The sequence below is a fragment of the Ixodes scapularis genome, unplaced genomic scaffold (genome assembly GCF_016920785.2).
Source record: "Ixodes scapularis isolate PalLabHiFi unplaced genomic scaffold, ASM1692078v2 PGA_scaffold11__112_contigs__length_91849675, whole genome shotgun sequence".
NCBI classification, from domain to species: Eukaryota; Metazoa; Arthropoda; class Arachnida; order Ixodida; family Ixodidae; genus Ixodes; species Ixodes scapularis.
The window spans coordinates 67,440,218-67,584,396 of record NW_024609837.1 but is presented as its reverse complement, the minus strand read 5'-3'; the positions used below and the strand labels follow the sequence as shown (position 1 = coordinate 67,584,396).

Sequence of the window (144,179 nt, the reverse complement as noted above, 5' to 3'; positions counted from 1 at the left end):
ATTTCTCTGTAGGCGTTATACTGGCGAAGTGTGTAAGTAGTGTGCTTGCAAAAAGGGTATTCAGGGTCTTCTGAACATCCTTCAAGAACTTGTCTTCCCTGACCACTTGAAGCTCTTTTGAAGTTACCTGCACTGTTCTCCGCTGCCAATTTAGGCTTTAAGCGAAAAAGGCGGCGAACTAAAAATGAATTCTCCGGCATTTTACATTTCGAATATTTTAGAGATACTCACTGGACGCCATATTTGCGCTTCAACTTGTCTGCAAAGAACGACAATCTAGATTGTGTGGAATGCGCGTTGAGGAAGCGTTGTGGAATCTCGATGCAACCCGCCTTGTGTATTCGATGGATATGAACTGTTGACATTCAAAACACTGACTGGGTGGCGCTAGCAGCCGCCCAATTAAAGGGGTTCCGCCGCATGCATCTATTTATTCATTCATCATCAGCTGTTACGGCCAAATAATGCGTCGTATATGATTCATGTCTGAATTTAGTAGAGGCATTCCGGTCAAAAAAAAAAACGTTTTCACCACTCAGTGGAACCTGGGAAACTACAAGCTTACGTACACGCCAATCTACAGAGGATTTGATAGCTTATATGGTCGCTACAGTGCTGGAGAAGACTATTACGACCACACCGTTACTAGTGTGAGTGTTGAATAGATCTGCATTGTGTTTGTCTGTCGGGAAACAAGAGACTGAGAACCTTATTTCTTCCTTTTTTAGGGTGGCCAAATAGGACTCGATTTTTGGCTCAACACCGAACCACTACGGAATGTAAGCGGAAAATATTCGACTCATCTATACACGGAAAGAGCGAAATTCCTCATTGAGAACCGCAATGCTTCAAAGGTAATAAAAACCGCGATCAGTCACGAAGACGAATACAGATTATGTGATTTTTTTTCTCGCTTACTTAAACATACATTACGCCATCTGTTTTGCTATGCCAGTTTTATAAATGAGTCGAGTAATATTCTCTCTCAGAATCTGTTGACCTAAACAGATCAACAAACTAAAAACCATTTCTCAAACTTTCTGACGAAAGAACCAAGTTGATTAAAATACATCACAATAACAAATAATGTTATACTTTTGTCGTAAATAGTATTGCATTAGTTTATAAATTACTAACATTTCTGTTTTGGCCTAGATGTTAAATCTAGAGATGTAATACTTTTTTGTTTGTAAATGTCGATATTTTTGGTAAAGGTCCAGGAATCAAGTTCATATAAAAATCTCAAACGAGTATATTTTATTTCCAAGAACACTTAGTGTAATGACCATTTTAAAAACCTCGTGAATATGTTGAAAGCGGGGCTGGGAAACTTGCCAATAAATCTACCGATTAATCATTTAACGTAGTAATTGCCTAGCGCTTTATCATCCGAGTCATCGGTTAATAAATAATTATTTTTACGGGAGTTATATTGATAATTTCTATTGATACGGTTATTTACTGTAATTTGAATGTTGAAGTATATTTAATTTTGATCAGACGTCATTCTTGGGGACGCGTTCGTTATTATGTACGTTTATCACTTTTTGTATCTTTACATTTCTTTCGTATTTTTATGTAGGACGAAATTGAATGGAACCTCCTTAGCTTAGCAGGGAACGCAATTAACAGAAATCGCGCATTTTTCAGTACACTATGCAGGGTGTGCGGAGGTAACAAAAATAAGTAATGACTGTACTTCCGGGAGGAATATGTTAATTCCGGTTGGCTACTGTTTTTACTTGTCTTTGAGGACCGTGAGCAATTAGCGCTTTGAAAGTCTCAACGCCGAGGTCTTACTGCGGTATTTCCAGAAATTTACTTACAGAGTATCCACATGCGTTCCTGGTTCCTTGGGTGAAAACAAAAAGCACTTGTTCCTTAAAGGAATGACAAATCTGCCTACTTGACTCGCCTTGTCCATTTGCGTGAGAACGACTTAACACCTTCAAATCCCTAAACCTGTTGAACTGCTTCGTGAACGGCAAGGCGTCGTCGATAGGCACCTACCTCCCCCAGGTGCCCAGGATACGCGCCGAGCTTCCCCGCGGAGGTCACCGAACCCGGTCTTGGTTTTAGCAGACAATACTTCAAAAGTTATTATTGCGCTTCCTTTAGCAAAGTCTAAGATTAATGGGGTTTTGTGTGTGTGTGTGTGTGCGTGTGTGTGTGCTTTGACTTGTTTGCTTTGGTATTCGAGGTTTTTTTCCCATAGCGCCATTCGCATTGTATTTGTATGTTCCGTTATTGTCCATCGTCGTACGGAGATGGTCGGTTGAGGCGCCGCATTATCGCGTTTGTCGCGTAGCGCCATCTTGCCACAGCGCAATGCAGCAGCTAGTACCGTGTGCCAATTCCGTCACTTTACGATCACCCAGGATCGGCGGCGTCGGTGGTGTCCCTCGTCTCGAGATAATCAAAATAACTTCACTTGTGACATTTTGCTCCTGTCGGCAATCATCGGCAACTTAAAAGCACGACACTGGGGCATTTCTAGAGCGTAGCGCTCACGGAATTTCTCACTAGTGAACCAAGAGTGGTCGCGCACCCATTCAGACACAAGGTAAGCATAGGAGAACCGAAAGTAATTCTCTCCCCCTGTCATGGCGGCAGGAAGTGGCGCGCACACCCGATTTGTAGGTTGATAAGCCCAGTAAAATATCTTTTAACATTGTTTCAGAAAGCTAGAAATTATTTCCCACATCTGAGGCTAGTCTTAATATTACTACCGCTTTAATCTCTGCCAACGTCACTAAAACTCCTCAGTTGGGAAACTGCCATAGAGTCTGCTTTAAAAGGTGGCTCCGATCCGTACTCGAGAACCAAGCTAATCGCGATCGCAACGCCGCCATTTCTCCCGCAGCATCCACTCCGGGAACTGCACGGGTGCACGTCGAGTCGGGCAAGGGCCGGTGGCGCCCTTTCGCAGGGCCCTCTCGCAGTAGCTATGTATAGCAACTTTCATGTTTCAACTCGTCGCTAAAGGGTGGCGCTGTTATCGTATTTAGCTTAAAGTCCCTCTATACACTCTGTGCGGGAACTATAGGGGGCGCTTTGAAAAACGCGCGCAGCGCCGCTAGCGGAGGAGCTGGCGTTCGACCGTGGGGCGCGTTCAGCAGCCTGCGGCGCCTTTTCGCATGCCAAGCTGTGGCGGCGGAAGCGCGCACGGACGAAATTTTGGCTTTTTGAGCCGATTCGTTGAGGGTGACGTTGCCTGAATGCTGGGGCAGACCTAAGAAGGGCATTTACCTGTTCTCCTCTTCTTAAATATTGAGTTTTAGTCATTATTCGGGGGAATTTCTCTAGTTGCGGCCAAAAAAGGAGTTGGAGCAATTTTCCGAAAAGCAAGACGGCCGCCACCATAATTGCTTTGAGTGGGAAATTTATTTCGCTCGTCGCTGTAAACGTAGGACTGCTGGAACGATGATATTGGAGGCGAGTAAGATGTCCACTAAGTTTCTGCACGAAGTGTGCCAAGTTTCATTAAGACAGCAGGTGTGAAAGTTGTTTCTAACGAATAAAGAAATAAAGCTGTACGGTATATCCAATATTGGACCCAAAATGTTGTGTTATAGCGGGCTGTGCAAAGTGCAGATTTGGGCACACAGGTGCTTGGACTTGACAGTAACATGACAAAGCACTTATTATACAAAAAAAAAAAAGTGGCATAGGGAAACCAGGGGAAAATTTGGTTTGGGCGGCGTAACTCAATGGGAACCGGTTTTGACCATGAAAAGGCTGTCAAGAGAATAACACTGGTCGGGGGTGGTGGAGACTTTAGAGATAGGAAGGGACTAGTGGATTGTACTTCCAAATGAAACAACTTTACGAAAGGTGGTTCCAAAGCCGAGAAAATGAAGTTGTCGGCCAACACACGGTTTGGCCGCCAAGTGCTTTTGCGGTCAGCTGTTGTGTAATAACGTGCTGTGCGAGGTGCTGATTTTCGGCCCACAGGTACTTTGACATGACTGTCACTTGGCACAACACTTATTATAACAAAAATAGTTGGCATAGCGAAACCAGGTGGAAATTTAGTTTCGGCGGCGTAACTAAATAGGAACTGGCTTTGACCGTCAAAGGCTGTCAGAAAATACCACTCACCGTGGGAGGTGCACACTTTACAGGTAGGAAGGGACCCGTGGACGGTACTTCCAGTTCAAACCACTTTGCGATAGGTACGTGGCTCTAAAGCCGAGAAAAAAAAATATTGTTGTCTACAGAACTCGGGGTGTCAGTGTTTCCACATCCAAAAGGAGGCTAACCAAGAAAGAAAGCACACCACATAAACTTCCATACTCAAACGCCGATTCTCCAGTGATTCCGAGTTTCATGGTTGTTTTCTTTAGATTTCTATTTGTCACTTTTTTTACCGTTCAAATCTTTCTTAATGAAGTACAGATTGCGTGATATATTTGTCCGGAAATATCATCGACACATACGATGGGGACGAAACTTCTTTGGAGGGCATTCCTCCAACGAAATTGGCACTGGATACCCGCGAGTGTGGGATGGCATTTCAGTTCGTCCCATCGGCGCTGACACATGTAGGCGTTACTGGTACGAAAACAAACGCAGAGCGCAAAGCGGCAGTGTAGAATATGTCAGCCGTGCCGACACAGTGGCAGACATGATCGGGACACCAAATTTCTCGCGTCGTACGGCACGGCTCCATCGTTGTCGCTGTCCCACGAAACATCGGCGAGGTGAAAAACTGTGAAACTTTGTCTCCACGAGATACGACGCATAACTATTGAAGCACTTAATGACGCAGCACAGGCAGCACTTCATGGTGTGAACCCAGCGCAACAGCACCCCTCCGACTTCAACGCGTACCAACGTACGCGGCGTGGTTTCGGTTTCGTTTTCTCTGGGGTGCTCACTGCCTACCTTCATTACCGGCCGCGCGGCGGCGCGCCAGTCGCGTCGCACGGAGTGTATACTTAATTTAGCTCGGTTTCGGTGGACGCCAGTGGCCCAGGTTTCAAGGATGAGTTTCCTTACTGAGAGTTTTAGTAACGTTACTTCAGATGGAGTTGCGCAAAGCCCGGTGGCGCCATCTCGCACTGCCCTTTTGTAGTAGCAATATAAATGAACTTACATGTTTTGACTAGTCGCTAAAGGGTGGCGCTGTTGTCGTATTTAGTTTGGTCTCGTTGGGCGCGATCGGTCTGGGTTTCAAGGGCGAGTTTCCCAAGTGAGTGTTTTATAACGTTGATCTCTGCACACTAAGGAGACAGCTTCAAATAATACGGCATGGAAGTTGACCGAAACGCGTTCCTTCGCGCATGGGAGCGTGTGCGATGAACGCGACAAAGCTCCACCCCCGCAGCTGTTTTCAGCTCATCGGTGGTGGCAAGCTGACGTCATCTCAACCCTAATTTCCTCACTGGTTCAGGCGCCTCTGGTAGTTGTTCGTCGACAAAGATCGACGTCCAAAGCATTTCCTCAAACCTTCCTCAAAGGATAACTACTTGTCAATAAAGTACCAGTGAGTTTCCGAAAGTGTTAGAAAATGTTGGATCATCGTTTCTGGGAACAGCAGACGTCGCTAGTGCTCGGCGCCCGAACGCCCAAAACTGACGCCACTGATATCTCTGTGCAAGGAGTAGAAGACGAACCTGCTTGCTCTGACTAGAAGGATACAGTGAGGAGTAGTAACGGCAGCTATTCTTTATATTAGCACCTTGTTCTTCCAGAAAGAGCTCTGCTCTTTCACGTCAATTCCTTCGTAAGAAGCAGCCGAACTTGCTTGCCGTATGGGGAATTCTGTCTCACACTAAAACGCTACCTGCGTCATATCCAAGACATGCACTCTAAAGTAATTCCTGCGCATTTAGCACCCTTCAGAGCACACTGAGGATCAATCCTTATGATCTACCGTGCACTTCCGGCCAATGAGGAGGTGCGAATAAACGAGACGAAATTAAAAAGCAACCGACAAAGAACAATGACCAGAGCGCGTTTTAGAACAAAACAGCTTTTTTCTGTGCCTCGTCAATATTGGGAGCAGCTATTTAAATTATAGTGATCGGGAATTTTTGTATATTAATCATTAAGATGAAGTAAACGTACGTGCATTTTTAAAGTATTGTAATCCTGGGTCAGAAAAAATTCATTGAGCTTCCTTATTGGCTTGGTACGTTTCGTCGATGTCGCTGATTGGATCTTGTCGCGTACCGCGAGGAACGAGGTTGGCTGTCATCTTTTGCGCAACTCTAAAAACGCCCGTTACTCACTTTCCAGTAAACTTTTGCGTAAATCACTGGATTTACGCAGGAAGATAAACGAATGACGAAGTAAAAAAATATTTTAGACCTTAAATTGAATATTTTCCTACGTAACGCTCAGCATAACGTGATCATGTCAAACGCCGTTGCTCAGTTTAACCTCGAAAACTGGAGTTGTTTGTTTTTTCGTTGGGATGTTTTCCCGTCCGGTTCATTTAGCGAACTCTGTCCGTAAATTGAAACTAAATGTTTTGATACGAGGTAACCTCGCCAGCGCGATTATTGCGTCTGCTGAATTTTAAGAGCGAATCACTGTTATTTATGCAGGTCCATTCAAGACACGCTTTATACCACGTTGATGCAATTTACGCAGTATCGTTTCTTCAATCACCGATCTCGGTTAATTTCTGTTGTTAGGGTTTCGCTTCAGGGGTTCTTCTTAATTTACGTCTGCATTGTGAGACTGATCATGACGGAATCATGCAAAACTTCGCGCTCAAAGATAACATCGCACACTCTTCTTCCTAAAGGAAACGTGTTTTCCCCCTTTCATTTCACGACCCTTCTTCCCATTTTTCCGCTCTTTCCCTTTTTCCTGACACTTTTTGCTGACCCTTTTTATCAAAAGTGCGCGTCCTCCGGTATTTTCTCTAAGGTCACCATATTTCGCAGCACTCACTTGGAGCATGCATTGGAGACGAGCGCTGATTAAGCGTTCGGCACTTACTCGAGTGCAAATCTATTCGACACGAGTTATGCTTCAGCGCAGGGTGTGAACTCGGCTCTAATTACACGCGTCGCGCACGAAGCAATGCCAAAAATATGGCGGCCGCCGGTGTTAGAGTACTGGACTGCTGAAAAGGGCCTATAAATAAGTTCGAAATCAATATACCGGGACAAGATTTCAATATTGGTATCATACACAATTGATTGATTGATTGATTGATTGATTGATTGTTACTCGATTTGTTTCATGGTACGGCGTGTTTTGCTGCATCTTGTCGTTCCAGCCCTTCTTCTTGTACCTGGCGCACCAAGCCCCCCACTGCGGAAGTGATCAGGACCTTCTTCAAGCACCCCAAGAGAATATCAAAAAGTTCCCGTACATCGGGGAAAGGAACCGGACGATATATGCGGGTGAGTGGCGTTCCTCCCAAGAGGGTCAATTTGATTCCAACTAGACGAGTTTGGGCTCCCCAATATATTTCCTTAATACAATAAAATGTCTCGAAAGGCCCAGATAAAAAAAGCACGAGGTCAATGGCTGTCTGCCGAAACCCTAGGGTATAAAATGAAAACTAACATTTAAAAAAAGGTTCCCCTATAGCGCAGAAACGCCGAGGTATTGACTTTCCTATCTGGCAAAAAAATGAAAAAAACACGCTTCTTGGTTTGCTTGTTTGTGTTTTTGTTTTTCTTTCTTGGGAGAATAGGACTGACAACGTAAAAAAAAGAAAATATATGTTTTTTTTTTTTTTTTAATGTTTTATTACTACTTTGAGTGCTGCAGTCCCGCTGCTCGTAGATCCCACAAAGTGACAGTATATACAGACACGAGTCACCTTATTATCCGTGGTTCGAAGTTTTCTCCTTGAACTCAATGCGAAGCGGCCTTCGAAGCACGGATCTTGCGGTGACTCGCATTCGAAGCTGTGCGCAGACTGACTTTTGTGTATGATGTGCAAGCAGTGGGGCCTTACACAAAACAGATTTGTTTCTTACGTGCTGTAAAAGGTGGCTCTTAGCTTCAGTGACGAGGTTCGTTGGAACGCTATATTGTCAAGGGTAGGGTGCCCTCAGGTGCGCTTTGCTTAGACGCGTGCCACCCTTTGGGGTGCCTATGGTTATGGATGTGGATAAGCAGTCACTCCAAAACCAGTGTTGCCAACGTTGTTAACATGGTTACCTCTACTGTTTTTTTTTGTGTGTGTTTTTATTTTCTTTTTGTTTTATGGCCACGTTGTTGCAGGGCAATAATGTTGCTTCGTGACAGCTGTTCCCGCGAGGCGCTCTTTTAACGCGCAAAAAAGATGCCTTTATATGCTTGGAATGTGCCGAGGCACGGTGCCTCCTTTGAAGGCATATGCACGTGGAAACCGCCATCGAGATATATGGCAGCGGCAATTGCTGTTAGACTTGTAAATGGACCCTTTTTCAAACCTTTCATCAAGCAACAGTGGCGGTCAGCATTTCTAGAGCTTGATGCGTATGATTGGGTCCAAGTTTTCGACGCACGCCGAGTTGGAGCTTGCGCCAAATGCAAACATAACCTTCTTTTTTTTTTTTAATGCACGTTTGGAGTACGCGATTGAAAAGTGGCGTACTCCGGTAATTAGTCCTGAAGATAGTAGATAGAGTGCACTTTTTAAAAGGGTGTATAGCGTTTTAGTCAAACCTGTAATATGCAAGGTGGTGGTTGTTATTGTTTTTAGCTAAACCGATTTCTTTTGAAAAAGCCGCGAAAGCTACACGAACCCGGACTGTGCAGGTGCACACGAACCCAGACTGTGCATAGAGTTATTATAATGTACGCTAGAGGTTCAAGTGACGCTAGTGTGCTGACGCAAATTGAAGCAGACAGCAACCAGTCGAAAATTGACTTCCAGTAATGCATTTCTATGGAAAAACGTGAGTGCATTTTCTCCTTGCGCTCGATCATAAGAGCAAACATCCCAAATAATTCGCACGTACTAAGTAGCTTGGAACATTTCTCAGTCAGACCGACGAAATAATTGGTCAGTTACGGCGTTTTTCTTTCAAATTCGTTGCATTAAAAACGGTGCTAAAACGGCTTCGTAAGTGTATTTATGTGCACTGTCGGACACTGTTAGCGTGAACACGACGTCGGCGCTTTTCAGCATGAGGGAGATAGGTGCCAAACGAACGAAGAACATCTGGAAATTAAGGGAGACGGCAAGAACTACAGTAACTACCCGTGCATGTACGATCAAAATAAATTAAAGGCCACGTAATCTATTCCGACTTTAAATAAGTAAATACCGCTTTATTCTTTCTGCTTTGAGCGAAGATGATCGTTCTACGTTCAAAATATCACCCGCACGCTCGAAATCTTTAAGCCAAGTGCCCGATGAAAGCTGCCCGGCAGAGAAAACAATACGAAGAGACACCGTTGAATATTTTCATCCGCTCATGCACGACGGGGTCATTTTCATATAGTGACAAGACTGGCCTTGAACACACTCAATATTCCTTTCGAATGCAATTTTGCTTCGAATCGTCGCTTGTTTTTACACGCCTGCTGCGGAACACACGTTTTGGACTGAAATGTAGCGAAGTTAAACATCGTTCACTGATGAAGAAAAAATGCACTAACTAAAGGAATTACACTTTTACAGTGTTAATCAAGGTACATACTAATCGGTACGACCCAAATAACCAAAGTGTTCCGTGTTATTTTCGGTCGAACAGACAAAATGCAAGCGCGTTTTCCCATAGGAATGCACGGGGGCACCGCAAAAGTAGACTGGTTGCTGTCTGCTTCAATTTGCGTCACGGAAGTCACATAGACACTAGCGCCAGTTGAACCTCTAGCGTACATTATAATAACTCTATGATACCATAGCTTCCTCTATACTCACAAAGCCTGGCAGTTCGACGACGGAGCCATAGAGTGTCCGGTCGCAGATTTGGAGCGCGAGCATCTGTTACCAGAAAGCATTTCTTGCGGAACCTGGACGTCAGCGCACAGCTTTTGGAGCAGCGAGGACCCGAAACATGGTTTTCAGATCCGACGAGAAAAGAAGTGGTAGCGCGAGGAACGCGAGAAGCACGAGCGGACATTCCATCGCACGGGATAAATGTGTTTAGGCGTCTCGCCGCAGCGGGGCGCCCGTCACGTGGCTCTCCTCTTAAAGGCTGTCCAAACAGGATACTACAAAACACACGACTCCGGCAAATCGTGCGGCACTCCGCTTTCGGCCGCCGGGGGGGTAAATTTCCCCCTGTCAAACCTGCCGAGGGAAAACTTCCCCCCGTCAAATATCCCCCTCGCTTCCTCCACGGCGGCCTTGCTCTGCTCATCAAATGGGTCCGGACTCCGGAGAGCCACTCACACGCTCTGTTGGCTGTCGGTCAATCGCTCAAGGCCTCCGCCGCTTTGGAAGTCCTGAAAACGGGAAAGGGAAGACTAGTATGAGGGGGCAAGCCAGGCGAGCGCGCGTCGTGTCCAAGGTCGTGTCATCTTCCGGCAGTTCTGTGGATTGGATCGGATTCCCGCGGCTCTTGTTCCCGATGTACCTCGTATAGACAAACAAACCTGGTTGGTTTACAGTTTAATAAGATAAATGATATATTCATAAGTTCTCAGTGTTTCTACATACAACTAAAAATCCCACTGTGGCGCACTGCGCTTTTTTTTTTTTTTTTTCGAGGTGCGAACGTGGATTTTGTGAAACAAAGCTTAGCAGGGGCGGCCGAAACGCGCGTTTCGACGCAGGAATCTCCCAAATCCACCCGAAGCCGGACCTGTTTGGCCCTCCTGCCGAGGTGACGGCAGTAGCAAGGTAGGCGACTTAGTGAGCCACGGGAGCTATAGTAGATTACAAATCAAGAAGGTAGCGGCAAATGCCCCTCAAAGGGCATCATATATCCTTCCACCACCTCCGCATCCAATAGCGTCCCATCGTTTCCGTGACGTTGCGGCCAACGCGCGAGGGGGGTCTTGCCTTTCTGTACATATTTGCTTTATCTTTCGACTTTGACTTAGCATTGTGGAAGCCACGAGAGGGAGATTAGAGCTTTCCCCCTCCGATGGAAACAAATACGACTTTCGGCGATTAGGTTTCTTCTCCGATGGATACAAAGGTCGCTTTCTTAAAAAGTGGGATCGAAGACAAGTTGGCATCGAGGAACAAGGGGCGTTTCCAGGGAACTATTCTTTCGACTGCGGGTGGATTTGAGACGGGCACATCACGCTTATGGGAGGAGCTTCTCCTGGTTTCTTGACTTGTAACGACTATAGACAGGCATCAGGCACACCATTGACAGGTGGCGTGTGACGTCTAGTCTGAGGAGCACCGGCGTCAAAGAAAAGTGGAGGAGGAAAGTCGTGAATTTGGCTTGGCCGTTGTGCAAACAGACATTTGACCGACGAGTACCGGACGCTTCAATTTTGACGATTTTTGTAGTAGCCTGTTTGGACAGGCCTTCATCCGTTGTCTGCCCCTGTACCTTTTCCATTTCGGCGGCCGCTTCTCGTGGCGATCTGCCAGGCTTTGTCAGTATAGAGGTTGCTATGGTCATACATATACGTCCAGGTGAACATAATAAAGGGGGCTAATCGTTACGATAGGTCAAATAATTAGGCAAAAATTTGTTAAGTAGCTTTTTCTCTTAATTTGTGAAAATATACATTGTTTTAATACACAATTTGGTAGATCCCCCAAGCGCCCCGGCCCGCACGCGAGGAATCATGGGAACGGTGTGCCTTCAATTCCGTAGTAAGCGGTCATATCGACCAATTTGATGCTTACACACTTTCTAAGGTGATCCGGAATCATCCTGAATGTCTTATAAGTTCCAAAGACCTTTCGCATAACTTTAAAATTTCTCGTCAATGTCACCGTTTTTGATACTGTGTATGCCATCCACCCTTCTACCTTGCCTAAACTACATAAATCTCTTACAATATTATCATTATCGTAGAGCTTCAAAGGCGCTGACATTAGCGAACGCTACGAAATGCTATAAACGGCCGCGCTGACTCCGAGCAAAATCCTTGATGAGGTCGTTGTGAATTCTCAGGATTTTAAGCGATTCCTCCTAAAACAGCAATCACGAGAATGACATTGTGAAAGATTTCTGCAGCTCAGCCAGGTTGAAAGGTGTATCGCTTGCACGGTATCGAAAACGCTGACATTGACGAGAAATCTTAAAAGCGATATACAGATCTTTGGACTCTACACGACGCTTATTCATGATGACTCCGGATTACACTCAAAAAGTGAGTAATACTCGAATTGGATGAAATTACCTACTACTAGGGAGCTGACAGAACACCGTTCCCACGATCCCTCTTGTGCGGGCCGGGGCGCTTGGGGATTTCGCGGGTGGTTCTTTTATAAAGTTGCTGAGCGTCATCGAAAACCACCAAGTCAGTCATTTTTAGAAAGGCTTTGAGCGCATGGGAATCACAGTAGTGCGCTAAAGTTACCACTGGTTCAAATAAGACCGGGGCTATGATTTATAAAAGAAAAACCGCGCGGGCGCCTTATCGCAGCAGCAGCCTTGTTCCTGCTTTACGAGCGGTAACTTTAGCGCTCCGCCATGCTTCCCAGGTGCTCCACGTCTCCCTAGAAGTGACTGATTTAGTGTTTTTCGGTGAAGCTCAGCAAGCTTCTCATTAGAACCAAATGTTTAATTTCAATATTTAAAAAGTTAATTAACTTATTTTAATGAATTAGCCGATCGACAGTTACGATTAACCCCCTATACTACTCCCTCCTGGCCGTATAACTAGCCTGCATAGACCGCATTAGTGTAGCTTGCGCGGCTTATTTTATAACAAACATGTTAAGCTTAAAAATAAACAGCGTGTATACACATTCCTACTTTAGCCATAGAAAAACAAATGTCATGTTCTTAGACATTGGTTGGATAATGGAATCAAAGGGATTCAGACACGTTTTAGGTCGTTGAAGTTTTGATTTGTATTTAGAAAAATTGGCGTAACCGTAACATAAACTTTTTATATTTTATCCTAACGTGTTTGAGTTGCATTTCTGAGAGGATCATGCTTAAATTTTAAGAATATGTACACCGTGTACAACATATAAAGCAACACTGCCAACTTAAAAGAAATGCTAAAATCGTGCGTATGTGATTCAACGTACAATCGAGCATAGTGATTTTGCTCTGTTATGCTCAATTAGAGTATTTACACGAAATTTTATTACTTTAATCTTCGGTGCAAAGGCGATCTTTAAGCTTTATTGGACATATAACGCCGCAACTGAACCAAGAAAATAAAGTTGACGTACAAAAAAAGAATGACACTCCGCCACGGATTCTGTAGCAACCGTTTCGCATCGGCCCCAAAACTGATGTAACTCCACGCGTCAATAAACAAGTTTCAAAAACGGTTTTCCCCTTGCCCTCTTAAAGGAACACAGAAAGAAAAAATACTTTTTTAAGCCTAGATGAGACACGTATTTAAAAACGTCGACAAAGAACAATATCTTTAGCTCAATATTTTCGCCGCCAGACGCAATATTGAGTAGGGGTAGCCGTGCGGCCCCGCCCATAACAAAAGGTACTTAGCTTGCTAAGCACCGCTTTTTGGCTTTCATTGGTTGGAGAGATCATTGACGTGTGGAATGATTGGTATAATTGAATCTCCTTTCCGTTGTAGTCTTTTATTCGAAGCATTTTTTTATGTTTGATAAATAAACTATGTACAGTCTAAAAAGAAACCCCGTGCGTCTACTCTCTCGCACAACACTCGGAGAGCCAATCGCCGCAGCTTACGGAGGCAGCTCAGCGAATGACGATGCCGAAACCTATGTTTAGACCAAAAAACGCAGTCTGAGTAGTGACTTTAAGCAATGCGAAACGTAACGCTTGCATCGATTAATGTCACAACTCAGACTGCGTTTTTTGGTCTAAACATGTGTTTCGGAATCCTTATTCACTGAGCAGCCTCCGTGAGCTGCGGTGATTGGCTCTCCGAGTGTTGTGCGGGAAAGTTGACGCGCGACTTTCTTTAAAGTGTAGATAGTCATTGTGGTCTTCACAAACATCATGAGATTGCCTTTTCCGCTTCGGTTTCAAAACGATAACAAACATGGCTGCCGGCGTCTGTAGCGAGCACTGCAGTTTCTCACACCGCGTAACTCCTTGAGTTCGTCTGTAGTTATCAGTGTCAGTTGTTTCGCGTTAACCAAATTGTTCAGAGGAAGATCTCAACCATAGCCTCCTGGCAGATCGCCACGAGAAGCGACCGCCGAAATTGAAAAGGTAGAGCGGCCGAAACGGGTGATAGGAGAGCCACGTTACGGGCGCCCCGATGCGGCGAGACACCGAAACACACATCTCCAGAGCGATGAAATGTCCGCTCGTGCTCCTCGAATTCCTCGCGCTACCGATTCTTTTCTCGATGGCTTTCAAAAGCATCTTTCGGGTCCTCGCCGCTGCCAAAGCTGTGCGCTGACGTCCAGGTTCCCCAAAAGTGCTCTGTGCTACCAGATCCTCGCGCTCCAAATCTGCGACCGGGCACCCTATGGCTCCGTCGCCCAACTGCCAGGCCTTGTGAGTATAGACGAGGCAGTGTCTCAACCGACGTTGTTTGCAGGAAACAACTGTCGCAAGTACACGCCTTCGGAAGCGCTGTGCGGGAGCTTGTTTTCATAGCGGGACTGGCGTAAGCATATAACGTCCCACGTCAAATATTTTGCTCGATCTCGCTTGATTTGTTCGCTTGCGCGTTTTGATGCCGAATAAATGTGTCGGTTCATGTAAAAGCGGCGCCTACTTTGAGAATTGTGCAACTATCGTCATTGCCACCTATGGTTTTAGTTCTGAGAGGTAGCTTACGCAGGGAAGAATTTGCGAGCCACTTCGCTGGAAGCAGTCGGGTGTACAAGTTTTTTTATTCGGAAAGCCCGTAGCACTCGAGTTTTGAGCAGTGTACATGGTTTTGCTAGAGCCCATATCCTTAGGTCAAGTTTTAATTGTGCGGCAGGAGGCTGATTCACCTGGCTCGCGAACACTATGCAAAAAGAAAAAAAATCTGAAAGACTGCGTATTTATTTTGATAAATTTTTGTAGTCATTTAGGTCGCTTTTTATCGTACACCGACAGACGCTGACAGACGCTTGTATTGGACCGTGGCTCGTGCCTGATGGTGCGCTAGAATGTAGACAATTTTAGGAGGGAGAGGAATGCGGAGCGTAAGTTTGTCTGCTTCCTTCGCGGGGGTTCTGGTGACGTCATAACGCAGAGCAGTGATTGGCTCTGATCGAAGGATAGTGGGTAGACCTCAAGGCGGCTTGCTTTGTGGTCTACCCACTATCCTTCCATGAGAGCCAATCAGAGCTCGGTGTTCTGACGTCACCACAACCCCTGCAAATAAACAGACGAACTTGCGCTCCGCATAGCAGACGAACCCAAGCAATGGTGGACGCCGACGCACTGCTTACATCGTCGAGTTTTACTAGCATAAGCAGACGATCATAAACGGTAGTGCAATAGCAATCGATGCGGGAGGCTGCCACGCGTGTGGTCGCACGACTATAGTCGGTTACAAGTCAAGAAGGTAGGAGAAGCTCCTCCCACAAGTGTGATGCGCCCGTTTCAAATCTCTCCGCAGTCGAAAGAAGAGTTCACTGGAAAGGCTCCTTGTTCCGCTTCAATGGATTCCAACCTGTCCCCGATCCCACTCTTTAAGAAAGCGACCTTTGTATTCATCGGAGAGGCTAACCGAGCCCCTGAAAGTTGCCTTTGTATCCATCGGGGGGGAAGCTAATCCCCGAAAGTCGTATTTGTTTCCGTCGGTGGGGGAGAACTCTAATCTCCCTCTCGTGGCTTCCACAATGCTAAGTCAAAGTCGAAAGATAAAGCAAATATGTACAGAAAGGCAAGACCCTCCTCGCGCGTTGGCCGCGACGTCACGGAAACGGTGGGACGCTATTGGATGCGGAGGTGGCGGAGGGATATCTGATTCCCTTTGAGGGGCATTTGCCGCTACCTTTTTAACCTGTAACTGACTATAGAGGCGTTGTCAGATGCCAGACTAGACTTTCCGGATGTCGCGACAGGGAGGCACTAACTAGGCTTGCGAATGTGTTCGGCCGAGCAGCCAAGCAAATCCGGTAGTGATGGGTGGGGCCATCACTACCGGATCTGTGGGCGGGGTTTATAGCGGGCTGTGACCTTCACATAAATGGCATCTAGCGGCGTAAATCTTGCGCGAATGTTTTTTTTTTTCTCGTGGATAAATAAACAAATACATACGTGTCCTAATACGTTTCTTAAAAATTTCATTTCAGTGTCTCTTAACGCTAGTTCAGACATTTGCGTTTGGGTGTGACGATTTGAGCTAAAACGTCTTCCGCTGCACTGTGGCGAGTTGCGCGGGCCTCGGTTGCCATAGCAAACATCTTGCCATAAGCAGTCACTGGCGGTCGTTCATGACCCAGTCGTTCATAATCGATCGCGAATATCTGAACAAGCCTTTCTCGTTTCCATAGTGTTGTTCCTCGAATTGCTACACGTATTTATAAATAACCGTTCACATAAAGTGATTATGAGAAGTGCAAAACCAGTAGGCAGACGAGCTGGTTAAGGATCGACATGGTAACCCTGGAGCGAGGGGACGAAGAAGGGGCCGGACAGACACGAAACTAGGAGTTTCCTGTCTGTCCATCACTTTTCTGTCCCTGGGCTCCAGAGTTACCATGTCTATGAGAAGTGTATCGATAACAGCCGTTATTTATAAAGGTGGGAGTAAGTTATAAAGGTGGGAGTGTTTACTTTAAGAGGAATAGGCTGTAAAGTGAAACATTTATCTTTGTTTGTTTTTTGCTATACACGTTTGGTTAAAGATACAGACGTCCAGTTTGTTTGACTGGGCCAAAATGATCGCGCAGGAATGGTTGACGCCCTAGACGAGTCCATCGGGGAGGTGTTCCAAGCGCTGGGCGACGCCGGCATTCTTAAAAATGCAATCATCGTGCTCAGCTCCGACAACGGAGGACTCCCGATAGGTTTTCAATCGAATCGAGGCTTCAACTTCCCTCTGCGTGGCGGAAAAGGCACCCTTTGGGGAGGAGGCTGCAGAGCAACGGGTTTCATCTGGAGTCCCCTGCTCAAGCGCAGGGCGTCGTGTCGAACCAGATGATGCACGTCACCGATTGGCTTCCTAACCTTTACTCGGCAGCCGGTTTGTCTTTTAAACTACCTTGCATGGAACGCGTGTTAGACCGATGTGTTTAGCGTCCTATCCCGCCTGTGATGGTGTCACGTGAACGCTGGGAGAAAAGGGAAGGAAGAAAAAGATCGAGCATGAAAGGAAAAAGAATGTCACCACGCCTCAACGGAGCCGGACATTAAAAGAGGCTTTTCGACGACCAATCAAGCTTCGTCGCACTTGGCGCCCGAACGGGGACTCCGTAATGAGGCAAATTTATCTGGGGATGGCGGCCATTATCAAATCGCCCATTAAGCTCTTCGCATCAACGAGAAGGCTTAACTACAACGCCAGCAACGATGGATGAAGACGGCGCAAAAAGCGGCAGTGCCGCGTCGTTCCAATGCTAAAGGTGAGGCGGCAGTTGCACGGAGCGAAGAACTTCAGCAGATCCTTTCGAAGAGGGACGAAGAAATCGCTGAATTGAGGCAACGCATCACAGAGCTTCTTAGCCGACAACAGACTGTACCCGCATCGACGCCTGCCTACTCTGCAAGTGCTGCCGGGGATACCGCTTTTCTGAAAGCCGTGGAGACCCTGGTGTGTGGATTACTGTCCCCAGTAATCGAGAGACTCAACTGCTTGGAGGCCGCGAGCTCGAGAAGCAACTCTGAAAGCAGCGACGAGGGCTCCAAGCACCAAGGGCAACAGAATAAAATATCCAAGACAAAAAAATTGCAGCAGCGGTTGCTGCATACCGAACTACAAGAGAGCGTTCCAAACTCATGCAGCACATCTGAAAGCAGAGACAAGGGCTCGAATCAGCAAAGCCAGGGGAGAGGACTGGGAGATACCATGAACCATCGAGTTCAGCCATCCACCGCGGCCGTAAGTGCAGCTCCCCTCCTTGCCACTGACGTAATTGGTTGGTTCCATCAGGTCGAATTTTGGCTGAAAATTTACGGGGTGCTGGAAGATATCGCACTGCCGCTGCTCATATCAAAGCTACCTTCCAAAGAGTTTGCTTGGATGCGCTTCGAGCTTAACTCCAAGAAGGTGAGCACTTGGAATGACGTGAGTTCCGCGTTCCGGCGGCGCTACAATTTAGAAAGCCCTGTGGAAAATCAAAGAGCAATGTTCGCTCGAAGACAGACCTCCACAGAAACGTGCATGGAGTACGCTATTTAGAAGCTGCAACTGATAGAAGAATGTGCCTTCACAGGAAGCGAAGCCGAGAAGTGCGAATTGATTCTTGAATCGCTGAACGACAAGGCAAAGCGGATGTATTTCGATAGAAGCTTCACATCGCTTGATGACTTGCTCGACTCTTCTACGGAGTTCCCTCGCCAGAACAATGCAGCCCAGACCAAGGCTCAAGGATCCTGTCGGAAAGTACTCAAGCTTTGCCTAAATTGCAAACAGGAAGGCCACCTGATTACATGGTGCCCCCAGCCTCTCACGCAAGAATTTCCTGAATGGCAGGGCGCATTTTAAGTGGAGCCTAACGTTCCGACTGACCTGGAAAACTCCGACCTGGTGTCTTCGGAGCCTGGGGGGGACACCAGTAGTGCAGCGCGTTAGCTGTGAATCTTCTGCGGGCGCAAACGGGTCCCAGTCTTTATGGGATCCCTTGAACTCAGTGCAGTTTTGGATTCTGGTTCCACTAGAAGCCATGTGAATGAAGCTGTTTGCCAGAGACTTCAGATGACACCTTCAAAATCTTCCCTGAAACTTGAGGGAGCAAATCGGCTGCCACTTGAAAATAATGGAGAAGTGAGTTTCGACATTACGGTGGACGGAAGGTCATTCCGACAGACTTTTGTGGTTGTCCCACATTTAAAGGAAGACTTAATCTTACTTGGAGATGACTTTCTACGCTCATCAAAAACATTTATCGACTGGGGTACAAACGCGTTTTCAATCCAAGCCGAAAAACCACTCAAAGTTCATGCAACAACCACCCAAGTAGTACCGCCTCTTTCCCGGAAAGTAATCGAAGTCATGTTGGAAGTCCTAGACAGCGAGACAAGTCGCGATATCTTATACGTAACAGGTTCTCAATCAGCTATTGAACGGTACCTGTTGGAACTGCAACCGAGAGTCATCGATGCAGGAACAAAGACTTTCAAACTTTTGGCTACAAACTTTTCCTTGAGGACATCCAAAATACCTGCGAGGGCATCTTTAGGATCAGCAGAAAAAGTAGAAGCTGCTGAAGCGGCTGACCTGTCTCCCATCGAATGGGAATCAGTCCTGCAATGTTCCAGTTTTTCTGATCTTGAGAACCAGGAAGATGTGCCGAAAGTCCGCAAGGAAACGCAGGAGATAATAAGTGATGACTTGAGCTTCAACGTGGGAGCATCACTGAACTCCGAAGAGCTGGAGGCAGTAAAACAACTGTTGATGAAATATCGTTCTAGTTTTGCAACCGACACTGCACACCTGGGATCTTGTAGGATAGAGAAACATTCCATTTCTACTGGTGATGCAAAACCAATTGCACAACACCCAATGCGAATTTCACCGGCTCAAAGAGATTTGGTCAAGGCAATGATAAAAGACCTCATGGATGCAAAAATTATCCAGCCCTCCAAAAGCTCCTGGGCATCACCACTGGTTCTAGTTCAAAAAAAGGACAAGTCGACACGGATGTCTGTGGACTACAGGAAGCTAAATGCTGTAACTGAAAACGTTGTCTACCCACTACCACTAATCGATGATGCTCTGGCGGCATTGTGTGGGAGCAAGTATTTCTCAACATTGGACCTCCCTTCAGTCTACCAAAAAGAGGTGGAACCTGGCGACACCGCTAAGACCGCTTTCGTTACGCAGTGGGGGCTGTATGAATTTCTGAGAATGCCATTCGGGTTAAAAGGGGCACCGGCAACGTGCCAGCGAACTGTAAATGCCATTATCGGTGATCTAAAGTATCGCAACGCACTGGTCTACATGGACGACTGCATTGTTTACAGCACAACGTTCCAAGAGCACCTTCGACAACTGGGAAATATTTTCGCGCGTTTTGAGGCAGCAAATCTCAAGTTCAAACCGCAGAAGCAGTGGCGTACCAACTTGTTTTTGAGTGGGGGTGCAAACCAGACCCTTCCCCCCCCCCCTCTGCCCCCCCCCCCCCCCCCCCCCCCTCGGTCTGGGTCGCACATTTTTACTAGTGATGTGCCGAACTTTTGCCCAATCGAAAATTCGGCGCAACTTTTGCCGATATTTTCTAAAAATTTGGCAATGATTCGGCAAAAATACAATGTTACCAGACTTAACATTGATATTTAGTTTTTTCTGATGAAAAAAAAAATTTTTTCTTCTTGAAATAAATACAACATGTATTGCCTATTGAAGCAGTTATGACTATAGTCGGTTACAAGTTAAGAAGGTAGGAGAAGCTCATCCCACAAGCGTGATGCGCCGGTTTCAAATCCCTCCGCAGTCGAAAGAAGAGTTCACTGGAAACGCTCCTCGTTCCGCTTCAATGGATAGATATTGGCTACAGAGGATTACGTGTTATCACATCCATCGAGCCAGCACATCCACCGAGCCATTACATCCATCGATGGATGTAATGGCACGGTGGATATACTAGCTCGTTGGATGTGTTGACATGTGTATGGATGTAGCTGCTCGATGGATGTAGTTGCTCGTTCGATGTAGATGCTCGATGGACGTAATTGCTCATCCTTCCTGTACCGACTCTTAGCGTGCCATTACATCCATCGTGCTAACGCATCCATAGAATCCAAGATGGCCGCCATTGGGCTTCTTGGGTTATTCACATTCTTATGCGGAGAGCAAATTCCCCTGCTTCTTTTTCAGGGGTTGTGGTGACGTCAGAAGGCCCAGCTCTGACTGGTTCTGATTGAAGGATAGTGAGTAGACCTCAAGGCAGCTTGCTTTGAGGCCTACACACTATCCTTCATTCAGAGCCAATCAAAGCTCGGCGTCTTTCTGACGTCACCACAACCTCTGCGCAAAAAGCAGACCTCTTGATCTTCGCACAGGTTCGGGGCCCACAGGGAACAAACGGTAAGCCCCAGAACGTTAGTATATCACAATTAAATTCTATAAGACATTCAGATTTTTGTTTCTCAAAGCGAAATAAAAGGTGTGATTCTCTATACCGTCCTAATTCTACACTAAAATTTATATTTAGTTAATCTTGAAGGAGAAAAAATCAGTGACTAACATTTCATCACTCTGGAAACAACAAACAACGAGCTGACGCTGCGCGCTTGACTTTGGAGACGCGGAGGGCCGCAGAAAGTGCACGACGCACAAAGGGTCCTTTTACTCGCTTTTGTACATTCAATATAGCGTATAACTCTTCAAAATAATCTGAACTATTATACAGCATAGTTAAACAAAGAAATAAGCCTGCGTGATTGGTGGATTTAATCACACGCTTTTGGACGAGGTTGCTCGATGGATGTGATGGCGCGGTGGACGTAACGTCACGATGGATGTAACGGCATGATGGATGTAATGGCACGTTGGATGAACTGGCTAAATGTGGATGTAAAGGCACGATGGATATGCTGGCACTATGGATGTACGGGCACGATGGATGTAAGGGCACGGAATTGGACGTATTTGCTCGATGGACGTAATGGCACGATGGATGTGTTGGCCCCAAGCCGCTACAGAGTGGTGCCAACTTGTCTCCGATCCCACTCTTTAAGAAAACGACCTTTGTATTCATTGGAGGGAAAACCGAGCCCCTGAAAGCAGCCTTTGTATCCACCGGAGGGGGAAGCTAATCCCCGAAAGTCGTCTTTGTTTCCATCGGAGGGGGAAAACTCTAATCTCCCTCTCGTGGCTTCCAGAATGCTAAGTCAAGGTCGAAAGATAAAGTAAATATGTACAGAAAGGCAAGACCCCCCTCGCGCGTTGGCCGAAACGACACGGCAGAGAGGGTAAAAAGAGAAAAAAAAAACCTCCCTCTCTCGCCCGAATGTCGTCTGCTCCGCCGAGTGGGCAGTACCTAGCATCCGGCTGGCGTACAAACTCTGTTTAAAATCGCGTCATTTTGGGAATTGACCTTTTTCAGAGATCGCTGGGCGCAGGCGCCGACTCCGAGAGAGGAGAGGAAAGGGAAAGGCGCCATTTTCGGTGGCTCTCTCGCCCGCTCGGTCGCTCAGACAGTGCTGGTTATGCTTGACTCGTCCGGTATTCTCGCGGCTTGGCCTCATAGTCGTCATGCCTCACCACCGCGCAGCAGAAGGTTGCACAAATAGAAGCAAACATTGTTAAAATGCCAAATTTTATGAAGTTCTTGTAGCCTTTGGCGGGTGGTGCACGAAAGCACCCGATGTCAAACACCCCGCCGTTTTTGCCCTGCTTTCAAAAGCCTATGACGAGAGTCCCCCGTGTCAAGTGGCTGGAACATCAGTGTGACGGTGGGACATTCTGCTTTTAACTAAAATACAGTAAATGTGAACAGGATGATATACCTGAAATTGGGGTAGGAAAAGGAAAACGCAAAAGGACAAGGAAAGAGGACAGGCAACGTCTCCTGAGACGTTGCCCGTTTTTCCTTTGCGTTTTCCTTTTCCTACCTCAGTCTCAGGTTTAATATTATAAAATGAGCGTGTTGTTGAATAGTTACTAATACATGAAAGGATAAAATATCAAGGACGGGAACGCATACAGGACTTCTTGAAAGAGGTACTATTTCCGTCCCTGTTCTCGATGTTCCATCCAGCTTTCATGTATTCAATTTACACCAGCTCGCCTGCACTCCGACCATTTTTTATTAATAGTAAACGTGCAAACGAGGTTGTGTGACGAAATCATGCCATACCCGGTACTGAATTAAAAAATAACAGCATAAAGCTTTCCGTTCTTCAGGCGTGCGCTATACACATTCGCGTCTTGCCACGTGAAAAAAAAAAAAAAAAACTGACAAAACATTTAAAGCGAGGGAAATTAATTTAAGCCTTACGGAGACGGAACCTTGATGAAATTTCTTGGCAACCAACCGTGAACTTGTGGCTGTTTGCTGTTTGCCCTGTTTGTTGGGCCCACTTTGTCGAAGGTTCGTAAACGTGCCGAATTTAAATATGGATTGTTTCTAACATACCGTTCCTTACTTTTTGACGGTGCAGGCAATAATTCGCGATATTAAGACGGCCCGGATTTCGCACCGTCCGAGTTTGTTTACACATTCCCGAATACGGCAATGTCCCGTGCCCTCGCGTGGTACACAGGACGGAGAAGTGACGGATGCGATAAGCTTGAATAACTTAAGCGATCAAGGAGAGTAAAATCAGCTGGTTGTAGTAGCCGGGAATCATAAATTAAGCTCATAAACTCCGCACGAGGTGGATGGTTGGGTCGGTATCCAAGCTGGTCACCATTACTTTCCTTACATAACACTCTGCGACTCTGCTTTGAGAGCAGACCCCTTTTTTAGTTGCTTGCAAGACGCGGCACCGAAGTGACGATGATGTGACTCTGAGTCGGTGGTAAGAACCGATGCGGCGTCACGGTCTATCCATCCCTGAAGGTATAAAAACGAACGAGGTCCTCTGTATCCTAGACATTGACTTTTGTTAATCCTCCAGGTCGTTCTCAGCCATTTCGAAGAAAATATGCATGCGAAGCGACGACAGAAAGACACGTTAAGATTGGTGAAGGATGGAACAACGCCACCAAAGAACACACGCAAACACATAGACCGGGAGACAAGAAGGCCTGGCGCGGACGAGTGAGAGACGTTCCCGTAGCCACCAAAAGTGTTTCGAGGGATACCCGCGAGGGCGCGCCACGATCGTGGCTAAACTTTGAAAAAGGTCAATTTTAAGCGCAGATGCGCAGATTTCGGTATGCCAGTTATCGTGTATTACTATGCTAGATAAAAAAGACTGAATCCAATTGCGCTGTAATCTGCGTGCAAATAAAAAAAAAATAGGGAAAACTGTGTCAGACTGGCCGGTCTCTCCGGCGAAAAGTGAATCCGGTGACTGTCGCTTTTTTACTATACAAATTTATGTACTGGTGTAGGCCTTTAGCGACCATGAGTGGATGTCTGAAATAATAAACAAAAACGTGCTCTCCTGCCGCAATACACGCAGTAGTTGAGGGTAGTACTGCAGGCTGACTCAACTGCTATTTAAGTAACGGAAAAAGGATATGCTAGTTCATTATTTAGCGAAATAGAACAACAGAGAGCTATAGGCTCATTTTGGAGTAGCCACAACTATTCTAAGAACGCGAACCACTTCACAACGGCAGCCACGAGCGAGAGTTCAATGTTCCGTACAGCCCGCCGATACAGCCCAAAGATGGAGAATGGCAACCTCCCGTTTTATCGTCTGCTAGCGGAGTTGAGCACGTGCCCTCTCTCTCGTTTTACCCCGCCAAACCCGCTGAATTTCCCGGATGTTTGGAGAGGGCGCTGCTGTCGAACAAAATGGTGCCGCCCCGAGAGCGCTAAATGGAATGGTCTATTGGATGCGGAGGTGGCGAAGGGATATATGATTCCCTTTGAGGGACATTTGCCGATAAACTTCTTGACTTGTAACCTACTATAAGTAAGGTGATAGTATACAAGATAATTGTATCGATGTCGCTTTTGCGTGTTTACTGGCAATTTTATTGTTTGCTTGCAGAAGGTGGCGTGACAACGAGGTTGGGTAGTAGCCGGCGCAGCCACGAATCACGCTCTTAGAGTTTTGATTTTGAGGCTTCATGAGCCTGCAAGTTTGTTTACATTGTTAAAATAAAGACAATCACTGCGTTCTTAGTTTCTCTGGGAGCTACCGTTTTGTGCGTGAAAACGAATGCAACGGTTGCTGAGCGTTCACAAGAAGAAATAACAGTATTGCAAATATGCATGTTTCTCGATTTGAGTCACTTGACGTCAGCTTTGCATGAATGTGCACGTTCCATATTCGCAACGTGCCGTTTTTAACCTTTAAAATTCCGGATTCTGGTGTTAGGACACACACGGACGTTTAGGAAGATGGGAGAGTTAGGAATGGTCGGATCCGCAACGTCGAGCATGATAGTTCTGTGTTCAGTTTTATGCAGATACATGAAAATCGCAAAATAACGCGAACTAAAAAGTGATATATTGTTCTGTTTTGGCACAAACTACTTGTGAGCCGAAAGAACCGAAAGAAGGATTGTTATAATAATAATAATAATAATTCTATTTGCACATACTGGAAGGGGCCCATGTGGTGGTGTGCGGGGCTAGGCAGATAGGTGAAAACCCTTACGCAGAGCGCCTGCCAGCCAGACTTGTTCGTAGTTCAACTACTTAACTCAACGCGGCCGGACTGGAACCGCGCGCTCTCTTTTTCTTCTTACGGCCTTGGCAATTGGGGCAATCGCCACCTCCCGCCGCAATTCGCGGGGAGCGCTGTCACCTCACCCCTTCTTAACCCCTGGGCTACCCTTTGGCGTTTGCACTGAACGCGTCAGACAGTGTATTTCAGCGCTGTCGCAACTTGCGGCCGAGATTTTTATAGCCTTTGTCACCTGATCCTTATGTTCAGACCCTGAGACACTATCTAATGCGTTTCTGATGAGCCCAAAACTGTAAATATTTGACGTACATCTCCGAGAGATTCGGGAGTGAAAAGTAGTAAATAAAGACAGCGAATGCGGTTGCGGAGAAACTTTACTCGTCTTTACCCCCAGGACTTCTTTTGCAACTCAAAAACAGGAGGAGACGGACCCCTTCTACGTGGAGGATTTTTAGATGATAAATAATTCGTACACTTTCGTGAAATGTAAGCAGGCTCGATCTATCGATTGCCGTGGTCTGCATCATCATTTTATAGGCCGCACATGAAATCGGTAAGCTGATCTATATAGACGAGGGTGTAGTAGTCCGTACAATTTTCGCACAGTGCATATTACAGCCTAAAGTGCTTCCTCGAGGGTTGGTACACATATCCAGCTGATTTTTCGTTTCTGGCCGTGACCGTCTTTGCATAGTTAATCAGAAGTATTATCAGGAACTTGTTGGAAATTAAACCAGCCAAGCGCTTTGAGTGACTGTTGTCAATTCTCACTGGGCAACTTAGGATTGGCGCGTCTTCAAGATAGGGTGCAGTGAGTTGGCAGAACTTCGTGCACATTTGTACGCGGAAGGTGCTTAACAGCTTCAACAAAAAGCAAAAGCAACAATGTTGTCCAGAAGTGCGAAGAACCTAGGATTTGGATTATGAAGTCGCCTTTTATCCTGGCCCTGCAGTAAGACGAACAGAGGATCAACTCGTCTCGTAGTCAACAGCATAACACAGGCGTCGCGCCCAAACTCACTAATTAGTTTGACCAGATAGCCACCGACGTACACCAGACCAAAGTTGCCAAAACCACAACCTACGAAGCTCGAACACCAGCTCAAAGCAGCTCGAAGGGACTTTCTGAGTGGGGTGAAGTGGGGTGAGCTGGTTGCGCCCCTGGCGGCAAGCAAGTGAACTACATACGGAGAAAAAATGCCATTGTCTCCCGGGCGATTGCAAAGGCCGTAAGAAGGGAAAGAGAGCGCGCGCTTCCAGTCCGGCCGTGACTCAAGTTACTGTAGTTTAACTACTTTTCTGGGTAATTTAGTAACTTTCAATTACATTTCTATTTTGGTAATTATTCGTTTACTTTAACTACTTTTCCGAGTGACTTCCTCTCAAATTACAAATTACTTGAGAATTTTATTGGTTGTTTTGCCTATCAACAAAGATAAGATGTTGGAGGATCACCTGATATTTGCAGAGGGGGAAGCATGTGGCGTAGAAAAGGAGGGGGGAAGAAAGAAAGCAATTTGGATAGTCCAAAAAACCCCATAATTTTAACGAGCCCTCCACTGCAACAACACTCCTGCGAGGCGCGGGGAGCGAACAGACACGACGAAAGAGAGGCCGAGTAACTCTGGGATTAGCGCCGAATATTGCCGTTTCTTTGTATCCCGAAGCTCAAGGAGACTTGACGCATTTGAAGAAAGGGCTTGTCCCCGCTTCTCCCCAATGTAGGAATTCTTGCCCACTGCAGGAGGTGTACACGCTACATCCTCACTCAAAGGAGGTAACAAAGAGCAGGACCCCCTCTGAAGTTCATCTGGTGCTCTTGTATAGCCTGTGCTGTCTTTCGAGACGTCATCTGGTCATTTCTCTGAGTGAAGAAATGGCGGCCATAAGCCCGATACAAATAAGTGCCTTATAAGTTTATTGTGTTAAATGGTTCGTCAGCGAGAATAAAGCAATTACTCTATGCCGTATTAGTTGCCGCCATTTCCAAAAAACAAAGAAAAACTGATGCACCTCCGATTTTGCCACCCTTCCCGAAAAAAACTGATGCACCACCGATTTCCCCTAAAACAATGCATACCTGCCAGAAAAAAAAAATAACAAAGAAAATTTTGTATAGGGAATGAAAGTGCATTCTGAAAGAGTGTATTAAAAAGTACTTCTACTTTACTTTGGAAGTACACTGTATTAACAGTATGTTCCTTAAAGTGCATTGCACCCGGTGTACTTGCTACTTTACTTGAAGTACATAACCTCTCATTTACTTTGAACTTCCAAGTAGTTTTTAGACGTACTTTACGCAATACTGTAAGCAGTCAAACAGTGTCTGTAAAATCAAGCTCAGGCAGTGCTAAACCTCAAAGTTCAAATGATATATCCGCACTCCATCCTTGACCCAAAACAAGTACGCAACAATTAGGCATGCAGAAGAAAAACCAGCTATTAAAGCATTTCTATGAAAATGCAAGCCGCTTTATATTCGGCTAGCAGAATTTTGCTAACGCACCAGAACCTGTGAAAGGGCTTCCTTGTTGGCATAGAAAACAAAATAAAAGTAACTTGAAAAGTAATTCGCTAATTTTTACGGTGATTAGTAATTTACTGAATTACTTTCCATTTGAATAATTTCTACTCTACTCAAATTACTTTTGAGGCTAATACTCAGTAACAGAGCTCGCAGTAATGTAATTACTGTAATAAAATTACAGTAATTTAATTACTTGTTCCAGTAATTAGTAATGTAATTCATTACTTTTTGTAGCACTTAATTTAGTAATGTAATGAATTACTCCAGCGACGGGAATTGTAATTAAATTACCTAATTACTTTTTCGCACCAGGCATATTTTTTGTGTCCACAATACACAAGAGCGATTTTCTTTTTATTTTACTTTTTCTTTTTCCCCTACACCTTTCCAAAAAACGCTCTTTGGCCGCCGCTATGTTGCTGATGCTAATGCGGCTGGTGCGACTCTCGCGCCTGCTATCAGCTAGACATTTTCTGCCACTCTCTTGAACTGTGAAAACCCGCTCAGCGCGATTCTCTACCTATGTTTTGCGGTTTTGCATTCGACGTTTTCTGGCCCCTCTTGAAAGTTTCCGCTTACTTTTTCTGATGCATACTGCGTACCCTCTCTGTGTTATCGTCCACTGTGAGAAATAGGGCTGGTAAGTGCCTTCCCTTCGAGCTTTTCTGCTCGACATTCTGGGGAAATGAAGGAGGGGAAGTAGGTCGAACCAGGGCACCTGGTGGAAAGGCCCACGACGCGATTTTGCGAACAATGACAAGTGTTCTCCCCCTCCCAGAGATAATCCGCGTAGGGTCCTCAGTCATTTCCAAAAGTAGTTGTCCGGGTCGGAGTGGGAAACGGATCAGTCGCGTGCGTTCCTCTGTCCATCGGTAAACATGCAACAGAGAGTTCTAGCTGTGTGCCATGAACTGTGTAAATAATGTAAATAAAGTTATCTGTAAAAGGAAGTTATCAATAGCTCCTTTATATTTAAAAGTATTCAAAAGTAATGCAAAAGTAATGTCATTACTTTTAAAAGTAATTTGTAATGGTAATTAATTACTTTCTGGCTGTGGTAATTTGTAATGTAATTTAATTACATTTCAGCAATTTTCAGCAAAGTAATTAGTAATGTAATTTAATTACAAAATATGAGTAATTTGGCCAGCTCTGCTCAGTAACCTAACGTAATTACTTTTTTTAGTAGCTTGCACATGTCTGCTACCAGCCCGCCACCACGTATGAAAACACAAAACAGGCAAATAAATGTACAGAATATACACACTACAGAAAGTATGTAAAATGGAAACAAACGAAGGCAGAAAACATGTATCACAATATGACGAGGATGCCAGCTGCATCCCATACATTCTGACAAGCTCTCGGAACTCTGCCCCGTTTGTCGGCAGTAGGTTGCGCACACTGAGCGTAATTGTCAGTTGTCAGTCAATGCTTCAACCACCTCGTTTCATCAATGGAGAGGTCAAATGAAAATCACGTTATCCAGAATGCACCGCATCATTTTTCACTTGCGCAGTAAATTGCGTAAATTACTGGTCGATCTTCTGTTCTTGAGGCAGAAAATATTGAAGAGAACCACACTCGCAAAAACTCACAAACACAAAGTTACCGTGTAGCCTACTCCAATCCTCGCCGTAACCGCTGGTTGTACTAAACTGTGCGATGGTAACCGCGCGACTGCGCGGCGTCCATTTGCGATCCATGGCCCCGTCGAGTTCGTGCGCGTGCGCAGACATTTGCCAAATTTTTGCCGAATCTTTGCCGGACTTTCCTTCAAAATATCGGCGTCTGCGGAACTTTGCCGAATCTAAGTTCGGCAGATTCGGCCCATCACTAACTTTTATGGCCTGTGGGTGTGTAGGCGTTGTAAAAGAGTGTGTGTGTGTGGGGGGGGGGGGGGGGGGGGAGAAAGGAAGAGAGGGCCAATTCTGTATACGCACCGGGCGCCTTGGTCATTGGCTTCTTTTACGGCGCAGGCGATAGACACCCTAGCAACGACGCTCACGCCGGATTGGCTGCTCGGCAACGCGCGGGAACTTAAATTTCGGATTCGGATGGCGCGTATATCACTCGAAGCGCACCAACCCACCCCCTTGCCTGCATTCACGCCGCTTCGCGGCGACAGTGTGCGGCTGCTAATTACAGACCTATTTACCCCCTTAGCCCCCCCCCCCCCCCCCCTCCCCCTGTACAAGCCCGTTGCGGCGTCCAGTCGGCAACCCAAGCCCTGCTGTCCTCCATGCACTTCCGTAAATGTAGACCCATACAATTTAGTTCAGCGATGTTTCTTCAACAACATTCGTTTTTCTTAGTGTTAATCGCTAAAAAGAAATGTAAATATCGCCAAAGGCCTCAACAAAACAAAATGTTCGAGGAAAAATAATAAGAGAAGTAAGTCCACACCATAAATAGAACCCGGGTCTGATACGTATGAGGCAGACATCTTACCACTCAGTTACGCAACCTCTTCAGAAACTCGCATTGTATCCGCTGCCTATGTTGGCGGCGGCAGCGCCTATCTCCACGAACCAGCCAATTCGGCGTGAGCGCCGTTGCTAGGGTTTGTGTCGGCTGCGCGTTAAAAATATGCTCGCGCGGGTCGGGGGGTGGTGCCCTTGGTATTCCTTGGGCGCCGCAAGCCAGTGTTTGCCCTGCCCAGTGGCGGCCGTTTCAAAGGGGGGGGGCAAAACACATGCCTTGCCCCCCCCCCCCACACTCTGAGAACTGGGGGGGGGGGGGCAAGTGCCTTCTTGCCCCCCCGGTTGGTACGCCCATGTAATGACACTCTCCCCACCCCTTCCCCACCCCCCCAAGTCATAAACATTCCAACTACCTCAATCGCTCTCCCCCCTCACCCCCTCAAACGTTCCTGGCTACGCTACTACTATCAACAGCACTCAATAGATAGACAAACATTATCAGGATAAGCGAAATTTCCTTTATTTTATGCACCATATAGGCAGTGTTTCTGTCTTTATTTGCATACAGGCAAAGTACACACTTCAGAAAACACTTGTGTGAATGCTGCGTTCACAATGCAGTTCCCGTCAAACTTTCAAGGCTTTAACGAATTTCACGAATTAAATTTTCAACGAAACGCGTTAGTTTTGCAAAACGCTGGCAAACTTACATTGCGTTTTACATCATTCACCTCGATGAATGAGCAGTCAGCGCTACACGAAGCCAATGTGCTTGTTTGTTTCCTTGACGTTGGGGCGATCGCTGGCGGTCGTGGCGGCGGCACAATTCTTTCTCAGACCGTCAGCTACTACCTCCGTGCTCGCGGAAGCGTTGGTCAATTTGTGTCAAGGTGAGGTTTTGAATCTTGGCGCATGGCACCGCTGAATGCAGGTCTATTACCGTCTTCATAATATCAGCAAGGCTGCCGTTACGAGCCACAACACAACTTTCAAACTTCATAACACCGGCACAAATAGAAGCCATGTCTTGCATCTCGTCGAGTGTGATACCACAGACGTTGAACGCCAGGTCACCGTGCTCTCCGACCCGCTCCTGCCGCCCCCCCCCCCCCCCCCCATAATGGGCTCATCCAACAGCACGGAAGCATTCGGGTGCGCGTTGATCAAGTTACCGATCGCACGTCAAACCCCCAGCCGTGGTCGATCCGACAAGCATCGCGGCCATGTTCTTTCGAGTTTATCTCGCCAAGGGTACGGTTGTCGAGTTAAAACAACGCAAATACTCCCGTGCATTCTTGTTCTTACGTCATTTTGTCGTTACAACACGAACTCGAAAAGCGACTGTTAGCGGCAAACAGAGGCGTTCTAGTTTCACGAACGTTCCCATGGCAAAGAGCGTTGAATCGTCACGCGCAATGAAGCCAATGGGATAGCGAGGTACCTATGTAGGGGTGTGTAAAAATGTGGAAGTCTTTTTTTCTTTTTGTACTAGCTTTTATGCAAATAAAAAAAGTAGGTAAAGAAGATTGTCCGAGATTATCCGGTCGAGTCCATTCTTTCAGCACCGAAAGAAAAGAGCATGGCTTATGGGGACTACCGTCGTAATTACTGCAGTGAGCACAGGGAACAAAGCATTATTAAAACTGCCCGAAGAAACTTTCCTGCATCATCCATAGCATGTTCACAACCGGTGCACACTGCGTCGATCCCACGACTAGTCATATACAGCCGGTGTCGTCCTCAGCGCCGTATCCATTTGGAGTCTCCTTCACAGGCAAACAGGACATTTAATTTGCAGCTTATGATCACGGCGGCTTCAGAAAAGATGATCGGTGTCGCAGCGTACCTTCACATAATAATTTCTTCTGATAATGCCATCCGTATCGTGCAGAAACAGGGAAAGCAACGAAGCAAACGGGGCACAAACTCCCCAAGGTCGTTACCGCGGTTTTCGCCATGTTTGTTTTGAAAGACCGTAGCGAAAGATTTGTAAAAAACAAGTTGAGATATCGTAGCTAAATTTACTTTACGTCATAATCATTGAAATAACCTTTCGTATTTTATGAAAGAATAATATTATTTTTCTCTGTTTCCTTTCATTTTCCGGAACTTCGCCTTTTTCTCCATTATTCGCTCGGTCTAAGTCCCGGAGAAAAGAAAGAAGATAACAAAGAGAAGAAAGGGAAATGCGGAGATTTCTGCGTCCCAACTGCGTGGACACGTCATCGCGACGTAGTGGGATGGTCAGATTCTAGCTGACCGCGTGCGTAAACCCGAACGTTGGGGCACAGCCTCAAACAAGAATCATTCTAGTTTGAGGCTCCGCCCCAACGTTCTGGTTACGTCACTTTCTTGTTTGCGACCAGAATCGCACCCCTGGTTGAAATATTACATTTTGAACCAGGCATGCAATCAGCGCTATGCGTAGTGCACAGGAGCAGGTCATGCTCACTGCAATTGCATGCCTTTCAGTGTAGTTAAGACATTGTCTACGCTTCAGAATCGACTCAAGTATTCTCGTTATAGAAATTGGTCTAAGAGTTGAAGGGTCGTGACAATGTCGTGTTGCTCTACTGCCAACAGAAGACGACCGGCGGCCAAGAGAAATATTGTTAACTTTTAGCCCTGTCCTACGTTTTGTGAACTTCCTCTCATTGACTCTGGTGCGCAACCGCATTAAAAAGCACTGCCTGCCAAATGAAATTAAATTTGATTGCTTATCAATAAATGTAATTGGTATTTCATTAAAAAAACTTTAAAATTTTCATCTCCTGCAATGTCAATAAAGCAAGGGCCAGTTCCAACAGACGTGACGTGGCACAGGATAACGGACTGCGCGCAACTATACGGTTTGCCTGAATATATTTACTGTCTCTACAGTGTCTGCTATATCATCGCCACCAAAGCTGAATACTTGCGCAACGACACAATTTGCACGCAGCTGTTTGTTTCTTTCTGTGGGTGTGCAATTGGGGCAGGTGTCAGTTGATGCAACATTCCTGCCCACTTCTCCCTAGTAGGCAACATATTCTAACCAACTGGAGGTCAATTAATTGTCCCGACGGGCAACTATTCCTTTCGAAATCACCTGCGCACTATGTGCTCTAAGTATACTTGGTGATTTAGAGCCTGCGATACAGATTAACGTCTTCCAGATTCGAACAAAACCTGCCAGGGTCGGCCCGGCATTAGAGTACATAAAAGATCGACCCTGTCTCTTTTTTTTTTTAACGCACGAGTAAATTTGGAAACCATACTTTATTTCCTTTACAATCCTTATTACCTTAATTCTTTCCCCTCTTTTTGCACTATAGAGGAAAGAAAGAAGTGTCAATACGATGCCAGTTTTTCGGTAGATTTGTGTTGACACTTCAAACAGTGAAAACAAAAAATCTGCAAAACAATTGAGCACTTAACCTAGTTTATCTTCGGTTGAGTGGTCCTGGTTGTTCATTGTGGGAGCGAAGGCGCAACAGACTAAATTCAGCAAGTGTCGCTGACGTCGCGGCGTCCATAAGATTCCTCGATACTGTAGATGTTTACAAGTGACTTTTACATCTCCTTTATATGCATTTTACTTGTCATGTTGCATGTCTTTTGCACGTCCTTTACGTATCTTTCACGCCTCGTTTATGCGTCTTTTACAAGTAAGGAGAACGAACGCGTACGACAACTTTTACGTTGAAAAAGAACTCGCTGTCGCTGAGTCCGTTTTAGATTGTCATTGTTATCTAGAACTTACAATGTCAGGGCAGGAAACCTACAATGTCGCTACTCGTACAAAGCGCAAAATGTTTTTTTTTATTTTTTTTCAAGCACTATAGTTGTTTATACATGCTGAAATTTCCGTCGCATCAGCCGACGTGCAGACACGCTGAAGCAGGAACAAAACATAGCCACTAGATACACTGCGCTTTCGAGTAGGGATCTTTTAGCCATATTGTTGTGTAGAATCAACGTTGCCAGTAGTCACCAGGTTCTGCCGATGTGCATGAAAGAAGATGCAGGAAGTGCTATACTTCGTCTGGCTTGCCAAAAACATTCACAACAAAGCAAAACGATACCAACTCCGTATCTGTGCTTCTTAAAACGTTACATTTGAAACCTTTACTGTTGGAAACGACCCTCGTGCGGCCTTAACCCTGTAGGCACCCCGGCGGCTCCTCAGCCCAGTTGCCCGACTGCGGGGCACAGGTGGCGAACTTTTCCCGCGTGGCGGCGACGTCACGCCGGTCACGCGCATATCGTATGCGCCGCCTAGATAAGGCGGACGAGAGGCGGCACAGGGGGGTTGCTGCCTGGACTCAGGCGCCGCCAATAACAATGTTAATCGTCTCGTCCATGTCCCATTGAATGTAGTTTCTTGTTGTTGAAACCGTTGGTTCCGTGTTATTCCTCCGGGTCGAGTACGCAGCAAGGCAAACGGATCGCAACCCTCAAAATGGCGACTTCTATAAACTGCTCATAAGTGTACAAATATCACGTGATACAAAAAAAAAAAAATCAACGACCGATGACCGGCAGCTTCGGACAATGAGGGAAAATGATGTCGATATCCTGGGCGTAGCTTTCTAGATCCTCTAGAACAGAGGTTAGCGATCTCAACGCCCGTTGCCCAATAAATAAGAGCTTCCGACATCCCTGTCGCACCAATCTGAGATCAACAAAAATGTAACGACACGAAAAAAAAAAAAAGACTAACACCAGAGGTGGACACGTTTAACATAGAAGCGGGAGGCACGCACGTTTGTCTGTTCGTAATGCGGCTAAACACTTTTGTGTATACGGATGTTCACGGCAGTCACGTGATCCAGGAGCCCCACGTTCCGTTGAGGTTTTCGGGATATCCGTTGGGATCGGTAGGTTGGTTGATCGTGGCCGCGGCAGTCTCCGCGTAGCTCTGTATCCTGCCCCTCAGAAAAGCCACCAGCTGAAACGGACAACAGAAACTCGAGGTTAGTGGGTGTGTTCCGCATCGACAACGATTCGAAGTTTCTTACTAGTGATCTAGAAATAACATCTGCCACGTATAGCATGCCCCAGTACTGCGATTCTACACAAAATCTAGAGAACACGACACAGCCCGATAAAGCTGTCGTCAGTTCTGCGCTATAGGTTCCGTTTTTCTCTCACGATTTCTAGGCTGTTTCTAAAGCATCAGTACGTTGTGCCACATTAGAGAGCTTTAGAACAGCGTAAATACCCTTTCTGTTATCACCATGCGCGACGCACAAAAGCTCTCAGCGGAATGCTGCGAAGCGCGTGAAACCAGCGCTTTTAGTACAGCGCAACGAAAACGCATACGCAAGCAGTTGCAGCGTCATCTAATTATGCCCATGCAAGCTATCTTAAGCAGTGTTCGGTCTGTATTCGGTCGAGCCTACACGGTACACTTGCCAATCTCAGTCTCACATTGTCCTGCACGCGACGAGGGTAGCGAGAAAGAAACGCAAACAACCGCTGGTTAGTCTTCGTTCCCGAGGCGCACCTGCATTCGAACCTCACAAATTCGGCATAAAAATGTTCACGTAATATTTGTGATGTAAAAGCACCTTTTCCGAAAAAATTCTGTATTGACCATTTCTTTTACTTTTTTGACGAATCTGAATTTTGGGAAACAGAGGCCCCAAGAAAACGTTTTCAAACGAAACTGCAAAAAACAAAAACACTGTTTATAGTAAGTCAATATATTTTCTAAATTATCCCAATATGTTCAACTACGTATTTCCGAGTTTTTTTCTTATTTTTAAGGGCGCGGATACGCTGAAAATTTGATAAAAATCTGAATTCAAAAATGCGCTACTTTATGAAGACTTAACACTTATGTGTGTTAGTAAGAAGAAAAACGAAACATATTAAAATATTTTGATAAAAACGTTCTTACAGTGTTTTCTCAAATAAATTGAAAACATTAAACATATTACAAAATACTCAGTATACAAAAATTATAAAGGTGATCAGTCTAAATGTATGTACTCATGGCTCGGGCCATATATAGCCTAGAAGACACACAGCAAACGAGCAATATTCTAAAAAAATGCATAGTTTTAAAAGCGAGAAAAAAAATTTTGTTTTCGGTTAATTGCCAGTTTTTAAAATATTGCAAAATATCCAATTTTGGACTCAGAAACTCCATGCTTGATGTATGTTTGAAGAAATACTTTCCTCTGACTCAGTTCGCTTTACATTCAGACAGCATTCAGCCTATGCCTCCTTTAACTTCTTTACCTCAAGGTATTTCCAAATTAATTGAAAACCTTCGGGTCAGTAGCTCTACAGGTGAAGATCAGATTTCTTCGAGATTCCTTAAAGTAACAAAGGACTCGATATCTCCAGTTGTTTCACTATTTTTTTCCGCAAAGCCTCGACTCGATCATTGTTCCAAGGGATTGGCGCCATGATCAAGTAATATCTACCCTTAAAACCGGTCCATCATCAAATCCTTCCAACCATAAACCAATATCGCTCACCACTGAGCCCTGTAAAATTATGAAGCACGCCGTAAATATGCACCTCCTTGTTCATCTAGTGCGATTCAACTTTTTGTTTAGAAACCAACACGGCGTTGGTAAATATCACTCATGTGTTGCCCAGCCATCCGGGGTTAATTACTAATCTTCATGACAATCCTCATGACAACCACCAAACCGATATCATCTTCATTGATTTTGCCAAAGCTTTTGATTCTGTCCCAAATAGTCGCTTCCTGTTAAAGCTATCACATCTCTGTATCGAACCGCGCATCCTTGACTTGATCGATACATTCCCTTCTAATAGAACCCAGCCGGTAAAAACAAACCTATCTCTTTCTTATCAATGTTTAGTGTCATCTGGTGTACCGCGAAGGAGCGTTCTTGGGACTCTTCTCTTTCTAATATATGTCAATGACCTACCTTCTATATTAACGTCCACAATTAAACTTTTTGGTGATGGTTGTGTCATATATAGAAAGGTATCCAATGCGTCCGATCATTTAATATTGCAAGATGATTTTGATAGAATTGGTACTTGGTGTACTGATTGGCTCATGAACGTTAATATCTCAATAAAATCAAAGACATGAACATTTCCACATCACCAAGTACCCAGTATTCCCTTTTAGCCCGCAACATTGACAGAGTGTCTTTTTATAAGCACCTAGGCGTCCACTTTTAAGAAACGTTCAACTGGTCTCATCAAATAGATAGAATGGTAGCGAGTGCTCACAAAACGCTCGGCTTCTTGAAAAGAGATGTATCTCTCGCACCTCCGTCCATTAAATTGCTTGTTTACAGGTCATCAGGCATACCTTGTGGATAAACTCGAATCTGTCCAGAATAAGGCAGCCCGATTTATTTACTCTGCATGACTACTCACCATTCACTAGCGTCACGTCACTAAAAAACAAACTCGGTCTACTGTAGAAAAACGTCGACAGCTGTCACGAATATGTTTGTTTCATGCAATTTTCTATAGCGCATAAATTTTTAGGCAGATGCACTGCAAACCTCCCTTCTATATATCACCAAGAACTGATCACCAACTCAAGATTCAGTCGCCTAAATCCTCATCGCGGGTCGTCATGTGTATTAGTGATTGGAACGGTAACGATAGCCCAGCACCATATAAATTAAAGTGTGAAGAATACCGTGGAATACGCAATTTGTAAGCTGTCTTTGCTTCAGCATTCATTTACTTTGCACGCTGTTGTATCTTTGTGCATTTTTTGCGTCTCAATGCGTTTACTGTCTTTTTTTTTTTTTTTTTTTGCTTACACCAATTCGAATATGTTGTAATATACAATACTGCCACATAATACGTATTCTGCAATTTTCCCTGTTCTTTTGCGTGCACGCTTTTCTCAGTGCTTTCGTATGACGAAAATTATATAGTATATACGAAAACAATGTTTTGAAGTTTACCTATATGTATGCTATGAATTTCCGACTTGGTGTAACGCGCTCTCAATTCGAATGCCTTAGAGGTAAAAAGATGAAATGAAATTTATGTAGCTCGTAACTATGACAACGAACGAGCAAAGTTTGAACGAAATATTATTTTCTAAAAGCTAGATTATATATATATATATATATATATATATATATATATATATATATATATATATATATATATATATATATATGTGTGTGTGTGATTTCATCTCAACTCAGGCACGGATTTAGGGTCGAATTTTTAATTTTGACGAAAAAAATATATGTTTTGGGGCAATTCCTATAATAAAAGAAGACGCAAACGGTTATGTCGTCGGAGTTTTTGTTCTCAAGTTATGGGCCGTTGAGGCTGTCAAGGTTGAAATTGATGTTTTTCCAGCCTATCGGAGGTGCCATATTTCACTCCATCCCTTTTCCCTACTTTGTACGCTACATCAATATAACTTTTTGGGAACACTCTAGACATAGGCTTTTTCACGCTAGTTAAGCGTCTAGGTCATAACATTCTTAATGATTTTTTTTTTATTTGTCAAACCGCCTCCCTGTGACGATATGTGACGAAGTTCATTTCAGCAAGCTGTGTGTGTGACCTAGTCAACATATTTTTATGATCTTTATATCACCGTAAAGCACCAATTATGCTCTTTCTTTTGAGTATACTTTCAATATTTTGCAACAAGTATATAATGCGCTACATGTGCCTGAAAAACGAATATTTCGAAAAACTAGCAAGTTTGGAGTCGATTTTCTAAAAAAGCCCACTTTTTATTTTTTTTCATTTTTTATTCACAGCTAGTTAATATAGTAGTCTATCAGGAGCTACCAACAGAAATTGTAATATATTGTTTGTATGGCCGCTATTAAGACTCGAATCGCGTGCTATGAGCGTTTTGAACGGGACTTCGCACAGGCGCTCTGCTGAGCAGAAGTTTGGCCTATATAAGGTTTTCTATTTATCGTTAGCAGTTACCTAATATCCAACCATAAGCAATAAAAAAAAATTTTGAGTAGTGCACTTAAAAAAAAGTTACTTTGAATTCCGTATTCACAAGTGCGAGCGCATCTTTTTCTCCCAATACGGGGGAATGCAGATCGTTAGAGAAGTCCTCTGAGGCCTTTTGCTTTCGGCTCCGAAATTTTACAGATGCCACCCCAGTCAGGCGGCGTGTATAGGATACTTTATCTTGAACATCACGGGGCTACCGCCTCTATCTTCGTCGGGGTCCTGGAGCCATGCCTTTGGATGCGACCGACACGGAAACCCTGATTGTCCGGAGAACAGGCGTTTCGAGGTTAGAGTTTACGTCGCAAGCCCCCCTCTGTCTCTCCAAGCTCCCCTCCTCGTCCTTCTAACACAACCGTGCCACTAATCCGCGGGCACTAAAAGAGACGCCGCTGCTGCGTGGCACTCAGATTACGCGCGAGGCGGAGAGCGAATGTTTAAAGGGACAATGAAGACGATCTTATTTAATTTTTTTATATGGTGTTTTAATGCTTCTTGGGGACATAGCATGCCGCCCAATTTTTTGTAGACATTTATGACGCGTATTTATGTGCCTACGAAAGAAGTAAAGAAACCGAAACTGAACCATCTCCAGTCTCGTTTCTGGGCCTCCGAAAACGGAGGTGACGTAGGGAGTGACGTCAAGTGTGAATAGTCGGTATCGGTAGTATTTAGGAGATTGAGACTCTGGTTACCGCGGTGGGTTATAGCAGCACGGTGGCGCGGTCGTTGCGCCGACTCTGTCAAGATGGACGAATGCCGCTCTCGCGAGCGAGTTCGAGCTTCCGTTCAGTGACCGAACACCAACGGAACGGGAGTACGTGTGTGGCGGCCTCTGCCATCACCCGACGGAGACCGCCCAGCCGGCAAGGAGCGGCCCGCATGCCGAAGGACGGACGCGGGGGCGATGCCGAAGGGAAAGCGGCAGCGATCCCGCCGTTCCGGTATCCGGTTCCTCCGCGGACTTACTCTTTTCATCGTCAAAGAACACGAACAGCAACCCACACGTGAAAACTAGCGTCCCCCGAACGAATACTGGTCTTCAGTCGACCGTTAGAACATACATCTACATTTACCATTTTGCAAAATCTTTCGAGTACCGTGTTCTTTTTTAATTTTATTTTGTTGACCCATAGTTGCTCGTTGCCGGTTTTGCGTCCAGCGTAGCAAAGAAAAAAACAATGATTCTGCTTTATTTACGGTTTAGTAATCATTTCCGATCCGATTTGTACTTTTGATGGTTATTCAAGCGGAAATTAGAACAGTATTTCTAAAAATTGCGAACCAAAACGTGACCGAGGGCACGTTTCTCGTTTTGATCAATCGCTGACGCGTCTCTTGTGACGTCGCGCTCCTTGGCCCCGCATCGGTCACGTGAGCTCCGCTTCTCCTGGCTTCTCCTGCAACTCTTGGGGCGTCGCCCCAGTCGATCCCGGTACAATTATTACCGCGACTGTTTAATTGATTTGCGCGGCACACAAGCGCCGGTTTCGGCTGAAATTTGGGCAACGTGGCCTGAGACGTGCCTGGAACCCAGTTCAATCGCCAAAAAGATCTCCGAAGTTGCCTTCATTGTCCCTTTAAGTATGGATCGACGGGAAGATTGGGGACCCAAAGGAAGCCGAATCTCCGCACGTCGTCTAACTGATAATAGCCTTCTCGGTCCCTTTCTGGCTCTTTACTTAAATTCCTAAGCCACGGCGGAAAGCTGGTACTCATTCTACCTCCGTGCTGTCTGAGCTGGATGAACTTAAAACTGCTCCTGCTTTCAGAAAGCCAGAAGTGTTCGTTACCGCCATGGCTAACACATTATTCAGTTCAGACCGGAAAGTATGCGCCGACTATTCAAGGAGACACAAGAGAATAGTGTTTTACGGACGCCATTTTCGTCAAGTCTTGGAGCTAAACCTAAGTTTTCTTAAGCTAGTTCTACCGGCTGAGGACACCCAGCGCGTAAGCCCTGGAGATGTTCTGTGCAATAACTGCTACACAATGTTCTTGGGTCAGAGTGAAGAACATAAGCAAGGACAGGAAATGTTGTCATCAAGCTCATCGTCATCATCCCTGAAACCATCGGACATATCATTCGTTGACGAGGAAGCCCTGGTCCAAGGAGTGTCTGAAGCAATTGATGCTGCCGAAGTAAGTGTGACACCACTTAAACTCCCTTCTAGCGTGACCCCACGAAGTCGTACCGGCTATGTTAAGCGAAAAAAATCCGAGATAACCGCGGTCTTCAAAAAGAAAATTGGTCGTAAACTAAGTGACGTGTACGGAGAACCTACGGCACAGACAAAGAAGATCCATGCTCCTCGTGCTCCGACTGGGTCAGCAATTTACGAGCAGCCTACGTCAAGAGCGCGTCGCAGCTAGAACGCTACCCCCTCTTAACTCTCTTTCCATCTAACCTCAAAAAGAAAGATATCCTGAAAGCAATTCCTGAAGTGATGAAGCATGCTTTCGACCAATCAAGAAAGCTGAAAAAAATGGGGGTCTGGGCGTCACCTGACCCATACCAGGGACATGCTCTCAACGAAAACGATGTCGCTCTTGCGTTGACCTACTACACATCAGATACGAGACTGCCCAAGACAAAGCCCGAACAAGAAGGATGTCGTAAGGCTTTTTATTGATGGTCAGGAAGTCTTCGTCACGAAGCGATTTATGACGAGATCTATTAGGGAAACCTACAAAGAATTCAAGGCGGCCAATCCCAAGTCAAAAATGGGCCTAACAAAATTTTAATCTCTTCGGCCCAAGTGGGTTAAGAAACACCCCGTACATGAAGAGTGTGTGTGTGTATGCTGCGCCAACTTCATACTCTGTCTGACATCTCTGTCAAATGCGGCGGGGAAGACCATGACCTTTGAAGACGTCCAGAAAATTTTTCTTTGTGAAAATCCTTCCCAAAACTGCTTCTTGCTGAGGTGTGAAGCCTGTTCGAACCGGAAGGACACATCCCTCGAGATGCTAGGATGAGCGCTGAAGATGAACTGGAGTTGGCACTGTGGGAATCTGGTGGCGAGTTGGTGAAAAAACATTTGGAGGCCACTGCTTTTCTTAACGAACTCAACAAGTGGACGAAGAAATACATACCACTATTATATTCGGCGCGCACAACAGAGAGCAATATGGCTTGAAAAAGCAAATGTGAAGCCACGTGTCGTAGTCCTCCACTTTGATTTCGCCGAAAACTGGAGTATTGTGCTCCAACGTGCAGTGCAGGGATACCACTGGAAAACCAAGATGGTGACAATCTTCACCTGCGTTGCGACGACCGCGAAGGGAACACTAAGTTTCGGCGTCGTGTGAGTGACGATACCTGTCATGATTCTGCACACGCGCTCTTTGCGCTCACAATGATTGAAGACAGGCTCGAGGAACTCTTGCCCGTTTTTTTGGAGCTAATCTATGTTTCGGACGGCGCTCCAAGCCATTTCAAAAATCGGCACCAATTACACGAATTTCAGAAGAAGTTTGTTGTCAGCAGGTGGATATACTCGGCGTCAGGGCACGGCAAAAGCGCGTGCGATGGAGTGGGTGGTGTGCTGAAGCATCATGCGTCATTGCATAACTTGAAAACAACTGAGCTGAGCTCCATAACTAACACGCGTACGTTCGTTGAAGCGATAACGCTTCCCTTCATCGACCAAGAGGAGCTGTTCCGTTATCGGGAGCTTAAAAGGAAGGGGTGGGAGAAGGTAACCCCATCGAAAGGCATCCAATCTTCTCATGTGTGGAGCAAAGCTGCGGGAAGGGGGAGGTGATGTGGTCCTAGAACGAGTTTACCAAACCCCAGAATAGACAGAGCTAAATGGTGGGACCGTGAAAAGGCCGGACCGTTTCAACAGTGCGTTCAACACTGTCCCCCTGTGAGTGCGCGCTGTGTGATCAGACGGCGCTCCATAGACTTTGACACTGAACTGACTGCATTTGGACAAAGCGAAAACTGGCTCAGAATCGCATCAGCCTATTGTCTCGAAATGTGCTACTTCGAAAGATGACTATCCCTATCCCAGGTGTTTATCACTGTTTTTGTGTGAGCAGTGCCGTGTAGTATTGAAAAGGTACTTCGTCGTCTATCCGTAAACCAGACGGAATTTGGCGGTGTTCAATTCGTTTTAAATTTTATATTTGTATTAACTTTGAGTGTATTTTATGTTAATTAGGAGTATTTGAGACATTTGGTCAACACATTTCGATATATTTTATGAAATGAACATGTTCAGGCTACAACATGAAATATTAGTTCCCTTCTCTGGTTGCGTGTCGCATCTTGAGTTTAAAATTCCGAACTTTATATGTAATTGTCATATTTTCTTATGTCAAACAGATATGCAGTGCATATACATATGTGCGATTTAGTATCTGACGCTTAGGAAGTACGGTCTATTTTGTGCACATACGGGCTCTTTCTTAAAATAACGAGCATTTCGTAGCGTGTAAGGACGAGCATTTCGTGGCGTGTAAGGCTTCAAATGCGTTAGTCATGCGTTTAGATTTCATTTCTATTTGCAGTGATTCCTGCCAGGTTACTTAGACGTTTCCCTCGTGACTTAAGTTTGTCCGTGAGTTCAGATGTTAGGTACTTCTCCGTCAATACATAAGGCGAAGCTCACACACCTTTCAAATCACCCCAGTGCCAAGTAAATAAATATTGTAAGGATAAATATTGTTACTTCACTTGCTTTTACGCTCAGATATTGTGGTAAGTACTAACGTTAAATAGAAAACTTTACATTGGCCAAACTTCTGCTCAGCAAAGCGCCTGTGCGAAGTCCCGTTCAAAACGCTCATAGCACGAGATTCTAGTATTAATAGCGGCGATACAAACAATATATTACAATTTCTGTTGGTAGCTCCTGATAGTCTACTATATTAACTAACTGTGAATAAAAAATGAAAAAAATAAAAAGTGGGTTTTTTTAGAAAATCGATTCCACACTTGCTAGTTTTTCGAAATATTCGTTTTTCAGGCACATGTAGCGCATTATATACTTGTGGCAAAATATTGAAATTGTACTCAAAAGAAAGAGCATAATCGGTTCTCGCATTCTCGGAGATGCCAGCGCGGCGCGTGCTCGCTGCCGATGGACTACACCCAAGCTTCGAGGGTGTAGCCCTCCTGGCACTCCATCTCCAGAACGTCATCATGCAAAACAAGGAACAAGGGCCAACCGGATGGAGCGACACCCCACGAGCCACCAGAACCCCAGAGTCAGCTGATTCAGTAGGCCCTGCTTCGCCCAGCACAGAGCGTGGTGGCACTCAGCCGACCAACACTACGTCCCAGGATTCGCAGCCGCCCACAGCAGGCTCCCGACGGAAGAGCACCCCTCCAGCGGAGGCGAGAAGCCCTTACCTCCTACGGGGCAACTTCTGTACCTTTTCCGATGCTGTCCGCAGCCGTCCCACGCAGCAGAAGTGACTCTACACAGAAAAAGGTACTGTGACGCCCGACCATTCTAAATCCCGAGCATTCCTTACTGTACGTAAAGCCGTTAACAAGCGCGTCAAGCACACCATGCATGCAGAGACGCTTGCTCTTTACTTAAAAAACAAAACCTCTCCCAAAGGTCTCCGTCTATGCCTGAAACCATCATCAGATTCCTTTAACCACATTGAGCATAAACAGTGGAATGAAGTCACGCTTGAGGCCTCACTAAAACTAGTCGGAATCACAGAACAACACCACAGAAGGAAGGCGGCCGAGCTATCACATAGAGAAATCAAGATCAGAAACGACGGGTCACTAAGCTGCGAGGAAAACGCCGAGATAGAGCTATATGAGCGGAAAAGACGCAACGAGCTGTGGATAACGAAAAAGAGAAAACTCGAGCGTGACAAACTATCTGACGCATGTCCCCAACCGACGTTCATAATGAGTACTGATTCGATGGCAGCCAAAGCAACTATCCATGCCCACTCTCCACCGCCAGGGCCTACACGGGTCGCAGACGCAGAACCGTCGCTGGCTTCAAATAACTCCGCCGCTCTAGACACGATTGGCTGCCGGCCGCAAGTTGCAGCGCGTTCCGGGAGACATTGCGAAAAAACAGTGGACAAAGGCAACATAATAAATTTATCGGACGCAGTGTTAACGCGGGAAGAGACCAACATCCTTTCTAAAGGATTAACCTTCTGCCCCACAACTGGCCACTACAACGAGTTTCAATGGTACCAAGATCTGGACAAGTTTGCCCGAAACATGAGGCTCCGCGAGTACTTTCACGACCGCCAACCGAATCCTAACCAAACGATTCTGACCAACCCAGAAAAGCAATGGACGCCTAATCCGCGAAGAGATAAGTACCTCGACATGTACATTGATATCACGCAACGCGAAATCATTTCCGCTGTGAAGAGGCAAAGACCGACAAAATATAACCTTTCTCGGCCAGAGAATGAGTGCCTGAAAAGACTCAGTGCCAGGGCAGATTTAATTATTAAACCTGCAGATAAGGGCGGCTCCATAGTTGTTATGAACAGACAAGATTATCTTGATGAGGGCTTTCGGCAATTGAATGACGCATCATTTTACCGCGAACTACCGACAGACCCCACACAAAGGCTTGAAACGGCCATCATAAAGGAATTAGTAGTTCTAAAAAAAAGTGGCAAAATAACCAAGGAGGTTTTTAACGCCACAAAACCATCCCACTCCAAACCCGGTCGCTTTTATCTCCTTCCTAAAATACACAAGATCAACAACCCCGGGCGACCCATAGTGTCAGGAATAGGCACAGTCACCGAACGTATCTCGAGTCTGGTCGATACACTGATCAAGGACATTCCTCCAACCTTCCCTTCGTTTGTTAAGGACACCAGCCACTTCCTGCAGAAAATTTCCCCACTAGACATTCCGGATAACGCTTTTCTCGTAACCCTTGATGTGGCTTCCCTATATACAAATATACCCCACAGAGACGGAATTGCGGCAGTGATCGAAGCGTATGAACACGCTCAGCACACACTTGACATCGAGGGGGACGTCCTTTCAATTCTGATGAAACTGGTTTTGGAGAACAATCACTATGAATTTGAGAATAGGCACTTCCTGCAGACCAATGGAACCGCTATGGGAACTAAGATGGCGCCAAATTACGCTAACATATTTATGTCACAACTGGAAACCACCTTTCTCGCTGAACGCCCCACTCAACCGCTGTTTTACACAAGATACATCGACGACATATTCATGATCTGGGCCGGTGCTGAAGACGAACTCATGAAATTTATCGCCGCCTTCAATTTAGCTCACTCATCGATAAAATTTACTCACTCCGTATCACAAAAGTGCATAAACTTCCTGGATGTAACTGTGGAAATTTCCAACAACAAATTAAGTACGAAACTTTACAGAAAACCTACCGATAGACAACAATACCTCCATTTTAACAGCTGCCATCCTCGACACTGTAAGACTAGTCTGCCGTACTCTCAGGCGCACAGATTTAAGCGCATATGCTCAGACAACAACGACTTTGAACAAAACGCTCAGGAACTGAAACGCGTACTAACCCAGCAGAGGTATCCAGCAAATGTAATTGATGACGCTATAAACAAGGCAAGAAACCTCGACCGCTCGGAAATCATTGGCAACCGAATAGAGCGTCCTCAAGAAAGCAGACAGTCTAACCTTATTTTAACGTATACAGGCAATCTTCCAAACATCAACAACATATTGAGCAAAAATTACAATCTTCTGTCACAGAGCGACCGCCTCAAAGAAATCTTTCCCGCCGCTCCTCGGGTCGTCTATCGACGCGGCAGGAATCTCCGGGACGTCTTAGTAAAATCAAAAACTACCACTCCCGCAAACCTAGGTTGCCGACCATGCCGAAAGCCCAGGTGTAAAGTATGCAAGCACATGTTAGAAACAAAGAACGCCACGAGCACAAATTCAGAGTTCACGTGGAACATAAGGGGTAGCTACGATTGCGGCACGTCAAACGTGATTTATCTCCTGCACTGCAATGTCTGTAATAAACAGTACGTCGGACAGACTAATTTGGCTTTCAGACTACGCTTTAACAACCACAAATGTCACGCACAAACACTCCCCGACCTTCCGCTCTCAAAGCACCTGTCTCTTTCTAATCACTCAATCAAGCACATTTCTGTTGTAATTTTGGAATCAGGCTTCAGCACAAAAATTGAAAGAGAGCAAAAATAATCATATTTTATTTATAAGTTTAATACCTTCAACCAGGGCATTAATGAAAGTCCGGGAAGGCTGTTTAGTTTGCAGCTGGCTCGTTGGAGAGCTGATCCTCTCCGCCCTTGAGCTTCTCTAGATGCACCCGCTGAAGACACTAGGAGATCTTTAAACTTAACAATCGATAGTTAAACCACATCCTAATACGTTTAAGTCCGAAGAGAACCTCCAAAACGGATAAATGCGGCTCAAGCGGTTAATCTCAGGCAGGCATAGACTGTCACATCCCTACCACTCCTTATCCAAAGAAAAATCCCCCAAAGTGTTTAACTTCGACCTCTAGCACAAAGGAATGTCACGGGATTTGGGGGCGTCGGTGGTCACATGTATCCTATTTCTGGTTTGAAGACGAGCCACCCCTTCCCAACCCAAGACTTGCAAACACTTTTTATTTTTATTTTTTTATTTTTTTGTGTGAGAGGAAATAATCTCTCCACCAACAACTTTTTTTTTTTTTTTTTTTTTTTTTTGCGCGAGCGTAAATAATCTCTTTTTTTGCAAACCGATTTTTTTTTTTTTTTTTTTGATGACTGTCAGGTTTTGTTGCCCTCTCCTTTCTGTGTAATCTATCTGTTTTGTCAACGCTGTTTCCATTTTCTACGGCACTTTACTCCCTTTAATTTCTTCTTAGGGGTATATAAACATTCGCGAGCTGTATACTCGCTACCTGATGAAGAGCGGTCCCCGCTCGAAACGTCGTAATAAACTTCGAATTAGTAACTCCGACAGTACGCATCTTTCACTTATTAACTTTTCCCGGTCCATTGTTTTCATATTTACCTTACTTTACCTATATATAGATATATATATAGATATATATATATAGATATATATATATATATATATATATAGATAGATAGATAGATATAGATATATATATATATATATTGTTAGGACGAAAGAAGAAGCTGCATCTCGACCGGTGCCCGCAGACCTCGTGCAGCGCTAGAAGCTCGTGCTGTGCTCGGCCGTTGCTCGAACCGTTATATTGGTGACACCACTGTAATCGCTCCTCGCTCATTGTATAAACCCCATCTATTCATCAACAGTCTTCCAGGTTGGTGGAGGTCAGCGACACCCTACCTCTCGCACTTCCCGCCAAGACCTGGCGCACCGCAGAGGTCGTACCACCCGACAACCCAACATGCCTGACGACGAGGGCAACGGAAGCCGGCCCCGTGCACCCACCGTAACCATCAAACACCGTCAGCGGGACCCTGAGTTATTCACTGGAAACGCCGAATCAGACGTCGAAGACTGGCTTAAAAGCTACGAACGGGTGAGCCAGCACAACGGATGGGACGATTCCTTTAAGTTGGCCAATGTCGTATTTTTTCTAAAGGATACCGCCCTTCGATGGTACGATAACCACGAAGAGGGAATAAATTCCTGGGACGGATTCAAGACATCTTTCGCTGACGCTTTTGGCCAGGCAGAACATCGCAAACAAAGGGCACAAGACCAATTGCTGCACCGGTATCAATCGACAACCGAGTCATCCACAGCCTACATTGAGGATGTTCTTCGACTGTGCCACCGAGTGGATCCCCAGATGAGTGAAAATGACAAGATCCGTCACCTTTTCAAGGGCCTATCACAAGAACTTTTTTCCATCGTCGCCCCCAGATCTCCGAATACAGTGGCCGATCTTGTGTCAGAATGTCGAAAGTACGAGGAATTAGACAACGCGCGAATTCTTAAAAGACCTTTTGAGCGCCTCCCTGAGGTGTCTGCAGGAGTACACACCGAAACCAGTCTGTCGAGCTTGATACGGACCATCATCCGCGAAGAGCTGCGTTTCTTTCTGGGCCAGCAGCGCCCAACGCCGCCCGTTTTGCAACCACCCGGTCAAAGTCATGACATCGCGTCCACTGTCCGCGACGAACTCCGTGCTGTTCTTGAGCCCCTGGGCAACACTCCATCTGTCTATGTACCAGCAGCACCTCCCCCCACACCGTTATGCGCCTACCAAGCATTTACAGCCCCACCCACTGCAACACCCTGGCAGGCCCAACAGACGCGTCGCCGAGCGGATATCTGGAGAACCGACGATAACCGGCCAGTATGCTTTTACTGCCACACTCCTGGCCATATCCTCCGGTATTGCCGACGCCGCATGGGAGACACTAATCGCTCCCCTCCTCGGAATCAATACCAGGGTAACAACGGAGACAACAGTTACTCCTACAATACTTACCGCAGTGATAACCTCGCTTCCCGGCCTTTCGCAACACCCTACGGTCTCCCTTCCTCCAACATTAACGCCGGACGAGCCCCTTACGACCGCCGCTCTCCAAGCCCTGTCACGCCAGCTGAAGCCCGTCGTCGTCGTTCACCCTCGCCTTATCCTGCTCGTCGCCGTTCCATTTCGCCCTTCAATGACAACGCAGTGGCTTCCACCTCCCACCAGTCAAACTGAACACCGCAGCCTGCATCGACAATGGAGGTCAGGCTGCACCTGCACAATTTGTGGCAAATCCTCCGTTTGTAGGACCGACTAACATAACTGTGGAAATTGGACGGCAAACATTTCATGCTCTTATAGACACTGGCGCAGCCAAATCGTGTATTCCTGAACGCCTCCGACGACACTTGCGCAAAGTACTCACGCCCCCCTCCAGTGGACACTTGTTACGTATGGGTAATGGTGAATTGGTCCAGCCGCTCGGATACTGTTCCGCGTCAGTGAAGGTAGGCCGCAGTCGATATGTTATCCTGTTCACTGTACTCACAAGTTGCATCGCGGACGTCATCCTTGGATGGGATTTCTTATCTTCAACAGCCGCTTTCATTGATTGTGCAAATCGTGAAATTCATCTCAGCCCTTCAGAATACGGTAATGAACATTTTGAAGCACCACTAGCCGCTCTTCACATTGAACATGATTTACTCCTACCGCCCCAGTCGGCAGTCGTTGCAACTCTCGTCGTCGCCAACCCAGTCGCAAGTACTGTCGCTCTCATCGAACCTCTCCACACCTGTCTAGAGAAAAAAGGAATTGTGATTCCTTATTCTCTCGCCACCATTGCCGACGATAAGTGTTACATATGGATAACCAACACTTCAACCCATCCTCAAATCCTCCCCCGAAGAACGCGCATTGCCACCCTCCAAGTGCATATTGAACACAGCTTGGCTGCACTTTCCACGACTGCCGCTCATACCAGACCGATTGCGGAAAATAACGTCACCGAAAAACTGGAGAGGATGATCGCCTCAACCGTCGTCCAAGCCGAACGTATCAAATTGCGCACTCTTCTTGCATCTTATAGCAGTGTCTTTGATTTCACTGACCAGGTATTAACCCGTACCACACTTGTGGAGCATCATATCGACACCGGTGACTCCCCGCCCCTCAGGAGCAGACCATACCGAACATCCGCTGCAGAACGAAGATTGATACAAAATCACATCACTGACATGCTGGACAAAGGTGTGATCGAGCCTTCCTCCAGTCCCTGGTCGTCGCCCGTCGTTCTAGTAAAAAAGAAGGATGGTACCTGGCGCTTTTGTGTCGACTATCGCCGCCTTAACAAAGTGACTCGAAAAGACGTATACCCACTTCCCCGGATAGATGATACGCTTGATACGCTACAAGGCTCGTCCTACTTTTCATCCATGGACCTCCGAAGTGGCTATTGGCAAGTTCCAGTTACTTCGGCTGATAGACCTAAAACAGCATTTATAACACCTGAAGGCCTTTACCACTTCAACGTTATGCCTTTCGGACTCTGTAATGCGCCTGCGACATTCGAGCGCATGATGGACGTTCTCCTTCGTGGCCTCTCTTGGAACATCTGCCTTTGTTACCTGGACGATATTGTTGTCTTTTCTTCAAACTTCGACGACCACCTATCTCGTCTCCGCACGGTCCTTGACTGCATTCGTGCTGCTGGGTTACAATTGAACTCAAAAAAATGTATTTTTGCCGCCAAGAAAATCAAAGTGCTCGGTCACCTGGTCAGCGCAGATGGAATACGCCCAGACCCAGACAAAACACGAGCTGTGTCCGACTTCCCGGTCCCACAAAATGTCAAGGACTTGAGAACATTTCTGGGCTTATGCACGTATTTCAGAAAATTTATTTCCGGATTTTCTCATATCGCTGAGCCGCTCAATCACCTGCTACGCAGAGACGCATCTTTTGAATGGGGCCCACACCAGGAAACATCATTTGAAACACTCAAGACAGCATTAACGTCGGCTCCAGTCTTGGGCCACTTCGTCGAAGGTGCCGACACCGAGGTACGCACCGATGCCAGTGGCCACGGTATAGGCGCCGTTCTCGCTCAAAGCCACAATGGCCAGCAACGTGTCATTGCCTATGCTAGCCGAACACTTAACAAAAGCGAACGCAACTTTTCGACTACTGAAAAAGAATGCTTAGCCGTCATCTGGGCTGTCTCCAAGTTTCGTCCCTATTTGTATGGATCCCCATTTCGTATCGTGACTGATCACCACGCGCTTTGCTGGTTGGCTAGCCTCAAGGACCCCTCGGGACGTCTAGGTCGTTGGTCCTTAAAGCTTCAAGACTACCTTTTCACCGTCGTCTACAAGTCAGGGAAACGACACCTCGACGCTGACGGATTATCTCGATGTCCTCTTGCTGACGATACAACCATTTCTCTCCAGACACAAACCTCACATGCTACAGCAACTCTCGATAACATCGACATGGCTTCAGCGCAACTGTCTGACGATTCCTTGAAACCGCTGATTCATTACTTACAAGGCGTTGCAACATCCTGCACTCAACGCACTAAACGACGCGCCCGTCTATTTATTATTCAGAATAATGTCCTTTATAGACGCAACTACGAGCCCCAAGGACGACAATGGCTTCTTGTGGTTCCGCGACAATTACAGAAACAAATTATTCAAGCGAATCACGACGACCCAACAGCCGGTCACCTCGGCTTTGCTAAAACGTATTTCAGAATACGCTCTAGATTCTTCTGGACTGGCATGCACCGTACCATAAATAAGTATGTTCGCGCATGCCATTCATGCCAGACCAAGAAAAGACCCACAACAGCACCTCCTGGGCCTCTCCGACCCCTTTCTCCACCGAACCACCCATTCGAGCGCATTGGAATTGACTTTCTGGGGCCCTTCCCCCAGTCACAAGCCCAAAACCGATGGATCATCGTAGCTGTCGACTACTTAACACGCTACGCCGAAACCAAAGCGCTCCCGACCGCCACGGCCCTTCATGCAGCCGATTTCTTTCTCCATTCCATCCTTCTTCGACACGGCGCCCCTCAGTCCATCATCACAGACCGGGGAACGCCTTTTGTTGCAAACCTCCTCCATGAGGTTTGCCGCCTTGCAAACACTATTCATCACATCACGACCGCCTACCATCCCCAAACGAATGGCTTGGCAGAGCGATTTAATCATACTCTAGCCGATATGATGTCCATGTACATTACTGACGATCAGGACAACTGGGATTTTATTTTGCCCTACGTTACATACGCGTATAACACCAGCCGTCAAGCCACTACTGGTTACTCCCCTTATTATCTCCTATATGCTCGCGAGCCGTTATCTACCATTGACACATTGTTGCCATATATAGAAGATTCTTCTCTCGACAATTACGCCCAAGACGTTCTCTACCGTGCTGAAGAAGTCAGGCAGCTCTCACGTATTCGCACGCTTGCATCACAACAACAACAAATCATTCGTCACGCCGAGCACCACCCTCCAGTTTCATACAATATCGGTACAGAGGTTCTTGTTTGGACACCGTCTCGCCAGCCCGGAAAATGTGAAAAGCTCCAAAAACAATTCCGAGGCCCTTTCCGTATTTCTCGCCAACTGTCACCTACCAACTACGAAGTAACTGCGGTACTTCCGCCACGAGACAACCGCACAAAATCTACCGATATCGTCCACATCGCCCGCCTCAAACCCTACCACCGCCAAGCTCCCTAACCACAAGGGCCGGTGGACCGGCCCTCTTTGCAAGGGGAGGCACCTGTTAGGACGAAAGAAGAAGCTGCATCTCGACCGGTGCCCGCAGACCTCGTGCAGCGCTAGAAGCTCGTGCTGTGCTCGGCCGTTGCTCGAACCGTTATATTGGTGACACCACTGTAATCGCTCCTCGCTCATTGTATAAACCCCATCTATTCATCAACAGTCTTCCAATATATATATATATTAACATTGGCCCATTACAATTTTATAGCGCCTAGTCTTTTGTTGGGCAGGGGCTTTTTGCGACTCAAGGTGGTTTCTTGAACAAAAAATATGTTTAGTAAAAACTCCCTGAACACGAAATTCGCCATTAATTTTGTGGTTCTTTTCTTTTTGTGCACTTTCAAATCAATTAATTTTTTTTTTATACCAAAAACTGCCTTATTTTGATAAACGCCTCGGAGGATGCGGTAAAAAGCGACTAGAGAGGCTCTCAGTGTTGGCTCTCTCATTTCGCTTAGTACGCTTAAACATTTCGCTTACACAGAAATGTCATGAAAATAGCCTAAGACATAACTTGCGACCATTAAGCAAGATCGGTAAGTGTCATGTTTCATGAATGAATGAAGGTTCCCTGAAAACCCCAATAACACAAAATAACGACGCGGGTATGAGATTGCTCTTATGAAGAAGCAGGCGGCAGCATGGTCGCCTCCTTTACACATCTGACCACAGTCCCTGGCAAGGTTCGACGGCAGGGAGGAGCCTCAGTTGTCCCTACCTCCAGGACGGGCTTCCCACCTTCGACAATGCTTTTGGCGTCACGTGCACTGCGGAAAAAAGCACGACGGAAGGTACGGAGAGCATGCTGGAGGTCGGGTGTTCGAAGGACACTCCTTATTGTTCTCAATCTGTCATCTGCTACAGCTGGATTCGTCTCCTTTGTAGTTCAGTGGCGTCGTTTGCTCACTCATGCAGCAATGTGCGTGTCTGCTTCTAGGCAGAAACGCAAAAAGATCTCAATTAAATATAAATACTACATTTCAAAATTTCGCTTCTATTTTTTTTTTTTAATTTTGAACAACGTACAGCCGTTCTGTATGTATTTTTAAACCAAACACCTCTTTATTCGTTGTTTTTTTTTTCGGACAGAGCTTTTTTTTTTTGCAATTTGTTAAATACTTGCATTCAACAAAAATATTTTTCTTTTGCTTTCAGAAAATAGTACGCTTTTGAAACTTGGTTTGTTTTCTTAGTTATTAACTACATATAACCGTAGGGTATGCATTTTTCGACCGAACGCCTTTTTATTTTTGCTTTGAAATCTGAATATTTTCTAATATTTTCACTACTTGCAATGAGCCAAATTAAAAAAAAATATATTTTTTTCGGTTTTAAGAAAAATATAGTTTTACTCGTTTTTCGTGTGTGTGTTGTAGACTACCCAATAAAGGGACACTGACAGGGTATTTATGCTCGCCAAAGTTTTTCTTGTTCATTCGAGAAGCCGGTATCCGGCACTATTTTTAAACATTTCATCCTCATCGTATTCCCCATCTCTCACCCCTCATCTTCTCCACAAATGACGTAAGGTCAAGGTGGTGGAAAAATCATTAAAATACGTCTTAAACAAACAAATTGTACATGACATATGAGAGCCCAACCACCCGGAACCCAATCTGCGGCTTGAAATTCGCTCTCTTTCCGCCCGAAACACGCTGATCGAAAACTGGCCGGTTTGAGACGCGCTAACTCCCTTCTCCGTGGTCACGCGCCGTTCTCTATGGTTTAGACACACACCCACCCAGTATGATCAAAGTCGTGGTTCATCAAGTACATACACTCAATATTAAAAACAAAACACACAAAAAAAACATGATACCTATTTTTTGTGGCTTCTAACAAACTGCGAATACGTTGTCGAAAGAAAAAGAAATAAAGTTGGACACAGAACCGGATGCAGTGTGTGCATACTCTGCCTAACTCTAAACATGGCGTCGTATTGCGGAAGTCGCGGGCTGGACGAGGGCGGCGGACGACGGGCGTGAGACTTCAGAACTGTTGTTCGCCTCATCGGGCAATTCGTCTAGCTTCGAAAGAGAAATATTTTACCGATTAAAACAATTAGGATTTATTCCGTACGACAGGCCCGACCACCAAGCTGATTCGCACCGAGACGTCGCCGAGTTGTCGCCCCTTCTCCTGGCTGAAGACATTGCTCGCCTTACAAACAAGAAGTGGCAAGAGCTTGAAAAACACGCAAACGTTAAGCACGAAGTGCTTGAATTTTTTTTTGTTTTTCATGCATCGTTCAACGTGCGCGTTTTTTGATTAACTTGGCACAAAAAAAAACCACGCTGCTGGGTGTAGCCACGTGACTTCCGGTAACTTTCTACTCACTAAATTGCTTCTTCCTCACCAGTTCGGTTTTGGTTTCGGTTTCGAACAATTGCGTTTTTGACTTTATTAAAAAAGAAACACGTGACGCTGTAGCGAAATATTTCTCGGGTAGTCTTCTGACACCCTAATGAATCGCCTGACAAAAAAATAAAAACAAATTTTTCTGGGGCTGCCAGTGTTGCTTGAAGCGCACTGCTCATACATCATACGAAGGACAGTCTGCAAACAGAATTGAACGCAAGCCACCGCGAGATCCGTGCTTCGAATGCCGCGGGGCAATGAGTTCAAGGCGAAACTTGGCATTCGGCATTCGAACCACGGATATTGTGGTCACTCATGTTTGCAGACTGTCTTTTGTATGATGTATGAGGAGTGTAACCCCGGCTTAACTGTTGAGATACATATTTCTAGACCGACCATGTTTTTGATATTTTAACATAATATTTTCCTATATGTTTGAAATTGTTCATTTATCTTAAGACGCATATTAACAATTTTTTTTATCAAAATATATTTCTGATATATTTCGTATCTTTTACTATTAACACAAGTTTCAAGTCTTCAGATGGTAGCGTGCTTTTAAGATAGAGGTTAATTTTTATGACTTGTTCAACGCACCCACCCTTAAAAACACTTGGAAATGCGTAACAAAACACACGAAATAATTTAGAATAATATTATGACCTACAAAAAAAAAGGGTAACTTATTTTTGAAATTTTGTTTCAAACGTTTCTTAAAAAAAGTCGTGTCTTCTACCCCTTGGTACTTGTTTGCCGGAAAATTCAATGTGTCGCAAGAAAAAATAGTTATTGCAAAAATATATAGGAAAAGGTACTTCTGCATTACCAATAACAAATTAAGTTTTTTTTAGACCAAGTCTTTGAGGGTCAAATTTAGGCCTGGATCGTTTGGCTTCTGGTGGCGAATTACAAAGTCAGACCGATGGTGGTAAGAATTATAAATTCCAGCAAACAAAATGAAAAGAAGTTACCCCTGCCTGCGAACTGGCAATGTTGTTGATCTCGCAGGGGTCGCTGGCCAGGTCGAACAAGTACGGCGGATCCAAGGACACGAAGTTCTTGGGCACTTTGTTGCCGCAGTCGAGCGTCGCCTTCTCCCGCCACTGGTCGGGAAACTGGAGGTCTCCCTTGTTGCGAACGTCCCTCAGAACCCTGGCCGCTGTGGACTGGACCATGAGGAGGTCCAGGTCGTCATAGGGACGCGAGCCCCCTGTGGTCAGAAATCGCGGATCGTACTGCCCGTCGTTGGTTCTACCGAGGACCAGCTTGTAGTTGGTGTAACGAAGAGCCGAATTGTTGTTGATCGGATCGATGTTGTACAGGATCTCATAGCGCGGTGACGCGTATCCGAGGGACAAGGGCGCCCACATATCTGTGCCGTCCAGCTTTCCCAGCGACAGGGGATCTTCTCCTGTGAGTGAACAAGGGACCATTCTCGGAAATCGGCGGGTGAGGAGGTTCTGCTATGAAAGCACGCGGGCACGTGCTCAAGCCTGCGCAAGCGAACCCTAGGCCACGGTGTAAGATATATGCAGTTGAGGATCTCAAATCACGGCTAACGCGGCGACGCTAACGACCAGATTAAGTCCTCTTGGCGTGCGCCCGTGTAGCCTTAGCCAACACCGTCTACGCAGTCCAGACGGGGGAACTGAGGGGAAAAAAAGTTTCTCATCCCCATGGCAACTGGCCGCGTGCTTTTTCCGCTCGTGGCGCCTGCTCTGACATTGACGGACGCTGGCTTGAACACAGCGCCAGAGATCTCTCCGCTTCAACATGCTCATAAAAATTGCCACCGGTGAGGCACGAAACCAGAGTCAATGACGAAGCAGTGTCTGCGCAACACGGGTAGCGCAAGTGCCAAGTTCTGCATCACGTAGCCCACACAAAAAACTACCTTAAAAACCAGCATATCTTCCATAGAGAGGCATAGGAAACCTGGCACGCGACAGGTTGCCATCAGCTACACATTGAGGAGCCATATCTGGTGGCGTCGCTTGCAACCAGGAGAAAGGGAGGACTTCATCTGGCAGTTGCGACGCCCACTGTGTCCACGCTTATGCACATATCCGACTCCGTGCCCTCGACCAGAGAAGATAAATGCTGCTAGCCGCAGTGACCTATACTCCATTTCAAACATGTCTGCAGTTAAGACATTCTGCGTGATTCAGCAGAATGCTTCTGGTATACGAAAATTAACGAAGTGGAGCGCGCTGGTTAGTAACCGGGATAAAAGGGTATTGGTCGGATCAAAGGCACTTTCCAACGCCAAGCGCTCGCGCCCATGCCTTTGTCAGCGCTGTATATGTTTATGAGATGCAGTATACATTGGGATCCCCCAAAGTACTTGTTGTGCTTATTGTGGCCTATCGTTTTGCCCCCAAATTCGATCAAAGACGTTTTTTTCTCCCTTTTCCTGCTTCGCCGCATTGTTTGATCCTCGGAATTCTCGAACCGTGTGTTCGACCAGGGGGCGCCACTTTTTTTTTTCTATAAGGTGAATTGGGTTAGTATTGATTACATCGCGTATTGAAGACGACTTTATTTTCGCGGCCTCGAATAGTTCGAGAATATTTTGCGAAGTGCGAGTTCGGGGAATTTTTTAGCGGGCACAAAATCTCGGGATAGGGAGGGGTAGGCTACGAAATCGATGCCAAATGGGGTTATTTTCGCGTGAATAATTTCTCGCGGTATATTTCGAGTCGCAAAACTCGCGAAAATAAGGTCCTTGGGAAGATGGACTAGTTTATAGAGTGTTGATATTGTCAGAGAAGTGGCAGATGTTAGGCTCCAACATAATTTTAAAACAAAACCTTGGGTATTGTAATATTTTAGGGTGGAAAAATAATAATAAAAAATCTAATCAACCAAATTTCTTTGGTTTAAACCAGATTTATTTTATTTCAATCATACTTATTTTATTTAAATCACATTAATTTCATTTAAATCACCGTAACTCAAAAGTAATGATTATTTAATACAATTGGTATTTTTAAAGGTAGGAATAAAGCTCAGCGCTTTGATTGCTCAAAAGACCTCTGATTTTTGCTCGTGTTCAGCTTGATTTAAATATTTCTTTCTCGATAATTATTTGATTTAAATAAAAACAAATGCACGCAGAAAGAAAGCACCAACCGATAGAAGTATGGTAAATAAAAGTATAACTGTCGCCATTATTCTTTCGGGAAAGGTTTGATTTTAATCATCATGATAAAACAACTCTTACTTAAATAAACATGGGAATCTCGATTTTTAACTGACCTTTATTTTTATTCTCCACCCTCGTTTCGTAAAACCTAATTGTACATCACATATTTTTAGCGTGCGTTAAAAAATATATATTCCGAGAGTAGAGCCACAGCTGTCCCTCCGAACAAACAATCACTCATTCCGGCAATTTGCGTCCGAAAATTAAAATTTGATATCGCCACGTGCAGGCGTCGACTTTTCCGGTCGATTTTAGAGCGAACCGCCGGAATCGACGACGCCCTATTTTTTGTTTTGCTATAGATATTTTTCGCATTTACCCATTATACGAGCAGAGCGTCTCTTCGCAGACATGCCGCTAATTCATCACAAAAAAAAAAGGTGTGTGGGCTTTGTTTGAGGGATGTGTCTTTGTGGCACGGCGACCCCGTTCCGTTGGTCAGACCAAAAACGGTCTTTATACGTGCTCGGAACAGGCCTATATGTATGAAGCAAACGCGCTTCTCGAGGCCTGTCTGCAGTGAGTACGATACAGTTCTGTCACATACACGTCTGTAGCGAACCACGCACGTCTTCCGTAAGATGGCTGAGCAGCGCGACTACTACGGCTCGTGAGAAAAGCGATTAATTCCCGCTTGACCGACACCTTTCCAGGCGATAAATTGCGGCGACAGCCGAGGCGCCACAGTCCGGCGCACACAGTTGCCTGCCGCGTTTAAATTTCGCGGATTTGCGTCCCGCTAGGTTAGCGGACGAGGTTCACACGAGACACAGTGCCGTCAGGGGGCCCTAATCTACGCGGCCGGACCAAGCGGGGCCAATCGACACCCGGACATCACACTGCCCGGCTGCGATTGGCTGCAGCTCCGGATCGCTGACCAATCGCGGCGGGCGGCGATCTCCCGCGGTCCCTCGGTCGTCACGTGACACTCTGGCGTCACGAAACGATGTGAGGTCACGTGACACAATGACATCGCTGGACACCGTGACGTCACGCGACCCTAAAGTACCCCCCCCCCCCTTCGAATTTAGCGGAGTGAAAATTTACCGTTAAATTTAGGGGCGAAATTGCGACGTCGGGTTCGGTGACGCCACGTCTCACTGTGACGCAATGGTGTCACGTAAAAAAAAAAAAAACTAATTTTTCCCCCGCTAAGCTTACATGCCACAGAGCGCGGGATCCCCTGCGAAAACCTCGCCCATAGAGCTGTGTCGGCTTAAAACTGTGCGTAGCGCAACTTCGTCTGCTAATTTTTGCAGGGGTTGTGGTGACGTGAGAACGCCGAGCTCTGACTAGCTCTGATGGAAGGGTAGGGGGTAGACCTCAAAGCAAGCTGCCTTGAGGTCTGCCCACTATCCTTCGACCAGAACCAATCAAAGCTGGGCGTTCTGACGTCACCACAGTCCCTACAAAAGAAGCAGACGAACTTGCGCTCCACATAAGGTGCCTTGGAAAGTGTCTCCGACTGGTGAGTTTATCCCCTCCAGAAAAGTGGTCCCTCGATTCCTGCCCGATGACGCTTCAGAAATGTCGCGCTGTCGCCGGCAACGATCCTAGCGGTGTCGCAGTGGCCGAAGCGAATGCGGCGCAAGTTCGCTCCCCAGCTTGACAGTCGACGGAAGATTCGGCTGTCGGTAGTTGGGACGCTGGAACGTCAGCGACGCTCTCGTGCCAGCCCGTACCTTGTACGCGGATTTCTAGCGCCAACCGCGAGGATCGCGACATCCCGCAGCATGACACTCAGGATCAGCGCTCAGGATGGATGAATGGATGGATGTTACTGGCAATAGACATTGTAACGAGCGGTAACTTGCGCCACCTAGCCTAAGTCTAAAAAGACAAATATGAGTCCTCCCGCCATTCTCAGCCAATTTTCTCACCCTAAATAACACCGGCTTCTGTGGCGTCATTTGCTGCTACTTTGGGATCACTCTTGATGTATGGGCGAATATAAGGCGCTACACGGAACAGTGAAACACCTGTTCCATGCTAGGTACTAAAACGAACCGGCTGCCGAGTAGAGGGTAGGAAGCCAATCGGTGACGTGCATCATCTGGTCCGAGGCGACGCCCTTGCGCTTGAGCAGGGGACTCCAGATGAAACCCGTCGCTCTGCAGCCTCCTTCCCAGAGGGTGCCCTTTCCGCCACGCAGGGGGAAGTTGAAGCCCCGATTCGATTGAAAACCTATCGGGAGCCCTCCGTTGTCGGAGCTGAGCACGATGATTGTATTCTCCAGAATGCCGGCGTCGCCCAGTGCTTGGAACACCTCCCCGATGGACTCGTCTAGAGCGTCCACCATTCCTGCGCGATCATTTTGGCCCCGTCAAACAAACTGGACGCCTGTATCTTTAACCAAACGTGTATAACAAAAAACAAACAAAGATAAATGTTTCACTTTACAGCCTATTCCACTTAAAGTGAGCAAATGTATTCTCTTACTCCCACCTTTATAAATAACGGCTGTTATCGATACACTTCTCATAGACACGGTAACTCTGGTGCCCAGGGACAGAAAAGTGATGGACTGACACGAAACTCCTAGTTTCGTGTCTGTCCGTCCCCTTCTTCGTCCCCTCGCTCCAGGGTTACCATGTGGATCCTTAACCAGCTCGTCTGCCTACTGGTTTTGCACTTCTCATAATCACTTTATGTGAAGGGTTATTTATAAATACGTGTAGCAATTCGAGGAACAACATTATGGAAACGAGAAAGGCTTGTTCAGATATTCGCGATCAATTATGAACGACTGGGTCATGAACGACCGCCAGTGACTGCTTATGGCAAGATGTTTGCTATGGTAACCGATGCCCGCGCAACTTGCCATAGTGCAGCGGAAGACGTTTTAGCTCAAATTGTCACACCCAAATGCAAATGTCTGAACTAGCGTTAAAGAGACACTGAAATGAAATTTTTGAGAAACGTATTGAGACACGTATGTATTTGTTTATTTATCCAAGAGAAAAAAAAAACATTCGCGCAATATTTAGGCCACTAGACGCCATTTATGTGAAGGTCACGGCCCGCTATAAACCCTGCCCACAGATCAGTGGCCCCACCCATCACTACTGGATTTGCTTGGCTGCTCGGCCGAACACATTCGCAAGCCTAGTTAGTGCCTCCCTGTCACGATGTCCGGTGCGTCTAGTCTGGCATCTGACACCGCCTCTAGTCGTGCGAGCACACGCGCGGCAGCCTCCCGCATCGATTGCTATTGCACTACCGTTTATGATCGTCTGCTTATACCAGCAAAACTCGACCATGTAAGCGGAGCGTCGGCGTCCACCATCGCTTGCGTTCGTCTGCTATTCGGAGCGCAAGTTCGTCTGCTTATTTTGCAGGGGTTGTGGTGACGTCAGAACACCGAACTCTGATTGGCTCTGATTGAAGGATAGTGGGTAGACCACAAAGCAAGTTGCCTTGAGGTCTACCCACTATCCTTCGATCAGAGCCAATCAGAGCCAATGACGTCACCAGAACCCCTGCCAAGGAAGCAGACAAACTTACCCTCCGCATTCCTCTCCCGCCTAAAATTGTCTGCTTGCTAGCGTTTCATGAGGCACGAGCCACAGTCCAATACAAGTGTCTCTCAGCGTTTGTTGGTGCGCGATGGAAAGCGACCTAAATTACTACAAAAATGTATCAAAATAAATATACAGTCTTTCACCTTTTTTTGCTTTTGCATAGTGTTCGCGAGCCAGGTGAATCAGCCTCATGCCGCACAATTAAAACTCGACCTAAGAATATTGGCTCCAGCAAAACCATGTACACTGCTCAAAACTTGAGTGCTACGGGCCTTCCGAATAAAAAAAACTTGTACTATCGGGGAAAAATGAAATGCGAACAGAGGAGCGCGTGGCTCGCGGTACAGGCTGCGCCGCCTGGAAGTGAACCTAGGGGCGAGGGTGCGTGGCCTACTTGGATGTGTTCACGCCCCTCGATTGGCGCTCCCCCAGCTTCGGCAGTGCGCCTCTCAGTGCGCTGAAAGCTGTCACCGCTATCTTTGCTTGCTCGGCAAGTGCGGCCAGCTTCTTTGCACCGCACGCGCTGAGCCAGCTAAGATAGCGGTGATAGCTTTCAGCGCACTAAGAGGCGCACTGCTGAAGCTTGGGGAGCGCAGAGGGAGGGGCGTGAACACGTCGGAGTAGGCCATGCACCCTCGCTCCTAGGCTCACTTCCAGGCGGCGCAGCCTGTACCGCGAGCCACGCGCTCCTCTGTTCGCATTTCATTTTTCCCCGATAGTACACCCGACTGCTTCCAGCGAAGTGGCTCGCAAATTCTTCCCTGTGTAAGTTAACTCTCAGAACTAAAACCATAGGTCGCAATGACGACAGTTGCACGATTCTCAAAGTAGGGGCCGCTTTTACAACCGACACATTGATTCGGCATCAAAACGCGCAAGCGAACAAATCAACCCAGATCGAGCAAAATATTTGACGTGAGACGTTATATGCTTACGCCGGTCCCGCTATGAAAACAAGCTCCCGCACAGCGCTTCCGAAGGCGTGTACTTGCGAGAGTTGTTTTCTGCAAACAACGTCGGTTGAGACATAGCCTCGTCTATACTCACAAGGCCTGGCAGTTGGGCGACGGAGCCATAGGGTGCCCGGTTGCAGATTTGGAGCGCGAGGATCTGGTAGCACAGAGCATTTTTGGGGAACCTGGAGGTCAGCGCACAGCTTTGGCAGCGGCGAGAACCCGAAACATGCTTTTGAAACCCGACGAGAAAAGAAGCGGTAGCGCGAGGAACGCGAGGAGCACGAGCGGACATTTCATCGCTCGGGAGATGTATGTTTCGGTGTCTCGCCGCATCAGGGCGCCCGTAACGTGGCTCTCCTATCATCCGTTGTCGGCCGCTCTACCTTTTCGATTTCGGCAGCCGCTTCTCGTGGCGATCTGCCAGGAGGCTATGGTTGAGATCTTCCTCTGAACAATTCGGTTAACGCGAAAGAACTGGCACTGATAACTACAGACGAACTCAAGGAGTTACGCGGTGTGATAAAATGCAGTGCTCGCTGCAGACGCCGGCAGCCATGTTTGTTATCGTTTTGAAACCGAAGCGGAAAAGGCAATTTCACGATGTTTGTGAAGACCATAATGACTATCTCCACTTTAAAGAAAGCCGCGCGTCTACTTTCTCGCACAACACTCGGAGAGCCAGTCACCGCAGCTCATGGAGGCTGCTCAACAAAAAAGGATTCCGAAACATATGTTTAGACCAAAAAACGCAGTCTGAGTTGTGACATTAAGCAATGCAAGCGTTACGTTTGGCATTGCTTAAAGAGATGCTGAACCAAAAATTTTGGGTGGAATTTCTTCGTCGCAATGGCATACATAGCATGTTCTTTCACACCTTTCAACCTGGCTCAGCTGGGGAAATCCCTTACACTGTCATTTTCGTGATTGCTGTTTTATCAGGAATCGCTTAAAGTGCCGGGAATTCACAACGACCACAACAAATATTTCGCTCAGAGAAAGCGGGGTTGTTTATAGCATTTTTTAGCGTTTCTATCCTAATGTGAGCGCCTTTGAAGCTCTATGATAATGATATTATTGTAAGAAATTTCTTCAGCTTAGAAAGGTAGAAGCAAATACCGTTGAGAATAATACAGGAAACTCCGGTCTAAAATGGGAGACGGAAGTAGAAAGCGATCCTGGCGGTGTGGAGTGGACAACTCGCCACTTTCCCCGGAAATGAATATAGTGGGTCTGACTCACTAGAGAAATTGAAAGTCTACAAAATATTCCCATTTTTTGATGGAGCATAGGCAGCATAAGCTCGTGATATTGGACCTCTTGGTATTTTGATGTCAAAATGCAGTGTGTTGTATAGACCAGTCAGGACTTGTACGGCGATTTTGTACAATCTAAATAATTATTAACCTTTTCTGAGCTTGTTGATTTATTTGTTTTACTCCTACCGAAACCTGTCTTATTAGATGCCCTTGGCTCCAAGTGACCATAATTGACAATAGGCATCAATTTTTTATGAGACCGACTTGAAATGACTCCAAGTGACTAGAAGGGATTAATATTGGTAATTATGTGATTTTTTTGTGTGCTTACTCTTATGAACGGCTTCAAGTAGCTTTAGTTGGCTAATAGCATCTTCTTTGACCATATTGACCTTAAACGACTGCCAATAGCTATTGATGAGATAATTGACAATTACCCATTTCGGCGTTGGTGAATGCACATGGTTTCAACTGGCTATTATTGGCTATCAGCCTCCACTTTTATATATATTTGATAGATATGGCTACAAATATTAATGAGTAATGAAAACTGAGCTATTTCTGTTTATAAACTGGAATGACTTCAGGTGGCTATTGTTGCGATTAGAATTGGCTCAATGGCTACTAATGGATGTTAGTCAGTATAATAGCAATTACCTGCTGCCTGGGTGTTTATGAATGAGAATGGCTTCAAGTGGTTATTATTGGCTATATGCAGCTATTTCCGAATATATTGGCTGCAAATGGCTACAAACTGCTATTAGTACATAACTATTGCTTGATTATAATTATAATTAAAAAATAGCGCAAGGGCGACGGAGAGAAGAACGAGAGACAGGAAAGAGCGCTATTATATATTATTTTATAACTATTGCTTGAGCTATTTTTATATTTACGAAATGGAATGGCGTCAAGTGGATAATGTTGGCTATTTGTAATTATTTTGACCAGATTGAATTGAAAAGGCTGCTGATGTATACTGATGAGATCATTAAACAATTACGTGCTATTTTGGTACCTAAAAATGAGTATGGCTTCAAGCGGCTATTATTGGCTTATGAATCAAATTTTAGATAAATTTGATTGAAATGGCTCCAAATGGCTATTAGTGACTAGTGTTGATATTTATGGGTGTTTTAGTGTTTACTAACTGGAACGACTTTAAGGGGCTATTGTTGGCTATTAGCATCTGTTTCTGACCACATTGGCTTCAAATGGCTAGCAATGGCTATTTGTAAGTATAATTGACAATTATGGGCTATTTCAGTGTTTATGGATGAAAATGGCCACAAGTGGCTATTACTGGCTATAAACATTTATTTTTATTGCAATGGCTTAATTTGGCTACAAATGGCTATTAATGACTACTGTTGATAGTTATGAGTGATTTTTGTGTTCACCAACTGGACTGGCTTTAAGTGGCTATTGTTGGCTCTTATCATCTATTTCTGACCAGATTGGCTTCAAATGGCTAGCAATCGCTATTAGTAAGTATAATTGACAATTATGTGCTATTTCAGTATTTTTGGATGAAACTGGCTACTAGTGGCTATTACTGGCTATAAGCATTTAGATTGGCTTAAAATTGCTGGCTAGTAGTGACCCGTGTGGATATTTATCAACAGGTTTTATGTTTACTAACTGGAATGGCTTTTAGTGGCTATTGTTGGCTCTTATCTATTTCTGACCAGATTGGCTTCAAGTGGCCAGCAATGGCAACTAGTGAGTATAATCGACAATTATGTGCTATTTCAGTATTTTTGTGTGAAACTGGCTACAAGTGGCTATTACTGGCTATAAGCAATTAGATTGGCTTAAAATTGCTACAAATGGCTAGTAGTGACTAGTGTTCATACTTATAAGCAGGTTTTATGTTTACTAACTGGAATGGCTTTTAGTGGCTATTGTTGGCCCTTATCATCTATTTCTGACCAGATTGGCTTCAAATGGGTAGCAATGGCAATTAGTGAGTATAATTGACAATTATGTGCTATTTCAGTATTTTTGGATGAAACTGGCTACAAGTGGCTATTACTGGCTATAAGCATTTAGATTGGCTTAAAATTGCTACAAATGGCTAGTAGTGACTAGTGTTGATATTTATAAGCAGGTTTTATGTTTACTAACAAGAATGGCTTTTAGTGGCTATTGTTGGCTATTAGCATCCATTTCTGGCCAGATTTGCCTCAAATGGCTTGCAATGGCTATTAGAGAGTATAAATGACAATTGTGTGCTATTTCAGTATTTTTGGATGAAACTGGCTACAAGTGGCTATTACTGGCTATAAGCATTTAGACTGGCTTAAATTGCTACAAATGGCTAGTAGTGACTAGTGTTCATATTTATAAGCAGGTTTTATGTTTACTTACTGGAATGGCTTTTACTGGCTATTGTTGGCTCTTGTCATCTATTTCTGACCAGATTGGCTTCAAATGGCTAGCAATGGCTATTAGTAAGTAGAATTGACAATTATGTGCTATTTCAGTATTTTTGGATGAAACTGGCAACTAGTGGCTATTACTGGCTATAAGCATTTAGATTGGCTTAACATTGCTACAAATGGCTAGTAGTGACCCGTGTGGACATTTATCAGCAGGTTTTATGTTTACTAACTGGAATGGCTTTTAGTGGCTATTGTTGGCTCTTATCTATTTCTGACCAGATTGGCTTCAAGTGGCTAGCAATGGCAATTAGTGAGTATAATCGACAATTATGTGCTATTTCAGTATTTTTAGATGAAACTGGCTACAAGTGGCTATTACTGGCTATAAGCAATTAGGTTGGCTTAAAATTGCTACAAATGGCTAGTAGTGACTAGTGTTCATACTTATAAGCAGGTTTTATGTTTACTAACTGGAATGGCTTTTAGTGGCTATTGTTGGCCCTTATCATCTATTTCTGACCAGATTGGCTTCAAATGGGTAGCAATGGCAATTAGTGAGTATAATTGACAATTATGTGCTATTTCAGTATTTTGGATGAAACTGGCTACAAGTGGCTATTACTGGCTATAAGCATTTAGATTGGCTTGAAATTGCTACAAATGGCTAGTAGTGACTAGTGTTGATATTTATAAGCAGGTTTTATGTTTACTAACAAGAATGGCTTTTAGTGGCTATTGTTGGCTATTAGCATCCATTTCTGGCCAGATTTGCCTCAAATGGCTTGCAATGGCTATTAGAGAGTATAATTCACAATTGTGTGCTATTTCAGTATTTTTAGATGAAACTGGCTACAAGTGGCTATTACTGGCTATAAGCATTTAGATTGGCTTAAATTGCTACAAATGGCTAGTAGTGACTAGTGTTCATATTTATAAGCAGGTTTTATGAAATTTACTTATTGGAATGGCTTTTAGTGGCTATTGTTGGCTCTTGTCATCTATTTCTGACCAGATTGGCTTCAAAAGGCCAGCAATGGCTATTAGTAAGTAGAATTGACAATTATGTGCTATTTCAGTATTTTTGGATGAAACTGGTAACAAGTGGCTATTACTGGCTATAAGCATTTAGATTGGCTTAAAATTACTACAAATGGCTACTAGTGACTCGTGTTGATATTTATCAGCAGGTTTTATGTTTACTAACTGGAATGGCTTTTAGTGGCTATTGTTGACTCTTATCTATTTCTGACCAGATTGGCTTCAAATGGCTAGCAATGGCAATTAGTGAGTATAATTGACAATTATGTGCTATTTCAGTATTTTTGGATGAAACTGGCTACTAGTGGCTATTACTGGCTATAAGCATTTAGATTGGCTTAAAATTGCTACAAATGGCTAGTCGTCACTAGTGTTCATATTTATAAGCAGGTTTTATGTTTACTAACTGGAATGGCTTTTAGTGGCTATTCTTGGCTATTGACATCCATTTCTGGCCAGATTTGCTTCAAATGGCTTGCAATGGCTATTAGAGAGTATAATTGACAATTATGTGCTATTTCAGTGTTTATGGACGAAACTGGCTTCAAGTGGCTACTATTGAGTATAAGCATTTATTATTTATCGAATTGGCTGGAAATAGCTACAAATGGCTATTAGAGGCTAGTCTTGATAGCTATGAGCAATTTTAGTGTTAACTAACCGGACTTGCTTTTAGTAGCTGTTGTTGTCTAATATCATTCATTTTTAACCAGATTTGCTTCAATGGGCAAGCAATGGTTATAGCATGTATAATTGTGGATATTTATGAATAGCCATTCATAGCCATTCAATGGATAATTAAGAATAGCCATGCATAGCCATTCAATAGATATTCACGAATAGCCATTCATAGCCATTTGAAGCCGTTCTGGTAAAAAATAGATGGTAATAGCCAGAACTAGCCACATGAAGCCATTTCAGTTTGTAGACAAATAGCTGCTAATTATAAATACTAGTCACTTTAAGCCATTTGTAGCCAATTCAAGCCACCCAGGCCAGGAACAGATGATTATAGCCAATAATAGCCAATCCAAGCCAACCAAGTCAAGAGTTGATGCCTATAGCCAATAATATCCAGTTGAAGTCATTCGAATCTATATAGACTCCAATTGCATAAATTGTAAATAATAGTTGCTGATAGCCATGTATAGCTATTTTAAGCCAATCTAACAAATATACATGCTAACAGCCAATAATAGCCATTTGAAGTCATTTTCAGTCATAATCACTGAAATAGCATAGAATTGTCAACTATATCCACTAATAGCCATTCATAGCCATTTGAAGCCAGTCTGGTAAAAAATATATGGTAATAGCCAAAACTAGCCACATGAAGCCATTTCAGTTCGTAGACAAAGAAATAGTTGCTAATTATAAATACTAGCCACATTAAGCCATTTGTAGCCAATTCAAGCCACCCAGGTCAGGAACAGATAATTATAGCCAATCCAAGCCAACCAAGTCAAGAATTAATGCCTACAGCCAATAATATCCAGTTGAAGTCATTCGAATCTATATAGACTCCCATTGCATAAATTGTAAATAATAGTTGCTGATAGCCATGTATAGCCATTTTAAGCCAATCTAACAAAAATACATGCTAATAGCCAATAATAGCCATTTGAAGTCATATTCAGTCATAATCACTGAAAAAGCATAGAATTGTCAACCAGATCCACGAATAGCCATTCATAGCCATTTGAAGCCAGTCTGGTAAAAAATATATTGTGATAGCCAAAACTAGCCACATGAAGCCATTTCAGTTTGTAGACAAAGAAATAGCTGCTAATTATAAATACTAGTCACTTTAAGCCATTTGTAGCCAATTCAAGCCACCCAAGTCAGGAACAGATGATTATAGCCAATAATAGCCAATCAAAGCCAGCCAGGTCAAGAATAGATGCCTATAGCCAATACTATCCAGTTGAAGTCATCCAAATCTATACACACTTCATGCATAAATTGCCAATAATAGTCGCTGATACACATGTATACCCATTTCAAGCCAATTTGGCCAAGAACTGCCCATAGCCAATAATTGTAGACAGTTGAATCCATTCATATTCAAAACATCATGAATACTATGTCACTAAATGTCACTAATGTTCATTCTGAAGCGATTTAAGGTGATACTGTTAATATGTTAAGCAATTGCTAACAATAGCCACTTAAAGCCATTTTCATTCATAAGTATAGAATAGCAGAATATTGCGACCAATAAGCACTAATAGTCATTTTTTGGCAATTCGAGCCAAACAGGTCAATAACAGATGCGTGTAGCCAATAATAGCCATTGGAAGTCAACTCAGCCTGCATAAAATCAAATAAGTCGAAATAGTCGCTGATCATCATTGATAGTCACTAGAAATCACTTGGACCCTAAATCTGTCATATAATTTATAAACATTATAATATAGCCAATAATAGCCATATGAAGCCAAATCAGTCTGCACACAATCAGGTAAGTCGAAATAGTGACTAGTAGCCATTGAAAGTCTCTAGAATTCATTTGGACCCCGAATCTGCCGTATAAATAAAAAAATATGATTGTATAGCCAATAGTAGCCATTGGAAGCCAACTCAGCCCGCACACAATTAAATAACTCAAAATTCTGACCAATAGTCATTTATAGTCAGTATAAGTCATTTGAACTCCGAATCTGCCATATAATTTATAAATATAATCATATAGTCAATAATACCCATATGAAGCCAACTCAGTCTTCACACAATCAAATAGCTCGAAATAGGGACTGATAATCATGGACAATCACTAGAAGTCATATGGACCCTAAATCTGCCATATAATTCTAAATATGAATGTATAGCCAATATAGCCATTGGAAGCCAACTCAGTCTGCACACAACAAATAAGTTGAAAAAGTGACCGTTAGTCACGGAAGTAATTTGGACCCCAAATCTGCCATATAATTTAGACACATGATCACGTAGCCGATAATAGCCATATGAAGCCAGCTCAGTCTGCACACAATGAAAGAACTCAAAATATTGGCCAAAAGTCATTAAAAGTAACTAGAATTCATTTGAACTACATATCTATCATGTCAAATTTTGATCAAAAAGCCAAAATTAGCCATTTAAAGCCACCTCAGGCGGCGCGCAATCAAATAACTCAAAACAGTTACAAATAGTCATTGGAACGAAATCCGTCATATAATTAGGAAATGAAATCAAATATCAAATAACAGTCATTCAAATCCAATCTGAGACATAACATTACAAATATCACGATGGTCACTAATGGTCAATAAAGTCTATCACAAATGGAACTACCTAATAAACAGCTGCTTGGTCTATATGCCCCGAAATGGCTTAGGATATTGGCCCAGAGCCATTGATAGTTCTTGGAAGGCAATCTAGTTTATACTCGTTCAAATAACTCAGAAATATAATCCAATAGTAATTGCAGCCATTAGAGGCTAACCAGGCCCCCAAAACGACAGGTAAAACTGAACCGGACACTATTTCTACTTCCTTATAAATACTGGCTCTTCGTTAAACAGCCAGTGTAGCATTAACTGGCTGTAATTACTACGTCGTGTAGCATTTCCAGGCTGATTGGAAGTGAATCTCATACGATTTAAAATAATTATAATTGAATTGCTGTGCTTTATTTCTAACTGCAAAGAGCCAGTCACTACAGCTAGTAACAGCCATAGCCTTTAGAGTGGTCCATAAACTGTCAATTTACTAGAAAGTCACTAATTGCCAATAGGTCATTTGTACCAGGTGTAATAAATAGGTCTATATAATCTAAATACTTCGTGCTAATATGAAGCGCACCTCATTATCAGAAATACCGTGTATCAGCTTTTGCTCAATTGAAATCGGCACACCGATTTGCCATATATTCATAATTCATGATAGTGTGAAGAGAAAAAATAGTGTAGTGAATGACTGTTCTCCTTTTAATTTCGAGCGAGTAGTTTACCATCCCACACCGAGAGATGGCAGCACTTCTGTGTCTCCCGACAACCCCATGTATTTTGGCTCGAGTTTTCACTATTGGTAGTCAATGGTATTTGGTAGAAGGGTGGATGGCATGCCTAGTATCAAAAACTCTGACATTGACGAGAAATTTTAAAAGTTATGCGACAGGTCTTTGGACCACGACATTCAGGATGATTCCGGATTACACTCGAAAGTGTGTAAGCATCGAATTGGTCGAAATTACCGATTACTACGGAATCGAAGAAACACCGTTCCCATGATTCCTCGAGTGCGGGCCGGGGCGTTTGGGGGATCTAGCAAATTGTCTATTAAAAGAATGTATACTTTCACAAATCAAGAAAGAAAAGCTAATTAACAAATTTTTGCTTAATCATTTGACCTATCGTAACGATTAGCCCCCTTTATTATCTCCACTTGGCCGTATGTGTATGAACATAGCAACCTCTATACTGACAAAGTCTGGCAGATCGCCACGAGAAGTGGCCGCCGAAATTGAAAAGGTAGAGCGGCAGACAACGAATGAAGGCCTGTCCAAACAGGCTACTACAAAAATCGTCAGGCCACACGACTCCTGCAAAAATCTTCAAAGTTGAAGCGTCCGGTAGTCGTCGGTCGAATGTCTGTTTGGACACCGGCCAAGCCAAATTCACGACTTTCCTCCTCGCCTCCTCCGCTTCTCTTTGACGTCGGTGCTCGTCCGACTTGACATCACACGCCACCTGCCGATGGTGTGCCTGATGCCTGTCTATCTCCCGCGGCTCACGAAATCGCCGACCTTGCTACCGCCATCACCTCGGCAGGAAGGCCAAAAAGGTCCGGCTTCGGGTGGATTTGGGAGATTCCTGTGTCGAAGCGCGCGTCTCGGCCGCCCCGGCTCAGCTTTCTTTGAAAAAATCCACGTTCGTAGCTCGAAAAAAGAAAGTGCAGTGCGCAACAGTGAGATTTTTAGTTGTATGTAGAAACACTGAGAACTAAGAATATATCCTTTATTTTATTAAGCTCCAAACCAACCAGGTTTGTTTATCTATACGAGGTACGTTGCGAACAAGAGCCGCGGGAATCCGATCCAATGCACAGAAGTGCTGGAAGATGACACGACCTTGGTAAAGCGAACTAGAGAAGGGGTAGTGAGATCAGGCGCCGAGGCGCGCCATGCATTGCTGTGAAATGGCGCGTGCGAAAAGGTCCCGGATGTACGCGGTGGCCCTGCGGACGTAGTGGCTGTAGGATCCGACCGCTTCCGAGCGTTCCGAAGACCCTGGGCGAGGAGAGCTGGCTTGCGTTTTTGGCAGCTAGACGTGGCCCCCATTCTGAACCGCTCTTTACCCCGTGTTACCCGTGGGCCGTGTCTGCTGTCGTTTATGGTCACTGAAGAGCCATGCCGAATCGACTTCGACAACGCCACTGCTTCGCTCTGGTGTGCCAGAGCGGCTATCAGTGGCGGAAAGGAGAGCAGCCGTCGCTGTTCTCCGTACCTAGGGAGGACGAGCAAAGAAAAGTTTGGGAACGGAACTTGCATCGCCAGGATAAGCTCCTGGCCGAAGCGTGTTCGGTGTGTGAGCTTCATTTTGAGCCACCGTTTATAACGCGAGACTTCGTTCACATTATAAACGACGACGAGGTGCGCATTCCGCGTGGAAAGCCGCAGCTCTTGCCGGGCGTTGTGCCGACGTTGCTTCCGAATGCTCCGAGCTACCAATCAAAGAAAGCGTCGCAGCCAAGGCCCACGAGAAAACGAAAAAACGCCGATGCTTCCTCAGTTGCCGTTAAAAAAAGGCCAAACACTGCCTGTCCAAATGTCTGCAGCAGCAATGGCAGCACCACACCGGCTGCAGCCGATACCGGGGCGTTTGATGGTGCCTGTGTGTCCGAAGAATACCCCACGCTGCGTGTCCTCTCCGAGTACTGGAGCCGTCACCGAATTCCGAGGCTCAGTGGTTTCGTGTGTTGTAAACTTAAAATGTGTGCCAATGAAGTTTTATCCTAGACAGTAGTGATTTTTTCACGAGACAGCATGCCTGGTGTTGTATACACTGTTCATTTTTGTGGCCGCATGGCTGAAGGAGGACCCGTCGTCAGCAGCGAGGAAGTGGAGCTTCTTCTCCGAGACGTCGACTCCTATCGTCTCTGTGGAGGTGCCGTGCCGATGAAAAATAGGTCCAGCGAACAATTCCGGTAAAATGTAAACACATTGGAACCTATAGTGAGATCCCACCGCGTCACGAAAATTAGAACCCGCGAATTATTTCGAAACTTTAGCTTCGACCTAAATCACGAAATATTGAGCCCGCGAAAAATAAGTCGTTTACAGTATTGTGTTTTTGCTGAGTTTAACTAATAAAAAGTGTATTCATGTATAAATAAGAGGGTTTGCTGTCACACGAGTTATTTTTGTCTAGCAGTATTTGCCCAACAAATTTCTTTAAAATTGGCTTAACGAGACACATAATGGTAAATCAATAAAGGAGATTAAACCTGAGGGCTAGCTATGCACGGTTTCAATACTAGGTATAAAAGGAATGCCCTGTTAAAACGATTGCATGCCGTTCTTGAGGCTTGAGCCGTGATTGTTTAAATGTCTATAGGAAACATCAATATGCCCCTGTCTCAATATTACAACTAGAAATTTATGCGCGCGACTGAAGGACTTCTTTACCATTAAATAGCTTCACCCTGTTTCTAATGAGAGACTCCTAACCAACCCACCCGCCATAAAGAAAAAAAAGATTGCACGAACATTTTGGTTTTGAAACGCCGCCCAGGAAATTGAACTCGCTGTGTTCGCCTTCCAGGTCGCGCATTGCTGCTTCGTACGCCGCGCAAAGCGAACTCGGCCAGACGAATTGCGTCAATTTTTTGTCGCGGATTCCTTCTATGTGGTTCGGACCTAAACCGGTAGACATTACGAGCCGAAAAGCTCCAACAAATAGTGTTTATTCGCGCAGCAAATGCGATGCGAGCCGTCCTGGCCACCCGTTTCATTCAGCCCATGCATTCGCGGCGCCCTCTCGAGCCGTCGACACGAAGTGTGGCCGTCATCAGCGCGCGCTGAGCTCACTACCCCTCCTCTAGTTCTCTTTAACCTTGGACACGACTAAAGTCACTGGATCCTGGGAAAGTAGCGCCATTGCCTTCCCTACCTGCTAGCCGGACACAAACGGGTACTAACATACAGACGACCCAAACCTAGCAAGGCGATTGGCTAATCGGTCTACGTTGCCATGGAAATCGCCATCTTGGTCCATTGAAATCTTCGAAGCTTCCAGGGGGTCGTTCTAAACGAGTCGCGCCAAGATTACCATGGAGCATCATCGTACTGGAGGCGTTCCTCGCCAATATAAGAGTCTTTGGCACTCTGTATGCAGTCAACTTATTATTCATGCCCATCTCCATGGATCTCTTACAATTATATTGTTCTTCTTGCGTATCTAAATACAGTAAACTTATTGTTCAGTGCCTCCAAGCACCGACACAGCATCTGGTGGTGGTACGACGGTGTACGCTTGTTTCACCGGTGTTTGGTTAGCATAATCTCGGTATACAAAAAACCACTCCATAAAACTATACCCGTCACCAGCGGATCTAGATCGGCTCACCAAGAACGGAGGGGCCAAGTAGAAATTGCTCATTTCTCGAACCAAGATGGCGACCACACGGGGAGCTTGGCGTTACTTTCCCAGGATCCAGTGACTTTAGACACGACCAGACACGACGCGCGCTCGCCTGGCTTGCCCCCTCACACTCGAGTCTTCCCTTTCCCGTTTTCGGGCCTTCCAAAGCGGCGGAGGCCTTGAGCGATTGACCGACAGCCAACAGAGCGTGTGAGTGGCTCTCCGGAAACACCTGATGAGCAGAGCAAGGCCGTCGTGCAGGTAGCGAGGGGGAGATTTGACGGGGAGGGGAAGTTTCCCCCCGCCAGATTTGACAGGGGGAAATTTCCCCCCACGGGCCGGAAGCGGAGCGGCGCACGATTTGCCGGAGTGGAGTGTTTTGTGGTATCCACGTCACGGGCGCCTCGCTGCGGCGAGACGCCGAAACACACTTATCCCGTGCGATGGAATGTCCGCTCGCGCTCCTCGGGTTCCTTGTGCTACCGCTTCTTTTCTCGTCGTACTTGAAAACCATGTTTCGGGTCCTCGGTACTCCAAAAGCTGTGCGCTGAAGTCCAGGTTCCGCGAGAAATGCTTTGTGGTAACAGATCCCCGCGCTAAACTAAACAGTTTTTGTTTAGCGAAAAACAGTAACAACCACCACCTTGCATATTACAGGTTTGACCACGGCCGAACTGGAAGCGCGCGCTCTCTTTCCCTTCTTACGGCCTTTGCAATTCTGGCAATCGCCACCTCACGCCGCAATTCAAGGGGGGGGGGGGGGGGGGGGGGGGGTGCGCTGTCGCCTCACCCCTGGGCTACCCTTTGCGTTTGCACAAAGCGCGTCTGACAGTGTATCTCAACGCTGTCGCAAATTGCGGCCGAGATTTTTATAGCCTTTGACACCTGATTCGTACGTTTAGACCCTCAGCCACTATCTAATGGCGAATTCTACTGGTCGTTTTGGAGCGCGCCGGGATCGACTTTTCTGGAGTGAGCCTATTTCACTGGGCGATCGGGATTGAGACCGACATGTTTCACTGGTCGTTTTGGATTAGCTTCCGCTCCAGATCTCGATCTGGATCCGATGGCGAATTCCACTGGGTGTTTTGGAGCGCGCCGGGATCAGTTGACCAGATCCGGAATGGAGCTCACAATCCGAACGAGGTCGCGCCGGCGATGGATCCCCATGGAACATGACCACTGCTCCGGGATCTGCATTTGCCTTCATGTCATTCAACTGCCGGGGAATCCCCTTTCCGCGGCCGCCGCGGTCGTTTCGAAGACGTTTTCGCAATCGCGGTGCTAACACGTGTTCAACGCACGAGCGGCAGGAATGGCTCAAGATTGCGGGAATGCCCGTAGCGCGGCCCAAAACCTTCTCTCCTCCTTCCTGGAAAACGAACCGGCTGTCGAGCCAAGGGGTAAAGGCCCTGTCACACTGAGGGGACAGTTGGACAACTCTATCCGGCAACACGGGGAAGTCGTGTTGCCGGCGACCCTGTCACATCGCGGCAACAACAACAGTCGGGCAACATGATGCTGCCGCCCGGCAACAGTGTTGCCCGATTTGTTGTCTGACGACCCTGTCACACCGCGCTGACGGCGAGGACAACACGGGGAACACTCCGCCATCTTGATTGTTTACCTTCGTTCGTGTGCGGCGCGGAATCGCTGGAAATGTGACTCTACAAAGTGCTAGTGCGTTCGAAGGGCCGGGAATTACCACGGTACGACATCAACCATTGGCTGTAATTAGAAAACTTGACACGGGAGTATTTTCCGCTCCTTATTTTATCGAGATGTTCTTCATTCGCTGACAAAGCAGATAGCCCTAACCGAGGAAAGTGACATCGCTGATTATTTTCGGCATTTACGCCACCGTATGAAGTATTTCTGTCCGGTTCTTTCATGCAATTCCTATTTCTACTATGAAATTGCGTTAGCACCGGCAGTACCCCAAACCGTCTTCTGTAACGTGGTGTTGAGCTGAACTGACAGTGCTTCAAAACTGCGACACCGACACCATCGGCCTTCATAACAATGGGTGGAATAAATATTTTTCAACGCTGTCTACTTGTCTACCGCCTGCTATGTGATCGATTCATTGCCCCAAAACGTCCTGGGTATTTTTGAAACAAATCAGGTGTCTGGTAGGGGCTGGTTCCAAGTTCCAAGCATCAACGTTTTCGCAATCGCGGCGCTAACACGTGTTCGACGCACGAGCGGCGGGAATGGCTCAGGAGCGTCTAGCAAAGATTGATGGAATGCCCTTAGCGCGGCAAAACCCTTCTCTTCTCTTCTCCTTCCTGGAAAACGAACCGGCTGTCGAGCCAAGGGGTAAGCAAGCGGCCATTACCATTTCTTCTGGGGCGAGATCAGGCGAGATGCCCGCGAGAAAGGAAGTCACGTGCGTGCGCCGAGGGCTGACCTGGCTGGCTTCCGGTTGAATCCGCCAAAATCGGGGGAGCGACTTTTCTCGGATCCAGATCGAGATCTGGAGCGGGAGCTAATCCAAAACGACCTGTGGAACACGTTCGTCTCGATCCCGATCGCCCAGTGAAATAGGCTCGCTCCGGAAAAGTGGATCCGGCGCGCTCCAAAACGACCCGTGGAATTCGCCACGAGAAAAGTCACAGTGCTGGGACAATAAAGTTGTATTCTTCTTCCTCTCCCACGATTTTGGTAGGTTTAACCGGAAGCCAGCCGGGCCAGCCCTCGGCGCACACACGTGACTTCTTTTCTCGTGGGGCATCTCGTCTCAGAAGAAGAAGAAGCACGTCGCGGGCTGGGCTCCTAGATTGTCTCGACATCAGAAGAATTTGTAATGGCCGCTTGCTTGCCCATTGGCTCGACAGCCGGTTCGTTTTCCAGGAAGGAGAAGAGAAAGTATTTGCCGCGCAACGGGCATTCCGGCAATCTTTGCTAGAAGCGCCTGAGCCATTCCTGCCACTCGTGCGTCGAACACGTGTTAGCGCCGCGTAGCGAAAACGTCTTCGAAATGACCGCGGCGGCCGCGAAAAGGGGATTCCCGGGCAGTTGAATGACAGGAAGGCATCCGCCGATCCCGGAGCAGTGGTCATGTTCCACTGGGGATCCGTAGGCGGCGCGACCCCGTTCGGATCTTGTGCTCCAATCCGGATCTGGTCGACTGATCCCGGCGCGCTCCAAAACGCCCAGTGGAATTCGCCATAATACGCTTCTGATGAGCCCAAAACTGTGAATATTTGACGCACATCTCCGACGGGAGTATAAAGTAGTAAGTAGAGACAGCGAATGCAATTGCAGAAAAACTATACCCGTCTTTACCTCCAGGACTTCTGTTGCAACTCAAGAACAGAGGAGACGGACACTTCTACGTGGAGGAACTTTAAATGATAAATAATTCGTACAGTCTCTTGAAATGTAAGCAGGCCCAATCTATCTATTGCCGTGGTCTTCATCATCATTTCATAGGCCTCACATGAAGTCGGTCAGCTGCTCTAGACGAGAGTGTAGTAGTCTGTACAATTTTCGCACAGTGCATATTACAGCCTAAAGTGCTTTCTCGAGGGCTTGTGCACATATCCAGCTGATTTTTTGTTTCTGTCCGTGACCGTCTTTGCATGGTTAATCGGAAGTATTCTGAGGAACCGTTGAAAAAACAACAACTTACGGAGCTCGAACACCAGCGCAAAGCAGCTCGAAGGGACTCTCCGAGCGGGGAAAAGTGGGGTTAGAGTGCCTTCATACACACGCGCGCTTTTGCTTGAGTGGTGACATCTCAGCCATTTTTCCGCCCAATCGTTTTTTTTATGCATTTTGAAGTGCACGCAATACGGTGTCACTCAGCTCGAGCGCGTAGCTTTGGCTAATGCATAGACGCCATTTTACAGCCCAAGTCTAGAACCGAGTGCGCGAGAGCGTCACGAGCTGTCACATTCAGGTCAACAATGGATGTCTTCACCCTGAGACAGACAGACATGCAGGCACCCTAAAGGTGTATCCACACGACGGACCAAATTGCTGTTTTGGTCCGCGGGCCGCGCATCACGTGATCTACGTCACCGCTTTTCGAGGTCCGCCGGCGGTCCGCGGCCCGCGCTTGTGAAAAATGCCAAGCCAGTTTTCTCGCCCGGACCTTGGCGGCGGACCGCGGCGTTTTTAGTATAATTGAAGTGCTAAGTCTGGCAACAAGCTGACTTTTGTTTGGATTGGAATCCAAATCCAAAGTCGTGTTCTTTTGGCGCCAACTGTTGAAGACGAAGACGACAAACCTTTTGTTGTGCGACGATGGCGGCATGGTGCAACGATGCAACTTTTTACTTCATTGCGCTCGTGGAGCGATTTCCCGCTCTGTGGGACAATAGATGCATGCCCTTTCCGGTTCACTTAAGTCCTCCTCGTCTTCAATAGTCAACGCCAAAGCCACCGCGGCCAAAAGTCTCTTTCGTTCAACCTCCATCTTGGCTCCTTACAAATAGCCTCAAAGCAGCTCGTTGCACGCGTTTGGCGGAGCTGTGAGGTCGAGGGTTAGACCGGCCCGTTCACTCTGTCGTCTGCTCTTTTGGTCCGCCGTGTGGATGCTCATTGCAGCCGGGCGGCCCGCGGGCCGCGCATCACGTGATCTATCGGTCCGCGGCCCGGTCCGTCGTGTGGATACACCTTAAGTGGGGTGAGGTGGTTGCGCCCGTGGCGGCAAGCAAGTGAACTACATACGGAGAAAAAATGCCATTGACTCCCGGGCAATTGCAAAAGCCGTAAGAAGAAAAAGAGAGCGCGCGCTTCCAGTCCGGCCATGGTTCGACTAAGACGCAGTAGACCCTTTTCAAAAGTGCGCTCTATCTACTATCCTCAGGACTAATTACCACAGTACTCCATTGTTCAAGCGCGTACTCCGAATGTGCATTAAAAAAGACACACAAAAAAAAAACGAAGGTTATGTTTGCATTTGGCGTAAACTCAACTCGGGTCGCGTCGAAAACTTGGACCCAATCATACACATCGTGCTCGAGAAATGCTGACTGCCACTGTTGCTTGATGAAAGGTTTGAAGAAGGGTCTATTCACAAGTCTAACAGCAATTGCCGCTGCCATACATCTCAATGGCGGTTTCCACGTGCATATGCCTTCAAAGGAGGCACCGTGCCTCGGCACATTCCAAGCATATAAACGCATCTTTTTTGCGCGTTAAAAGAGCGCCTCGCGGGAACAGTTGTCACGAAGCAACATTATCGCCCTGCAACAACGTGGCCATAAAACAAAAAGAAAAAAAAACATGAAAAAGACAGTTGAGGTAACCATATTAACAGCGTTGGCAACACTGGTTTTGCAGTGACCGTATATCCATATCCATATCCATATCCATAGGCACCCCAAAGGGTGGCAGGCGTATAAGCAAAGCGCACCTGAGGGCACCCTACCCTTGATAATATGGTGTTCCAACGAACCTCCTCACTGAAGCTAAGAGCAACCTTTTTACAGCAGGAAAGAAACAAATCTGTTTTGTGTAAGGCCACGGCCACACTGCTTACAAATCCTACACAAAAGACAGTCTGCGCACAGATTCGAAGGCGAGTCACCGCGAGATCCGTGATTCGAAGGCCGCATGGCAAAGGGTTCAAGGAGAAAACTTCGAACCACGGATAATGCGCTGACTCCTGTCTGCAGACTGCCCCTTTGTGTGATACAGTGCGGCAGAGGGACTGCCGCACTCAAAGTAATAATAAAATATTTAAAAGGAAAAAGAAACCTGATCTTTTTTTTACGTCGTCAATCCTATTCTCCCAAAAAAAGAAAAACAAATAAACAAACAAGCAAACCAACAAACGTGCTTTTTGTTGTGTTTTTTTTTTTTTGTCAAATATGAAAGTTAATACCTCAGCGTTTCTGCACTATATGGGAACCTTTCTTTAAATGTTAGTTTTCCCTTTATACCCTAGGGTTTTGGCAGACAGCCATTGACCTCGTGCTTTTCTTTTTTTTTTTTTTGGTCTGGGTCTTTTGAGACGTTTTATTGTATTAAGAAAATATATTGGCAGCCCAAACTCGTCTAGTAGGAATCAAATTGACCCTCTTGGGAGGAACGCCACTCACCCGCATATATCGTCCGGTTCCTTTCCCCGATGTACGGGAACTTTTTGATATTCTCTTGGGGTGCTTGAAGAAGGTCCTGATCACTTCCGCAGTGGGGGGCTTGGTGCGCCAGGTACAAGAAGAAGGGCTGGAAAGACAAGATGCAGCAAAACACGCCGTACCATGAAACAAATCGGGCAATAATCAAGCAATCAATCAATAAATGCGTTGTTTATGATTCCACTATTCAAATCTTGTCCCGGTATATTGAGTTCGAGAGTATTTATAGGCCCTTTTCAGCAGTCCATTATTCTAATATCGGCGGCCGCCATATTTTGGGCACCGCTCCGTGCGCGACGCGTGTGATTAGAGCCGAGTTCACACCGAGCGCTGACGCATAACTCGTGTCGAATAGATTTGCACACGAGTACGTGCGGAACGCTTAATTACCGCTCGTCTCCAATGCATGCTCAAAGTGAGTGCCTTTAAATATCGAGACCTTGGAGCAGATACCGGAGGACGCGCTCCTTTGATAAAGAGGGTCAGCAGAAAGGGTCAGCAAAAAGGGTCAGCAAAAAGGGAAAGAGCGGAAAAATGGCAAGAATAGTCGTGAGATGAAAGGGGGGAAACACGTTTGCTTCAGGAACAAGAGTGTGCGATGTTATCTTCGAGCACGAAGTTTTGCATGGTTTCGTCATGGTCAGTCTCACAATGCAGACGTACATTAAGAAGAACCCCTGAAGCGAAACCCTAACAACAGAAATTAACCGAGATCGGTGATTGTAGAACCGATGCTGCGTAAATTGTATCAACGTAGTATAAAGCGTGTCTTGAATGGATTTGCATAAATAACAGTGATTGGCTCTTAAAATGCAGCAAACGTAAAAATTGCGCTGGTGCGGTTACCTCGTATCGGAGCATTTAGTTTCAATTTCCGGAGAGAGATTGCTAAATGTACCGGACGGGAAAACGTCCGAATGAAAAAAAAAAAAAAAAACTGCAGTTTTCGATGCTAAACTAGCAACGGCGTTTAACATGATTACGTTATGCTGAGCGCCACATAGGAAAATGTTTTTCCCTGCGTAAATCCAGTGATTTCCTCTTGCAAAAGTTTACAGGAAAGTGAGTTACGGGCGTTTTTAGAGTTGCGCAGGTGAGGATGACTGCCAACCTGGTTCCTCGACATTGACGAAACCTACCAAGCTAATAAGGAAGCTCAAGAGATATTTTCTGACCAGGATTACAATACTTTAAAAATGCACGTACGTTTACTTTATCTCAGTGATTAATATACAGAAATTTCCGATCACTATAATTTAAATAACTGCTCCCAATAATGACGAGGCACAAAAAAAAAAAAGCTGTTTCGTTTTAAAACGCGTTCTGCTCATTGTTATGCGTCGGTTGCGTTTTAATTTCGTCATGTTTATTCGTACCTCATCATTGGCCGGAAATGCACAGTAGATCATAAGGATTAATCCTCAGTGTGCTCTGAATGGAACTAGATGCGCAGGAATTACTTTAGAGTGCATGTTTTGGATATGACGCACGGAGCGTTTTAGTGTGAGACACAATTCCTCACACGGCAAGCAAGTTCGGCTGCTTCTTACGAAGGGATTGACGTCAAAGAGCAGAGTTCTTCCTGGAAGAACCACGTGTAAGTATAAAAAATAGCTGCCGTTACTACTGCTCACTCTATCCTTCTAGTCAGAGCAAGCAGGTTCGTCTTCTACTCCTTGCACAGAGATATCAGTGGCGTCAGTTTTGGGCGTTCGGGCGCCGAGCACCAACGACGTCTGCAGTTCTTAGCAATGATGGTCCAGCATTTTCTACCACTTTCGGAAACTCACTGGTACTTTATTGACAAGTAGTTATCCTTTGAGGAAGGGGATGAGGAAATGCTTCGGACGTCGATCTTTGTCGACGAACAACTACCAGGGGCGCTCGAACCAGTGAGGAAGTTACGGTCGAGATGACGTCAGCATGCCACCACCGATGAGCTGACAACAGCTGCGGGGGTGGAGCTTTGTCGCGTTCGTCGCACACGCTCCCATGCTCGAAGGAACGCTTATCTGTCAACTTTCATGCCGTATTATTTGAAGCTCTCTCCTTAGTGTGCAGAGATCAACGTTACTAAAACACTCACTTGGGAAACTCACCCTTGAAACCCGGACCGATCGCGTCCAACGAGACCAAACTAAATACGATAACAGCGCCACCCTTTAGCGACGAGTTTAAACATGAAAGTTGCTTCACATAGCTACTGCGAGATGCTCCTGTGAGATGGCGCCACCGGCCCTTGCCCGACTCGACGTGCACCCGTGCAGTTTCCGGAGTGGACGCTGCGGGAGAAATGGCGGCGTTGCGATCGCCATTAGCTCGGTTCTCGAATACGGATCGGAACCACTTTTTTTAAAGCAGGCTCTATGGCAGTTTCCCAACTGAGGGGCTCCAGTAACCATAGAGTTATTATAATAAACGCTAGAGGCTCAGCTGGCGCTAGTGTCTACGAGACTTCCGGTTGCAAATTGAAGCAGACAGCATGCAGTCTACCTTTCCAGTCTTCCTGTGTATTCCTATGGGAAAATAACATTAATAACCTTTGTTATTTCGGTTGTGCCGGATAGTATGTACCTTTATTAATATTGTGGAAGTGTAATTGCTTTAGTTACAGCCTTTTTCCTTTACCACTGAACGATGTTAAACTTCGCTATATTTCAGGCCCAAACCTCTAATTCATGGCAGGTATGTAGAAGCGAGCGACGATTCCAAGCAAAATAACGATCGAAAGGAATGTAGCGTGTGTTCAAAAGTTCGCCAGCATTCCGTTGGGGCTTATATATTGCTAATATATATATGCCTGTCCTCTCACTATATGAAAATGCCCCCGTCGTGCATCTTTACGAGTGGTTAAAAAAAACGTTCGAAACGCAAAGAATAAAGTACGTGGGCTACGAAAGGTGTATTTTCTTATTATTTCCTCTGTCCGGCAGTTTTTATCGCGCACCTGTACTCTGGCTTCCCCCTATTTGCAAAGATTTGGAGCGTGCGGGTGATGATTTGAACACAGAACAAGCATCTTTTGTTTCGCATGTATTCATCAGCAGAAAGAATAAAGTAGTACTTATTTATTGCAAATCGGACTATATTACGTGCGTGACTTTCAATTTAGCTTGATCGTCTTCAAGCACAAGGAGTTACCTATCCAGTGTTACTGCGTAGTTCTTGCCGTCTCTCGTGGTTTTCCACATGTCCTTCGTTCGTTTGGTACATATACCCCCATGCTGGAAAGCGCCGGCGCCGTGTTCGCGCTAACAGTGCCCGACAGTGCACATAAATACAAGTACGAAGCAGTTTTAGCACCGTTTTTCATGCCACGATTTTAAAATAAAAACGCCGTAACTGACCAATTATTTCATCTGCGTGTCTGGGAAATGTACCAATGTGCCTCGTAGGTACGAATCATTCGTGATATTTGCTCTTATAATCGAGCGCAGGGAGGAAATACACTCGCTTTTTTCCGCAGAAATGCATTACCGGAAGTCAATTTCGGACTGCTTGCTGTCTGCTTCAATTTGCAACAGCACACTAGCGCCAGTTGAACCTCTAGCGAACATTATAATAACTCTATGCTAGTAACGTTGACAGGAACCGATACCAATGGCCACTGCGGGAGAATGGCGGCGTTGCGATCGCCGTTAGTTCGGTTCTCGAGTACGAATCGAAGACACTTTTTCAAAGCAGTGTTCTATGGCGTCGTTTCTGAACTGAGTTGTTTTAGTAACGTTGGCAGAGATAGGGTAACTGCAAAGAAAAAATAAGTTTTTTTTAAACAGCCTAATTGGAACAAGCATGTCAAAAAAACAATTTTTCCGCGAGAAAAAAACATTTACAGCAATATTTATTGCGTGAGACCGATTTTAGTTTTCGGCTATTTCGTCCGTTTTAAATCGCGCGCCATGAAGTTGGGATTCCGTGACGTCTAGCATCAGCTGGCTGCTGTACTTCTCGTTGGCTAAGAGTTTGATTGACAGCTTAGATCTTTGCTGTTCAACCTTTGTTATATAGAGCAATTTCCTTTTGAGCGGCATATTTTTGCGTTTAAAAAATAACCCATGTGATGAGAGTTATTCTTTACAAAAGGTTTACAAGACGGGCAATTCCGTTTGGATTCATACCAAAACAAGCAAAAACTTCGCCATTCTTTCATGGCCGCCGAAGTCTCCGCTACCGCCTGTCTTGTCCACAGGTCTCGCCTAACTCGACTAATCGTTTCGCCGAAGTGATCAGTGTTTCGTGCTGACCCAGGTGCTTGAGTGAGACTTCTTGAAGTGAAGTAGTGTGTGTTTAGCAGCTGTCGCAGGTGTTAGCGATAGGAAGCGATGAGGGGTTTTGGCGTTCATAACGCGGTTCTTTCGTTTTCCTCTTTGCTTGCTTAGCTTGTTTTTTTTTGTTTGTTTGTTGTTTTTTTTGTTTTTTTTTTGCGCTTGCGCGTGCAAATGCAGACTTTTCGGACATGTCAGATGAGTGATCCCGACAGCGAGCCTTCCAGCAGCCATGACGCCCCGAAAGGAATGCTATTTGGCTGGAGGCAATCGGGCGTTCGCGTAGCGACAAACGTGTCCAGTTACGTTGTTGTCCTATCGCTCCGGAGACCGTCGAGATTCTCACCGGGTGCCCCGGGGGCATTGAATCTCCGCGACCAGACACAGCTGTTACGTAAAAAACCTGGCATAGCCAGGTGATTACGTAATAGCTGTCCGCAGAAGCCCTCGGACGTTCGAATTCTGCGTTAGCCGAAAGATTTTTTTTTCTCGGCTTTCGAACCATCTTACGTAAATTGTTTGAATGAATATGTACTGTTATCGCAAATCTTGGCTTGTGATCGCGGATTTGTAGATTATCGCATTCGTTTTGCTGGAGAGACGCAAACGACGGGCATGACAAAATCAGTTGCATATTCCACACACCTTGCAAAAGCACTTCCCCAGTCACCTTGCGAAAAGCGCGAAACACGGAGTCCGCACAGTCCCGACTTCCCAGTCTTTTACCTGCTTTAGAGCAGTTTGTACCTGCTGGTAGGTATGTATACTTAAACTTGAAACTAGGTGCAGCACCAGAGAGGCAAGGAGACAAAGTTCGGAAAGCTTGCTCGCCCTCTCCAATTTCTGAACTTTCAAGTGATTGTACCATAATAAATGCAGAACGCCTCTTTCCATAATAACAAAAAAAAAACACTATGTTATTTATGTAAAAAATGGTCTCAGTTCATGCATCATTGGGCAGGTAGGAAATCTTGCCCTAATTTATTCACGCCGCACGATGAGCGAAACACGTCGCTGTGCTAACGCAGTACAACACGAAGCATAAAACCGGCAGATTTAGGACAACAATTCAAAGTTCATTGTTCAATTAAAACGACGTAATTTTTTTGAAAACGCCCGCAGCTTTTTACTCATTGTATGCGTCGGGAATCTTCCACAGTTCGAAACGGAACGAAGGGAGATTTACTTTTAAAAACGCTCGCCGCGTCCTCCTGGAGCAGTTTGACTGGATCAGCTGACGACGACGGAACTGAACCCGTTTAACCTCAACCCCACAACAACCAATTTGCGCTCCGTGTTGGGTGTCTACTTCCAAGCACTGCACCACACACACCACGGACGTTTCAGTTCCTTGTCGCATCGCCGTGTTGCACCAAACAGAACGAGATCGCCGAAGTCAACGCAGCGCCGTCGTGAACGTTGGCTTGTGGTTGCACACTCGTGGACCTTGTGACTCTCTTCGCTTTCAAAGCACACACGATGATTACGAATGATACTTTGCGTCTTCCGGGAACATCACACGGGCAATTCTCCGGTCACGTCTTCACTATGTGCTCGCCAACCCCGCAGCTTCTCGTGTACCGTCAAACCAAAACAATACCGGCGTCATGTTTAGCGTGCGTTGTTGCCAGATCTTACCGGAAGTCTAGACGCTGCGTCGTTCAACTCAGCAGCCAAGTCAACAAACTAGAGCAAATCCAAGAGTGAGGGGCGGGGCGTAGCTCTCCGTGGCTGTCGAAAGAGCGGGAGTTTCAAATATGGAGATGTTCTGACTCCGACTAAATTACATCCTGTGGCGTAAACATTGCTAAACAAAATATTTTTTTCGCGGAACATTTGTTTTGTGACATGCTTGTCCCAATTGACCCCGTAAGTGATGACGTCACAACATGGCGTCTGGGTCCCAACAAACCGTTGCTAGGGGCATTAATTGCTATGGACTAATGCATGGAGACACCACAAGAGGCTAGATTTTTGTTTATAAATAAGTAAATAATTTTTTGTAAGCAACCTAACTTCTTGATATCTAATTATGAAGATGTTCTTGTCATCTCAGCGTCGTATTGCAACGATGAAAGCCATTTCCGAAGTATTCCACTCCGCTTTGCTTTGGTAGCAGACGACACGATAGATTTGCTGGCCTCTGTTGCAGCGGGCGTCTTCATTGAATTGCGTCGGTAAACGAGCAACACAAGCAAGTGCATCGCCATGGCCGCAAAAACCTCCGCAACGTGCGTTTTTTTCTTTTTTTTTTTTTTCTGTGAAGAATTTAGTTTAGTTTAGAGGGGCGAAAATTTCGTAAAATCAAACCACGGCACGCAGATCAGTTACGACGACGACCTGAAGTGCATTACCGGTGTAGTGCAGGCCCAGCATGAGAAACAAATCGTACGCCGTCCAGGTAAGTCGTTTGTTATTATTATTATTATTGAGGTTGTCAGGTTATGAAAATATTGCATGTCTAGCGCATAGTCCCAACTTTTTTTTTTTTTTTTTTTTTTGTGTACATTAAATTTAGTGGATGTGTTCTTTCGGTGAACATCTCCATCGAACCCGCGATGAGAGTACAATCTGTAATAAACTCACCTTATGTTTTTTTTTGTTTTTTTTTTTTTGTCCAGTTCTTTCGCGTTTTGGGGTTTTGAGGAAATCTGGAGAAACTGCAAGAATCTTTCTCCACGCGAAGGTTACAACCAGGTACGAAGCACCCTGCCATAGGGCGAGTCCGCAAACAAAATTTGGGATCTCTACAGATCGCCTGAAGTGCTTTTCTCACGGGTGCATTGCGATCTTTTAGCAGATGATCATCTCGATCGACGCCCGGACTTTCGATAAACCATATTTTGCATTGCTCCTCACTACGAACTCTTATAAGTGTCTGAAACTCATTCTATTTCAAACAAATGCAATATCAGAATATCGTCTTCATTCACCCGATTCAGACGCCGGCACCGGCTTGGCCGGCGGGCGTGTGGCAGCAGACGGCATTCTTCTTGCATTCGTCGCCTACTGCAGGCATCTTGAGGACCGGAAGTAACAGTCGTAAATAATTCAGAAACAAGCGATTACCGGAACACTTCTGTCGAAACATGTATGCCATTTCAGCTCTCTATACCTGTGATTTTTAGAAGTTTAAATCCTACTCCTGATTTTTGAACGGTCGGGTTGTCGTAGCGAAACCTATTCACATGTATTTGTCCATAACAACGACCCTAGCAACGGTTTGTTTGGACCCATGACGTCACACTTACGGAGTCAATTAGGCCGTTTAAAAAAAACACTTTTTTTTCTTTGCAGTTTCCCTTTAAAGTGATAGTAATATAGCTTTAAAGGTAGTTTCAGTTGAGGAAAATCATTTCTAGATTTCTGAAACAATGTCAAAAAAATATTTTACTGGGTTTATCAACCAACAATACAGGGTGTGCGCGCCACTTTCGGCCGCCATGACAGGGGGAGAGAATTACTTTCGGCTCTCCTATGCTTACCTTGTGTTTGAGTGGGTGCGCGACGACTCTCGCTTCACTAGTGAGAAATTCCGTAAGCGCTACGCTCTAGAAATGCCCCAGTGTCGTGGTTTTAAGTTGCCGATAATTGCCGACAGGAGCAAAATGTCACAAGTGAAGTTATTTTGATTATCTCGAGACGAGGGGCGCCACCAACGCCGCCGATCCTGGGTGATCGCAAAGTGACGGAATTGGCAAGCGGTACTAGCGGCTTCGTTGCGCTGTGGAAAGATGGCGCAACGCGACAAACGCGATAATGCGACGCCTCAACCGACCATCTCCGTACGACAATGAACCATTACGGAACATACAAATACAGTGCGAACGGCGCTCTGGGGAAGAAACCTCGAATACCAAAGCAAACAAATCAAAACGCACAAAAAAACAACAACAACAAAAAAAATACACCATCTTCCCGAGGGGAACCATGGGGTGATGCGGAGCAGCGCGGATCGTTATTAACGGTGTTATTAACGGTAACGTTGTTGAACTTCACGGTCCTGAACCTCAGGTTCTGCTGCTCGACGTTCTCGAACCGCCGCTGCTTCACGTTGTCGTAGTTCAGCATCCGCCGCTCGACGTTGACGAATGGACGCCGCTTCTCGTTGCCGTAGTTCAGGGTCTGCCGCTCGCTTCAAGCGTTTGCGCTCAGCGTCGCGTGCCCTTCGCTGCGCAGCTTTGTCTTCAGTGGACGTAGCGTTGCTGTTAGTTTGTGGGGTGGTGCTGACGCTTGCTTGCGTCAACCCACTAACTGACGGGACTGTTGCTTCCATCACACTTCATCGGAAGAACGGAGTGAAGTGGAGTCAACAGCGGGAGAACTGAACGCGCTGAAAAAAATTGGCTTGCTCTTTATGTTTATACAGCCTTGATGGAGATGCGCCTCAACGGGTAATCGGTCTCTTAGCTTTAGATGAGAAATTTGGCCAGTGCGGTACAACCGCTAACCTGGGATTTTTCACGTGCATCACGCAGTAGTGATCACACGAACGTGTGCCGGTACGAAGCTCATCCAGATCGAAACGGGCGGGGGCGGCGGGGATCGAACCCAGGAGGTTCCCAGCGCAAGCTTTCGCTCCACGCTCCGAGCTGGGACGCGTTAGCCCACTCGGCCACTCGCTACCGCTGCTTATATTCACACTTAAAGGAGAGGAGACTAGAGGAGGAGAGTTGCGCATGCGCGCGCGGTGTGAGTAGAAGCGAACGCACGCGAAGTGCACGCAGCTGGTAGAGAGAGAGAGCGGAGAAAGTAACGTGCAGCTGTTGGAAGGTGGGAAGGAGGAGAGTTGCGCATGCGTAGTGTGAGTGCGGACTACAACGCCGCGGGACATAGACCCGAGCAAGGGATGCTCCGCATCTAAAACTGCATTAATCTCGGATTGTGCTAAAGGAAGCGCAATAAAAACTTTCGAAGTATTGTCTGCTAAAACCAAAATCCGGTTCGGTGACCCCCGCGGGGAAGCTCGGCGCGTGTTTTGGGCGCCTAGGGGAGGTAGGTGCCTATCGACGATGCCTTGCCGTTCACGGAGTAGTTCAACACTTTTAGGGATTTGTTGGTTTTAAGTCATTCTCACGTAAATGGACAAGGCGAGTCAAGTCGGCAGTTTTGAAGATGAGCCCACGACATCTTTGGCAGATTTGTCATTTCGATGAGGAACAAGTACTCTTTGTTTTCACCCAAGGAATCAGGAACGCATGTCGATACCGTATAAGTAAATTTCTGTAAATACCACAGTAAGACCTCGGTGCTCAGACTTTCAAAGTACGCCCTAATCGCTCAGAGTCCTCAAAGACAAGTAAAAACAATAGCCAACCGGAATTAATATATTCCTCCCGGAAGTACAGTCATTACTTATTTTTGTTACCTCCGCACACCCTGTGTAGTTTACTAAAAAATACCCAGCGTTCGACTCTGCTGCTACGCCGACCTCGACGCCCGCGACGCTCTGTTATTATCTTTTGTACCCTTTTATTTTGGCACAAGTTCGCCACATTAAACGTTTATTTCTTCCTGTTCATTTCTTGTTTATTGGTCACCACCCGTGACATTTTGGTGGAGGTGCGGGGTAACCGCATGCCCGTGCAGCGCTCCCCTCCGAGTTCCCGCAGTGCAAGTCCAAACACAAGCCTCGAAGAACCCAACGAAGACCAGACCGAGATCCGATTAAGTCGTCGGAACCTTGGCCTATCCCCGGAATCAGGACCCTTGCCACCCAGGACCAGGCAAACGAAAAGGACGACGATGGCCAACCAGTCGGAGACCCTGGCCGCTCCAGCCGTCGTTTATCTGCCCGTCGCACCGCGCACGGCTGCTCCATTCCACGGCGAGCAATACGAAGACGTCGAAGACTGGATTGACCAGTATGAACGCGTTGCCCGCCACAATTGCTGGACCGACGAGCAGCGCCTGCACAACGTCTATTTTTCGCTTGAGGGTACCGCCAAGCATTGGTACGAGAATCATGAGTCCTCTTTGACGTCGTGGGACATTTTCAAGACCGATCTCAAGGCTACGCTCAGCAACCACCACCGCCGAGAGAGAGCCGAGGACCTACTGCGAACCAGAACCCAGGGCCCCAACGAGAGCGTCACCGGCTTCGTAGAGGACGTTCTGCGCCTGAGTGCCCGCGCCGACCCTCGGGCTACCGAAGAGAAGAAACTACGAATCCTCATGCGCGGGGTGAGAGACTACATTTTCGGGGGCCTCGTCCGCGACCCGCCGGCAACCGTCGACGCCTTCGTCACCGAGGCAACAAACATCGAGCGCGCCCTCCAAGCGCGCGCTTCCCACTACCAGCAGCATCCAAGCGTCACTGCAACCGCTCTGCTTAGCGGCGAAAACGCTCCTGGTACGGACATCCGCGAAATCATCCGGGAGGTCGTCCGGGAGGAAATCCGCCGGTTACTGCCAGCTACAAACCGACCAGCAACGCTCTCCATCGCCGAGGTTGTGCGGGAAGTAGTTCAGAGAGCCATCCAACCAGAGGCTCCCGTCGCCGTGGCAGCCAACGAGGAGCCCACGTTGACTTACGCCGCAGTGGCCCGACGGCCACCGCCCCCTCCTTGAGCCTATGTTGCGCCGCCCCGACGTCACTCTCCTGTGCCGCAGCACGACCGACGCCGCGACGACCAGCTCCAGTACGCCAGTCAGGAGCCCCGTGCACCCCGGAAGACCGATGTGTGGCGAACGCCCGACCGACGCCCTCTGTGCTTCCACTGCGGGGAAGCAGACCACACCTACCTACCGCCGATGCCCATACCGTCGACTCGGGCTGCGCGGGTTCCACCCGAACGACCCGCGACCCCGTTATGGTGAACGGCCTCGGGAAATCGACGAGTACCTGCAACGACCTCAGTCCCCCGAGCCTGCTTCCCGCCGAGAGTTCCGGTCGCCTTCGCCACGACGTCCAGCTTCGCCGATGCACCGACCCCGACGTGAAAGCCTCTCGCCCCTTGCTCCACGCCGGGGAAACTAGGCACGGCAACCCCTGTAGGTGGAGTTGCCGAAGACGACCGACGCCAAGATCCTCCACGAACGTCGGAGGGCCCCCACTCGAACACTACCAGAGACCGAAACGACGCCCCTGCAGCGGTGTCCAATAACCTGAACGTCGTCATTGACGGCCACGACGCATCAGCACTCGTGGACACCGGAGCAGACTACTCGGTCCTGAGTTGGAGACTCTCCCGCCGCCTTCGAAAAGTCATGATGCCGTGGGAAGGACCCCAAATACGAACCGCCGGAGGACATCTCATCACACCAGTCGGGAGATGCACTGCTCGCGTCGAGATCCACGGTGAAACGTGCCCTGTCAAGTTCGTCGTTCTGCAAGACTGTTCGAGGGACGTTATCCTCGGAATGGACTTTCTCTGCGAGTATGGCGCCGTCATTGACCTCGGGGCAAACCAGCTGACGCTGCGAAAGCCTGTTTTACCGCCGGTGGGGACCAACACGACGTCAACCTCAATCCGAGTTATCGCCGACCATGTGAACTTACCGCCGCGGTCGAGTGTTTTCGTCACCGTCATAACCGACTCAGCCTTGCACGGTGAAGCTCTTCTGGAAGGCAGCGTCCAACTGCTCCTTGAGAAAGGATTTGGCGTCGCACGAGGCGTAACGGATCTCCAAGAAGGACGTACAACTGTTCTTGTGACAAACTTCCGAGAGGAGCCGCAGCACCTAACGAAGGGTACCACTGTGGGCCACATTGAGGAGTTTCAGGCGCCAGCCGTGGTCACCGCAGTCTCCGAAGAAACCTCGTCGTCACAACAGAAAAACACGCCGCCGCCGCCTATCGACATCAACTCCGAGCTCCCAGCTCCTAAGCGCCGGCAAATGGTTGATCTCCTCGCCGAATACAGTGACTGTTTTGCCACGTCGTCGAAAGTTCGCCAAACACCAGTGGCGAAACATCGCGTTATTACCGACGACGACGCGCTCCCCGTCTATCAGTCGCCGTTTTGATACTCCTTAAAGGAAAGGAAGGTGATTCAGGATCAAGTCCAAGAAATGCTCGACGACGACATCATTCAACCCTCAAGAAGTCCACGGGCATCCCCAGTCGTCCTTGTAAAGAAGAAGGACGGAACCCTGCGGTTCTGCGTGGTCTATCGTCGACTGAACGCTGTGACGAAGAAGGACGTCTATCCGCTCCCCCGCATCGACGACACGTTAGACCGACTGCGCCACTCCCGATATTTTTCGTCGATGGATCTGAAGAGTGGCTACTGGCAGATTGAAGTCGACGAACGCGACCGGGAGAAAACTGCCTTCGTCACTCCCGACGGACTGTACGAATTCAAAGTGGTGCGTTCGGGCTTTGTACAGCGCCAGCCACCTTCCAGCGTGTCATGCACACCGTGCTGGCAGGTCTGAAATGGCAGAGCTGCCTCGTCTACCTCGACGACGTCGTGGTATTTTCACGAGATTTCGACGAGCACCTGAAACGACTTCGAGCCGTGCTTCAAGCCATCAAGACCGCCGGCCTGTCACTCAAGCCGACAAAGTTTCGATTCGCCTATGGTGAACTTAAATTCCTTGGCCACGTCGTGAGCAACAAAGGTGTTCTCCCGGACCCCGAGAAGACCCGCGCCGTAGCTGCATTTACGCCGCCGTCTGACAAGAAGGCCGTGAGAAGATTCCTCGGTCTTTGTGCCTACTACAGACGATTTGTTTGGGACTTCGCCAAGCTGTCCGCACCGCTGACGCACCTCACGAAGGACGCCGTAAAGTTCGAATGGACAGACGAACACCAGCGGTCATTCGATGAGCTGAAACGGAGACTCCAGACGCCCCCGATTCTTGGCCATTTCGACCAGTTCGCTGATACAGAGATCCACACGGACGCCAGTAACACCGGATTGGCGCGGTGCTAGTTCAAAGGCAGGACGGGGCAGAGCGAGTCATCGCATACGCGAGTCGGATGCTGTCTAGGGCGGAGAGGAACTACTCAACAACTGAAAAGGAGTGCTTTCGTCTGGGCAATAACAAAGTTTCGCCCATATCTGTATGGAAGTCCTTTTCACGTGGTCACGGACCACCACTCGCTCTGCTGGCTCGCGAATCTGAAAGACCCCTCCGGACGCCTCGCCCGGTGGAGCCTACGACTGCAGGAGTTCGACATGACCGTTGTGTACAAGTCCGGCCGGAAGCACAATGACGCCGACTGCCTGTCAAGAGCTCCTGTTGAGGCCGGAACTGATTGTATCGAAGACGACGACGATGAGTGTTTCCTCGGCGCTTTGGACGTCAGCGACATAGCAGCACTCCAACGAGACGACCCTGAACTGCGAGCGCTCATCGAGCACTTAGAGGGACAAGCGAGTTCGGTTCCCCGTGCTTTCTTAAGAATCCTGCATACATTCTCCATGCGGCAAGGGGTGCTGTACAAGGAGAACTTCGTCAAACACAACACAGTATGGCTGTTGGTTGTTCCTGCCAGCCTTCGAGATGAAATATTCCAAGGATGCCATGACGACCCAACGGCTGGACACCTTGGCTACAGCAGGACGCTCGCCAGGATTCGAGAAAAGTACTACTGGCCGAGGCTACCGAAGACAGTTCACCTACACATTCGATCATGCCACGAGTGTCAGCGACGCAAGAAACCGCCGACGAAGCCGTCAGGACTTCTGCATCCGATTTCTCTCCCGTCTATGCCGTTCCAGCAGATCGGAATGGATTTACTAGGCCCTTTCCTGCCGTCAACGTCGGGAAACCGCTGGATTTTTGTCGCCACCGATTGTCTCACACTGTACGCCGAGACGAAAGCCCTTCCAGCAGGCACGGCTGTTGAAGTCGCCAAGTTTTTCATCGAGTCCATCGTCCTCCGGCACGGCGCTCCAGAAGTTTTGATTACTGATCGCGGATCATCGTTCATGGCACAGCTGACCCAAGAAATCCTCCGACTCAGTCACACCAGCCACCGTCGTACAACTGCGCACCACCCGCAGACCAACGGGCTGACGGAGAGACTGAACAAGACAATCGCCGACATGATCTCTATGTACGTCGACGTTGAGCACAAGACGTGGGACGAGGTGCTGCCCTACGTCACGTTCGCCTACAATACGGCGGTTCAGGAGACCACTGGATTCACCCGTTTCCAGCGGGTACATGGTCGGAAGGTAACGACCATGCTGGACGCAATGCTGCCCCATGAGCCATCTGACGATCAGAGCGACGACGCCCAGGTGGTTGCTCAACGCGCCGAAGAAGTCCGCCAGCTCGCCCGACTCATGATTCAAGACCAGCAACGCGTCGACGCGGGCCGCTACAACCTTCGTCGCAGGGACGTTCACTTCCAGCCCGGAGACAGGGTGTGGGTGTGGACGCCCATCCATCGCCGCGGCCGCAGTGATAAACTGCTGAAACGGTACTTTGGACCATACAAGGTACTTCGTCGCCTCGGCGAGCTGAACTACGAGGTGATGCCCGACGGAACAAGAACATCATCACGCCGCCACCACGACCTCAAGTCGTCCACGTCGTGCGCCTGAAGCCGTACTAGGCTCGATAGGACTGTGGATCTTATGTGTTTCAAAGAACTCTTTAGTTTGCCGTTCTTTTTATGTGCTTTGTTGTGTTTTGTGCTGCATCGGGGCGATGCACTTTTTTAAGGGGGGGGGGGGGGGGGGGGGGGAGGGGGGTAATGCCGCGCGCCAAGTAGGCAGCGCGGCCGTAGCCTAACGGTTATCGCGCCTGCCTCCAACACGCGAAGGGCCAGGGTTCGATTCCTGGCCGCGGCTACGCATTTTGTTGACACTGTAATGAGATGTTCTGGTAAATTCGAGAACCGTCTAGCTGATTCGAATTTAGAATGTTCTACGCGTCGAACCTTCTACGTCGAATGCTCCAGAAGCCAACGCGTGTACAAAAGCGGCTCCGCGTGGCAAGCCGGGGTCAGTTTTCGCCCCAGCGTTCGACTCTGCTGCTACGCCGACCTCGACGCCCGCCACGCTCTGTTATTATCTTTTGTACCCTTTAATTTTGGCACAAGTTCGCCACATTAAACGCTTATTTTTTCCTGTTCATTTCTTGTTTATTGGTCACCACCCGTGACAATATACTTCAACTATCAAATTACAGTAAATAACAGTATCAATAGAAATTATCAATATAACCCCCGTAAAAATAATTATTTATTAACCGATGACTCGGATGATAAAGCGCTAGGCAATTACTGCGTTAAATGATTAATCGGTAGATTTATTGGCAAGCTTCCCAGCCCCGCTTTCAACATATTCACGAGGTTTTTAAAATGGTCATTACACTAAGTGTTTTTGGAAATAAAATATACTCCTTTGAGATTTCTATATTAACTTGATTCCTGGACCTTTACCAAAAATATTGACATTTACAAACAAAGAAGTATTACATCTTTAGATTTAACATCTAGGCCGAAAAAGAAATGTTAGCAATTTGTAAACTAATGCAATACTATTTACCACAAAAGTATAGCATTATTTGTTATTGTGATATATTTTAATCAACTTGGTTCTTTCGTCAGAAAGTTTGAGAGATAGTTTTTAGTTTGGTGATCTGATTAGTTCAACAGCTTCCGAGAGAGAATATTACTCGACTCATTTATAAAACTCGCATAACAAAACAGATGGCATAATGTATGTTTGAGTTAGCGAGAAAAAAAAATCACATCTGTATTTGTCTTCCTGACTGATCGCGGTTTTTATTACCTTTGAAGCATTGCGGTTCTCAATGAGGAATTTCGCTCTTTCCGTGTATAGATGAGTCGAATATTTTCCGCTTACATTCCGTAGTGGTTCGGTGTTGAGCCAAAAATCGAGTCCTATTTGGCCATCCTAAAAAAGGAAGAAATAAGGTTCTCAGTCTCTTGTTTCCCGACTGACAACCGAAATGCAGATCTATTGAGCACTCACACTGGTAACGGTGTGGTCGTAATAGTCTTCTCCAGCACTGTAGAAACCATAGAAGCTATCAAATCCTCTGTAGGTTGGCGTGTACGTAAGCTTGTAGTTTCCCAGATTCCACTGATTGATAAAAAAAAAATTTTTTATCCGGAATGCCTTTACTAAATTCAGACATGAATCGTATACGTCGCATTAATTGGCCGTCACAGCTGATGATGAATGAATAAATAGATGCATGCGGCGGAATCCTTTTAATTGAGCGGCTGCTTGCGCCACCTAGTCAGTGTTTTGAATGTCAACAGTTCATATCCATCGAATACACAACGCGGGTTGAATTGAGATTTCACAACGCTTCCTTAAAGCGTTTCCTCAACGCGACATTCTAGATTGTGTGGAATTCCACACAATCTAGAATGTTGCTCTTTGCAGACAAGTTGAAGTGAAATATGGCGTCCAGTGAGCCTATCTAAAATATTCCAAATCTAAAATGCCGGAGAATTGATTTTAGTTCGCCGCGTTTTTCACTTAAGCCTAAATTGGTAGCGGAGTTTTGTTTTTAGTGGTATTTACATATAGATTACATAATATGGAAGCATCTGATTTGCCCTTATAAAGTAGCCTGAAAGAAAAGAAGCGAAATTCTTCTAATCGCATTCTTCAATGAATCGCAAGTGGTGTCGGCGGTAACGCGTTACAATTAACGTAGTAGCGTGAGATGCGTTACTCTTTTCAGTAATCTAGTAACGTGCTCGTTACATTTTTAAAACAGTAACAGGTAGCGTATTTACGCTACTCATTTCAAGTAATGGGTAACGTAGTTACGTTGCTCGTTACATATTGTTCTCAAGACTTGAAATGAAGAACACTTTAATTTTTTCCGTGTTTCAATTCTTCGTTTTACCTTAAAGCCTGACGACCAGTCTGAGCTTTCCAATTTTCCTCCTCTCCCCCCTTCTACCCTGTCCACCGTTGCCTGTTTCCTCCTCATCCATGTTGAAAAGGATCTTCTGCCTTGCAGAATCTCGAGTCTTGTCGTCGGCCTTTTTAACCCCAGACGCAGCCGTCGCTACGAGCTGATGGGAACAATCGGACAGCGTCAAAAGGGCACCATCATGGTCGACGAAAATAATCCCTGGAGAAGAAGAACAAGGGGGAAAAGGGCAAACACAAATCTCCAGACACCGCTAGGTGACTGGTGCGCGATCCCTTTCTCAAGGGATTACCAGGTCCCTGGCTCGATACCAGGACATGGCGGATTTTGGGGTCGCGCACCAGTCACCTAGCTGTGTTTGGAGATTAGTGCTCTTCCTTTGTACCCGTTTTTCCCCTTCTCCGGGGATTATTTTCGTCATTCTTGTCCAGCTCACGTGCACCTTTGCATTAAATTGCATTATTGTAACCATCATGGCGTTCGTCATGTGTCTCTACGAGTTATATTATGGCTGAACCAATCATTAGCAAAAAGCGTCTTGTGACTCGCGCCTTTGATGCTGCATGATCGGTCCCCTTAGCTCGTAGTGTCGGCTGCGTCTAGATGTAGGCTGAAGCAGGCACGTAGCCAGGATCTTGTTCCGGGGGGAAGGAGGGGGGGGGGGGGGGGGGGCGCCCATGACGAAATGCTGTATGAGGGGGAGGGGGGAGAGGAGGTCTCAGCAAATTAGACGATTTCACGATTTCGGTGGGGGGGGGGGGGCCGGGTTCCATGGCCCCCGCCCCCCCCCCCCCCCCCTAGCTACGTGCCTGCGCTGAAGCAAAGTATAGACGCCCAGTCATTAATTATTGCAGTTATATTATACATCCCTTCAAAAGTTTACCTGCATTTCGCCACCCAAAAAGTCCCACTTTAGCAAAAACCCCGACACCCACGCCCTTGTCCCACTGTCACAAAAAGGCTGTCTCCAACACAACAGCAACAACGCTGCTACCGTCAATTTACAAAAAAAAAAAAGTAATGCAAAAGTAACTTGCGTTGCCTTTCGTCTATAAGCGTAACTGTAACGCTTTTCTTTTATTCTGACGTAAGGTAGGTCGGTAACGCGTTCCTTTATTTTGCAAGTAAAGAGTGATGTATTTTGTTACTCTTTTCCGGTATCACAGCACTGCTCCCAGGTTCAAATTTAACCTGCTATTTAATAATCAGCTACATTTAAATTTTTATTGAAACGATTTTGCAAAAGGTCAGCCACGTAATCAGTGGTTCCTTTGTCATGCAGTGTTCTCGTCGCGTTGTAGCTGTTGAATCATCAAGACAGCCGTCTTTCCGAAACTGTTTTGAGGTCCGGACTTTGCACCGGCTAAGGGAGGACTTTGAACACCGACCGCTGATCGGTACTTGTGGTCGGTTCGGCATCTTTACGCCTATCTTTGAAGGTATGACACCCGCACGATAGACGGAACGGAGTTGAGCGGCGGATGAAGGAACGAGGCAAGAGAAGAGACTCAAAACAACCCCAACTCCGGTAGGCGTGGAGTAGTTTGCAAGAATTGTGCTTCTCGGTCCGACTCACCCTTGGTGGCGTCGGAACCTCACCTCGACTACGTCTTGTCCCGTTGACCATTTCACCCCAACTCCGCCCCTTGCGATCGCGTCGGACACTTTTTATTAATACTAGTATTACTACTACTACTACTGCTGCTACTACTACTACTACTACTACTACTACTACTACTAATGATGATGATGATAATTATTAATATTATAATTTGAGCAGAAAGAATATTACCCTGGATGGCGTGCCAGGCCGGGCAGAAAGAATAAAACCCTTACGCAGGTGCTCCTGTTGGCCCGTGGCGATCCGCACAAAGTGGCCATCCGTGGCAATTTGAGCTAAGCGCGTTTTGCTCCTGTAGACATGCTCAGTCGTCCACTTTTCTGATAATGGTGTGACGTGACGGATGGCGGTGATAATTGTTTCAAAACAACTGGCTAACGCGCGTATGGTCGTGACGCAGCGCTCAGTTTCATAAAAGCCCGCAAACTCAGTGCATAAAGATTATATTTAAGAACAAGTCAAGTAACAAAAAAGAAGTATAGTTTGCATAAAGCGCGTTAGGTCACCTTGCCAATCATGTGAGTCTCATATCCGAGATTCTTGAAGTGCTGTGGCATGATTGTTACGTCCAGAGGTAGTCCAAATGGCTGTGCGGGTAATAGGACGCTGTGCTGCATGCCTGGAGTTTAAGGGATGCAATAAAAGAAGGAATGTGACTACCACTGTTGCCTTGCATGGCCCAAATAAATCGTAACTAAACACAGAACATGTGTAGTCGAGAGTAGAGCACTGGAGTCAATCACGAAAATTCGACCAGATTCTGCCTTTTTTTTATTAAATATTAATTAATGGACTATCGTGCATCGAGCAAAAGCTGCGAAAAAAATGACAGAAATTAACACTTTGCTAATATTTAACTACAGATAATTGTATAATCTGACTTGGAATTAACCCTCTTGAACAAAAATAACCGAACTCTAATTCCTACACTCTAAGAAGTGCCTGCGCGTCTACTTACCCGCAAAACACTCGAAGAGCCAATCTCTGCGATCTACGAAATCAGCTCAGCGAATGATGAGGCGGAACATCTGTTTAGACCTCAAAATGAAGTCTGCGATGTGCCAATACACAATGCAGAGCGTCATGATCGCATTGCGTAATGCCACAGCGCAGATTAATTTTGAGGTCTAAACAGATGCTCCGCCTCGTCATTCGCTGAGCTGATTTTGTAGATTGCAGAGATCGGCTCTTTGAGTGTTCCGCGGGTAAGTAGACACGCAGGCATTTCTTAGAGTGTACAGAGCAACACGTGCTTTAAGGTTTTCCATCAAAGAAGCGTGGCTGCGATGAACAGTGGCGCCACAAACCGGCGAGAGAATACCCGAAAGCTTGTTCCGGGTTAGAGTGTAGAAGGTTAACGCTGTTTGATGTTCTCCAGCGTTTTCCGTAACAATTCGCTTTTGAAGCCAAGAACGAACCGATAGATTATATTATCGTAATCACTACAGATATTGCGGTTATAAAGTACTACGACAAAAGAACACCAACAAAAACGCCAACAGCGACAACAAATACAGCATCACCACCACCACCAACAACAACACCAACGCAACTACCTCCGCCAAGAACACCAGGAACAACAATACAAAAATAAAGAGAAAAGTCAATTAAAGTCGGAATGGAGGACGTCTTCCTGTTCTTTCGTGCTTTTCTTGAACTCAAACAACTCAATGTCCCACAAAAAGAACTTACGGCTTTGGGTCTCTATAGTCAACGACAGCTGAAGAAACGAGGGGCGTGGCTAAGTATGTTACCCTATTGAAAAATTTTGCAAACTGGGCCAGTTCAAACAGGATTATTCCCACTGATTAAATTGGTTGAACTGGACAAACTGAAACTGTGCATACTGGTCTTACTATGTAACTGTGCATACCGCTCTTACTGTGAAAATGTGTATACTAGTACTACTGTACAACTGTGCATACTGGTCCACTCCATGCAGTTAAACGAGTTTAACTGATCATATTGATTATACAGGTCGAAAATTAATCAAATTCACTTTATTTCCACATACATAAAAATACACATACTTCGGACCGCAAAAGTAAACATAACATATTTACAATGTAAAAAAATTGTCATTAAATTATCCATGTGTCCCAGCCGGTTGGCGAGATTCTCCACATCTTCTGGAGTGTCGGGGTTCCGGTGGTGGCTAATATCAGATGCCTTGGGGCAGATGCCCCAAGGCATCTGAAATAAGAATAAACACCAGAAATTAGAACCATGCTAGATTTCTTTGCACCCGTCTGTTCTAAAACGGTATGTAACTAATGCCAGGAATAAAAAATATACACTATCATAAACAGTATAAGAGGGAATATGGACGCGTGTGCCAATCGCAGATGTGGTACCAGTCTCGCGGCAATTAAGTAAAAACCGCATGTAGGCGATTTGATGAGCGACGAGACAGGCGACGGTGATCCGCCTCGCTCTCGCTCGGTCACTCGCGCGACGGGGCAAACCGCATGAAAGCGAAGGGACCAAGCGACCAAGGCGATGAGCGACGATTTCTAGAAATTAAAAAAAAAAAACGAGCGACGCAACGACCGACCGTGGGAAATCGTCGCTCGTCGCTGACTCTCGTCGCTGTCACCGTCGCTCGCCTAATCGCTTACATGCGGTTCAGCCTTTACGCAAAGCAACGCCTAGGAGTGAAAATATCCTGCTGTTGTTACGGCCCCTTCCTGCCTCCCCAGTTCGTCGTCCGCTGTGCAACTCGCAACCACTGTGGTAGAGGATCTCTGAAGATGCATGTACACTGACGGTTGTATTAATGGCATAGCTGATCCAAACCGGGGTGCTAAATGGTTCAGTTTCACATGCACCCGACTATGGAAATGAATCCAAATGGTCTAGCTTGCTTACCTGGCTCGCTGGCGCAGAGATAGAGACACTGCCCGCGCTGCAGTGAGGACGAAGCGAATTCCAAACACGCCTCTCTGGGAAGCAGCCGTTTCGCCCGCGAGCGAGTGGAACTCAGGTGGAAGACGTCGTGAGTCACAGGAACCATCGGCAGAGGCAGTGCTCAAGGCTCCGGCAAACTGTCTTATACAAATACAGCTTGAAGACAACTTGTTACCTCCCCAAGCAGAACAGCAGCGCGAACAAAGTCTCAACCGTCACACCAGATCTGCCAAATCTTTTTTTTTTTTTTTTTTTTGCAGAGTTGCCGCCGACGGCGGCTCAAAACTGGGGCTTGGAACGGGCGCGAGGGCCGCGCTGATCAGTCCGCGCGCTCCCTGTCATAGCACGTGAGCAGCTCTCCCTTTTCAAGGCACCCGCGCTGCGCGTGGGGACACTGCATCATCTCCGGTCCCAGGGCACCAGCGCATTCCAGGCGCCTGACTCACCGGCAGCGTTGTACAAAATACTCGATAAAAGTATTTAAGTTAAGTTACTTAATACCTGCTCCTAAAAGTATTTAAAATACTACTTAAGTTCCTTCCATTGTAAAGTATCTTGAGTAGAGTACAAATAATTCGAAATGTAATTCAATTACTTTTAAAGATACTTCCGTATTGCTTCATTTGTATCGACGTCAGTGACAACGGCAATTATACAGCTGCGCAAATCTGGGTTACCAGAGTGGTTTATTAGCTCGCAACAGCACAAAACGGGAAAAAAGTATATCCTAGGGCTATTTTATGCAGTCCAACAGGATATTATCACGCATAACAAATGATGAGGCGGCGAATAACCGAATAAACTGAACGTTTATCGGGGCGAACATGTGCCCAAAACAGAATAGTGAAAAGCTACCGTCGCAGGCGTCCATGCCGGCGAAACAGCAGGATCGAGCGCTGGGGCGAGATTGTCTCCGGACCGCCACTTGGAGCACCTTTTGTACACGCGTCGGTTTCTGTAACATTTAGGGTAGAAAGTTCAGCGCGCAGAACATTCGTATTTCGATCAGACGGCAATATTCTCGAACTTACGAGAATATCAAGTTGAGATAATAAATAAAAGAGGAGTCCGCTCCCTGGCATAGAACCCGGAGCCTCCGCGCGAGAGCCAAGCGCGGTAATCATTCGGCCACGCGCCCGCTGGGCAGCGCGCGTGGAAATATCACTGATAGATGTCACAAAACATTTCTGGGACAAGAAGAAAGATGTCGCTTTAGCTATTGGGGAGGAAGGATGGATGGATGAATCCGGTAAGCCCTTTGGATTGGGCGGTAGCTTACGCCACCCAGCAATTTTGTTTTACCATTTAAGCTTAGAATCCTTAAATGTGAACTCTATATTCACCCCGCACTGCAAAGAAAGTGAGGCTATAAAACCCCCTTGCCATCAGCTAATAAGAAAATACCTGGTTTTCTCTCGCTTTCTGCCACCATTCACTTGGTATTTGCTTGGTAATCTCTACAGTCTTGAAATCCACTCTCCCTTCGCTGTCTGTAAAACTCAATGACTTTATTAAATCTAATTTGTCTTCGGTAGGCATAGGGTGAAGCCCTTTACAGTAGAGTATCAAGCGCTCAACCGTCTCGTCCTCCTCTCCACAAGCAGTGCACACAGTATCCATTTCCTGGTACTTCGCTCTGTATGTTCTGGTTCGCAGAACACCCGTCCTCGCCTCAAACAACAATGAGCTTCTCCTAGAATTGTCATAAATGCTCTCTTTGGCAATAACTGTTTTGTTTAATCTATAGCTTTCCAGAGCCGTCTTTGTCTGCATTCCGTCTAGCCACCGATCTCTTTCTATGGCCTTAACTTTCTTCTTAACTGAGACCTGCTTTTCCGTATCTCCACTATAGCCTAAAAACTTTCCTCTTAATTTCCTAGTGCGCTGTCTCCACTTTGTGTCTACACTCCTCATGTATAAATAGCTGAAAACCTTTCGTGCCCATTGCTCCCCATCCATTTGCCTCAACCGATCTTCAAATTCTATCTTGCTCACCGCTTCCCTGCTCTCAAATGATGCCCATCCCATGTCCCCTTGTACTCCCTGGTTTGGCGTTTTGCAATGTGCCCCCAAAGCCAGTTTACCTACTCCGCGCTCTTTTATTTCTAGTCTCGCATGCACTTCGGATTCCATGCATAGCACTGCGTTTTCAAAAGTCAAGCCAGGCACCATGACCCCTACCCAAATCTCTCTTACCACCTCATACCTGTTGTAATTCCAAAGTGCTCTATTTTTCATTACAGCTGCATTTCTGTTGCCCTTACCTTTTATGTACTTTTCATGCTCACTGAGATATTCTGCACCATCACATATCCATACTCCTAGATACTTGTATTTACTAGCTCTCTCAACTGTAATATTCTGTATCTTCAGCCTCTCAACTTCATCATCGTTAAAAATCATGACTGCTGAATTTTCGCTACTGAATTCTAAACCTAATTCCTCTCCTTCCCTACCACAGATGCTCATTAATTCCTGCAACTCTGTCCTGTTGTTAGCCATTAGTACAATATCATCCGCATACATCAATCCCGGTAAGGATTGCTGAATTTTTTAGGCCTAGCTTACTGTGAGAAAGGTTGAATCCAAGCCCACTCTTCTCTAGTCTATCCTCCAATCCTCTCAGATACAACATAAACAGCAAAGGCGATAACGGGCACCCCTGCCTAAGGCCTCGTCTTATCTCTATTTTCCCTGTCGCCTTTCCTTCCCATGTTATAATCACCTTGTTATCTTTGTAAGTGTTCCTTAATAGTGCTGTTAGTCCTTCATCTAGGTTTAAGTTCTCTATTATGTCCCACAGGTTTCTTTGGTTCACATTGTCATAGGCACCCTTGATATCCAGAAATGCCAGCCAGAGCAGTCTGTTTTCTTTTTGCGCTATTTCTATACACTGTGTTAGAGAAAATAAATTGTCCTCCAACCTACTTTCTTTCCGAAACCCGTTCTGTAACTCGCCCAGTATGCCCTCGCAATCTACCCATTCCTCCAGTCTGTTCTTTATAACCTGCATTACCAACCTTTAAATAACCGGTGTCACGGTTATAGGACGATAATTCCTAATATCAGACTTATCTCCCTTTCCGTTATATATCATACTAATCCTACTAAGCCTCCATTCATCTGGAATATTTCCTTTTGTTATCATGGTACTCACTACCTCCCTAAGTTTTGCCTTAGATTCAGGACACAAATTCTTCACCAGCTTGATAGGGATACCATCTGTGCCTGTCGACGTGCCACTAGGGACTCTTCGTTCCGCCTTTACCCATTCTCTTTGTCCAAAATCCGCGATGTCACAAACTGGACTGCTACTTCCTTCGGTTCTCCTATCTCCCACATGTACCCGTTCCCGAAATTTCTCCTCCATCACTGCTCCTATATATGGTATCGCATCATCTCCCTCTAATTGATCTCCCTGATGCGACAGTATGAACCTCTATCTAGCTTGAGTTGCTTCTCCGAGTGAGTTTAAGTGCTCCCAAAACTTCTTGGCAGCGTTTCTATCTTTCTTACTTACATAACTCATCCATTCCTCACCCTTTCTCTGAATTTTCGCATTGATCAAACTGGATGCCTCTCGGCGACATGTTATAAAATTGTCCCATTTTCTTTTTACTTCCGTTTCGGACTCCCCACTACGCTTGGAATACCTGTGTTCTCTAGATGCTTCCTGACGTTTTTGTATCGCTTGCTTCACTTCTTTGTCCCACCAACTTTTTGGTATATGTCCTTGCTTCCCCTTTCGTTTACTCTTAACTTTGCCTAGTTCTAGAGCAAAAAGCCTAGTTAGGCTCTCATAGGTCCAATCTGTATATCGTTGCCCTGAAACTGCTGCCTCTATTCTTTCAAGAACTATTTCCAACTCTTTGTCGCTGCAGAAAGTTTGCTTTGAATTATGTTGTCTAGTTTCAGCATTTACTTCTTTGGAAAAATTCAGCTTAATACGTTTGTGATCACTACGAAGACTTTTGGAACCTTCTTCATCTATTTTCATTACTTGTAACTTACCATATATTTTGTGTGACATGAGTACGTAATCTATAGTTGAATGCAGATTGCCAGTTTCCCAAGTTATGTGCCCGTCACACTTCTGACTGGTATTACATAAAACTAAGTCATGTTTTTCCACCAGTTCTAGTAATATGCTTCCAGTTGAGTCCATATACCCCTCCAGACCCTCAATATGGGCATTCATGTCTCCCATAATAATTATTTCGGAGCCTTCCCCTAGTTCACTAATGTCTCTCGATATGCAATCAATCATTTTTCTGTTTTCCTCTTTAGCACCTGCCCCTGTCCATAAGTAAACAACTCCAAGGACTGTTGACTCCCCAGCGACTTTTCCTTTCAGCCACAAATGTTCGGCGCACTCCTTTCTGATCCTTTGAAAGGTCATATTCTTCTTAATAAATGCTCCCATTCCACCTCCCTTCCTCGTTCCCTCCATTCTGTTGCATTCTTCCCACACATAGTCAGGGTTGCAAGCTGGCTGCTCCATGTCTCTGAGATGTGTTTCCACAAACCCATACACCATTAAATCCTCCTTTCTTAGTTGCTCCTCTACCTCTTCCCATTCTAGCCTATTTCTACCACCCTGCATGTTAATATATCCAATGTCTGATTGTGCTGTTTTTTTATACCTGTTCTTACGTTTTCTCCTCTTTTTAACCCTGGGTGCCTCTCCTGACTTGGTTGGGTTTTCAATTACTTCAGTACCCCCAGGACCCTCGGTCCCCCCAAAAAAGCAGTCACCGTGCGGCCCATCCTATCCCCCACGCTGTAACCCGTGGCCTCACTGTAGTGAATGCCATCTGCAAAAGGGCGGGAGCCAGCCTCGTACACTTCTTTGTTTACTTTCATTACGTCGTACCGAAGCTGTCGACTCATGCCCTTAATTACTCCGTTGGCTTCGACAACCCTCCTCTCCGTTAACCCGGACTGCCCCCGAACTTCTGGAATGGTGCACACAACCACATTCTTTGTCCAAAATCCGCGATGTCACAAACTGGACTGCTACTTCCTTCGGTTCTCCTATCTCCCACATGTACCCGTTCCCGAAATTTCTCCTCCATCACTGCTCCTATATATGGTATCGCATCATCTCCCTCTAATTGATCTCCCTGATGCGACAGTATGAACCTCTATCTAGCTTGAGTTGCTTCTCCGAGTGAGTTCAAGTGCTCCCAAAACTTCTTGGCAGCGTTTCTATCTTTCTTACTTACATAACTCATCCATTCCTCACCCTTTCTCTGAATTTTCGCATTGATCAAACTGGATGCCTCTCGGCGACATGTTATAAAATTGTCCCATTTTCTTTTTACTTCCGTTTCGGACTCCCCACTACGCTTGGAATACCTGTGTTCTCTAGATGCTTCCTGACGTTTTTGTATCGCTTGCTTCACTTCTTTGTCCCACCAACTTTTTGGTATATGTCCTTGCTTCCCCTTTCGTTTACTCTTAACTTTGCCTAGTTCTAGAGCAAAAAGCCTAGTTAGGCTCTCATAGGTCCAATCTGTATATCGTTGCCCTGAAACTGCTGCCTCTATTCTTTCAAGAACTATTTCCAACTCTTTGTCGCTGCAGAAAGTTTGCTTTGAATTATGTTGTCTAGTTTCAGCATTTACTTCTTTGGAAAAATTCAGCTTAATACGTTTGTGATCACTACGAAGACTTTTGGAACCTTCTTCATCTATTTTCATTACTTGTAACTTACCATATATTTTGTGTGACATGAGTACGTAATCTATAGTTGAATGCAGATTGCCAGTTTCCCAAGTTATGTGCCCGTCACACTTCTGACTGGTATTACATAAAACTAAGTCATGTTTTTCCACCAGTTCTAGTAATATGCTTCCAGTTGAGTCCATATACCCCTCCAGACCCTCAATATGGGCATTCATGTCTCCCATAATAATTATTTCGGAGCCTTCCCCTAGTTCACTAATGTCTCTCGATATGCAATCAATCATTTTTCTGTTTTCCTCTTTAGCACCTGCCCCTGTCCATAAGTAAACAACTCCAAGGACTGTTGACTCCCCAGCGACTTTTCCTTTCAGCCACAAATGTTCGGCGCACTCCTTTCTGATCCTTTGAAAGGTCATATTCTTCTTAATAAATGCTCCCATTCCACCTCCCTTCCTCGTTCCCTCCATTCTGTTGCATTCTTCCCACACATAGTCAGGGTTGCAAGCTGGCTGCTCCATGTCTCTGAGATGTGTTTCCACAAACCCATACACCATTAAATCCTCCTTTCTTAGTTGCTCCTCTACCTCTTCCCATTCTAGCCTATTTCTACCACCCTGCATGTTAATATATCCAATGTCTGATTGTGCTGTTTTTTTATACCTGTTCTTACGTTTTCTCCTCTTTTTAACCCTGGGTGCCTCTCCTGACTTGGTTGGGTTTTCAATTACTTCAGTACCCCCAGGACCCTCGGTCCCCCCAAAAAAGCAGTCACCGTGCGGCCCATCCTATCCCCCACGCTGTAACCCGTGGCCTCACTGTAGTGAATGCCATCTGCAAAAGGGCGGGAGCCAGCCTCGTACACTTCTTTGTTTACTTTCATTACGTCGTACCGAAGCTGTCGACTCATGCCCTTAATTACTCCGTTGGCTTCGACAACCCTCCTCTCCGTTAACCCGGACTGCCCCCGAACTTCTGGAATGGTGCACACAACCACAGGCACATTCTCAGACACGTCCCTCAGCTTACGTATTCCCATGTTTAGCTGCTTTCCGAGGTTCTGGCTCCTACCCTTCAGCACATCATTAAGCCCCGCATGAACTATTACTAGGTTCCTTCCCTCCCGGTTATCCCACACCCCCTCACGTGCTGCGGTCATAGCATCCACCATACACTTCCCTGGCTGGACCTCTACGGTTACCCTCTGGTCTCCCTTCACCCTGTTATGTACACCCTTCCTAACCCGTGCTACGTTAGAGCTCCCCACTACCAGTACCCTAGATCCCCCTGGTGCCTGCGCGCCTTTGTCCTGCGACTTATCTCCTGTCACCTGACTGCCCGACGCCTGCTGCTCGAAGGCACCATTGAGCTGAAGTTCAATCAGCTCTCCAGCGTCGTCGAGCCCGCCTGCCAACAGGCCGGACTCCCGACCACCAGGGACCCCAGCCTGCAGACTGGTGGTTTGTCCCGCTAGAACTGACACTTCCTCCTTTCTTCCCTCGCTACTCTCACTCGCTCGAATTACCCCTTCCAGGCGCTCTACCCTACTGTCACACTCCCTCTTACGCTCCTCTAAACCCGCCTTCCATACTTCCCCCAGCTCTTCCACCTGCTTCTCGAGGCCGACCCGCTGCTCCCTCTCATGATTAAGCTGCCTAGTCAGCTCCTCTACCTGGGCCTCGAGACCCACCCGCTTCTCTCCTTCTGCCTTAAGCTGGGCCTCAATCTCCCGAACTCTACCCTCCCATTCCCCAGTTACCTGCTGAAGCTTCACACAAAGCCGACACTCGAAACTCATCCCCGCCGCCTCCTCCATGCTCCCGAAATCCGTCTCCTCTAGGTAACATCACCTCCCACACCCCTCGCACTGCACCAACCCGTCCCCACCCTTGTCATGCCGACCCAAATCCAGACCCATGTTTAGACCGGGAACAAACCGTCCCTTCCCGCCAAAAATTCAAACCGAGCCTACTTTGCGAAACTAACGTTAACTGCTGCTGTTCAAACCTAATACTGCTACCGCATAGTCACTTCCAATCAACTTTTAAAAAAAGAGAGAGAAAAGAAGAAAAACTGGCACTTAGCTTCGGATGCTCGAGGAGAACCAGGAAACACGTCCGCTCACCGCAACTGCTGCAACGGTTGGAGATCAGACCTTGGCGCCCCAAGCGGTTGACTTTAAAACCACATGGATGGGGACAAAGAATACAATGACTCACCGCTCGGCTGACTTAACCGAACGCGGCTTTAGCGTTCGGCTGGAGGTCGTGCTCTCGGGTGAGGTGGAGAAGGGGCTCTTTTGTTATCACTCCGGCCTGCATGAAAAATGCAGCATGCACAGTGCCCAGCTCAGCAAAAAATCCCAAGGGGGTCAAGCTCGCATCCTCTGACGAGTGCTTTCCGGAGAGATCCGGGACTTAACGTCCCTTCACGAATTGTTGGTATTTTTACATTACACTGTGCCCCGCGCTTTATTAAAAAGATGACATGAACATGCCCACAAGGCCTGTGGGCATGTGCACAGGCCTTGTGTTGGGTAAATACCGAAATGTGGGGGTGACGAACAGGTCAGAGCGCCCCGCCAACATTAACATCGCTGAATATCACGTCCTGTGGGCGCATCGCTTAACTACAGTCCATATTTCCTATATGAGGAGTTCACTATAAAGGAACTTGAAATACGGATATGAGTGAATGGATAACAAAAAGAACCCACATACTAGCCATGACAGTGGTCGCGCCTTCTTCAAGTAGGTTTTATTCAGAAAGGCACTCAACGTTGGGGGACACTTTGTTCGCATTTGAGAGGTCATCCAGCTCGTAGTACGTTCCGTTTACTGTTCTCTGCTTATCAATGTTCGCTTCAAGGCAGTGTTCGCGAGAGCAATAGGTGACGAACTGACGACAAAAATAAAAGGAAAACCTCGACGTTTTGCCCCAGCGGGGTCAAATATACAAAAAAAAATGTTTTTTGTGTGTGCGTGTGTTTACTTCTTATTTTCTTCTATTTGTATTTTCTTGACACTCAAGTCTGCATTGTTGTCGTAGGTCGTTTCCCGATCTGCGTTGCGCCTCAGGGTGGCATCTTTACTTCTGTAAAACCACACCTTTTGTTTGAGGATTTTTTGGGGGGAAACGCTAAGGAAACAAAAGGCGCTTTTGGGAAAGCGAGGGGAAAACCTTCATGGTACGAAATTTGGGCTGAAATATAAGTCACAATCGGCAAAAAAACTATGTTTTCACGAGCTCAATCTAAGTCACCGCAGCTAATCGGAGCTAGCAACAGGACTTGCTCGGTTGAAAGAATGTTCACGTTTGCTCGTGCCACGCCCACGCCACTTCAAACCGAAAAACTCGAAAAATGGCGGAATGTCAAAAATGTATTTGAGATAATGAGTGCAAGATACTCGGAATTGTAATTAAAATAGAGTATCAAATACTCTCGATCAAAAGTATTTGCATGATAGCAAGATACTTCAAAAAGTATTTGAACTACAGTATCTTGAGTAGAGTATTTGAGGGGTGTAGGACCGTTCGTCAAATGACAATTCTTTGCACGACAGCTGGTAGCAGGGCTATTCGTCACATAGGGCAATTCGTCATAGGGCGGTTTGTCATTATGACAATTCATTAAACATTTCTTTTTGATATTTTTTATGGGTTTTGTTGCTTATTGACCAGTTTTTAGGTGAGTTCAATTACTAGTGACCCTTTTTCTTTATTTACTTACTTTTTTCCCGCACCCATGAGATTAGTTTGTACTAATTTTTATAGGCACTGCGTAATAATGTCTTGACCGCCATAACCTTGGCACCACTCCTGGTGCCTAATAAGAAAGGAGTACTCACTCAGGTGCGTAAATACAAGTGTTTTATTAATGATAGCACTTTACCAGTGTTTACAATGAGATGCTTCTGGCACATGCTTCGACGACATCCAAGTTGTTGGTGCCGTCATAGTGATGAAGGATGTCCCGAAGTCGCCTGTCGTGTCCGGCCCGCTTACGAGACACCCTTGTGGAAACGACCCCGCTTGCAGCTTGGCTGAGCTTCAGCTACCTCATAGCTTGCTCCTTTTTTCTTGACTCCAGGAACGCCCAGAAAATTCGTGAAGCACAACTTGCGTTGCTCTGCAAAACAATGATATCAAGAGCCTTATGAAGCCCTTGATATCATTGTTTTGGCCCATACAAATATGGTCTATGGTCGTCTATGGAAAATTATGTGGCAGACTATTAGCCCCTATGGCCCTCTATAGTCGGCCATAGAAATCCATAAATACAGGTACAACCAGCTATAGACGGATGTATGGCCTTGTGTCTAAAGACCGGCAACCAATAAAATTTCTTTATCCGCGTATAGAAAATTATATGGCCTTGTGTCTAAAGACTGGGAATTAACAAACGTTCTTTACCCGCCAATAGAAAATTCTATGGCCCCGGGGTCTAAAGAGTGAAAACCAGTAAATTGTCTTTAACCGTCCATAGAAAAATTTATGGCCCCGAGTCTAAAGACAAAGAACCAATAAATATTATTTACAGGCCTATAAAAAATTACTACCGGCACTTACTTTTTTTAGGGAAAACGCTCCAGGTTTGAAAATTAAAGCAATACTAAATTTCTGTAATACCGGTGACAAAGCATGACCCAAAATATGTTCCCTGCTGTTGCAACGGGTCGTGACACCCAGTAATATTCCTTGTTTGAAAAATCCATTGAAATACTTGTGCAACAATTAAAATTAATTATTACCCCCCGAAGTGAAATTAGATTACAGTGACAGCAAACAGTGTAATCACGCAATAGCTTTCATCACTGCATTGTGAACATGATTAATCAAACTTATTAAAATTATGTTTATTAAATTTTAGTTAATGAGCCTAATTATCTACGATTGCTTTTTTCAAGGTCTTTAATTAAGAGATGGTGGCTATTCCAAGAGACAATTCAAATAATGTATTAAGTACGAGTAATATTTGCACCGTCTCGCCGTGTTTAGGCGACAAATAACGGCAGTCACCGGCCAAGTCGGATTCAAAAATAAGTGTGCCATATATAGAGGTAGCGCGAACTCAGTGTAAGTAGTCAGAAATGGGGGTTCGGTGTCGCTGCGTCCTGATGTTGTGTGGGGGGTTCTTCTGCTTGTGCTGTGTGTATCTTGTGTGTTCAGTGATGTATGTGTATCTACCATGTAGCGTTCAAAAGTCGAGAGAACTTGTAAAGAATTTTTTCTTTTAGAGTGTGCTGGCTAAAAGCCTTAAGAAAACCCATATATCCTCTTTAGCAGACCGTATAAAAGCTAAATGCATCAAATGAAAAGTCATAGGCAGCTATAACCAGCCATTGGAAAAGCTAAAGAGCGCTATGTCTGAACAGTGATGGGGCCATAGACAAAGCTAAAGAGGCTTATAAAGACGACCATGAAAATGCTAAAGACTACCATAGAAAATTCTTTAGCTAATTGGGCCAAATAGCTTAAGCCCACAATAAAAAGAATTTTCTATAGCCGACCATAGGACATTTTTGTATGGGCTGGAGCGTGACTGTGGTGTTCGTCGCTTTCAAAATTTGAAGCTTGGAAAAAACGGTTGTTATTTTTCCTCTGCAGCTCTCCCTTTTCCGGCATATCCAGTATACACTGGTTTTAGTTCTTCGGTTGGCGGTGTATGAAAATCCTCGAAAAAGTAGCATCTCCCCACCTCTCCGTCTGGATGATTTCCATGGCGACTTCAAAGATTGACGGGAAACCAAACATTTTATAGCAGTCCGCCGATTCGTGGAAGCCGCATTTCAAGATGCTTCTTCAAAACCCTGTAAGCTGAGCTGAATGAAAACCTTTGTCAGTAGGGGAACCAGAGAAAGACTGTGAACTAGAAAGTGGATAACAAGGTAATCCTCAAAGCATTATACATTGTGCTTCCAAGGCTAACTAAGATGTTCATCAACTTAGAACCAAACAGGAGACTAATCTCCCTAAACAGGACAATACACACAAGCTGAATAACAAAGCTACCGAACATTTAAATATAGGTGAATGCTAAGAATAACGTCGGGTTATAATACCTTCGGCGACGCTTTTCGTTCCCTATAGACAAAACGCTATTTCAAAATTCCCGTTTTTCAACAAGTTGTCCTAGTGACGAATCGCCCTATGACGAATTGCCCTGTGCGACGAACGGCCCTGCTACGAGTTGCCTATTACGAGTTGTCTTCCGACGAGCGGCCAGTACTCCGTATTTCAGATAGGCACAAGTTTGTTCACCGGTGCGACCGTCATTTTCCCGCGGTTTTTCAACATCACGTGGGAGGCTCCCCACCTTTTAGGGCACTTGCGCTGTAAGCGGCTTCTCGCTGCAAGCCAGGGTGGATAAAGGCAGCGGTAAAAAGGGGAAGTTATAAAGTTCAAGTGGGAACGATTGACTGGGAGAGGGATATGAACTCCTTTGAGGCGATTGCATCATTGAATTCTTGACCTATCACCAACCATTGTTGCAAACTAGGTACAACTGTACATGGGTCAAAGTGAAGCTTTTATTTGCTTTACTAGTCTGTTATGCGACATCTGCGCAGAAGAAATGTACTGTAAAAGCGTAACATTTTCTCTGCTATGGCATGATTCATTACAGAAATACTTCTTTGCCTATGGAATTGGTAAACACTTGTTTTGTCATATTGTTTCTGTTTTTTTTTTATCATTGTGAGCCGTTTCTAGTGTAAAAGCCCAATTCGTTCATGTAGAAAAAAATATGATTATTGGGATTTCTCAGCTTGGGAGCTAAATTAGGAAGAGTGAAACCAACTCGACCCAAATGACAAAGACCAATTGGATCGATTCCAGTGGGTAATTATTTTAAACTGGGCATACTACTAGCTTGACCAGTTCAACGAGCAGTGTCTCCAGTTGCGCTGGTATGACTTGTTTACATACCGTGAGACCAGTTTCATTGCCAGTTGTAAATACTTGACTGCCAGTTAGAATAGTTCGACTGCCAGTTCAAACTGTTTGGCTGGTAGCTTGAACATTATGAAACCTGTGTCGCCAGTTCAAGCTACTAGTTTTTTTGTTTTTTTTAACTACTAGTTTGAACTGTACAATTGACAGTTCTGCCGATTCAGCTGCCAGCTTGGCCAGTTCATTTTTCAAGCTCGGCCAATTTCGACAGTTTCATTTCCAAATCGCCCGGTACAATTCCACTACAACCAGTTCATTTCGGGTTTGGCCTGTTCATCTCCAAACTGGTTTAAACTCGTGTTTTTTTTTCAATAGGGTATAATTACCCATCTTTGCTTCGTCATTGGTCCTTTGGCGCTCGAATCTGCTAATGCTGTAATCTCACTGGCTGCAGGCGGAATATTAGCCTCCGTGGGCATCTGGTGTCTGCACTGCAATCTTGTACGCGTTATTCGAAAAAAAAAAAAAGAACAATGTTAGTCGATTACAATTACAAATACTGGCGGCAAAAAAAGTATTCATTCTGATTATTTGATTATTCGAGAAGAAAAGTAATTGGCCTTTACTTGAAAAAACAAACAAACAAGCAGCGCTTTGTGTTGTTCGTTTCTTTTACTTGACCGTTGTTTTTAGCGCTTTTACCCTCACAAATCAAACAAACAAACAAAAGTATCCGTCACTCTTTCGGTTACTTACGATTGTCAAAACGACACATATTTCAGCCGGTTTCAAAACCAGCGCAAGAAACACGCAAACATGAAACTGATGCTGAAAGTTCTGAAACCCCTCCTTTAGTGATACAAACATCGCAGACACAGATGCCTTGACAGCTCTAATTGTAAAGCTGTTGCGGCACCCGTAAAAGAGATCCCCAGTGAGTGGCGTGCTGTCAACCTCTTTCGGTGGGTTACGAGCAAAGTCACGAAAAACAGAATGTGAAAGAGAGAAGAGTGCAGGTTACTTCAAAAAAGCTTCAGGTGGTCAGGGAAGACAAGTTCTTGAAGGATGTTCAGAAGACACTGAATACCCTTTTTGTAAGCCCACAATTAACACACTTCTCCAGTATAACGCCTACAGAGAAATAAAACAATAAAATTGCGACGAACTCGCAGTTGTGCAAGTCGTCTTCTTGGTGAATTATCAGTGCAAATACAGATAAGAAGTTCAAGTTGTTCACTTCGTGTTCTTCTGATCGGCACGACTCCACACTGGAGCCTTCTACTTGGCTGAAGTGGAGCTGACAACGGTCTGCACAATACCAAACTCCCTGAACCATGCTCCCGAGGCCATCCTGTGCTCTATGACATCACGAGGAAAGCTCTCGAGGTTAAATACACTTCATTATTTTTTAGTTATAAACTTGTTACACAGCATAAGCAAAAGGAAAACTTCGTATTTTCTATCACCACCCCCCTTTGAAGCAGGATTCTCGGGAGTGATCTGGAACTTTCTTGGGGCGGGGTCATGGAAAGAGAGCCACTGATGCGGTGGGGAGTTCAATAAAGCGAAAAACTGACCAACTTCTTCAATAGGGGAAAGATAGAGTTGATGCGAGAGATATTTATGGAAAAAGAAAAAATCGAACTGTGAACCACCGCGTTGTGGCTTCTTGATGGATTTGACGTCAGCGTGGCGGAGGAACGGTTGCCAAAAAGTATGCGGACATTGACCGGCACGATGGCCGTGCATCATCTCTGGAGACAGACGCCTGGTGAGCTCTTCTACCGCGAAGGAAGCTGCTTTTGCAAGTTTTCAAATGTATGCTTCTATAGCTGAAACATGTATATGATAAATGTTTGAGTATCGATCGTCATTAATGTTAATAAATTGCCATGACGTGCGCTGAGCATAGAATCGTTTTTTGTTCCTTATTTTTTTAACTGTTTCTTGCCTTTTTTAAATAAACTTCAGCATCTTTCCGCGAGATTGACCTTTCAGCCTGCCACTTCAGAGACGGTCTTGTTTTTTAGGAACCACGAAGTGCAATAATTGTCTTTCTCCCAACCGCCCGCATCCTCAAAAAAATAAATAAAGAAAAATAAATAATAAAAAAATTAACGCTGCGGTGCAGCCCTTGCCAAAATACCTCTTTACCTGGAAACAAAAATACTGTATCAATTAAGAGCATGCTATTGCAGATGTAAATACCTCAAACATTATAAATATTTATGTTGTGATAAGCACGAAAGAGAATGTTTAAGATAGCCATTAGTTATTTTTAGTGGGGCACATTCTACAATACGTTGAATAATAATAATATTAACAATGTGATTAATAACGAAAAAGATAACAGCTGGGAGCTCGGTCATGCTTTCTATCAAGATTGCAAATGATTCACTTAATAATCAGCGAACTATTCAAACCGAAATCAATGTCACAAAAGAATAATGTTTTTCTCCCAAAGATTAAGCGTTTGGGAGAATTATCCAGTTTTAAACAAAGACGATAGAAAAATATTAATGGTTAAGAGTAATTTGAGTAGTTCCAAAAGGGATCATACTACTTTTGCAATTACTTCCTAATAAATATATTCAAATGGTTACAAATTTACTACAAAATGTAGTTGCTTTACTGTATATAAGTGAGACATTTTATCATCCTGTGCAGCACCACTGCAAGCCTTGGGTGATTAACGTGCATAACACAGTGGTGATTACACAACGGCACACCGGCACGATGCTCATCCAGATTGAAATGAGCAGGAATGAGGATTGAACTCAGAATCCCACTGTCATTATCTGCTACTGTGTTGCGCTGAACGCACATGCGCAGTAGACGACTTCCTGAAAATGGCGCACGTCGCGAGTGCATCGATACTTCATCGATTGAGTAAATGTCTCATTGACTTTGAGAATTAAGACCTGTACTGTGGTGTCCTAGCATTTAAACAGTACGGAAATGAAAAAAAAGTATAACTCGGGCTGTCGTCAAAAAGTGATACACGCGAAATAAAGCGAACGAACCAGTTTGAGCGAAAGCGCTTTTAAAGCAGCAGCTGTTCAAATAGTTCATATTTCCAGGACGACATAATTTTTGTAGCCGACTAAAACACTTGCTCCCCTTGAACTTCTTGAACTTTTTTTTTATTATTTGAGAGCAGCAAAATGTGACACAGGTGAGACATTTTGAAGAATTAGGACGAGAAAGTGGGTTGAAGAAAGTACGCATGGATGAAGGCGGCAGTTCGTTATCTTACTGTTTTCAAAGGTTAAAAGCGCAAAACAACAAGGATGAAGAAGAAAACGCGCACGAGACAGAGGGCGCCTGTCTGTAACGTCTGTGATTTCTTCCTCGTCCTTGTTGTTTTGCGCTTTTAAGATTTGAAATCAACATGAACCAACTAGCTTAAAACAGTCTTAATGTTATAGGTTACGTTTTCTTAGTGAAATATGATTCTTAGCTGGGCAAAGTAATTTCGCTACTAGTCGGGGGTCATTCATACTAAAGTAAAAAAAAAGTGTAATTCGGTTTAAATTTGGAGAGTAGAATGTGCAGCTTGTTTTGAGGTTATTAGTTGAGTTTCAAATTGGTACACCAATTAAATTTTCCGTCCAAAATTCGGCAGGGGAACTGCATGTTAACCTTCTTGCGTTGCAATTCTGTTATTTGCTTTGTTACACACTTCCGTTGCCCACTTCCTTTACACTTCCGATTATTCTTTTATAGAAGCCTAGTCATATCGACTATTTTCTCGTGGCGGCCGCCATGGTGAATTTTGAGGTAGCTGTGTTGGGGCAAAATAAAACAATCGCTTTATTCGCCAATGAAATAGTGAACGAATTGAACAGGTTCGCACCAATATGTAACATTTTTTCTTGACTATAATTTTTTTTTTGCTTAAACTATTTAGTTTTTGTCTCCCAATACCCAACTACGTGATATTTCAAAATGGCAACCGTCACACAAAATCGGTCTATAGGGCCAGGGTTCTATAAAAGAATGTCCCGAAGAAGGTGTAACCAAAGGGGGCAACAGGCGATATCCCACACTAACTGCTGATCAAAAAATGCAAAGGGATAGAAAATCGGCTTCCAAGGGCGAGGTCATAAATAATAAATTTGATTTCTGGGCTAGGTGAGGCAAGATACCCCCCATTACAAAGGGTACAGCTATTGGCATCTATCCATCCATCCTATACAAATTTTGTGTAAACAAGGAGAATTCTACCTCTTACGGTAGCACCACGCGCCTCAAAATGATCATATGTTGCGGCTCTCCTTCCTCTCAATCACATGGCCACATTGCTATAAAAAGTACAAGTGTCGTAACCGTGCCTTGATTCCTGTCAGAAACTGTGAAGCTGCTCGTACATACAAACGCGGTATTGTTCAGTCCGATTGAACAAGCCAAGATATTTCTTTCGCGATGGCTAAACTGTTTACTTTGCATAAATTAATTAGCAACACTTTGAAATATTCATTCGTTCGCAAAACGTTTTATGCGAAATTTGTAGAGCCTGTTAAGAAGCACCATACTATGTCGTTTCCATTGAGGTAGCCTTTCTTCGAGACGCTGTCTGTCCACTTTATTTTGTCCCTTCTACATGGTCTTCAAGCTGCTGTCCCATTCTCAGGTTTATACATTACGATGAATACGTACCGGGTGTAGGAACAAATGATCCCGGAACTAATGGTCCCGGAACTAATGGTCCCGGAACAAATGGTCCCGGAACTAATAGTCTCAAATCGAAGGTAGGAAAAAATGGACCCGTAAGAATATCGTTCTGAAACTAAGATTTTGAAACTCGTGTCGCCAAAAAGCCGGCGTCGGCGTCGGTGGGACGGGAAAATCCTGATTGGTCGATAGGGTCATGACGTCACAGCCAGCTGACCTCGCGCGGGAATTTCAAACAGCGCACAACGCTCACACGATACGTGACTTAACGCGTGGAATAAAAGTGAGTAAAACATGACATATAGTGTGAATTAAAGGTCGGCGTATGTCTCAAATTATTTCACTTTATAAAGCGATTCATTTGCCTTAAAAAAATTTAAAGAATTTTAGGTGGAGGCGGGATTCGAACTCACGACCCTTCGGATGCAAGTCAGACAACTTCGACGCTTGCGCGCGTTTTTCTGTCCCTTATATCATCCTGGTTGTTTCACCGCCAGCCTCGCTTGCCTCGCGCTTTGAGCCTTCCTAAAATTTGCGAATTTAGTGGTTTTCGATGACTATCAGTAACTTCTTAATTGGGGCCTTAGGTTTATTTTCTCTTATTTAAGTCGGTGGTGGTGGAGGGGGGGGGGGGGGGGGGGTCGTGATGTTTGCCTGACGTGAGGTTTATCTTACTGGCTGTGGAAAAGTTTCACGGGCTCGGGCTATTGCAGTTTTGATGAGAATGAATTCAGGATAAAGGAGGGGGAACAGATGGCGATGAGAAATATAGGATGATGAAGCGCAGGTTAACAAAACAAAATAAAATAAAAAGTCAGCAAGAAAACTATCAAAAATGAGAAAATGGGTACATTTAAAATGCAAGTATCACAAGGTGTTCACAAAGTCTCCACGGGAAAATGCACGACAAGACTATCACTAACTTATTTAAGGAAACAATTATGAGATGAATAGACGTATGGAATGACGGCCTGCTTCATAATCAACTTCACAGACTGAGACGCAAAGCGAAAGATGGGCGCAGGTATACGGTATGGGCGCCACGCATAATAAATCGCCTTCAATGAAGGTGCAATAGCACTAATACGAAGTTCCTACCCCACTTCGTAGCCCATACACAGCGTTAGAAAGGGCAGAGGTGATGAAAAACAGCGCGAAACACAAGGACGCAGAGGAGAGAAATGCACACAGGATATAGGGTCTTCTTTTTCTTTCACTCTGGGGTTGCTTCTTTTTCATGCTTGCGGTCAGCACTAACAACATCCTGCATCCGCAAAATTAAAGTGGGCTTCTGCGCCCAAATCGCCAGGCCCAGGGGCTCGAACTTTCCAAACATGGTTATCTCATCGGTCTGTGACGAACTAATTCGTAACATCAAGGTGAATCCCGATCACAAAGATAAAGCCATAAAGGACAAAAAGAATGTAGCAGTCATACCATACCCAATATTCACCACCTCTCTAATGAGATAGAGGGAGTCGCCTCCAGATGCGGGGTCAATGTCGTATTCTCAGCCCCCAATAATCTAAGCAGGATTGTAACCGTAATAAAAAAAGAAGGAAAAAAAAACGCGAAACGTAAGCAGTCAAACAGAACACCACCAATGCCAAATTTAGCAGGGCATGAAGCTGGTATCTTGCGAAAAGGGGACAGTGTATGAAATCCCCTTCTTCGGCGGACACTCATACATCCGTCAAATGGGGAGGTGCTTAAGCATCAGGCTTTGCGAACATCACAGTTCGTTAAAAGGAGGAGCGAATTCCATTTAGCATTACATCGCCGTGACGGCGGCTGTGAACCACGGTTCAGACACACAAATATATTGTATGAACACCAAACTCAGTTGTCTAGGAAGATAATTGAGGCCTACCAAATAGCAAAAAAAAGAAAGCAACGTGCGTGAGGCAACCATCAGAGAACCTCAGGGACAGTGATATGATTGTTTTGGTCCTTAAATAAATATACTTCGAAGAAACGAAAAAGAAGCGAAACAAAGACCCTATACTCGCGAGTTTTCAAAATAAGGAAGTTGATAGTCAGCGCCTTGTCCCGTGTGTGTTTCTCTCCTCTTTGTCCTTGTGTTTCGCGCTGTTTTTCATCATGAACGCATACCAACTAGCACAACTGTCCATTCTAATGAGGGCAGAAAGATGGCCGTGTTAGCGCACAACTTACCCCGCTCCCCCATTGATGCACATACGCACACACTCCGTGCGACGCATCGCCATTGGTCGCGCGCGCTATGACGTCATACTAACGACTGCGCTCCCTTTGCTGACACTCTCTCCCGTGGCCTATTCGCGGTGCGGACAACACCAACAAGAGCAAGCAAGATCCGTGAAGGGTTCGCACATCAAGCTAGCCCTTCAAAATTCGGGTAGGAACGGAGGGATAGCTGACTCTACGCATGAATGAATGTACACACTTAAAATTTTTACACCCTTATTCGTGTAAATGGCTCGTCCTCTGGCTAACGCCTTTATTCGTGTAAGGGTGTTAGCCGCCGGAGGTGGTGAAAATCGTGTTAACTGCTAACACCCTAAAAACAATATGGCGGCCAGTATGCGACAGGCGATACGAGCCTGGCGAGCCATACGCGGCTTCTCGCCGGAGCAAGAGCATACGGCTCGCACGCTCGTTTGGTGTCATCTGTAGGCGCAAAAAACTTTCCAAACATCTCTATGTCCAAGCGCCAACACCGCAAATAATACGAGTAAGGCCGAAACCACTGGAGAATGAACAGCCAAGACTGTCGCCGAAGTCTCGCTCGGCCTGCTCGATGCCGGTCGCATTTTCATCGCATCAGAAGCGCTTATAAAGAAGGGATAGCTTTACAAAACACTGACAGGCTGGCTTTATTGAACAAAACGCCCACTTGCCGTGGACGACAAGTTGACAACGAATCGCTCCGACACCCTCTGTCGACAGCGGCTAGGAGGTATCGCACTCGCGCTCCGTGTGGCTCTCGATTAACTATTGCCTGTGCTCACCTCTGTTACGTGCGTTATCCACTCATGAACGCTTGTGCGTGAACAGCGGCATTCAGCACCTAGAACACGCGCTGGGGAAGCCGCCTAACCTCCTTTTGTTGCAATCAGGCAGCATAACACGACGACACAGCTACCAGTGGAACCGAACTCGGAGCGATCAACACGACGGATGGACTAATGGCATCCAGCCCTCTAATAGTTATAGACCACCAACCGGCACACTTTTCAAATTGGGCGGCGACAACCCCCATCTAGCAACAAAAAAAAAAAGTGATCAATATTTGAAAAAAGAAAACAGCATGTTTTTTGCTGCCCACCGCGCGGTTACATTCACTTACGACATGGACATATGCACAACACTGTACATACACAAGGGCATACAAGCACTGATCAATTGCACAATACATAACAAATGGTACATACATCCTACTTATACAAACCAACAAATGCCCCGAGCGGTATATATGCCCTCCTATTTCGCGCATCGGTTAGCCCGGTGACCACGCTGGTCTTAATCAAGATATGAAAAGATTACGCCAATTTTATTTTTCAATAATATTTTTTCTGCATTTGTCTTAGGTAGGTACACATATCCCTTAATAACTTCTTACAGCATAATGTATTATAATGATACGCGCCTAACTTCTAGTAACTCAACGTGAGTGACGAGAAAAAAAAAATCGTGTGAATTCTGTCTGGCAACCACACACCGCGGCGTGGTTGCTATGGCGACGCTGTCGGTACGCGCGCCGGCAGCCGTCCAGCTGGTTCGGCCGTTCGGCTACGGCCGAGTGCGCGAGTCCACGGTGAACGCCGCGAGCGCAATCGAGAAAACAAAGCGTCGACTACTGAAGCTGTACGTAATCTAGTTTCCGCCCGTTCGCTGCCGAATTCTTCGTAGTCTTCTTCCGCCCGCTCGAAAGGGAGCAGCCTACCAGTCCGATTACCGCCGTGGCTTCAGTGGCTTCATCTTCGGAGGGAACTGTCAACTGAATTAGTTCCAAAACGCGGGTGCAACAGGCAGCGCAACGTGGCGCGGTCCACGCACAAAGTCGGTAAGTAAACAAAACTCAATGCCGTTCCATTCTTTTTTTTTTTTTTTTTCTCTCTACGGGGGCGCGCGGTGTTTCTGGGTGGCTCAAGGTATGGGAAAGCAACCGGAAAAATCGGCGCCTGATCGACCATGGGTTGAAAATTTCAAGGCGTATCGTATGCAAACGACAGCGTTTGCCGGTGGAAGACTCGGTCGTCCGTGGCGAACGCATTTTTAGTATTTTTAAGGATGTTCTAGCTGCAAAAGAAAGGAGCGCCTTAAAGTTTCGCAAGGTAAAATACACTGCTGAGGAAACGACGCCCCTTTGCGTGCAGGCGCCGATTTTTCCGGCAGAGTTTAGCGCGCTGTGAAATGCAGTGTGCATTTAGGGAGAGTTTTGGCATAATATAATGTTGCTCATTGGAAATAAAAAAAAAGAAATGCTGGCATCATATGTTTACAGACTCTTAGTTATTTTTGGAATCTTAAGTACCCTTTTTGTGGCAGGTATTGGACGCCAGCACATTTTACGTAGGAACGAAGAGTGGAATCCGGCCAATTCCCTTCCACATTAACATCAAATGAGTGCTGTGAAAGCAAAGAAGAAAGTGAGGGTGAAACAGTTCCTGCAGTAGTAAGTGCCAGAAACAAGAAAAGTGCCCCGAAGTGGAAAATATACTCCCTTGAAAAGGATCCAAAAGAAATAGAAGTTATCAGGTATACCGCCGAGCGTCACAGACCTGGACACTCCATTTCAGTTTTTTAAATGCCCATGCCCTGATGAGCTGTTTACAGCAATATTTGAGGGGACCATCCTGTATTGAACTCAATGCCACCATGAACACCATTTTCGGGTTCTGGTCACACCTCCACGCAGGATGTCCTGCTTCAGATCAAGGAGGATATCCTTGACAGAATCTCCTATATGACAACGCGGGCGGTACTGGCCCTGGATATAAAGGGCGCCTTTGACAACGTCAGTCACACGCTGGTGTTCGAGAACTTGGCCTCAACTGGGTGTGGGCCCTGGATGTATGATTATGTGCGGGACTTCCTGAGCAACTGGATGGCCACCATCGGAATCGAGTCCATCCGCACAAGCACCATCCCGATACCGAGCAAGGGCAATCTCGGCAAGGCTCGGTCCTGTCACCCACCTTGTTACCTGGCGATGTGCAAGCCGCCTCCTCTACTGGAACGGATTCTCCGGATGAAGCATACACTCTATGCCACTCTATGTGGACGACCTGACGATTTGGGCTACGTCGGGATCGGACAGCGGGAGGCAAGACTTCCTCGAAGAAGTCATTGAGACGGTGCAGAACTACCTCGAGGCCGGCAACCTCCAGCGCGCCCCCGATAAGTCTCAGCTGTTGCTCCTCTGCGCGGGCAAGCCAATTCCCGAAGAAGAAGAAGGCGGACATCCGCCTCACGTTAAAGGATGGTACCCCCGTGCCGGTGGTGAAGCGGGTTCGGATCCTGGGGCCTTCACCTCCAGCGGGACGGCGGACCCAAGTACACGGTCGACCGACTCGTCAAGACAACCACGCAAGTCATGCGCATGGTGAGAAGGATAACGAGTCACAGACACGGGCTCGAGGAGTCGGACCTGATCCGGCTGACCCAACCACTCGTCGTGAGCCACATCGCCTGCGCAAATCCGTATCTCAACCTGCTGTCGAGAGGTAAGGGCAAGATGGACGTGATTATTCGCAAGGGGTACTAGCTGGCACTGGGGGTGCCGCCATACGCGTCGAACGCCAAGCTCCGGCGGCTAAGTGTAAACAACAGCTTCCAGGAACTCGTCAACATGCACCTAGCCAGTCAGTGGGAGCACCTGGCCCTCACACTGAGTGGGCGGCATGCCCCGAGCTCGCTCGGCATCCCCATCCCCGCATCGCAATGCGAGGCTATCCAGCTGCTGCTGGCCCTTTGGGACAAGATCCAGGTGGCACCAATCCCGTGGAAGCTGAACCCATCTTTGCATCCAGGTCGCTGGATGGCTCCCGGTCCCTTGATTCCGCTTGGTCCCGTCGTGTAGCATAGGGCCCCTGGTAGCAATTGGGCTAGTCCAGCATTTAAGCATACTCCAGCCTTTTTGTATGTAAAGCAAAACAATTACTGCAACTGAATACTTCTTACCTGACAATAATCGTAGTTTGCACTGCTCAATGCCCTTCTGTTTTATCTAAAATACCGCAACTAAATACTTCGAGTGCTGGTCGGAGCACTGCGGTCCAGGTGAAGTTTCTACTTCACCTGTTGCCCTTCTGTTTTATCTAAAGTACCGCAACTAAGTACTCCGAGTACCGGTCGGAGCTCTGCGGTGCCAGGTGAAGTTTCTGCTTATAAAAAAGTGTCTGCCCAAAAGCTTGCTTCGGTACCACAAGCTGCAACAGGAAGCCTGATGCAGAGGCTTTAAGAGCAAGCTCCATGCTTTGAATGTTGCTAAGCATGCGCTTGTGCAGTGCAACTGTCGTTCAGGACAACGTGCTCATTCTTGGCATTTCAGTTTCACTTGCACTTAAAGGGATGTTGAACCGAAATCTGGATTCCATAAAACACGGCGGCAAAAGCGTGTAACAAGATGCTACAAACACCAAAACATCACTCATACAGCGATATTTCGAATGGATGACCTTATTTTTAAAAATAGGAGGCGCATTTGACAGATTTGTTTGTCTTGTTTCTCCGAGAAGGAAAGGGAACGACCTCGCGTCTCCTCCACCTCGCCACCTTGAAAGGGCGAAGCAGAGAGAGGAGAAAACGAGATATCTCGACGTCACGCGCCTCATCGGTCTCGTTCAATCTCAACCTCTTTCTCCAAATACGGCCGTCCATTCGAGATATCGCCTTGTGACTACGAGTAGTGTTTTAGGGATTGTAGCGTCCCGCCTACGGCTTCTGCATCGTTTTCTGAAATCCAAATTTCGGTTCAGCAGCCCTTTAAAGGGAAACGGAGTGTGGCAGCGATGGGATGATTTCTTGTGTCAGCCGGAGTTGCCTACCATTACCACTGTAGGGCAGCAAAGGCTACAGGCATGCAAGAGCGACTTTGAGAAGCGCTTTCGCAGAACAAGAGCTTGCGATAGAGCGTGTACTAGCTCGCACTTGTCGCCTTCGACCGCGCTGTCACCCTGGCAAGCCTTCGGCAACACCTTCAGAATGCCCGCATTCTTCAAGAAAGCCACAATGTTATGAATATACCACAACAATGCCTGGCTTTTATTTTTTTCTAAAAAAGAGCATTTATGAAACTTTGAAAATGCAGCAGTGCACGCTCATTACCTTCGGTACTGCTTAGTACGTGCTCACTCACGCTCACCTTATCCAGGCTGAAAAAATTGTGCTCGGACGGGGCATATTGAACACTGGTGGTGTCTTTTGACTGAAGTGATATACAAAGTATGAACAGGAGTGATAAAGAAACACAACATTTAATGCCGGTCATCTCCACTTTTAAAAAGTATCTCAACGTGAGATTAATTTGACATTTCGTAGTAAGGGTGATGAATTCCAGACATGGTGACACAAACCGTTTTGATAAAAACGTAAAAACAAAATGTAACTTCTCCATACAAGTGCCTAATACCTAGTTTGATGACTAGGAAACAACACGGAGGACTAGAGAAATGTGATGAATATAAACGAATAAAGCTGGTCACGAATTGAAGCATACTTAGGTATGTGAGCCACACAACTTGCAGCTGCCATCTCAAGAAAAACAAACAAAGCCTTTAATGATTTTGAAAATCGGAACAATCCTGGCAGGAGTTTCACAGACTTTGGCGATTGCACTATGTGATCAGCAATCAGGCTACAGGTGTTTTCTTGATTGTATTAATCACCTTGATTGCAACTGGCTGTAGCTGTGAGTAGATTAGAATAAGACAAAGCCTCTCAAGAAGGCTGCTCGTATTGTACGTCTTCTGGCCATGGGCGAAGCCGAAAAGCCAGTAGGCCGCCATGACCACAGTAAAGCCTTCGAAAAGCCAAATGGTTCCCTCCTGCATATAAAAGCAGAATTGATTCAGTCAGAGAATAATAAAGGCCGCACTGATGAGTATGATTTTAAGCATGAAATGCTTTTAGCTCCCGGCCACCAAACTGATGAAATATCTTTTTGGGAACTAATGCCAAAAATCACTTCAAAACATCCCAGGTTTCGAAGTTGACTTTTGCGTTGGTTTTCTTATTTGAAACCGGCTTTGAAACCTACTGGGTCTCGAAGTCAGTTTTGGATCAGAAAGATGTGCACTAGCAGGGTTCAAAATTTGATGTCAAAATTTTGTTTCCTTGAGACAAGGAAACAAAAAGGAACATACACACCACCGTCTCAAAACCAGCACAGCATACAGCTGTCATTTATTTCCACAAGTCTTCTTCCTTGTCATCCCACACGCTACACATGCTATGGAACCTATTCCTATACACCCTATGAAACCTATTAATTCCGAACTACAGCTTTAAAAAAATTATCCAACATTCAAATTACTTTTTTGTATGCCATCTCACTACCGAATTCTAAACCAAGAGCGCATCATTCGTTTAAACCGTTTGAAGCAATCGCCTGACGAGGAGCCCGTTGTCGTCACGCTTTGACGGCGCACTTTAGTTCACCTTTCTGCCGCCGTCTTGGGGGGGGTCTCAGGCATCGTCCCCGCGCGAATATTACCACAACTGTTTAATTGATTGGTGCGGCACACAAACTTCTGTTCGGGCTGGAACTTGGTCAACAGTGTCTGAGACGAGCCCGACGCCCATTTCAGACGTCAAATAAACTTTCGAAATTGCTTTTATAATCTCTTTAAGAGTTTGAATGCAGGCGTCTATAATTCGCAAAATTTAGTGGCCGCGATTATGTCCTCTGTGACCGATTTGCAAAAATAAATGGCTTTACAGTAATGATTCAGATTGTGATTTATTGGGAATTAACCAGTGCTGTTAATAACATGCTCTGTATTGTTCGCTCTGCTGGTGTTTTTTCTGCCGTCATTGCATCCACGCAGCTTGAAAGTGCACTGCTTTATGCGACAGGTGGCACGCACACACCGAGGCACTCACTTCATAGCGTGGCATGTGGTGGCAGCAAAAGCCTCTGCCAAAAACATGCTAAGCACAGCATTTGTGGCGGCAGAAAAGATACAAGGCTATTATCTTGTTCCCGAGAGTATAGTATGTTGCAGGTTAAGATGGTACGGTGAGGGGAAGAAGCTCCGTCTACACTCTTTCCACTTTAGCAGAAAGGATGCTATAGAGAAAAGAAGGAAACCGCCAATCGTGGCAAGCAAACCCTTTTTGGACTGGCAGAAGTGATGGGAGGCGCCAGGCAATGTAAAAAAAGGGGAAGGGGGCGGGGGGGTGGACTGCAAACGTGTTTACCAAGAATAAAAAGGGGGAAGAGTGAAAAGAGGTATTCTTCTGTAGATTCCTTTTTCTCCCGGAGCAGTGAATGTGCCATGGCCGGGCTGGGCTCAACTCAATGCCCCAAATCATATTTTAAAAAAAAATTATTGCCGGCAGAGTTTTGCGGACTCCTAAAATGCCTTTACGGAGAGGTTCCACAAACCCTCTTTCCAGAACCGTTGGCCTAAATTGCGGGCATGGGCATCTGCAGTATGTTTTGCAGGAAAAGGAGGGGGAGGGGGGCAAACCTTGTTTTCTTTTAAAGTTATAGGTTTGAAAGCTGCACCCCTTCAGAATAATCCCGCCCCCCTTTTCCGCCACTTTGCTGACGCCCATGATTGTGGGCACCTCATCACTCACAAAATGTTTCCTAGGACCCATGTGTAGAAAGTAGGAGCCACCATTCAAGCCCCTGTCATGACTACAGTGCAGACATATCACAATAGCAGGGAAGAACAATAAATAATAATGGAGAGTCTGACCGGAAACAATATTGGTACAGTTTCAGACTCGCTGCTCAGCTTGCCAGCTGAGCCAGGCTAGAAAAACGAAATTGGCAAAGTGAATGAGTTGCGAGTATAAAGATGCAACAACAAAACCCTACTGGCATTCTTAAAAAATGCTGGGGCTTTCTTGTCAATGGAAAAGGCACTCAGTAATTAAATCCAATACTCTTTCGGATAGTGAGATTGATATCGTGGTAAGGTGGGTGCTTGTCCCAAGCTCTTGTTTTAGCACCAGTGGGTGTCAAGTTACACACAGCCAGAAAACAAATCAGCATAGCCAAACGAAGCACAGGACAATTGCATCCGTAAAATAGCCGATGTTCCATATTTCAATTAGTTTTTGATCTCACTCTGCGCAGCACACAATTTATAGCAGACGATTGTCCCTTTTTGGCTCTGTTCGCAGATGACTTGCCAGTCTGTTCGTCGTTTTGTTTCTGTCAGAGAATGATACCTACCTAGTAGCAAAAAAACTCATTATTATTCCCTCATGTTAGCAGGCGATGCGTCTGGTAGCGGTATTTTATAGCGAGTTCGTTTCACACGCACCGGCACCGTTCGAGTTCTCTCCCAGAATGCATCGCACTCACAGAGTGTTGCACTGAGAACTAGACTCAAACCAATTCGCCAAATGCACCAAGTGCGGAAGACTGATGCTGCCGCCATCTATGTTGTAGAAAGAATACCGACCTCAAACCGAAACTGGCGCCTTGCTGTTCGGAGTGATGGGTGGGAATGCGAGAGTACAGTCACTACCAACGATTATCCACAAACGTTGGTCGCTGCAGCCTTTAGTTTATAGTTGCGATTACTTCAAGCAACACGGCTGTCATAGGGATAGTTACAGACGGCGTAAATTTCCGCAACCAGCTGTCTACAAAGCAGCTGGTTGCGATCTTTCAATTCTCATAACCGTTTACACTGAAGAAAATGGATGATGCTGTCCGAGCAGAAGCTTGATCCATTTCAGCATGGCATTATGCGTGGACCACTGAAAGGGTACGCATTAAAACTAGTCTGCTGGAATACCCAGCAAAACTTTTCGATTTCGATCGTCATTACAGGTAGATCAGATACTAGCTTTGGTGAGGGCGTCGAGAACGAGAGCTTTCTCGAACAAAATATGACGGGGCAAGTTAGCTGAAGTAGGTAAATGTTAAACATGATGATGTTGCCCAAGCCTCGGGTAAAATCACTAAATTTAGCTTTCTCTGATGCTTATTGGGCAGTCAAAGTTTCTGCTGGGGCAGTTTTGTCGACAAATGTTCAATTTTTCACCCGCACACGTTGGTGATAAACATCTCGGGGGCCGCTGATGCATTTGTTCTGAGCATTTCTTTACACACTGGTATATTTCAGCGTTTTTATGGCAACAGAGCGACTTAAAACCTCCAAATAAAGCACAGTTTGTCAACTGCTTCCTTCATGAAATAGGAGACGCTCACAGTTCAAGCTCGCGTTCGATTCCGTTGCATCGCGAGACGCAATTTCTATCAGAAAATCTACTTTTTTTCCTTTCAGTTCTGCGACACATCGTAGCAGACAAACTTTCGTCATCTGCTCCAGCACCTTGCCGGCCTAGCCGGAGCGAGGCACGACGAGATTGCATTTTGGCACAATCTCGATTTTCTCAGTGCAGCGAGTGCATGCACGCGTGGGGTGTCAGCAATGAAACGAACTCGGAGAGTGCAACCACTTGTGGAGTGCCGGCTGAAACGAACCCGCTCCACGCTGAGAGTGGACACGCGTGGGCACGAGTGCCGTAAAACGAACTCGCTAATACTCCTTCAGTGCAAGCCGGTGGAGACCTCAATGACCAAAATCGGGCTCTCGGTGAGATGGAATGGCAAACTGAGAATGATTTCATGACCAGGGGCCAAACAAATAACAGGTGCATTGTATGGTGAGAGTATTAGCACCGAGAAGTTTGGGAGGCGACCTTTTACAGCGAGCCGGGGTGACATCCTGCTGAGGACAAAATTTACCCCCTCACTCGCCCTACAAAGGCCGAGACGGCGTTAGCTGTCGGCATATTACTTTCGTTCTTTTTTTTTTTTTTTTTTTTTTTTTGTGCGCATTTTTTGTAGGAAATGTGAATTATTATATGCGGCCTTATTGAGGTATGGTCTGTAGCTGCAGGCGAAACTTCAACCAACATTCCGAGCATGGTTTCCAGGGCAGACAGTGCATGAATCACAGATGGTATATGAAAAGGAAGAAATGCCACCACACTTGCAGGAGCATTGCAATATATTTACATCCTGCACAATCAACGCTGCTGATGATTTGAATAAATTAAGAGGTTTTTTTCAACTTTGTTTCTAAACAAAAACGTCTCAGCGAAAAAGCTGCACTTTGCTCGAGCAACATGTTAAATATATTCTGGGCCATGGGGAGAAAATTACAAGTGAGACCGCCCAAAGGCCTTTGACTTAAATGCCATTTGTATGCCCGCAAAGCGGGGTCTGATGTTCTAAAGCGCGAGACAAATGGACGGCAGAATCGTCCGATCCGACAGTCCGAACGCCGCTCCGAATTGAGACACACGCACACACTTCCGATCTTGCAAGCGACACAATGATCCATTCGGCTTCGCCCAGGAGATCAAACTTCCAAGCACTCCAGCGGAGGTCCGCGTTCATAGATCTCTGGTCCCAGATTGATGGTTTAGCTCGCACGAGCGAAGCTAGGAGCTCGTTCTCGTTAGCGCGTGCATTCTTTGCCGGGGCCATCTTTCTCGAATGGATCAGCGGGATCCACGCGTCCGGCTTCCCGTCGCCCGTCCCGTTTTCTTATTCGTCCCGACAGACCAAGTATGTCATCATGACGTCCGCGCTAGCTGTGCTGTCATTGGCTGGACGCATCCGACAATCCGTCCGCCGTGCAAAACTATCTGGCGCGTTTGACGCATGTCGGATCGCCGATCTGACGCCTGAAGCGACCAAATTTTTCGGATCAGGCAGTCGTACTGTCGGATCGGACGTCGGATCGGATGGATTTTTCGCGCATGTGTCTCGTGCTTGACTCATGAATCTGCAAAGAACAGAATTTCAGTGTCTGAAACACTTACACCGCCGCTTCCACAACCCCTTGCACAACCGCCTTATATCGTGTGGAGGGGGCGGGGGGGGTTCATCGACGGGAGTTGCCTCCACTGATAGCTTTCCATACTTATAACCCAATTATAAGGGTAAACGTGACGAACACGGTTGGAAAAGCTATGAAAATTCTGTCGGCATAAGTCTCACCCAGCGCCTTTTACACTGGGTAAACGAAGCCCCGCTTCTCATTGTGCTTACAGCTCACAACGGCCGATGTTGACGTTGCCTTTCCCATCCTTAGTCTGACTGTCCATGCTCTTTTTAATCTCGAAGTTTTCGGGTGGTAGAATATGATACCAGCTTCTTTTTGGAAATTGCATTGCAGCGCTGAACAGTAGGTCAGCATGATCACAAACCTCCGATCGTGAGGAAACGGGCGCAGGGAAGCCAGCCAGATGCCAGAACGCAAAGCGGAGTCTGTCACCAGACGTCACGGTACACCTGACCCAATCAAGATGTGGCGACCGCAGCGACACTTGTGTTTGCTCTGAAGACTAATAGTACTCCGTGCAAGCAATACCATTGATCTCCACGACAATTTGCTGGATCGCGTGTCTCCGCTTGGTCGTTGCAGCTCAGGTGCGGCCACCGGATGGCCACCTTGGGACAAAGATTATCAGTCAACGTTTTGGAGCGTTGCGGAGGCTGGGCGGCAGTAAGCTGAAGACATGTTTTCTGCTCGTTCGTTGTCATTTACCGAAGAAGTTTGTTAAAACCCCGAACGGTGAGAATTGCGTTTGAGAACACGTGGAAATTTTTACGAAAGCTCAGCACCGCAAGAAAAAGGGGCAACTCGTCTAACGCAAGTCTTACCGTTCTGGCGGCATGATCAAAGCTTCCTTGGCATGCCAAAGTGCTGCATCTTTGTCTTCGCACGCTTGAATACCGATCAAGAATTAACGCCGTGTGGATTTGTTTCGTGAGTGCAAAGAGCATGAAGATGCATGTGCCTCTGGAGCAGCATTTTACTTTACTCTTACGACTGTATTTGTAACTTGCGGCACTTGCAGTCCAGAAGCGGGCATGATCCAGTGGCGACAAAGGAGGGGTAGGAAGCTATGGCGACGACGATAGATTGCACACAACCATATGGACGGGCCACGTTTGAAAAACTTCAGATATCGCCGCTTCATACTTTTGCCTTCGAAAACCTACCTTCTTCCACAGCATTGCTCTATTTGTGCTGTCATGTGATCCATTTAAATAGATTTGGAACATAGCCATGGTTAATCCATAATAGCAACCACCGATTTCGTTTCCTATTGATAGCAACTCGCTGGAGCACGCCTATGTGCGACATACCTTCAAAGCTCTGCCATGGCATCGATTCTTGATAAGTATCCAAGCGTGAAAAGGCACAGAGACGCAGCAGTTTGGCAGGCCCAGGAAGCTTTGATCACGCCGCAAGACCGGCGAGACTCGACGTTCGACAAGTTGTGCCTTTTCCTTGCGGTGCCGCGCTGTTGCAAAAAATTTTATGCGATTTCAAAGGAAATTCTTATAGTTTACACATTGCGAGCGTTTGGCGCTCCTTTCACTAAACAGAGGGGAGCGCCGCCGGAGACTGACACTCGAGCGTGCTCTTCGTGCTCCGAGCATTTCTTGGAGCACAAGTGACTTCTTTGCGCTCCGTGATGTCACGTCCACAAACAAGATGGCTGTGCCATTGTTGAGATTGTTGAAACAAAAGGCGTAGCCGGACAGCTGCTCCTTTTCAGTCATTAGTGGTTAATCCAGCAAGTAAAAACAATTTGATTTGAAAGCCAAGACAGCAATTAGCATTCCGGAAAAGGTTTGTTCATGTGCCTTGCCTGAGAACAAAGTGATCTATCGAACGAGCGTGCTGATAGCTCGGCGACAGAAAAGTTGCCGGCCGAGAAGACAGTGGGACGGCTGCCCTTTTTAAACTGCTTAGTCCAGCTGCAGCGAATAAAGATACCTAGATTGGAAAGCCGAAGCATCAGTTAGCATTGCGGGAAAGGTTTGTTCGTGCATCTCGCCTGAAAACGAATTCATCTATTGAATGGAAGGTTACCGACAGCACAGCGACAGAAAAGTTGTTGAGATGAGAAGACAGTCGGAGCGCTGCCCTTTCTAGGATGCTTTGCCCAGAGAATCAAGATACTTCGAATGGAAAGCCGAAACATCATGTTCATGTCTCGCCTGAAACGAATTGACGTGCTATCTATTGAACGACAGTGTTCCGGTATCGGCATAGCACATCAACAGCTTCCATCGCATTCCGTCTCGCTGCAATATGGAACCACGAAATATCTGGCAAGTGTGAGGGTTTCGTGCGTCGACAAACAAGTTCAAGAATGTTGTCTTTAATTCAAATATAAACAGCTTGCACGGTCAATAAATAGATCAGTCAAGGTGCCTTTCCCCGCACGTGCTCGAAGCGAGTCTCCAAACCTCTAAGAAATACTTAAATGTTCATAGAAACTTCATAACGTCGCCGTCTCTTTTACTTTGTACCCTGCCGCTCTACACTGGCTTTAATTAATTTACCACCGAAATAATTTTGGCTTCTCCCACCCGTATCCACGGGATGCCAGGTTCGTCATAACCGTGCGGTGGGAAGGAGCTTGTGCGGCTTGTCAATAGATTCGGTGTGTCGCGCTCCTGTACGCCATGCGCCGTTTAGTTGCTTTGCCTGGAGTATGAAACTCGGAGCGTCAGAGTAGGAGTAAAGGAGTGTGGACTTAAAGGGGAGCTGCAATCATACTTAAGCGTGTACCTCTTTTGCGGTTTCCACGTCTCTTTGGGTTCGGGTAAGCCAGCGGGCACGGAGAGAATAACTAAATATCAGTGAGTCATATTTTAACCGGACGACGCGGAAACCTCCTCCACCTACGAGGGCGACCCGCGTTGCCGAAAGCGCGGAATATGCGACGTCTTTGGTCCTGGGCTTACTACTGGTCAGAGCCGCTAAAAGCTTTTTTTTTAGTCGATACAAAATATAAGTGTCGCGAACCGTTTCAATTATGTATGAAAGTAGTTTTTGTTCAGTATTTTAGATCAGAAAAGAAACAAATGCAGTTTATAAAGTACGGAAACAAGAAAAGACCCGTCGACAAACCCGCCACCAAGCGGTGGGAAAAAACGGCGCATACAGTAAAACCTCGTTATAACAAAGTTGAAGGAGCGGTCGTAATTATTTCGTTATAACCATTAGTTTGTTATAGCCAATGTCCATTTCTTCCCACTATTAGCAAGCAAGGGGAATTATGATTGCTTTGTTATATCCCGTTTTGTTATAACGAGGTTTTACTGTACTAGAAAGGCGTAGTGGGATGAGGCTCCGACGAACAATGGGCTTAGAAAGGTCCCGGATGTACGCGGTGGCACTGCGGTCGTATACTGGCTCGAGGATCCGACCGGTTCCGAGCGTTCCCAAGGCTTTCGGCGCGGGCTTGGCTGGCGATTTGACCCTTTGGCGGTATGGCAGCGCGAAGTGGCTCCCGTTCTGAACTGATCTTTACCCTGTGTTTACCGTCAATTGTGGCCAATGAAGTGTTATGCCGAATTAGTGTTTAATCGCGCGGCAAATGCAATGCGAGCTGCCCTGGCCGCCCACTTCATACAGCCTAGTCAACACGTGCTTTAGTGGCACCCTCTCGAGCCGTCGACACAGAGTGCGGCAGCCGTGAGCGCTCGATGAGCTCACTACTTCACGGCCACTCAAACCAGGACCTACGACGTCATGAAGGATGTTATTTTTTGCTTGTTTTTGTAAGTCTAATTTGCCTATAACTTTTAAAATAAAGCGAAATTTGAGAAAAGTTTCTTTAAATTACTACGTTCAGTGCGCTCAGGTTCGGTCCAAATTAAAAACCAGTCCAAAAGTTATTGCAGGGCCACTTTAACGCTCCCAATGACGACAAACAAGCAAAAAAAATGTCTGCAGCACGCTGCCGGCCAGCCTCTGCAACGCTCCAAAAGGTTAATTTTCCGTGTCCCAAGATGGTCGTCCGGCAGCCGCAATCACGGAGCGGGGAAGCGCAATTTAGCAATTGTTGTAGAGATCAGTAAAAAAATATGGAATGCATACCCTCCTAGCATCCATCAGGTAGGGATAAGCATTCTTTGCAGTCTATATGCCCATCAATATCAACACATGTAGCCATTTGCAGGCAGTCGCATCCTTTCGAAGATCAATCTGGCCTTCGTCAGGCACCAGCTTTCGCTCTCAGCACACAGCCACTGTTGGTGGGCTTCGAGGCTGCTCGCATCTTCACCCTCCACAGGCGGGGCAGCCCCGGTCTGTAAATGTAGAATATGAATATGGCAGGTATTATTTGATAACACTTTATGTTTTGGCCGTGTAAAGAAAATCTGCATTCCATTTTCTAACATATCTGTTATGAAATAACAAGGTCAGGTGGAACGGCTCGAGTTCGCTGACTGAAAGACAGAGGGCTTAGCCTGAACCAATATCCTAGCAGCCTTCGATATTGGTGTGGGGGGAGAGAAGGCTGAACCTCTAAAGATGTCTTCAAATGATTCTCTAATTGCTTAACTCCAAAGTTTCAGGCTGCTGCACTTTAACGTTCTGAACTTTTTCCAACATATATTTGCGCTGTCGCTAACCATGTTCCATTTGCCAATTTTTTACACGCCCCTTCTCCTCCAATCAGAACAGCACGAGAGTCCGCCGTGAACAGACTTGGCATCATCGTGTGTCATATATCCCCGATGATTGCCTTCCCCACTAAGATGCATTAAAGCCAAGGCTCGAGCACAAGCTCATAGCATCGCTAGATGGTCGCACTGCACGAACCCTCGTGCAGCCTGAGTATCTACTAGTACTGGTAAAAGCGAGCGAGTTGAAAATGAATACTTAAAATCGAAAGAATAAAGCGCGAGGGACAAGCCCAGGACAACCACGTAAAGCCTGGTTCAAACAGTTGCGTTTGACCGCGTTGTAGCTGCGAGAAACCAGGACATCCCTGCTGCTTATATCGCGTGCCAAGATGATTCTTTGAATTGGAATCCACGCTTCATACGAAGCACAGATGTGCCGGTGACTCGTTTTCGGTTCTAAACGCAACGCAGACAAACACACTCAAACGCAAGTGTCGGAACCGACCTTTACGGTACAGGCTCGCACGTCTAGCCTTCGCTTTAGTACATCTCAGGATGAGACGGAATGTATCATAATAGAACCGATGTGGTCTCACCATTCTGAGCAGAAGTGCGTGAGTAACCGATGATATTTTCGTGGTCGCTTGCACGTAAACAACCAAGGAGCTTGTACACAACGCCGGCATTCATCTGGCTTGAAAACAACTTGAGCGTTGGCTTGGCTTGGATGTCAGCTGCCCATTGTGCTTACTTGAACTTCACGAAATCCTCTAAATTGAGCAGGCTGCTTCTTGACTTCTGCTGTCGGCGCGTATGTCTGCAATTCGGCGGTTTCCGAGTTCGACGATTCGGAAATCATGGGTGTACCACCGCAACACCCTCTTAACACGATTTCGGTAGCCGTAGGGTGTAAAAAGGATGTACGAAGGGTGTAGGCCTTTCCGTACACCCTTGAATATTCAAAAATCATGTAAAAATGGTGTAGGAAGGGTGTGAGCTCGGAAAAACACCCTTTTAACACGAACATGGGTGTTGAAATTTTTAGTGTGTACAATGTGCTTGGTAGTGTACCGGTCCGGATGGGGTAGAGTCCGGTCATGAGCGCCGCTCTGGAAGGGGTGCAAGACGGCTGGACGTAGTAGTTATTCAGGATGATGCCGTCCGCGGCGAGGACGTCAATGTTGGGTGTCGGTATCTGGGGAGACCCGTGGAAGCTGACATCGTCCCAGCCCTGTATATAATCAGTTTGCCCCCTTTATGGTATAGGGTCAATTTATACCGTTGTCTGACTCCCCAGGAAAGAGAAAAGTCTCAGAATTTTTATAGTACTATCAAGAAATTGCTCCTTGTGAACAAGCGTCAGAATATAGCTGAAGACATGTGGCCAATAACCCGGCATAAGCACGGGAAGCATGTAAAAAAAAGAAGGTTAAGTAAGGAGTGTTTTAGATATTCATTTATCTTACAGACCGCACGGGTTTGGAACAGGCTACCTGAAAGCTTCTTGGGTGGCCGTAGCAGGGAGGTGCTCACATCCCTAATTTTTAACGCTTGGTAGCGACACAGGCTGTTCCTTATGTTAAAAAAGTGTGTATTGCACATGTTTAATTTATGAATCGGGCTTATTTCGGAGAAGTGCAGCGCGGCTTGTATTTGACTGTGTTTCCAACTGATTATAGGGCTGTTGTATATATCTTGCGAAACATAATTATTGTATCCACTCCTATCCTGGTCCCGGAAGGAACTGATAGTATGATCAAATATTTAATAATAATAAGGATAGAGATAATGGAAGGAACATGGTTGTTAAAAATTAAGTGAAGCCTGTTCAAGGATAACAGTTGTATAGGTTTCGGTACTGACACAGAATAGACCGCAGAAGCCAAGGTAGATCCAAGCTTGATAATACTTCGCCATACTCTGGATATCTTGCTGTTTCCTAAATTACCAGCACGTACCAGCTAGGCTTTACCTCATTGCTGTTCCTTTTCTCACCTGGCATCTTTGGGCCTCAATGCCCGAACAAATGTCAGAGTTCGGACTCACTGGTAATTATTTTGTTATCATCTGGCACCTTTGAACCACAATTTCCGAGAAAATGCCAAAATTAAGCCTCGCAGCTGGCTGTTTCTTTCTTTTTTTTTTTTTCTTTTTTTTTCACCGGACATTATTTGTTTATGTATGGCACTTGGGCACTTCTTTTACGAGCCAGAGAATGGTCACAGTATGTTTTTTTATGGCGATAATTAGGGCAAGGCAACGAACCTTAACCCGAATTTCCGTCTTGAAGCTAACTCCTATTAGGACCAATTGAGGCACCTTGGATTGACACACTTGGGACAAATTCGCTTTTTCTGCGGTGTAACACATGTGAAACGCACTCATTCGATATTCGTTTAAGGTGCTGCGATGTTCAAGCTCGGTGGCTGTTTTACATGACAATAAAGTCTATGCAATGAGCTCCGTTACGCTCGCATCCCTTGATCGAAGATCGACGTTACGCAAACGAGCTCTTCACTTCTCAATTTTCGCTCCAAGTTGTCCCCAAGTGATCAAGTTAACGAAGAGCTTTAATACTTTGAGCAATATTTTGACACGTGTATGCATACGAACCATATCATCGCTGAAGATAAAAACGATGTTTGGACGTATTTTGCTCCGAGTTGCAGACGCAGTGAACGAAAAGAAAGCAACCAACACGATCATTACAAGTGAATCTGCCAAGAAAAGAAATTCGAAATAATTAGCAATAGAAGACAACACACAATACTTTACAAACGTCAAAGGAAGTGTTTTTCGGATGAAGAAAGGTTGTAAAGCACGAGCAAGATGTCACAAGCCGTTCAAACAAACTTAAAAAAACGGGCTGAAAACATTGATATTATATGCAAACAAGGTAAAAATCATTTTGAGTGTCAACCGCTATCCCCCCCCCCCCCCCCCCCAATATTCCATTGATATCTGCCAACTAAAATTCAAAAGCGTTTTCTATTAATACAAACATTTTAACCGATTTTTATTTAAGGTTTATTTATTCTTTGCTTGCTTTTTTATATCATATCTATATTATGCATTTGTGCATAATTAGCCAGACTGTGAGTCAACAACTCTCTGCGATATATATTTGTTACTATATCGCCGGTCATGTAGTGCACTTCATGAGAAGTGCCTTTGAGGAATAACAAAACTGAACTGAACTGAATTTGTCACTCAAGTTCTGCGGAAATTTAGAATTGCGGTTGTTCTCCTTAGATAGGCATGTTGTTTAAATTCCTTACGAAAATAACCTACTAGCACTGATTTTTTAAATAAAAAATTACACGTTTACAGCTTCCTGCAACGCCGATTCAGAGCGCAGCTCTTGAGGAGGAGGAGTGGAGGGAACTGAGGGGATGGTGTGCCCCTCCATCCTCATCCGTATCCTCTCCTCCTTCCCTTCTCCTCTTTTTACGCGCCAAACGCGCGTCCTCGCGCGATGTTTCGGCGCGGTGACGTTTTGGCACCGACCTATTATGCGCCGCATGGTTACGCCGACGCCGACGCCGACGCCGCTCAAGCAAAAAACGGGTGCCTAAGAGCTGCGCTCTAAAACGAGGGAGAAAGAAAGTATTCTCCACACTTGTTGATGTAGTATATACACCTTAATATTGTTTATACTCAAATGCGTTCTTTCACTGGAGACATGCGCAACCGGCCTATGTATTGATGTGTACTTCGAAGAGCGAAGCTTTTTCGTGTGCGCCATTCCACGGAGCCGCCGTCTTTACACGAGGTAGCGAACATTTAGGGTAGAGAGGTCTTTCTCTTTCACAATTCTTTAGAACGCATTACGTAACAACTTAGTTTTGAATGGACGTGTTTCTTTTACTTTTTTTTTTTGATCGTTGTTGGCGTTTTGCAATGGCTCGCGACTTGATCAAAATGTTTCCGCCGCTTTTTTTTTTTTTTTTTGCCGGAGAATTTACGTTGTATATGTTTCTAAATGAACTTTTAACGTCAAATTATAATGTTTTCGATTTATTTAGTTATTAAAGTGACTAAACAGTCAGTGCCCCGTGTTTGAAAGTTGACAAACTATCTCCGCCATCTGTGTTCGGCAAGACATTGAAGTATTCTATGTAATACGTATAAATCCCTGGGATCTTTTCTCTGCAAAAGTTAAAAATGACGTTCGTTTTTTGCTCGATTTCAGAGGACAATATCGCGAACAACGCCAACTAATTTGAATGATGCACTCACGATGCCTTTTTGGTTTGAGGCGTTCCGGAGACCAACGACGTTGGGACTGTTCTTTTCATGCTACCTCACGAATTTGTCGAGTTATAAGCACAGTTGAAATTACTGCTGGGCTAGTTGGTTACTCCCTGTCCACGGTTCCTTCCGATCTTAGTCTTTTTCACTATAATTTTGTAGAATTATAAGCAGAGTTCAGTGTTTTGGTGTAATCGATAAACCCAATAAGATAACCCCCGATCAGGTTTTGTAAAGATTGGGGAATAAAGAATGACTCCTCATTGAGCTGTCTTTAAATGAAAAAAAGCGACGCTTCATGGGAAGAATTTGAATCTACAACTTCATTCTGTGCTTATCAGGAACACAGCGTCCATTGAACTGTCAGCAGGGCTGCATGTTTCTTCGAAAAACATACCCCTGTCCCGTTTTTATTTTTACTTTACCGCTACCAGCAGCTCTGAATTAAAGAGGGGGGGGGGGGGGGCTAGGGAGGGGCTGGAGCCCAGGGCCACACTTGAAGAAAGGGGTGGGGAGGAGGGGGGCCCCTCGCTAGGCTCTCGGTGCAGGGCCTTTCTCCCTCGTAGGGTGCAAATCACCCCCTCCCCCCCCCGCCCCCCCCTCCAAAAAAAAAGAAAAAAAAGGAAACGTTTTTTGATTTTCTTGTGTGCTTGTTGCTGGCGTGTTTAAGAACAGCTTTGGTCGTAAATCACTGTGGTCTAGGACAGTTGTCACTCGTCACCATGTGCGTCCGAAGAACTATTGTGGCATCGATTTCCTGTCGGCTTCGTCAAATTCTTTTTTTTCTACAGGGTCATTTTACTTTTTCCATCGCCGACCATACTTTGTTTCATCTCTCGTTGAACCAACACGGAAGGCTAAGGGCCTCCGCAGCCAATCAAGCGCCAGTCCAGAGGTGTCGTCACTCACTAATACACGCCCGAGGAGCCAGGCGACGTCACTTCTGAACTTGCGCTTGATTGGCTGTGGCGGCTCCTAGTCTTCCGCTGCGGCTCGACACAGGAGAAAACGAAGTAGGCAACATCACTTTTCTTTCTTTCTTTGCAGGTCGTTAGAAACCGATATTTTGAAGGGGGGGATCATACTGAACATCTGTACTTTCTCGGTGGCATTGGGGTGTTTTGAAGAATCAATCTGGCTTAAGAACAGAAAACTCTTTACGGTGGCCGATCATTAAGGAGTCCCTCTTTGTTTGGGCGCCTGTAAGCAGTCTATTTTTATTTTTGCTGGCCACTTCACTTTTCGGATTGTGACACGTTGACAATCGCCTAATTCACGTCTTTTTTTCTTTCAAATTACAACCAAACCCGGACCTTACAGCCGCTCGATTTACGACTGCCAAAATGCGTGTTCCCCTTGGCCCACGTACAGGTATCATTTGTTTCATTTAAAATTGTCTGTTTCGAGAAAGCATTGTACGCAGCCTACCCTAGAGCATAGCCCTGCCTAGAGAGAACAGTTATGCAAATCATTCTCAAGAGCCACTTGCTGCGTGAAACGCGTATGGTGGGAGGAGCCACAAACACAGGGATTTCTGCCCATTGCCTCTTGATTGGTTCTGTTGGGTTGAAGTCGTGCACATACGCGCGGATAACGCAGTGACACAGC

General features: G+C 46.0%; 1 protein-coding gene across 1 annotated transcript; it reads right to left on the bottom strand.

The window, feature by feature from the left end:
• Positions 1 to 56,732: 56,732 nt before the first annotated feature.
• Positions 56,733 to 141,026, bottom strand: LOC120836837 (arylsulfatase B-like). Its single transcript, XM_040205919.1, has 8 exons — positions 140,934 to 141,026; positions 139,392 to 139,551; positions 101,047 to 101,159; positions 97,998 to 98,108; positions 97,794 to 97,919; positions 81,794 to 81,920; positions 61,010 to 61,303; positions 56,733 to 57,208 (listed from the first exon to the last, which is right to left on the bottom strand). Exons 1-8 carry the CDS (start codon positions 141,024 to 141,026, stop codon positions 56,733 to 56,735), a joined length of 1,500 nt encoding a protein of 499 aa, XP_040061853.1.
• Positions 141,027 to 144,179: the final 3,153 nt, after the last annotated feature.

Excerpts from the sequence above, each read along its gene's own strand:
- LOC120836837 (XM_040205919.1), bottom strand. The coding sequence starts at position 141,026 with ATGATCGTGTTGGTTGCTTTCTTTTCGTTCACTGCGTCTGCAACTCGG. Across the intron at positions 97,920-97,997 it reads ACGACCACACCGTTACCAGT|GATGGCCAAATAGGACTCGA; the intron begins GTGAGTGCTCAA and ends TTCCTTTTTTAG. Across the intron at positions 81,921-97,793 it reads AGAACCGCAATGCTTCAAAG|CCCTTCTTCTTGTACCTGGC; the intron begins GTAATAAAAACC and ends TTGTCTTTCCAG.